Genomic DNA, 103578 nt, shown 5'->3' with positions numbered 1-103578 from the left:
GCCATAACCATTGCTACCGCCCATGAGTAGTTTAAGCCCAGGGCTCTATTTTGAGTGTTTGTAGTTACTTCTGTATTACATTGAGTGCTTATAGTTTAAAGGTCATTGGAGTGGTACTAAAAACCTTTGTCAATTCTGTTCTATGTGAAACTCTAACATGAGACTGTTAAAGGACCACTCTAGTGCCAGGAAAACATACTCGTTTTCCTGGCACTAGAGTGCCCTGAGGGTGCCCCCACCCTCAGGGACCCACTCCCGCCCGGCTCTGGAAAGGGGAAAGGGGTAAAAACTTACCTTTTTCCAGCGCTGGGCGGAGAGATCTCCTCCTGCTCTCCTCCTCCGATCCGCCTCTTCTCCTCCCCGTCGGCTGAATGCGCACGCGCGGCAAGAGCTGCGCGCGCATTCAGCCGGTCACATAGGAAAGCATTCTCAATGCTTTCCTATGGACGCTGGCGTGCTCTCACTGTGAAAATCACAGTGAGAAGCACGCAAGCGCCTCTAGCAGCTGTCAATGAGACAGCCACTAGAGGACATAGGGGGAAGGCTTAACCCATTCACAAACATAGCAGTTTCTCTGAAACTGCTATGTTTATGAAAAAATGGGTTAACCCTAGAAGGACCTGGCACCCAGACCACCTCATTAAGCTGAAGTGGTCTGGGTGCCTAGAGTGGTCCTTTAATCAGAAAATGAGGGATTATTCTAGCTTCAGTGATCGAATAATCAAAATTTTATTAAAGACAGGAGGCGAATATTTGCTTTACTTCCTATACTGAATCCTCCCAGCAGCAAAGAAATAATTAAACAATTTGAACAAAAAAACAACCAATCAGAACACATCTAGTCAGTAATATATGGTTATGAGACTCCTCCCAACTCCTCTTTCTTTTTTTTTAATAATTCTTTATTTTTGTAGTGCACATAGTTGGAACAGGTAGGCGTGTGGTACCCCAGCGGCACTCCACACGCTTATTTCAACGACAATAGATACAGTAGGGTTTGGTTAAACAATGCACATTTTTGAATACAGCATAAAATGATGCAATAATCAGATAAGGTAACAAGTATAGGTAGAGTAACGTATAACGAGATAACGTAAAATTATGTCTAGAGGTGTGAGCATTTCCTCGCTGGCGTGTAGCATTGACATTGCTCGGGTGAGCAGTTATTCTAGTGTGGCCTCCCTTTGGTATGTTTTAAATAAAGCTGTACTCGTTGTAACTGCATTGATACTGCTGTTCAGGCACCTTCCCCTTGTGAACTGGGCATGAGAGGTACACGCGTAGTTAGGTCCAGGTGCCAGAAAGCAGCCTTCGATCTGCGCTACATGTTATGGTGTCAAGGGCATAGGGACAATGTGCCTAGAGGTATGTGCTAGTGAGGTGAGCGGTAGTGTGATATTTGTCGTGTAGTACATAACGTGTGGAACACAGTGTGTATTCTACTTCAAGTGAACAAACAGAATTTGCAGAGCGTACAACATTGCCTCTCATGTTATATAGAGTGTTGTGATACACATATTAGTAATAGCGTGCCTTAGTCAAAGGTAAGAATAATTAAACCATCAGTGTTACGACAATTATAAGCAGGTACGGATTGCTGCCTTAAGTTGTGTTGGCAGATGGCCTAATGCAGTGTTAGGTTATAACATATAAAATGAAGAAACAATAAAAGTTCTATAGGAGTTAAATCCCTGAGAAGTGTAGTGTAGTGTAGCGGCCTTACACAGTCCGTGGACAACCAGTATGGCAATTGTATGTAGCCTCTGTGTCCCGTTTCAGGTGGTGGCGACCGCATAGGGTGCCGCCGGTCTTTGCCGTGGCACAAATTCCTGCGCCCCGGCCGAGTGTGCCCCAAGGCTGCGGCTTGGGAGGCCCCTCTGTGTCGATGTACCTTCCAGGGTTGGTAGTGGGAGGTTTAGCTTCTCCAAGGCCACTGTGGCTTCTTGAAGGTTCCGGGTCAGCATAGGGCCATTTGCGCTCTCTATGCACAGAGTTCGTCCGGGTCCCCAGCGGTATCGGATCTGTCGTTGCGGTAGGAGGGAGGTGGCCTGCCGGAGGGACCTTCTCCAGGACAAAGTGCCACTTGATAGGTCTGCATAGAAAGAGAGGGACATTTCTTCGAAGGTATAGGTTGACCGCCCTTGATGGCATCTAGTACTGCCCTTTTATCTCTTGCTGATTGAAAGCGGAGGATTATATCCCCCGTGGCTGTTGGTGGTGCTGTAGCCGGCTTTGGGATGCGAAAAATCCTGTCTAGCATGACCGTTTTTGCCATTTTAGGAGACAGGAGTGCAGTTAGCAGCCGCCTGGTAAGGTGAGGGAGTTCCGCCTCTGGTATGGAGTCCGCGACCCCCCTGAGCTTTATGTTGTTTTGGCGTCTCCTATCTTCCTGGGTGGCCAGTTGTTGTGCATGTAGTGTCGCTTGCTGTTTCAGCTCGCAAACTGCCGCTTGCAATTCCGCTATTTGGCTTGCGTGTTCTCTGAAGGTGTTTTCTACCGTTTCCAGCCGGGTGCAAAGGCCTCGTAGCTCTGACCTGATTGTGGCCACCTCCGTCGAAATCTTTTCGTGGTGGGAGGCCATGAGTGTCGTGATAGCCTCCATGGTGACTGGTGTGTGGGCTGATGCAGGCGGTCGAGGTCTCTCAGGCAGTGGTGGTGAGCCTGTCGGTATGGGGCCCCCTTCTCCGTCCTCGGAGGTCTCATCAGAAAAATCTGTGCATCCTCCGTGCAGGGACTCCATTGTTGCGCTCGCGGCCTCGTGGGCCTGTCTCCATATGTCCCCGATATTCATACCCTGACGGGGTTTATCGGGCTTAGGTTTCTTTGTTTTTCTGCCCATCGTTGTCTGGTATGTTAGGGGCACTTTGGGGGTCCGTTGAGCCGTGGTAGTCACCAATATCGGCAAATTAGTGCGATTTTAGACGGGAGCTCCTCGGCCATGCGACTTTCCCCGCCAGTAGCTTGACTCCGCCTCCCAACTCCTCTTTCTTGATGCAGCCGGAATATGATGTCAACCGTGTAAACCCGAAAAGGAGAATAGTCTTCAAACAAAGTAGTCAACCATGTAAATGAAATGTAACCGATCCAGTAGAGCAACAAATCGAGGATGCCGTGAAGAATACTAAGATAGCTTCACACTAGAAAGAAAAGAAAATTTGTGAAAGTGTGACTGGCAGATTGTCAATCATACAAATGTCTAGCGCTATAACTAATTATATATCAACAACATGTGATGCTATATAAATATATTTATACATAGATATACAAATAATGTAATTATATTACAAAAATGGCCCTGAAATACTAAAATATGAGGAACGCAAAAGATCTTGAATACCTTACCTGCGTATCCCTTGTGGATGGAACAAAACAAAATAGGGGGTGAGAGGGGCGATACCAAAAAGAAGCCACAGGGTGGGAAAATATATGCCTCCTGTCTTTTATAAAATTTAGATTATTCAGTCACTAAAGCTAGAATAATCCCTAATTAGACAGACATATTTGATGGAGAGTAAATGAAAAAAGGAATGAGATAAAGGATGGAAGTAGAAAGTACAGAAAGTAGATTCGTGACCAATCAGCAGAAGCTAAAATGCCCGAAGGGGAACCCCCTGCGACAAAGGCAGAATGGGAGCCAAAAGAAACATCAACGCCGGCAAGGCGGAGAAGCCATTGGATCCAACGAGCAATTGTGGGACAGGACACCGGATTATGAGGACGAATATAGGACACAAAAAGAGGTCCTGATGGAGCCCAAAGGGGAGAGGTAAAAGTAAACAAAGAGCAACACAAAGAGATGGTATATCAGGGAAGTATGGGTAAAAAACGGAAGTAGAAGGAACCTTAGTGCATCGAACAATAGAGAAATGTACACCCTCAGGAGTGAATGCAACAGCATGGAAATCAAAAGTCATGACGTCGGAAACTGGACGAAATTAGATCAAACAAAGCAACAGGGCCAGTTTGCCAGAGAGTTGACGCAAGGAAAGTTCCGAATTAGGAGGCCATGCTTCAAGGAAAGACAAAACCTGAGCAACATCCCAAAATTGGGTGTATCGAGGAGCCGGAGGTCGGGAAAGACGAATACCCCGTAGCAGCATGCAAACGGATGGGTGCTTCCCGACTGGAAATGCATCAATTGGGCAATGAGCCACTAAAATAGAAGAACAAAAAAGGTTTATTATACGGTAAGACTTGCCACTGTCAAAAAGAGGTGATAGGAAGTTCATAATATTCACCAAAGTCGTTGAAAACGGATCAATATCCCTTTCCAAACACCAGCGAACCCAGAACCGCTATGCAGAAAGGTATGATCTACGAGTTCCTGGGGCCCACAAGTCCAATAGGAGGCTTCGGGCAGAGCCCGAAAGTACTGAGACATACTAGGATCCCCTGAAACAGTCAAGATCATGAGTCAAAGATGACCCCGGATGGCGAGAGGATGGAAGTCCCTAGAGGAGGAAGAAGCAGAGGATAATCTATGGACATTTCTAGGAGGTTGAGGTACCAAGGCTGGGATCTCCAGAGAGGGGTTATTAGCAGGATCTTGACTCCAAGAACCTTGAGATGATGAAGAGTTTGAGGAATCATTGAGAAAGGTGGAAAAGCATAAGCTCCTGTCGATGGCCAAGGTTGTAGGAAGGCGTCGACGGCTTGAGACATCGGATGCGGTTGCCAAACTGAAGAAGGCATCGGTCTAATGATTCATTCTGGAGGCAATTTGGATTAGCATGATGGGCCCACGGAGATGATGGAAGACACCTGGGTCTAGGTGCCAATCGCTGGCATCTCTCCAGTGACGGGAGAACCAGTCTGCCATGAGGTTGTCCAGGCTTGCCAGATATTCTGTTGGAAGAGAGAGATTCCTCTCCAGACAGAACTGGTAGAGCTCTTTTGTAAGGTCCGACAGGAGTTTTTTGATTGAGAGCCCCCTAGACGATTGACATAACGGACAGCGGAAATGTTGTCCATCCTGAGAATCAAAGAACAGTTGTAAGTGTCTTTGGCCCCTTCACCCCTTCAGCAACCGGGGATGGGAAGTGGGAGGGAGAGGGCACCTGCAGTGCCAGGAAAACGGATTGTTTTCCTGGCACTGGAGTGTCCCTTTAAGACGTTGCATCACCCTGTAATGCAGGGGGCCCGGGATTTAGCACGAATAATAGGATTCCTGTAAGCCTCCATTGCCTGAATGGAGGCTTACAGGAATCCTATTATTCGTGCTAAATCGCGAAGGAGAATATGTTGAGAGGATAGTAGTGTCCGAATGTCTCTTTTGATGGATTTTATCTATGAAGACTGGAGTTGAAGAATCGAAAGGACGGAGTCTATCTGAAAACCCAGGAAAGGAAAGTTTGCTATGGTACTAGTGTGGATTTGTCAAAATTGATTACAAATCCGAGGTTCTGTAGGAGAAATTTGGTCATATCTGTATGTTTCCGAAGAGTGTGCGTGTCTTGCGCCATGATTAAGTTGTTCTAGGTAAACGATGGATCTGATACCTTAGGACCGGAGAAGAGCCATAACTGGTTTAATCAATTTGGTGAAACACCAAGGGGCGGAAGAGAGACCAAAAGGGAGGCAAGTGAATTGCCTAATTTCTTGTTGCCATAGGAGTTGTAGGACGGAACGTGAGAGGACGCTACCGGCACTATAAGGTAAGCATCTTTTAAATAGAAACGGGAGAACTATCTCCCTCGCAAAGAAGGTCCCGACGCATGTGTATGCCTTCCATATTGAAGTGTCGATATAATATGAACTGATTAAAATTTCTCAAGTTGATGATCGGGCGAAAGTCGTTTGATTTCTTCCGGACCATGAAAATGTTGCTGATAAACCTGGGTGGGAGTGGAGAGGGTTCGATTGCACCCTTGTATCTGAGCTTGCAGAGTTCTGTATGTAATATGGCGGTGTCCAATTGGGACATCCGTAGCGGGGGGTAGGAAACTCCTGTATTGGATCGGTGGTGAAATCTATGAGGAAACCTAAAACTGTCTGAAGGATCCTGAGTGAGCAGAGACTACTATGTGGAAAAAAGGGATAAGCGGCCTGCAATAGGTACTAGAAAATAAGGTACGTCTATTACCTTGAGCAGACCCACGTCCTCTGACCAATCCTCTGTTTGTGAAAAGTTGTCTGTAATAGGGGCGGGTATAACCTATTCCAATGTCCAGGGTCCAGGGTCCAGATGGGTGAGGCCTGTAGCCTGTGAAGGCAGATCTGCCGTTAGCTCAGCCTCTTTGGCGACTGGCTCTGCCAGGAAAACGATTGGACCGAAACAATCTGATCACCAAACAATAGGCCGTTATCCTTCGGACCGAGTTCTTTAGAACTCAAATCTGCCAACTTTGCGTCTATTTCATATAGGACAGCCTTTTGTCTTTCAGTAGACATTTGCATTTCCGAGCAAACAAATAAGCCAAGAAACGTGAAGTTGTAGAAAGAAAAATGTTTTGACACGACGGAGTGATAAACTGCCATACTAAAATGGCACTAAAGCTGAGGCGGGGAACGAGCGCGTCACAGAAAAGCGCGGGAAATTGAGTATCAAGTCGCGAGATTCTTGCGGCAGTATGGCTTTGTTAGAGCGCGATGTAAACAAGCAATTAAGACGCCGCCAGATCGCTGTCGGCATGTTCAAAGTGTTGCTCCGTCTGTACGTGTCGTGATGACGTGAGTTATGTTGCCCGAGAGATGGACAGAACATAACTCACATCATCAAGACACGTAGAGGCGGAGCAACACTTTGCACATGCGCACTTTGTTCAGCGGTGGCGGTGTTCACTTCACCTGGGGTAAGTTCATTATTTTAGTTATTTTAATTATTTGGGTATAATATGATTGTTGTTTAGCTTGTCCTTATCCTGAAGAAAGTCCCGGACGGGGACTGAAACGTTGATATTTTAAATGGATATTCAATAAACATTTAAACTTTTTAACCACTACAAGACCGAGAGTCTCCATTAATTTTCTATCTTGACTGGCCTAGGCTGTATGCACCGGACACTTTGCAATATTTGGCTTGAGTGCAAGGAATCACTGTTATATATCTCTATTTATGTATGAACAGCATCTTCGCGCTTATTTTATATAATGCTGGAAGAAAGGTCTCCTCTCCCAGTGAAGAAGAGAATGGAAATGAAAAATAGAAACGAATTAAAAGAAATTACAGAATGTCATGTGGGTAGTTATGCCACACCTAGAAAATTCCTAGATAACAGGCATTACCGGTCCTGAAACTCCTCCCAGGGAAGCCACTGAAACTCCTCTCAGGGAAGTCATATCTTGTTAAAGGAGGTGGTAGTATTCCTAACTTGTGCTGTCACTTTATCCATCAACCAGTTATCCCTGATTTTAAGCATCACAAGGTTCATTGATGGTATTTCCCTTCTTAACAAAGACTGGGCTAGTGCCCTTCTAGCCACTAAAGTTATTTTATTGAAACGTTTTTGGTCTTGGTAACAGGTATACCCATGGATCTATGTTGATCCGTCTACCAAAAACTTGTGATAGGAGATCCCCCCACTTCCCTCCAAAAGTAGTATAACTTGACCGGGATGATGTACCATCAGAACATAGCTTTGTAATCCTATTCCTGCAGGTTTATGCTTATAGATGTCTGTTTGCTTCCAAGATAGCCTTCCAGTCAATGCCCTCTAAGACTGTTCCCAGATCGTCCTCCCATTGATCAGTATACTGCAACCTACATACCAAATCGCACATACGGCTGTGTATAGCAGTGTGAAGGTCCTCTTCTGGTTAGGCTCCTCTAGACAGAGCTTTTCAAATAAGGTCATAGGTTTCTTTATTAAAATCTGTAATTTGTATATATTTGAAATAGTTTGCCATTGTCTGATGTGCGTGTTTTTGGATGTCCTGGAAGGGCAAAAATCTGCAGTCTATGAAGAGCTGAAAGAATCTTTAAATTCCAGAATTCTCTATGCCCATGAAATCCTGTGCCATCATGTCTGATATAAAAGCTCTGTTTCTTAGTATTCGAGTGAGTGGAGAGGAAAATGTGGTCAGAGTATCTTACTGCAGCAGTATTCCACACCCAGAGGGAGTTCACAGCAACCGGGCACTCTGTACAAAGGAATGCTTTGCCTACTTTTGGAACTCATATAAATAACTGCAGTAGATCCCCCTCATCGACAAGAACACCAGGTCAACTCACTTTATTGCCTCTTGGGAAAGGGAGTGCTACATCAAGATATAAATTTGGCAACCCTAGTCCACCATTTAACTTTGGACGATAAAACTAATTTCTGGCGATGCAATGTAATTTATTTTGCCATATGAAGTTATCTATTGCTTTTTGTCTTTGGACAGTATAAATTTGTATGGAATGGATTCTGCCCACACACAATACCGATCTAACTATCTTTCCATGTCCCCGGTTAGTTTATGGCTTATTTGGGAGTAATTATTTTGATATAATTTCTTAGGATCAGTTGTAATTTGGATGCCCAAGTATCTAAAAGACTCTTGATATCTGTATGTGGTCCTTACTAGTGCCATATCTGTGGCCGGGAGATTCAATGAAAGTGCGTTTGACATTTCCAAATGTTCTCTATATCCTGCAATATCTACATATTCTAGCAGAATGGGTTGTAGACTATTCATTTATGTGATCAGATTAGTCAAGGTGAGGAGCACATCATCAGCGTATGCCAATATCAAAAAGTGTTGTTCCCAGACTTTAACCCCCTTGAGATTTGGGTGTGCATGAATAACTTGTAGTAATTTTCTAATGTTAACACGAATAACAGCTGTGAGATGGGGCACCCATGTCTAGCTTCATTAGAAGGGATTTTGTTTTGCTCCTGTAATCAGGATCTGAGCTCTTATGTTAGTATACAGGGATTGGACAGTGGTAAAGCATGTTTTTGGGGAGCTTAGGTATCTCAGAAATTCAAAAAAATAGGGCCATTTGATCCTGTGAAATGTATGTTATTAAAAAGGGGGAAAAAATTAAAATGAGAGAATTGACGTATAGACACTTTTATAGAGGTATATAAACACATTTCCAAACAATTCAATAAAACACAAACCGATTACAGAGCAAAATAAAATATAGTTTGATAAGCTTTTTGATACATTTAGGTTTTTATTTCTTATCTTCATTTGCCATGTGTGCCTTGTCCCTGGCTGTGCTTGGGCTGTACTTTATTGTAATCCCATTTTTCTGAGTCTCAAAATATAAATTTAAAAGAAAATGTAGCATCACATCTAAAAAAGTTAACACAAGTTACAGGTGATTATAGTTTTGTTCGGTGGTAAGATAACATTTTGTCTTTAAATATCAATCTGTAGACATTACATTTTCTTCTAAATTTATATGCTAACTATACCTTTTCTTTCTTAACCACTCCTAAAAACAAAGAAATAACTCCTTAGTTAAGATATTAAAACTTGTGTGGAGCATGACTTGGCCTCACTTTGCAGCAAATAATGTTTCCAGCATTTATTCGGTAAGCAAATGGCTAGTAAATGTATGGGTGATGTTATTCCAGTTTTTAATCACTTGGACCCAGTCATTGTTACTATTTCCATAATTAAACATTTCGTAGCATGGGGATAGGTTGAATACAGATTACATTCAAGGGAATTTGATAACAGCTTTTGCAAAATCCAGATAGTGATAAATCTAATGAAAAAAACAAAACAACCTGCTTTTGAGCCTGAATGCCAATACAAATGCTCAGATTATTTTCTACTAACCCAAACTGGGTGCATTAAGAACTCAGTGATAAACCCTGGAAATTTATACGTATCTGAAGGTGAATTCGTATGTATTTTTGGATGGCAAACTCACTTTAACATTTATTTTTGAAAGGTGATTATTGTTAGTAAATTAGGACTATTTCCACTGGTTACCATGGTGATTGCCCCACTTTTAGAATACTGCTTTACAATTATTCTTAACGCAGAAAGGTTTATGTTTAGATTGTATGTCTTTATTTTTGAGAGGGGCTATATATTAGAAAAAAAGAGCTATACAGTATCCCTATTATAAAAATCCTTTAGATACCTTCACACAAATTATCATAAGACTATAATTTTTGTAACAAACAAGTATGCCACGAGATAGCAATACAATTGATCAAATGCAATCCTCTTGGTCCTTAAACAAATTTGTTAAAATTATTGGGAATACAGATTCCCAAAAGCCCAGCAAAATATAAACATGGTTTATGTCCGTAGTAGTTTGCAAAAAAAAACAAGAGTAAAATGCATTCACTAAAAAGGGGGGAATACTTCCTGCAGGGTGCTCCAGAAAGGGAGGGTCCATCCCTGAAGACATCAAATGGGAAAACAAAGAAATATCCAGGCACACCTGAGGTTTCTTCTAAAAGGCAATCTTTATTTGAAACAAGAAAGTGGAGATGTTTCTACTCCTCTCTTAGCCTTTATCAAGACTTAATATGTCAGTAGGAGTGACATGGCTATAATCATACATCTGTATTTCAGACAGTTAAGGCAGCTGCACGAATACCTCACCACGTGGAAGGAACCTCACCAACTTCTGCCCCAGCTGCTCTTCAGCAACAAAGGCTGAGTTGCTAAAACGTGCTGATGTGATTTAAAGGTTCCTCTGTGAAATGCAAAGGGAATTAAGAATTTTAAACACGTACACATAAGTGCATTTTACAATACAAGTTTGCAGATATTAAAAAAATATATACAAATCATTATAAAATATTTGATTGTTTCTTTTTAACATTTATAAAATGAATTGTTCTAACAAATGCATAAAAACAAATAACACGGACACAATTTTAGTTTTTAGATACAGAAGTATTAATTTATTTTGTAAATGTGAAATTAACATTAAATGCAGTTCATTTCTTTTTCTTTTTTTTTTTTTTTACATGTCCCTGATACTGATGCTTTGATCATAAAACTGACACATTATCACCATTTCCACAACTTCTTTGATGTTTACTGGAATTCTCTTAACACTTCCAAGGAAATACCAAACAGCAATGTCTACAAATCTGCAGGGAAATACAGCCAACACAGAGGGTGTCACACACAACACTGGATAATGGCAAGATCATTTCAATCGAGAATCCATTTTCATGTGCTCATCGTATTAGCTGATTACACTTGCTATTTACTAAAATGTTTGTAGGTTGCTGTTACCTAATGTTCAATTAGATTAACACAGTGGCACAATCATACAGTGAAACACTCATGAAAGCTGGCATGATACAAATAGTGGGAAAGGGGGCTCTAGTGAAGGATTTTCAGACACTGGTGCACAAGTAGACTAGGTAACATTCAGAAAAGTTTATTTGGCTGTAGAACCCCTTTTTAATTCTGTCCTTATCCAATTATCCAATACAGCTAGACATAAAGGTTAAACAAGTAACATGAGGCCCAAATACAGACCGTCTCCAAAAAAAAAAATCAAGGCACTTGGGAGATAAAATCATTTGGGTCTGGATTATTTTAAGAGAGTAAAGATACACTCTGCCAATTGCCCCATTTAAGTCTCGGGGCAAAATTGCTGTCCGGTAAGCAATTTAGTAAGCACGGTAAAACCTTACTCTGCTAAGACTATCCAGCTCTTGGATTGGGGTTTTAAAAGTTTTTCAAATTAGACACAAACTGAGAAAGGCCCTAAAGAACATGTTATTCTTTTAATGAAAATTCTATCAAAATTAGATTGGATTTAATTTCCTATTATCTCAAGGGTACTATGTGCTGCAACGAAGATTAGCAATAGCTCCCCTATCCTCCTATGACCATGATGCATGTGCAATAGTCTAACAGGCCTTTGTGTCATGACCAAAACTAACTAGGTTCTCGTGGGGAGAAAGACATATGCTCTACAAGTATTTGTAGGATTACCTTCACTGATTAGAAAGAAAAATCAAACTTACAACAATATAAGCACTATAACCACTATAACGTTTTTGTGTAGAAATCAGTTTTTGTCAGACTATTTTCAAGTGGAAACCAAACCTAGTCCGTGGTCTGCCAATATCAAAGTTTTGCTTTATCTGCCCAACCATGAATGGCAGTGATAAACTGAAAGCATTTGTGTGGAACAGCACAGCGATGGCAACATCATTGCTATCCAAGGTTGCATGCAACTGGATGGTTAAGTTATGGCGATTAGAGTATTTAAAGAGTACCATTAAAACTGCAATTCTACAAACAAAGCAGATTAAGTAGTATACAGTGCAAACACCATTCTTCTATCATATGCTATCATAGTAGGCTAAAACCTGCAGCCAGGTTCTCAAGTAAAAAAAGAAGTCACATAAGTAACCAATCATTCTTGGAGTAGACCATCATTTGCAGACATGCACTAAAAGTCAATCTTGTGTATGTCTGTATTTAAAAATGGTTAATTATTGAAAAAGTATACTGCTAACAGTGTACCTATCATGATACACACAACTTGGGCTAAAATTCAAGAGCATGAAGTTTCATCTATACATTAGGCTAGCATAAATACTAGGAAATGTATAGATATTAATTTAATACCCAGGAAAGATTTGGCCTTCTTCCACCTGAAAATCAGACCTCAATCTATGTCAGTGTCATGCAGGAGGTGTTTCTCACGCATAAGGATAAAATCATTTTGGATGCACAGACACCAAAGTTCTGACAGTGAAGTCAGTATGTCGTTATAAGCTTGGGGACGTGTCTCAAACAGGCACATTTACAGCAGAGAGGAGAAAGGAAATAGCGAGTGGACGTAATAACACAACAGTTATAACATCCACACACACAGCATAAATGGTGGCACTGGTGCAAAGGGCAGCAAGTGATTACTAATATAATGGTAAATTTAAAGGCTTTCAAGTGGTTGTGTTAAAAATAACCTATCGAGACAGGTTCACTTTAAAAATCAAAAAACAAACTAATACGGTCACCACAATTTACCAAGACTAACTATAAATTTCCATATGTATAATTATATTAAGGCACTATGAATTACCGACTGTACTGCCCAGAAAATGGATTTGCTGATGGCAGAAAGACAAATGCTAAATAGTCTTTATTTACTACACGAGAGTAAGAACTAAGTTACGAGAATTCGAAATAATTCAACAGAGAGAATCCAGAGACTTGAGATGGAAAATGATTTTTCTTATGATAAATATAAAATACAAAATAATAAATATATGTATATATAAATGATTTTTAAGACTAGTTTCAAATAAAAAAAAATATAGTAAATTAGATTACTTTTGATCAATTAACAACTCTATTCTCCAAGACACCTCTCTGTTACAAAATGGTTGCTACAGCACTTCCTTCCTCTTGACTCTGGTCACACGAATTTGCATTTAGTGCAATGACCTTAACTGGTCACATCTAATGGTGATCTGTGTTCATGATGGGCTGTAAGAACATCCAACAGTGTAATTCATGAATATTTTAGCAAATAAAATGTACCATCTCCATCTGTTAGCAATTTGTAGTTTAGTGCTATTCTTTAGAAAATTACATGTGATTCAAATCTACAAATAACGCATTAAAACTAATACTTTACTGACCTTTAGAAACCTTAGTGAATTCTACACAGACTAGAAGATTATTGTGATACACCAGTGCATCAGAGATAAAAAAATAAAGTTGCAAAGGCAAATCCCCCAAAATGTTGTATTAAAAAAACAAACAAAAAAAAAACAAAAAAACGGGGTTATTATTTCAAAAAGCCTTCCAGACATCTACTTCCTAACTCAAGGGCACAAAAGAAATGTGAAAATGTCATCAAACACAATAATAGAATACAATTGGCTAGTGATAAGTTATACAATCCCTTGCATATTTGCATTACTTTGTTGAATTGCTCAAACATTAACAGGACAGAAAAAAAAAAATAAGAAAAATAAGAAAAAAAGAAAGCAAAGATAATTAAAGCCTATGGTTTGTTCTTTCCCTGTTTTTATAAAAGCTGCAGTAAAAATGAACACCTGTGTAAAGTTTAAAAGGAGAAGACACAGAAAACAAAGGGTTTGTGCTGTTTTAATACGTTACTGCATAGTTTTAGTGGTTGGCATTCTATTATGGCTATTAGTTCTTTGTCATAATTACTGGGCAACAGTGGAGAGAAGTAAATCATAACACAGTTGCCACTTCGTATTTCTCTCCCAGTGAACAATTCTATCTTACATGTTATATAAACCAAGTAAATATTTATAAAGTTATCTCAGTAAATTCTACACAGAGCCGTTACAAATGGTATTAAAGCTACACACCAAATACCTGAATATTTAAATGAGTTTTTAAATAAGCAGTTGTGATCTTTGCCATTTCTAGTGCTTGTGGTGCCCTCTTGTGTTGGCTGTTGTAAGTGAACAAGACGATAGTCAGTTGGGCTGTTTTATAAATAGCCCATCCATAAATAAATTACTGTAATAGTGAATGTGTGTGTCTGCATGTATATAATCGTAGGTCAAGGTTTATTTTCAATATTACTTAGACAATGAGTGATTTCATCAAAACATTTGACAAAGAAGCAGTGCATGCAGTCTTACACGCATAATGTACAATATTCTGTCGCAAACAGCAAACATCTTAAGATAGGTTATATACACAAGGCACTCAGGAGTTAGTTTACCATTAGATTTTTACAGGCCTTTTAAATTCCCTGAGGCTGAATTAATGTATTGTAAAAAATAAAAAAAAAAAGAGCAATAATTTAACAGCCCAAGTGCTAGCAAATGATTCGACATAAATCATAATTATCTGTGAAATGGGTGATAATTTAGGACAAGAAGGAAACTTCAGAGGAATATGATACAATATTGAACTGTACGGTGCATAGCCAAAAGCAAAGGCTCATTGATTATAGTTAGCCACATCAATTAACATTAAGAATTCACAACTCTCCAGTGTATAAAGAACACATATTTTATATTAAAAAACAAACAAAGAAAAAAAAACAGGCTGCCACAAAGGTTTTATTTTGGCATTCTATCCCTTACATGCCTAGATATCGGCAACAGAAAGCAGTGCGTTGCGTTTGCTAGTGCAGAAGGCTACTGAGCATCTGATTGTCTCACTTCACACTCTATAAGTCCTTAATTCATACTTTCCCCGGAATAGGTCAAGATGCTCAGGTATAAAAAGGCAATACATAAGGCATACAGGATTCTGAGCATTCGCACAGTCATAATCTGCCCTGTCTATAAATGCCCAGTGTTGGGTGTTGGCAACACATGTATTTATAACATAGTTATTTGTGGTTAATCATTTACAGTCTTCGCCAGTAGCATTTCAAGTTTAAACTTTGTGCTTGTTGTCTGGGATGGACCAGAATTTAAATGGACAAAAGTTCAGAGACCTCCGGTGAGAAAGCGTATATCACAGTCATTTGCAACCATTTTTGGCAGTGGCCAGTCCTCCTGACCAATGTCATAAATGAGAGTTCAGTTAACACCACAGGAAATGAACGAGCTTTTCTTTGGTTGTTGGAGAAATGACATTCTAGGTTATGTGAAAGAAAGATCTTGACTGTCTGCAGGACCTGTGATTTAGTGCAATGAAATGTGTAACAGACGGCAACCCCCTTTCACGGTTACTTTTAGTTCAGTTATGTTTGGACACCACACAAGATCAATGCACTGAGCGTCTTCAATCTGTTTCTTTTTAACAAGTAAAATGAGCAGAGGAGTTATGAGTGATACTGAGCAGATGTAGCGGGTCACCTTGTAATGAGATAGGGCTCATTTCTAATGTAGCATATTCAGAGGTGTGGGGTGATATAAACACACACATACAAAAAAAAAAAATATCTAAATTTGGGATGCTAAAACTCCTGAATTCAAAGGTTGTACACACAGATACGTCTGCTTAAAGAGACAGTTAAAATGGCACTCATGGCTAGAATTGACTCACTTTTAATGCAATACAACCAATTCAAATAATTAAAGACATACCAAAAAAAAAAAAAAAAAAAAATACATTTGAAGTAGCGGCTTTTACAATAAATTCACAGGCTTTGCATTTTATGCAGTTAGCACTGCCCAAAAAAGGAAGTGATCAATCAATCAGGATGGCTCTTTTCAATGTGCTGTATTTATCCCACAAATCCCTGCACAGCAGAGATTTATGGGAAGTGGAGGGTTGTGAGCTACAACTACTAGAAAATGGAAGATTATGAGGAAAGGGAGCTGGGACATCATATACCTCAATACTGTAACCAGCAAGAAAGATTTATTTCATAACGAAGTAGGTCAGACAGAGGAGGCGAGATTAAATGAACACGCCACATCCTTGTTGAAGTGCTTTAAGTGTGTAAAACGTATCTTCTTATCTTATCTGTCACTTTATAAAAGGGTAAATGTTAAGAAAAATTATCATTTTTATAAAGCGTCTGGATTGCACCTTCCCAACTTTCAATCAGCCAGCCATAATAATGCTCTTCCAGATTGCACTGTGCCCTATCACAAAGCAGAAGGAAGTGCCTCTCCTAGGGAAGCACAGATTTCATGTGCACTCTTTGAGAAGCATTCTAGTGGTCAGGAGTCTATAACATGTGAAGACCCCCTGGTGAGCAAAGCAGAGTTGTCATGTGCTGGATTGCAGGCAAGTGCTTTATTTCAGGGAAAAGGGGAGACTCACTCGAAATCAGTAGTACAACACTCCAGCGTTATATATAAATTTATGTTTAACACTGGAATGGTTTTTTTTTAATATGCATATTATTGCAAAATATTGTTTTTGCTAAAACAATAAAAAAAATTATCATGGCAAAAAATCCAGCCAATTATTTAGTCCAAAAGCAACACAATGTACAAAAATGTTCCTTTAATTTGAGTTATGTAGGTTGATTAATCTATTTTAATTGGGGATACCCAGACATACATACATCCTACAAGATCAAAACATACACTCATGCAGAAGCACACGTGAACCTTTAAGACATCCACACGGAAATATACGTGATTTCTCAGAATTCTAAAAGCAAGATTGAGGTATCAGAGGGAGGTTAAAAATTACAATTCACATAAGTTATGGAGAACGGATAAGGACATTGAAAATAATTTTGGTGCAAAATAGCTAAACTGGAATAATTCACCAAATTTCCCTCTCAACTATTATTGCCTAAAATGTCTAATTCCAGTGTCGATATTTCATAATTTCCAGTATAGTGATGAAAATCCGAACAGTAACATATACGGTTAATGTGTCCTAGGAATATAAAGTGACTGAAAGCTTTTTAAAGCATAGAGTCGGAGGGCAATAGGGAGGTGGGGGCCAGAACATCAAATAATAGCAGATCTGCTTCAAGAAAAAATCTTTGGTATACAAAATTATTGTATTTGAAATCTCCACTGCAAAGCAGCAACACAATTGTAACACAAAACAAATTGAAAATAACTAAGTCATTGGGGTATGGCTGCTTCCTTATCATACTGCACTGTCTTCTAGTAAAGAAACATATGGCCTAACTTTGAATTAATTTTATATTTCCAGCAATTCAATAAACGGTGAATTGTAGTGAATCGAAAACCGAGCTGCAGAATTTAGGCTAAAATAATGAAGCTGTGACTATACAGGAGTTGAACATTTTTGGGGTAAATTTTGCACTACAGTTGTCAACACACTACAATTTGGGATTGAGTGAAAAAAAACCTGCATTAAATATTAATTACAGGTGTGTGTTGGAAGGCATATGAAGCCATTCAGGATAAGAACAGGTGCGTTTCGCAACATATATTTTAAGTACACATCTACATATACTATTGTGTATGTATGTACAGAATTAGATCAATTTATATTAAATGCATATGCAGATTATAGTGACTGCATAGTTTGTCAATCAAACACGATTCAAAGTGACAGGTTATTTGTATATATTTGCATACAAACACCCCACAGATGAAAAAAAGCTGGCATTAATATTTGTAAGACACACATGGCTGAAACAGTTAACCAAAGGTAGAATAAGACACACAGGGACACAATACTGAGTCTTAGGGGCCTGTGACTAAGTATCATTAGACCATGAGGTTTTTTCCCAACCACACGTTCAGGAGTTTTCAAGGTGACTACATTAGCAGATTATTTTGGGATAACTATAAAAATAAAAAGGCAAGAGCTATATTTTAACTTTCACAGACCTGAATTATGCATTTCTCATAGGTGTCCCCAAATCAAATCATGTATTGGCATCCCTACACCTAAACAGGTAGGAGTTTAAAAAAAAAATAAAAAAAGCTTTATGAGCAAGCCTGATTTCAATGATTCTTAGACTTTGACATTACTTATCAAAGGACAAGTGCAACCCCTAAATAAAATCTGAACCATATTTTCAGACTAGGCAATATATGGCTAGATTAAAAAAAATAGATTTAAAAACAGATTACTTCAAACACCTTTCACTCAGCAAAACAGAATAAAACAGCTATTTACCAGTAAAATTGCTTTACTATGCAGATAGACCAGTTGGGTCTAGCGAGCTATGGGAGCATCCAAATCACTATACAGATGCTGTAACCAAAACAGATATATCCACCTTCATAGTAAACAACATTCACACACTATAAGAGGTTGCATGCTTCCACTAATTACATTCATTCCTGGCCATGCACCCACTTACACAAACATTCACAAATATTTGAGTTCTTTGAGTTCTGCTCTAGAAGGCACTTTAGATTTTTGGCAAGTCTTCCTTGAGATCTATGTTCCAGAAGAGTTGAGGCAGTGAGCAAGCTGTATGATGTGCCTGTGTGCAAGTGTCACTCCTACACCGAGTTAGGTGTGTGTAAGGAGGATCAACTTTTTTTAAATGCTGGCTGTAGACCTATTTTATGCAATTGTAGGTCATTGTCAAAATACAGATCTGTATATGTTCTTTTTCACTCTTGTGTATGTAACTCTGGGTATTATACATTTTTGTATACCTGTAGATGTTTACCTGTAGATACAAGATATTCTGAGTATACCCAAGTGTATTGTCCAGTGCATATGCATCCATGTATATGGATAACGGTGTATAAGTGTCCAAACTGTCTTATAAATAAGGCAGGGTCACAGCCCATGTCTCCTCAAGAGAACAGGCATGAGGGTCCTTCAAACATATGGTGTCACAGTCCATCCACTTCATCTATGCTAAAGCTGCTTCTCCGGCTGCTGGCTTTAGAAGTGTCTGGGGAAAGGGTGGAGATTAGAGGGTCACAAGCCATCATGGGATCAGATGTCATCATGGCATCATCCATCAGCATGAGGTCCAATTCTGTCCTGGATATATCAGGGAAGGAAGTTTCTGCACAGGCACTGCTCTGGTAAGCAAGCTCTGTGGAGAAGTCCAGCTGAGGCTGGTACGATGCCTGTGGTGTAACTGTAGGCTGCTGGACAACTGGCATTGTGTCAGGTTCTTGTTTGAAGGGATCAGCTGGACTTAGTCCATGAGGAGAAGATGCTGAAATGCCATGTGCCCGGGCTTGTAACTCCAGTTCCTGCAACAGATAAAAAGAGAGAAAATGTGTCTGGAATGTATAAGGGTTGTGAAGATTAGAGCCAAATTATCATTTTTTGTTACATATACCAATATATTTTTGAATTAAAGTTCAGTTGTATACATTTCCATGTGACAGACTGCAAATACCATTGCATAGGACGCAACAGTGATCTTAAACTCTGGGTCCCCAGATATTGATGGTCTGCAACTCCCAGAATTCTTTTTATACAGTGGTTGGCCAGATAGTCGTGGGAATTGTAGTTCAACATCTGGAGGAGGGTGGCAGAGTTTGATATGCCTAGTATAGAGCGTATTTTGGGAATTGATAGCTTTAAATGATTTGAAGTCAAACTTTTACCTGGATTCGCAGCCATAACGTCTTGTTAGTAAGTTCCAGTTGTTTGGAGTGCGTCTCCAGGTCCCGGCTCCTCTGCTGCTCCTTCTGCATATGTTTGATGTAGTCTACGGATGCCCTCAGGATGGTGCCTTTGTTCCAGCGAGTGTCACTGCTGTAGAGAGGAAGTAAATCCATCACAAACGGATTCAAGCCCTGAATTGACTACAAAGCCCCCTATTCTTCTTTATTTTAAAATCTGCACTTATGACCTACAACTTGAAGCACATGAAAACATCACAAAAAAAAGTTTACAGAGGTTTCTTCAACCAATGTGTACAGAGTGGTTGTAGTGAAAAGAATACAGTGTAATAGGAAACAGAGAATATAACACCCCCCCCAGTCCCACCAAATATTTGTGGTTCTGCCGCGAGGCCAGTCTGAGCCAAAACACATCTATGTGTCATGCTGCGAACATGCTTTCAAAGAGATACTTACAGATCATTTGTTTTTGGTATCAAAGTCCCTAGTTCTTTAATCCGATCATTGATGTTAAATCGTCTCCTCCTTTCAACTGAAAGGGAAAGAAAAAAGGTAAGAAGAGGTAACCCAGTAACCAAAGCATAAGCAGAGGAATAGGAGAAGAGGTAGATAGAAAGGTGCAAGAGGCATTTGAAAGTAACAACTTCAGAATATAATGTGCATGGACAATATCAAAGCACAGAACAGAATATTTCCAAAAAAGGGCTTAATCCTGTGCTTATATAGAAGTTTATGAACTTCGTCTGGTATTGCGGGTTTGTTTTCCGCACAGTAACAACCCAAAAATACATTAGCGTTCTCTGATAGTAATGCTGCTGAAGGTAAAAAATCATCACCTTCAAACTGGGCTTAACATTTGTTGTTTTCATCGACTATCACATGATGATTGCAAGTTAACAATACAAAAATATGGTGATTTTGCAAGGTCACAGGTTGAAGATTATCTACAGCCAATCCGATAATCTGACATAGAACTAAAAATAAAAAACAGCCATCTAGGTGGTTTAGATTTAGATTTAATAAAACATTAAATTAATTTTGGGTTTTGATGGTATATGTGGGTCAATAAGGGATCTAATTAATGTGTTGACAAATCCTATGATTGTGATTGCTTAGGCTTAACTAAAGTTATAGAACCCCTTTGTACCAAATGCTTTTTTGAAAACAGTGGGAAGGTATGATTGTGTGGATATCATTATTGGCTCATCGGCAGCCAGTAATATGTAGTGAGTTATCAAAGCATAGACTGTGATTGAAACCATAATTAATAAAGAAATACAAATAAAGTAAAAGTAAAAATAAAAAATAAAATACATATTTCTTTTACTTACTCATGTTATGTGTGTCCTTTTTCTGACGTTCCCTCATCAAGGCTCTGGCATCTGCATCTAGGGAATGGTATGTACAGATTGTGCAAGCAAAGACACAAAAGAAAGAGAACATAATAATAATACATTTAAAATTTCTCTTATGTCAAGTTTAAAGGCTAGTGACATTAACTTTTTAAACGTTAAAAAAAAACCAGAACAATCTACTGGAAAAATGGCTAACACAACATCGCCAGTATAACCTAGAATGCTACACAGTGTTATGCAGACAAGAACCACTAAATAATAATATATAGTGTTGGGGCACTTAAAAGTGTGTGAAAGAACAAGACATGCTACTATGAATCACCTATATGTGTAGTCACCCCAACATACACTACCAAATAAAAATAAATACATTTTAATTTCACTTTGAATTCCCAACAATTCTCATTTTAGTGAATAAACTCGTGACAACGCACAATATAAAAAATAATATTTTACCCTTTAATTCACCAAATAATTATATTATTATTATTACCTAGAAAATAAACAGAAAGTTTTGTGAAGAAGTCTGCCTGTTGGTTTAATGAGGACAGACCAATGAAGTTAGGTAGAATGATATACATCAATCTAAAGCTAAGATATTGTTTTCTATCTTAGGGGTAGGATGAGTAGGGAGGTAAACATTTATACACACAAAATGTATACAGGAACTGTAGTCCAGGGGCATGGGGGCAGGAGCATAGAGTCAGTCTTCACTAGGAAGGCCTAAAAGGCCTATCGTACTACAAAAATCACATTAAGAGACAGAAGATGGTAAAGAGAGACATAAATGGAAGGGATGAGAGTAAGGAAAGAGAAGAAAAACAAGTGAATGAAGACAAATAATTAAGATAAAAGTAAAGGGGAGGGGGAGAGGCAAAAAAGTAGATATGGAAGAGAGACAAAAGTGGAAGAGGAAGGGCATTTAGCCTCTCTCCAAACTGTAGTGCCAGGCAACTCCAGGCATCATAACCATTACAGCAAGCTGTAGCAGTTATTGTAATTGGAGTGTTCTTTTAACAACGATTTAGTGTGGCCAAGCACAGCTTGAGAACACTATGAATCCTCAGACTAATTTTCTTTATTCTGTACTGGTTATGATGCATGCAGTGTCTCTTTAACATGCTGCACTACAAAAAGCCAATTTAAATTTTAACTCAATTAACCGTCAGCCCGGACTGTATTGCATGGTTTCTTGATCTTGTTTCCTATTTCTGTCTCCCAGGTGGAACATACTTCAGGGCTGAAATCCTAAGGTGCAACATATAATCTCCAGAGAGCAACTTTCTGCACAAAACCTTCTATCCATATCTGGAATCCATAGGTAAAACTAACTCTTTCCCATATAGAGCAACATGCTGCTCAAGGTCTGATTATGCACAGATTAATAACACAGCCGATAGTAATTGTTTACTCCTTTAAAGAAATGAAATAGCTGTAACATGTTATAATCCTCCTTACACCCCATTTGTGTTGCTCCTTATTTGTGTTACACCTTATATGTGCACAGTGTCTTTAAAGGGAAACTATAGTGCAAGGAAAACAAACTTGTTTTACTGGCACTGTAGCTTACCCCTCCATTGCGACACCACCGTGGTGCAGAAGGGGTTAAAAAACCCTTCTGTCACTTACATCAGTCCAGCGCTAATGTCCCTTGGCGCTGGTTCAGGTCCGCCTTTGCTCTTCCTCCGCTGACTTCAGCCAGTGGGGGAGACCTCCGCACTCGCATTAGGATTTCCACATAGAAAAACATTATACAATGCTTTTCAATAGGGTTTTAGGTGACGCTGGACGTCCCCATGCATAGCGCGAGAACGTCCAGCGTTAGTTAAGCGACCGAAAGTCGCCTAACAGCCCAGAAGTCCCTGTAGTGGCAAGAAAAATATTTGAGTAACTTTTAAACTTTGACAAGGATCACATTGGGTGGCTAGATGATTGGGTCAGAATCTCCAAAATGGCAAGTTTGTGTGGTGTTCCCGGTAAGCAGTGGTTAGCACATAACTAAAGTGGTGCAAGGATGGGCTCCAACGGCTCATTGCTGCACATGGAGAGCGATGGCTATATATTCTGCTCTGATCACACTGACGAACTACTGAAGCTCAAATTGTTAAAAAAAAATATGCCGGCCATGATAGAAAGTTGTCAGAACACACAGTGCATCACAGTTTGCTGCGTATGGAGCTGCCTGGTCTAAAACAGGTCAAAGTGCCCACTGCCGAATGCTCCTTCAATGGGACTATGGAGCAATGGAAGAAATTTGCCTGGTCTGATAAATCATGTTTTCTTTTAGATCAGGTGGCTGGCCAGGTGTGTGCGCCGTTTATCGGGGGGAAGAAATGGCAGCAGAAAGCTGGCTGGTGGAGGCAGTGCTATGCTCTGGGTCTTGGCATTCATGTCAATGATCTCTAGGTACCACCTACCTAGAGATTGTTGCAGGCCACATACACCCCATTCATGGAAATTGTGTTCCCTGATGGCAGTGGCCTCATTCAGCAGGATAATGCACCCTGCAAAAATTGCTCAGGAATGGTTTGAGGAACATGAGAGAGTTCAAGGTGAAGCCTTGGCCTCCAAAGTCCCTAGTTCTCAATTAGATTCAGGATTCAAGGATTGGCAAATCTGATCCATTGAAACCCAACTGCGCAACTTGCAGGGCTTAATGGATCTGCTGCTAATGTCTGGATGCCCAATACCACTGGACACATTCAGAGGTCTTGTGGAGTCCATGCCTCAACGCATCAGAGCTGTTTTGTCAGCATGAAGGGGCCTACACGATATTAGGCAGGTGTTAATTGTTTTGCTTAGGAGTGTATATTCCCTCTGTCATGTAACTCCGCCCCACACACATTTACCTTTTTTCATCCCTTTCCACTTAACCACTTTATGTAGGCCATACTTCCTAATTTGTGAAAAATCACTTATCAATTATTGATTCTGCCACCTCTTTAACGGTCTATATCAAAAAGGGTGTTTTTTTATGATACATTTCATATTGGATTTCTCCTGTTGCTTTTTGTGTCACTGCATAGTATTGCTTTCAATTGTAAGCTTATGGGCAGGTCTTACATAGTACTTTGTATGAAAACTGCTACAAATGTTAGACAAGAGCTGCTGAAGACTTACTACATGTGCTACAAAGCAATAGGAGTGAAACACATTACCGTTCAATTCTCTCTTGATAGCCAAGTCAGCAGGACACGAATTGCTGGTGACACCTACAACAGTGTCACTGAGAGAGTTCTCACTGTACAGCCCCAAGTGACTACTGGAAAAAGGAAGCTGCAAAGAAAACATATAAATGAACAACCATAATGATGTGGGTATTCTTAGATTTAAACTCAGTTTTAATATTACTCTCTTATGTATGTAATTGTTTAGTATATATGCCCATTTAACTTTACATGCCTTCTGTTTTGAACCAGATTAAAATTAGACTTGATATTAAATTTTTCTTTCAGTGGACTCTTATTTACATCAGTGTGGAAGCTTCACCATGGAGTTTTCACTTGTTCCACCTTAAACCTCCACGTTATGAAGGTATATGGATATATATAATAGGGATATATATATTTACATCCGGCTCTGGGCACAATGTGGACATATGTTTGTAGAGCCGCCAAGAGGATATGATACCTGGACTAGTGCACGGTTAGTGACGTAACAGAGGGCTCTTGCAGAATTGCCGTGAAACGGCATCTGGCTAATTGGGATCCCTATTTAACAGAGATGCAATGCAGGGCAAATTTACACCTGATGGAGAGGATATACGGTAGTTGAAACGCATTTATCTTTGGTCAGTGTATGAAGGAATATAACTGGCTACTTTTCCCTGCTTTATTTGGTCAGCCTTTTTTTTTAGATTTTATATTGAAAGCATTGTATGCGGTTATATCGATAAATCATGTTTTTTTTATCATTACCATTAAAGTTGGATTTGCATTTCAGTCTAGTACCCTATAAGGGCACTATTATGCTGTACATACAGAGCTTGATAGTGGCTCTAAATCATGAGTGGTTCTATGTTTGAGACCCCTAGTTTAAGGGTTTCTGTATTTGAGACCTATATGTATTAATAGATTGCCCTGTTAAGATTTTTTTTTCTGTTATCATAAAGATATATTGATCTACTACTTTACAGAGGATCCTTTATACATGTGTAGAAGTAGCAATATATTTTTGGTGTTTTACACTGTGCGTTCTCTCCTTTATCTTCTATATTTTAACCAAAATGATGTGATGCCAAGTATTGTTTATACAGAATGTAAATACGAGTAAGCATAGCGCGTAAGCGTAAGCAATCTAACCTTGTGAGTGAGCATAGTGTGTACAGATGTAATCAAAAGAATAAGCATTACGTATGGAGAATATTAAGAGGACAGTCTAAGCAGTGTAACCACTACAGTGCATTGTAGTGGCTGAGCTGAGAGGAGACCTTGGGCACTAAAAATATTCTGCCAAACTGTTTGCAAATAGTTTGACACTTACCTTTTTTGTCAGGGACTAGTGCCATGTTTTATTGACTGTGAGTTGTCACGAATGCCCTTAGCCACTGAATAAGGTCTAAGGTTGGTGTGAGTTGGCATGATAATGAGGAAGCATGAATTTAAAGGGACACTATAGTCACCCAGACCACTTCAGGTCAATTAAGTGGTCTGGGTGCCAGGTCCCTCAGGTTTTAACCCTTTACATGTAAACATAGCAGTTTCAGAGAAACTGCTATTTTTACATAGCAGGGATAATCAACCTCTTCCTGTCTCTTCCCTGTCTTCCTGACAGCCGCTAGATGCGCATCTGTGACGCTGGATGCGAAATTCGCATCCAACGTGCAGAACGTCCATAGGAAAGCATTGAGAAATGACGTCGGCGGGGGAGGAGAGGTCACCGGTGCCGGATAAAGTTAAGCTGCTGAAGGGGTTTTAACCCCTTCAGCGCCACGGGAGGGGGTCCCTGAGGGCACTATAGTGTCAGGGAAACCGCTTTGTTTTCCTGACACTATAGTGATCCTTTAAGCTTTACTATAGCAACTCAGACTCAGCAAGTGAGACCATGGGCGCATCACTAAGCAAGATAACTGTCATACCATTTGCAAACTGATTGATAGATTACCACATGACTGCACCCAGGAACTCTTGGCATCTTGATTCCTATAGTGTACTGTAGTGGTTATGATATTTAAAGCGTCTTTTTTTACATGAGAATGAGCAAAATGTCTAGAAAATGTAAACATAACACTGTACTGACTGTAAAACAAGCATACATATATGGTAAAAATACACATACCGTGTTTGGCATTGAGAGTGCAGGCTCTGGGTACCCAAACATTTCATCTAGACTCATGATGTTATCGATGACACCGTCCATCTAATGGAGATTGGAAGGAAAAACTCAATATATTTAATATAAATATGATATTAGACAATGTAATAATTAAAACAAGTCTTAAATTGGCTTTGTCATAAAAATAGCCTATGCCAAATAGTCACATTTTATACATTGTGTTAACTGTTCAATCTGTGCAGTTCTTTTCTTTTTCAAATTACCTTGACTATTTGGGTTTCAAAGTACCATTTCATGTTTTCTGGAAATCTGACTCTCTCCCCCCCCTTCACCCCAATAATCTCACTATAGCTTTGTTTGCTGAATATATATTAACTGATTTACAGTTTTTTGTTTTTTCTGGTTTGCTAAAATACATTTTGCAGTGACATGGCCACTTTAACAACAGTGATACAAATCCTGTCCTGTACTAAGCTTGGCTCATTCACACTGGAACGGTTACGTTGTGGACCTTCTCTCTAATTTTTCTTTACATCATATGCAAGGCTGTGAAGGCAAAGTGGGGTAACAAATGTAAATAACTTTCACCCCATTGATGCCATGATAGCTGAACAGTTTGTTCACATGTGCCTTTGAGGGGTTAAGGTACCATAAATGCTCATATAGCATTTTACAAGAAGATAACCTAGTCTCCTGGTGTGTGTCTGGAGCATCAAGGGAAGATTGTACTACTTGTATCCAAAAGTTCTATGGGGGTGTATGATATTAACTTATCTTGGTTAACATAACTCCTTACCCCAGTAAATGGTAACATTTACTGTGGCAAGGAAAATGGAAACTGGCATAGAAAAGTGACTTTTCAACTTGGCCTCACACTACCCTTTGATAATCAGTATTTAGGAAGGTTATTAACTCACAGAACAGAATGCAATAAAAGATTCAATATTGTCCACAATCACCTCTCTTTCTGTATTGGTGCATAGGTTCATTCTGGACATTGGACTGTTGGGGGCACTGTTGCCAGCTGAGGACGAGAGTCGTGCTGCCTGGTGAGCAGGAGAAGGAGGAGCAGGCGGTGGCTTTGGGGACAGCCTATGGGGACTTAGGTGGGAAGCAAACTTGTTCCCATAAGTATCAGAAATGAAGTCTCGAACCTTCTTGTCCCGAGATTGCTGCAGATGGTAAGAGGTTGGGTTCTCAAGGTGTGTCTGAACCTGTAAAGAGTTTCACGGAAAAGATGAGAAACGACACGCAAACAACAAGACAGGAGACATACAGGTAAATCCAATAAACACAGTGTTATAGGACAAACGAAACCTACATTTCTCTCAATAAAAGTATTAGGAGTAACGAATAACCTTTAAAGGGACACTAAGCACCAAAAGAAAGTTAGCTTAAATAAGTGGTTTTGGTGTCAAATCATGCATCTGCAAGATGACTGCTCAATTCTCTGTCGTTTAGGAGTTAATCACTTTATGTAGCCTTAGCAAAACCTCCCCTGCATGTGACGTATACAGGGTCCATTCGCACTTCTGAGAGAGACCTAATTTTTCAACTTCTTCTATTGCAAAGTGTTTTTTTTTTTTGTCAATCTTTATTTTATTGAGGCATGTGATTATGGTGGTACAGAATAAAGAGAGGGAGACATGCAAGGGTCATACAGGTTGTACATATCACGATAAATTGCAATATCTCCGCAGATTAACGGCCTCATTTTATATTTTATAAACAAGCTTAACTGAGAAAGTGCATAGTAAAGTAAAAAGGTCAAGATGATGGACATTCAGTGTGTTAAACATGGCTTGATAACATATGTTTTTAGCAGTAACAGGCGAGTGATTGTCATATTATAGCATAGATTTTTAAACAATGGCGTGTTGAGAGTTACCTGCACATTTTTGTCATTTAAGGAAAACACGTTTAAACATTTCGATAAGGATCTAAGTAGTATATGTTTCCAGCTTAGTTCAGTAGATTTTCTGCGCTTATTCCCAGCCTATAATAATGTCAAGATGATTATCTATATTTGTAGATTGTTATACACATTATTTTAACTCGCTAAGCAAACTGTATTGTTAGAGTAAGAGCAAACAAACAGGTGAGAGCACCCAATGGCCAACAGCTGTGGACTAGACACCCCATTACATACAAGGCTGCACAATGTCACTGCAGATTAGACAACGCTTCTGAGTGACCAAGGTCACATTACTAGGAGAGGTGGTTGCCATCTGGTCAGGTCTGACTGTAATTCAGGACTTTAACTGAATACTTAAGCAGTGTAACTCTATAAGATTGAAAAAACTGAGTGCTTTAAAATTATTTGTGATCATTATAGACCTGCATATTTAGCAGTAGCATTTTTAGGGTGCAGCGTTGGTTTAGAATAAGCATTTATGCAGTATGTATGAAATCAATAATGCCAACTAAGCTAATGTGGAAACAATAACAGAACAGTGTTAATTTGCAGTCATCTTTCTTGGCGTTGGGAGGGTTGTCAGAGTCCAGTAATGTGCTGTACCGTGGTATACCAGGGGTGCATTTCAGACACACTCAGGTCCGCGGTATGTTCATCCGACACCGTGTATGTGCTTCAGGAGATAGTCAGTGAGGTGTCCCAGTATGGTGTCTCCGTTCTTCCCCTGGTTGTTCTGCGCCCGGTGGCAGTCTTCGTGATGGGCTCCCCCGCCTGGTGTGTGTGTGCGGACGCTTGCTGCACTTAACCGGTGGTGGTGTACGTCGTTGCAGACGGTGTGGGTCCATTTATTTGGGAAAGTCTGCTGCTGGCCCAGTGGATTTGTTGCCTCCGGGTGGCCTTCTGGCTGGCTATGTCTGCAGCTCTCGCCCTGGCTTGTGTGGAAGCAAGTGCCGGTGTCCGTGGGGCTTGGCGTCGATTCCCGCCGTATGAAGTGCCGGCGTTGCCCCCTAATCGCCCCTCTGGAGGCCCGAGGAGGATTCCAGCTCATACTTCTTCTTGTCTTCGGGCGGATCCATGCCGCTGCTTCCCTCCTCGCCCGCCTGAATGCCTGTCCCTGGGTGTGGAGCTTTGTGCAGAGGTGAGCAATGAGTCTGCCGCAGAACTCTGCTGGTATAGTGAGTGCTTCGTCCCAGACTGCCTGGTTGCCGCCATCTTGTTTGGACCTCGTGGGTCCCGTTTAGTAGTAGCTTGGTCTCGCAAAGGGGTTGTCGTCCCCAGAGAGGACCGGGATAACCCCCGCCGGTCCAAAGGGGGGGGTAGCAGGGCTGTGCTCTGTCTGCGCTTGTATGCGGGCTGTGGGCCGGGGGATCGGCCGCCTCCTCCATGCTCCAGACCCCGCTTAGGCCGCGTGGCCGGTGCGGACTTTCCCGTGGCGGATTGGTACCGGACTGGTACCATTCTGCTCCGCGTGTGGCACTGGTTCGATACCTGGGTAGCTTGTGTCGTGGATCGTATTAAATCAGGCAGATTGTGCATTTTAGTGCCCTCTGGTACAGGAGCCCTTAGAGGACACGTCCGGCCATCTTGGCTGTCAGGCCCCGCCCCGCAAAGTGTTTTTAATTCCAGAGAGAACACCATCTAAAGAACTTACTGAATATGAGAAAAATAAGTTTTCATGGATGCTGTGTGATTCACAGCCAGTGGAGGTATGGCTAGGGCTGCATACATAGAAAAAAAGTGAATTAACTCTTAAATGGCAGAGAACGGAGTTATGAGATTGGAGGGGCATGCTCTATACACCAGAGGTCCTCAAACTCCGGCCCCCCAGATGTTACTGAACTACAACTCCCATGATTCTTTGAATTACATAGATAGCCAGGGAATCATGGGAGTTGTAGTTCAGCAACATCTAGGGGGCCGGAGTTTGAGGACCCCTGCTATACACCAAAACTGCTTCATAAGCTAAAGTTGTTTTGGATCTTAGAGTATACCTTTTAATACTATTGAAAGAAAACCATCAAGACAGCGTTATGCCTCACGCACAAGTTAAAAAAGAAACCAGTGGGAGAACGTAATTGAATGAAAAGATTATAAGTGAAGCCTACTTGGTTCATTGTGAACAATAGAGGCACACCACAATAGACAAAATAGCATCTATCATTACACGTATATACTATTCTATGGACATAGTAGACTTTTTTGGTTTAAACCCCCCCCCCCCCAAAAAAAAACATGTCCTGTATTAATTAATCAATATTGAAAAATAAACGTTACGATTCCATTTAAGTATAATCTAGATTGTAATGCGACTTGCCCTTATTTTGCCTCTCACTATAGACATCTTATCTTCACAGTGGATTTCTTAGTTCTTCTCACTTATGATATATATGCACTTTATCGGACACTGTTTTCTTACGGTCTAGAATTGTAAAATCCTAAATAAAGAATCTTTAAGAAAACTAAAGTATAATCTAGATAAAAATAAGCCTCCGATCAATATTACAACAGATTAATATTTGTATGTAAGGTCCTATAACTGTATTACCTTAAGAACTTCCATGGGGACAGGTGGTGGTGGCTGGAAGGATGCTGGAGTGCTGATAGCAGGGGATGAAGTAGGCGGTATAAGTTGATGCTGCTGCAGGAAGTGTTGTTGATGTTGCATCTGTATCCGTTCTCTTTGCTCTTCCTGTTGCGCCTGTTCTCTCATCAGCTGCATGCGCAGCCCAATGCGAGACGCCATGATTGAAGGTGTACTTAAAACTTATGTCAACAGAAATGTGTGCCCTGTAAGATACAAAAATATATAAGACTGAGTGGGTGGAATATATATATATTTTTTTATTATTATTTATATAACGCTAGAAAATTCCGTAGCGCAATACAACATTATATAAATGTATATACTGCTAGCCTACAATGTTTTTATGCAAAAAGCTTTAAGTATACTAAATGTATAGTTTACATGCTTGCATACATAAAACATTGAAAAAAAGCAAATTTTGCTTTATTATGTCCATGTTGGTCCGTGAAATTGTAAATTAATTAAAAGTGAATTTCTAATTTTAAGCCAACATTTGAGAATTGTTTCAGTTTAACAATAATGAACCATCGTTCATAGAGTATATATAGCCGATAATCAAAACAAAATAAGAGCTGCTGTTATGCAACATGAGATAAGAACAAATCGGCTCATCAAATGCACCACTTCCTTATCTTAAAACCACCACCTTTGTTTATCTTATTTCCTATTGAGAGATACCAACAATCACTAAATTGGCAGTCAACTAGGGTGATTGGTTTTACTTTTGACGAAACACTAAAGCTTAAAAGGTGCTTCTTAAAAATAAACATTATAAAATAATACATTATTCTCACTGAGCAAGTCGAGTATGGATCTGCATACAAATATCAGAAACACGTGTACTTAAAGGAACAATCTAAAATTAAAAGTAAATATGTATGTATTTATTGCACTAGTTAGTTACTTCGTCAATTTAGCTGCCAGCACTTTTAAATTAGAAGAATACATATAAAAAGTAATTAATTTACATTTACTGGTAATCCAGCACTGGGACAGTCTCCTCCAGAGTTGTGATGATCTCTGGTCCAATCCAATGTTTCTCATACAGAAGCCTTGGGAACCTATGACCCAAGTGCAGCAATTGCTGTGCTCCACCAATCCGATGCTTCTCGTAGAGAGGCCATTAAGCCAATGCTTCTCTATTAGAAGCATGAACAGCTCTTAGCTCTGCATGATGACAACACAAAGCACAAAGAACTGTTTTAACAGTATCATTTTTCATTGGCCATTATTTACAGTAATATATGGTGATTTTGGTTCTTAGAATCTCTGTTTAAAGTGCTTCTGTCATTACAGAAAATACCACTTTAATCTTCAGTGCACCATTAAAAACAATTAAATGTTTAGTTTTTTTTGTTTTTCACAGCGGTCTTGTAGTTTTATGATATTTTAAATAATACATACAATATCCATTACATGTGGTAAAAATTAATTTCCATAGGGGCAGGACCTGACCAGCATGGAGGTTAGACGTGCTTTAGCAGAGCTCCTCAGAAATCGGGTCAGTTCAAGTCAATTTGAGCCCCACAAAGCTTGAAATAGATGACAAAAATCGACTTGCCTAACCCACGACTGGGCCGGGAACCGACACTGTGGTATGTGACCCCACTGGAGCCTGATGGCCACACTCCTTGAAACATGAGGCTTGTGTGTATGGGGCGGGAGAGGCGACAGGTCCGTTGGGGGTGATCGCGGTCTATCCCTGGAAAGCAAACCTGGCTTAGAGGGAGCGCAGGGCAAAGCCACACAAATAAGCCTACAACCCAGCGTGACACCCATCATGGCTGACGCTACGTGTCTCCCCAGCCCCACTTACTCACACCACAAAGTCCTACACAGGCTGGACGCGCTATTTGCCAATTTCTGGTGCAAACTGGAGGGCAGACCACAGCCTCACAACAGCCAAGCAGCCATCTACCCAAGATGCTGCCTTAACATTGGAGGAAGGCTCCAAAGGTCCTGACTGTAAAACAGGCCTCATCATGGCACAAGAAGCTAAAAATCTATATGAAGCGCCATCGGGGACAAAAAGCACAATGGTAAGAAAGCAAGACCCAACAAGCTCATATGCCCCACCCGAAGGTTCCTGGGTCCAGAAGACTGCAACACCTCGCTCCACTCCTGATTCTGACACTGCATGGAGACCAGCCTCTTCTATCAACACTTGGGCACGGAGACCCGCACTGCCTTGCTGTGTTGCAGAAATGCAGGGTACCCCCGGCAGGCATCGGCTGAATGAGACACCTGAGCCTGAGCAATAACTTCTGCCATGGACGCTTTGCTGAGACCCATATGTAGCATAGGGTGAAGACACCAGACAGAGGTTATATCAAACTAACTTCATCTCACATTCTGTGGTAAAATGTACCTGTTATTTGTATGTTTGTCTCCTAGTCTACGGTTAGGAATTGCATGCTACTACTTATGGGCATAATGCCCTCAATCTAACTCAGTCTATACAACTAGTGCTTTACCTCATGTTTTAGACTGTTGACCTACTAAAATCCAGCAAAAACACGCTAGCTATACTCTTTGTTCAATATCTGGCTATTGACAGGATTTCTTTACTCTTGACTAACTTTAAAAAAAAAAAAAAAAAAAAAGTGCAAGTCTCTTACCATGACCTATAATGTACCTGTATTTTCTTTCAATCAATCATACTCCTTTTCTGGTTTGCCCCTCAATCATTTCCCTCTTCACGACTTATTCTACAACGGTTACACAGCATACAAAATTGTAATGGGATTTAGGCAAATGTCTATTATTATAATGAGTACATTTCTAAATAAAACATACAAGACAGACAACATTACTTGCTCATAAATGTAGCGCTCAGTACGGTGAAAGAACCACTTAAAGTGGACCTATCACAGGAGTTGTATCTCTGAAACAGCCTCATGTTATACAGTGTGTCGAACAATATAATTTTAATTTTGGTCATTCCATCCTGTTTTTATGTTTTATTTGATACTGTGTGAAACACACTGTTGGGAATTTTCAGTGGTAAATGTTTTACTTGATGAGCAATATTGCCCTCTGGTGGATTCACATTACACAACAATATAAAGATGCACAATTTTTGCAGTAAATGGGAAAAAAAATTAAATAATAAAGCAACAAAAAAAGTGATTGTGATTGCACTTCTTTCATCACCCAGCAGGATCTGAGACACAAACTAGGAAATGCAAAACCAGTTGTATGTTTCTCACAAAGCCCTATTTGCAGATGTACATGAGTATTTATATATTTTTTAAAAAAAAAGATAAACATTCAGTAAAATACAAAAACAATTGACAATCTGTACGTGGTATAAAGGAAGTGTTAGGTTTCATGGTTTGTGTATGCTGAAAGGGATTCTTTAGTGTTCGGTATACAAATTTGTATTCCAAACACTATAGAGCCACATGGCCCACCTCTCTCTCTCCGGAAGCTATAGGGTTAAAAAAACAACAACAACACAATTTTATTTACTTTATTTACTCACCCGATTCCAGCGCCCTGCATCCTCTGACATAGAATGATGTGGGGGGCCAATGCATATGCATGCCGAACGTTGCAAGCACATTAGGCACTTCCCAAAGAAAAGCATGCTTCAATGCTTCCCTATGGGGATTTCACCGATGTTGGATGCCCTTTTAATGCAGAGCGTGAGGTCGTTCAGCATCATTTAGGCAACCAAAACTATGTTAGCAACCAAGAAGCGCCTCTAGTGGATGTCTTATAGACAGCCACTTGAGGCAGTCTTAGTCTTGCAATGCAATTATTGCGATTTCTCAAAAACTGCAATGACTTCCACTGCCTTTAATGAGATAAAGAGGTCTGGGTGCCTATAATGTCCCCTTAAGTACCTGAAAGCTCCATTGGCTTTCATTTACTTGCAAAAAAGTGCTTCTTCAATTTTATTTATTTATGTCTAAATGAATGAGATGCAGCCAGTGGGCACATGACTGGAATTCATATATCACTCCCACTGGAATCAACAGGAACACTAAGATTGGGGGAAAGGTATTAAGAGGTAAACAAGTGAGCAATCAAATCAGTTATTACATGATTAATTATTTTTATTTTCCTATTGAGTGGATGACCAGTGTCATTTTTACTCTTGAGTAAACTATCTTGGTAATGGTAATGCCCTGCTCCTTCAAGCATGGTTTCTATGTGAAGATTACCTCATGAATCTATTCCCTTTTCTTCTTCTCCTTTCCAAGTAATATATAATAATGTACGATCTGTGCACTTTTGTTCCTATTTGTGTTAATATTTCTGAATAATATCTGATTTAGTTTTTGTAACCTATATGCAAATATATACTTTTGTTTTGGTAATCCTTGACAAATGCTTTTATGTATATCTATTTATTGTGTTGTACTCTGGACACTTAACTCATTAAATAAAAATTTGCCCCCACTTTGTCTTAGTGAATTTTAGTATTTCGTTGGAATTTCAATGAAATTCCAACACAGCCAGCATTTCATAAAAATGCTATCTTTATAAAACACCAAGTGACGGAGCGTAATTTGAAGCTGAACATTTCCAAAATTGGACAGGTGATCCAATAACTAGTCACTGAATCCAAACTGGCTAAAAAAAGTACCTATTTGCAAAAAGCTGAAACTTCAGGGTATTTAAGAGCATTTTGACAGACATGTTTAATTTATGTATTTTTTCCACACACTTCAATTTCACAGAACATTTGTGTCATACTACCATAACAAAAAACAAAAACTGATTTCTATTTTGCTACTGAGCCTGCTTACAGCAAGACATAATCAGTTGCCAGATTTTTGAGAAGTTCTAGGGTCAAATTTAAAGGATTCTAGGGTCAGTTTTAAAATTCCCAGTATCATTGAAAGATTTACTGGGCTAAATGCACTTACCGTATATACTCGAGTATAAGCCGACCCGAATATAAGCCGAGGCCCCTAATTTTACCCCAAAAAACTGGGAAAACTTATTGACTCGAGTATAAGACTAGGGTGGGAAATGCAGCAGCTACTGGTAAATTTCTAAATAAAATTAGATCCTAAAAAAATTATATTAATTGAATATTTATTTACAGTGTGTGTATATAATGAATGCAGTGTGTGCGTATGAGTGCAGTGTGCGTATGAGTGCAGTGCGTGAGTGCGCAGTGCGTGTATGAATGCAGTGCGTGAGTGCAGTGTGTGTGTGTATGAGTGCAGTGTGTGTGTGTATGAGTGCAGTGTGTGTGCGTATATATTAATTGAATATTTATTTTCAGTGTGTGTATATAATGAATGCAGTGCGTGTGTATGAGTGCAGTGTGTATGAGTGTAGTGCGTGTATGAGTGCAGTGTGTGTGTATGAGTGCAGTGCGTGTGTATGAGTGCATGAGTGCAGTGTGTGTGCGTATATATTAATTGAATATTTATTTCCAGTATGTGTATATAATGAATGCAGTGTGTGTGTATGAGTGCAGTGTGTGTGAGTGCAGTGTGTGTGTGAGTGCAGTGTGTGTATGAATGCAGTGTGTGTGAATGCAGTGTGTGTGAGTGCAGTGTGTGTATATGAATGAAGTGTGAGTGTGTGTGTTTGTGTATGTGTTGGTGGGGGTGGGCATTTGATATATTATTAATTATTAATTTTTTATATTATTATTATTTTTTGTATTATTATTTATTATTTAATTATTATTAATTTTTTTTTTTTTAATTATCTTTTTTTTTCCGTCCCCCCTACCTGCTTGCTAGCTGGCCAGGGAGGGGGGCTCCTTCCCTGGTGGTCCAGTGTCATTGGTAGTTCAGTGGGGGGAGAGGGGTGCTGGCAGAGCTGTACTTACTTGTCCTGCAGCTCCTGTCAGCTCTCTCCTCCTCCGCGCGGTCTATACACACACTGAAAATAAATATTCAATTAATATATACGCGCGCACACACTGCACTCATACACACACTGCACTCATACACACTCGCGGCTCTCGCGAGACTTACACTGGGAGCTGACCGAGGTGCTGAACGGACGGCGCGGAGGAGGAGAGAGCTGACAGGAGCTGCAGGACAAGTAAGTACAGCTCTGCCAGCACCCCTCTCCCCCCAGTCTGTATTATGGCAATGTAAATTGCCATAATACAGACTGACTCGAGTATAAGCAGAGTTGGGGTTTTTCAGCACAAAAAATGTGCTGAAAAACTCGGCTTATACTCGAGTATATACGGTAACTCCTATCATGAAATGCAATTTGCTTAAAGGACCACTATAGTGCCAGGAAAACACTCGTTTTCGTGGCACTATAGGGCCCTGAGGGTGCCCCCAGCCTCAGGGTCCCACTCCCGTGGCGCTGAAGGGGGAGGAAGGGGTTAATCCCTTACCTTTTTTCCAGCGCCGGGCTCCCTCGGCGCTGGGACTCTCCTCCCTCTTCTGACGTCCCTGGCTGAATGCGCATGCGCGTCAAGAGCCGCGTGCGCATTCAGCCAGTCTCATAGGAAAGCATTATCAATTATCAATGCTTTCCTATGGACGCTGGCGTCTTCTCACTGTGAAAATCACTGTGAGAAGCGCGGAAGCGCCTCTAGCAGCTGTCAATGAGACAGCCACTAGAAGCTGGATTAACCCTATTGCAAACAAAGCAGTTTCTCTGAAACTGCTATGTTTACTGCAAAAAGGGTTAAACCTAGCTGGACCTGGCACCCAGACCACTTCATTAAGCTGAAGTGGTCTGGGTGCCTATAGTGGTCCATTAACAAAATAACTTTGACAATTTACTGTCAAATGTATCAGTAAATACATTTTCCCCCCACATACATATTCAATATTAATGAAAAATTTCACAGGTCATGTATACATTAGTATTATGTTGCAACTCCTGAGTACAGCAATGCCCCACATGTATACAGTCAACTGATTTCTGGGGAACTTATAGGGTCAAAATGGAGACTTGCATTTTTGCTTGGTTTCCAGAGATGCTATTTGTAAAAGTGACACTATCTGTTACCATACTGACCACCATCACATCTGGATACTACTTCTAACCCTAACAAACTCTAATACTATGTAATCCTAACCCTTAGTAAACCTGTTGCCTACGTAATCCTAACAACACACTATTTAGTAGACTGCCCCCCAAGCTGACTGACTGCTGTGAGAGTCACAGTTACTACAAGTACTTTTTACCGACGTACCCTTTAGGCGGTTTGTCATTAATTGCATAATTATTATTATTTATAAAGCACCAGCAAATTCTGTAGCGCTGTACAATAATGGCAACAGACATACAGCTACACTGCACTCTTCATTCAAACATATTTGATGACGTACATGCTAATGTTACACTCTGCACATATTTACATTTTATTTTTCATGAGAGCGATTGGGCCTGAGTGACCAGAAATTTCAAATATGAAGCCTGAACAGGAGGAAGTGGACATGTCTTCTCATGGCCACATGTGAGTGACACAAAATTAATCACTGACATGTCTCGTCATGGCCCCAACACTTTTGTAGCCACTGAGGACATCATTATTATAAGGAGTATAAGCTCACAGACCCACCAGGAGCCAACGCTTTCATTCGCACACAAATAGCATGTGTATACAACTACTTGTCGCCTAAAACAGGCCATTTCATTTAAATCAAGTGGTCTGGGTGCAGTGGTCCTGTATTTGTAACTCTGCAATGTAAAATAATGCAATTTTGTAGAAAGTGCAATGTTCACATTGCGGAGTTAAACACACCTCTAGCAGCTGTGTTTCTGAGAGCTACTAGAGTCTGTCCTCCACAGCAAATCTCAGTCATGTGACATCTACGAGGAGCATTTAATTGTAAAATTGTCTAAGCAGCCGAATGACGTGCAAAGTCATGCAGGCAGCAGCACCGATAAGAGTCTTGCTGCTAGAAAAAAGGTAAGCAAAAAGCTTTTTAAAAAAATATTTTTATTGCTGTTGGGGGGAGGAAAGCAAGTAATAAGGTGGGGTTCCTTTCACCACATCGAGGTATATACTGTAGAGCAAACACACAAGGGACAATTATACGATTGGCAACCCACAGACCCAGGCAGGGCAGGACTGTACGGACACAGTATGCTGAACGCAACTTTTTTATTTTATTTAATGCATTACAAAGATACTATTTTAAAAATATGCAAAAATGGAAATAACTAAAATTAAATTACCTTTTAAGTTCCTAAAACTCCAGTACTTAAAAGTGTCTTCAGGATATACTTCTCCTAGACCAGGAATCCTTGAACCTCTCTTTCTGGTCTATGCTTTAAAAATTCCAGTCAAATCTATCATTGACAAGGCTGGATGGCAATGATAGACTTAGAGTTCTAGGCTTATCAGCCCCTGACGTTTCAGTCTATCATGACTATCTCAAACTATCTCAGTTCGGCTATGGACGCTATGTGCTAGGAAGAACAACGTTTCAAAATGGTTTCACAGAATACTGGAGAACTCATGTAGTCACAGCAATCTGTAGTGGTTAAGGTGCTTAACAAGCCCCTTTAACTCCCAACTCCATCAAGTTAAGAACCACACGCCATCGATTCTGCTTGCGATGTGTCATTATTACTCTCGGTCTGTTTTACCTGAGGAGCCATCTGTTAATATTCAGGAGACGCATTGAGAATGGTTGGGAAGTTGAGTCACACAGGGCTCAGAGTCAAGCGAACTGGCCATCAGGCAAACTGGGCAAATGCATGGTGGGCAGTAGTGGCTGTGGGCCAAGGCTGACAGGGGAGATCAAAAGATCTTCCCTGCTGACCCATGCAGGGCCAGCGCTATCCAAGCGCCAGTCTTGCTGTGTGCCTTCACTTGCCGGTGGGGATATCAAAGATCTACCTCAGCAGCTCACTAGTACTTCACTGCAGGAGAGGAGAGGGAAGGAGGACCCAAGACGCTCCATCAACCATGGCAGTTTACAGCATTGCAATACTCGAAGGCAGCATTTCCCAATTAATGTTCCGCGGATTTGTCAATACCAATTGGGGTTCCGCAAAAAGTTTAAAAAATAAAATGGTCATGTGTGTTTGCTAGTGAGAATGAATGTGTGCTTGTCAGTGAGTGTGTGAGAGTGTATGTGTTTGTCAGTGACAATGTATCTGTTCTGGTCAGTGAGAGTGTACATGTATGTGTGTGTCTGTAAAAGAGTGAGTGTTTTTATGTGAGAGTGTATGTGTGTCTGTCAAAGAGTATGTGTCTTTGCCAGTGAGAGTGTATGTGTGTGTCAAAGAGTATGTATGTCTGAGTGTATCAGTGTGTGTATCTGTGCATCAAGGTTTGTGTATGTGTCACTGTGTGTGTATCTGAGTATGTGTATCTTGTTGATCAATGTTGATACACTATTTCAGTTTATGTACGGTTTATTTACTGTTGTAATGGATCCCCTATACTCATACAGAGTATATCCGCTGTAAGTATCCCTGATGCAGTGATTATAGTTCCTGGTTCCAAGCAGAGTAGTGATTAGAGCTCTCCAATCCCCCAAACATGAGCCTCGACTTCATGAAGGGGTAAAACGAATGTGTTTAATGGGAGCCACACACTGCCTTTTATGTAACTCCCTATGCAAGGGGTTTCCTTAAACATATTCCAGGGGCATCCCCTCTGGACCTAAGAGGGAACTAGTTACAAGCAAACATTCCACACACTCCTCTGTGCCTGAAAGATAATTACCTGAGCACTCAAACATATGATTAAATTATTGCTCAGCTACAAAAACATACAATATAACAAAAAAAAAATACCCCCAATACACATGAAAACCCCACAAAAGTCACATCTCCTGATAGCCCCAATCTAGGTGACCAACATATCCAAAATTACCAAGATCGGTTCAGGGGTTCGGGATTTTCACGGAAGTCACATTTTTGACCGACCGTGCACATAGTCCTATGCCCAAAACAGTTCCAGGAAATCAGTTCGCAGGAACAAGATGGCTGCCACCTTCTGGTCGTTCATACTAATGTGGCCACCCAGACGAACACATAGAACACTGCAGTGGAAATTGCTACAAAGTATCAACTGGACTTAACAAGCACCCGGGTGGTCTCTGGTTGGTGCGGCTGTTCGGTTCCCGAACAATACAAGCCAAATTGCACAAGCCGTGTATTTTGCATGGCCCATAATCCTGGGGCAAGAGGCTGGCTCACAGGCTCATCCAGGAGCCTGTGACGAGCTTTGGTTCGTCACAACTGTTTCATATAAAACAAATGTCAAGATGTATTAATTTGCTCCTATCTCTGCCAACACAAACTCACAAATTACAAACTCTGGATCCCTTACACACACGATCCCCTGTATGCAAATACAACATTCCCTCAAGACACACACAATACAGCCCCTATGCAAAATCTCACTTCACCCACTACACAATGCCCCATAAATATATTCCCCTATATATACACACTATGCCCCCTATATACATACACACACTCTTTCTCTCATGATCCTAGCCACACATTACACCACGACACACAAAACAGCACAACACAAACAACTCACTCAACATTTACGCAATCCCACAAGCAATCTCCAAACACATGCACAATACTCTCTCCTAGTCCCTTTGTCCTCTGGCATTCAATGTATGGAAACACCAGAGACAAACACCGGGCCATTTTCTCATGTGAGAGCTCTTAAGTAGGACTCTGCGCATGAGCTGCTTTGAAGGGCATTGAACAAACATGCTCATTTACAGGAGAGGAGCAGTGTCTGAGGAATATAGAAGCATGGTATCCTAAGTGGGAAAACATTTCAGATAGTGATGTGCAATGGGATTTCATGAGTGCAGCGACATAGTAATGTTTAGAACACTTGCAATAATATATAAAAGTATTCCTGTAAGTGAACTTCCCAGTATTTAAGTTTCCCTCCCAATGAAACTAGAATAACCTTTCTATATAAGGGTTGAACATTCTCCTTAGTCTTCACTCATGGTGCACAACATGCTTTTGTGGTATCACAGACTTTATTGAGGTGATACTGTAAGGCTACCCATAGCACATGCCCACCCCTGACTTTACTGGCTGCTGGGGTGGAACAGTAGTTCTTCCTGTTTAAGGTGAGTAAAGATGGGTGTCCATATGAGTACAGTCAATGATTCTACCCCTTACATTTCTTATAATGGGTCTGGGTGAAAGCTATGTACATTTATGTTGCTAAAGCTGTATTGTTAATATTGTGCCCTTACATGAATAAAATGATTGGGGTGTCTTCAAGTGGATGTCAGCCAGCAACTTGGCAAATTTCTGGAATGATGTCAGTGTACTCTATGATCTCAAAAAAAGCCTTGTGTGCCAGCCACAAAGGGTGGTACATAGTGCTCACCTCTTCTGCAATATTGCCAAAGAGAATAACCCTGGTTTTATAGGCATGGTCTTCTGTACAAGGATTCCTGATGGAACAGGTTCAGAGAGTTTATCAAGCACCTGTAGTAGGGGGACAAAACAAGTTTTGGCTAGGTGCTGGTGTTTGGTCACCTGAGCCGGCAGTCTGCATTTGTGCTACACAATCACCCAGAACTGCATGCACAAGCCTGCGAGTAACATCATGGTGATAGTGCATGAACACAATGGCATTTTATTTCTTTAAAATGCAGTAGGTCCCATAACCGCGTTATGATTGGCTGGCATCTGCCTAATATCAATCTGAGATGTGTGCATAGTCCATTCCCAAGTTTCTAAATGGTGTGTGGTGACATGGAGAGGGTTATATATTGAATATGTGAACTCTGATGTCCTCTCTCCATGTGTTTAGATCTGCATATGTGTAGTGTGGTTGTGGAGACATTAAAAAAAAATATTCTCATTATCAGCCTCTGTAAAGGACAAGAGAGAAGGTTTTTTTTAATAGGATAAGGGTTATACATGATGTTTTCCTGACAGTAGAAAGGGCAAAAAAAGAGATCCACCCCATCCTCCATACGACTGAATACCATGATGTTGCTGACCAGCAGCCTCTATGGTAAAATCAATTGTCTGAATAGATACTATGTGGATGTCCAATTTATTACTTATACAGCTTAAAATGTCTATTAGGTTTGTACAGCTCAGATTTTTTATCTTTTAGATTTATTTAAACTCTGTCGCTTCCACTGTAACTTGTTTGGCATTGCCATAGGTTAATGCTACCATGTTTGATCAGGAATAAGGAAAATAGTTTCAGACTTACTGTAGCCTTCTCTTCCTGATCATTAACCATGGCAGCATTGCGTTGTTGCTTTTTTTTTTCTATAATAGATGTGAAGCTAATTACAAAGATTGAATGAAGGGGATCTAATTATACCAATTTCAGAGTCTGTCTTTCTGCTGTGACGGAAGGCGCTAACCCAAAGGTTTATGCTGCCATGGTTAAAGATCAGGAAAAGAAAATTACATCAGGTATTAAACAATTTCCTATTAGTGGACGGCAGCGGTAAATAAGTGGTGAGCAGTAATCAAAAACCTTGTTTTAAAAGGCCCCTTTACCAGGAAACTAATATTTTTTTCTGATTGAATTTTCTTTTCACCTACAAAAAAGTCCCTTGTGTCATTTCTAACTTTATCATGTGATGAAATCAAAAGTGACAAGGGGAACTTTGACAACTGCATGATCACTTACACAACATTTATTTCTAAACCAGCTGTTTTCATATAAGACCACCATCATATCATCTGCAAACACGGACATTCTCATTTAAAGGAGCAATAACTTTAAAATATGAATATTCTTTTTTTAAGTTAGCCGTGTTCCTTTGTGTATGATAAAGCCGAAGACCTTTGAAAATCAGAAAAATGAAGGCTCGCCTCTAGTGACTGTCAGCCTGACAGCCACCAGAGGAGTGGTATAGGCAAAATATAAACATTGCCATATCTCCAAAACATCACTATTTTACAATGTCATCTAGAAAAACGTCATGCTTTTGGTATTTAGAGGGTGCCTTTACAAAGAACTGAATAAGGTAAACACCAGAGCTCGACTGTAAACACGTAGACAATATTCTTGAAAATAGAGATATAGTCATACATCCAAGTACAGTTTATTATATCTGCCCAACCAGCATGTTCTTTTGCAAAACTGTAAATAATGTGGATAATATTTCTACTGAAAGAATGGCTTATTCTAGGAAACAGAAACTTGAACTGCAAAACTTGCTGATGTAATGTTTAAGGGACTAGTTTTGTAAATTACCAAATAACAATAAAAAATAATTTATCTAATAAGAAGAAAGGTGAAATCAAGCACATGCCATGTGGAACAATCAACACTACAACGGTATACTTTATATAATCCTGGATACAAACTGACAAAACTCCAAAAATACATAAATGCACTCCAGCCTACTATATATATATATATACACACACACACACATACACACACGCACACACAAACATACTTATGGAGTGCATATATATATATATATATATATTTTTTTTTTTTTCTATAGAACATTCGATAATTTGGACAAAATAAGTTTGTTTTGAATAGGACACTCTTACACCATAATCACTACAGCTTATTGTACTTGTAACTTTTCAAAGATGTTTAGGGTGCAGTTATTTTTTCAGTAGCCTGATTAAAAACAGATCTCAGACGGCCTCCCCCCATGCTGATAAATGATTAGGGGCATATGGGCAGATTACACAAAATGTTAACTAGTGTCAACAGTTTCTCATGAAATGGTCTGTTTTCTTTTAAATTTATATAAAAAAAATATAGCAAATGGCACCGTAATCCAATTTAGACCAAGCAAAGCCAGGGCAAACAATGCAAGCGAAGAGCAGAAACAATGTTGAAATTTCTCTTCTGGACGCCAGCCGCAAAGGACAGAGTGTATAACAACGAGGACAAGGAGGTAAAATGGAGGCATCCATTATCGGGATTGAGGGGTGTGGATTTTTACATTTAAATATATTTTTCACACCTCACAAATACATATTTGTCAACTATAGGGAAAAGTAAACATCATATTAAATATCCTGGAAAAGCACATTTGTGAAGGGTGAATATTAAAATTAAAGGACCACTATAGTGCCAAGAAAACAAACTTGTTTTACTGGCACTATAGGATCTTTAGGTCTCCCTCACCCTCAGGATCCCACTCTCGCCAGGCTCAAGGGGGCTAAACTCTTACCTTTCTTCAGCGCCGGGCAACTCTCCTCACTCTACCGACGTCAGCTCTGAATCAGTCCATAGGAAAGCATTTCTCAATGCTTTCCTATTGACGTCAGCGTCTTCTCACTGTGATTTTCACAGTGAGAAGCACGGAAGACAGCCACTAGAGTGAGACAGCCACTAGAGTGAGACAGCCACTAGAGTGAGACAGCCACTAGAGTGAGACAGCCACTAGAGTGAGACAGCCACTAGAGTGAGACAGCCACTAGAGGCTGGATTAACCTTCAGTGTAAACATAACAGTTTCTCTCAAACTGCTATGTTTACAGCTGCAGGGTTAACCCTAGATGGACCTGGCACCCAGACCATTTCATTGAGCCTATAGTTGTCCTTTAAATGTAAAAAAACATTCCTATAAATCAAGCATGTCAAACATGCGGCCCACAGTGAATATATTTGCGGCCCACCTGCCCTGGGGCCGCTTTCAGCTGTGGCTGCGAACAGCAAGACAGGAAAATATTTCAAGATTTTTGCTCTCCCGGCCATAAGAGGTTAGTGTGGCTGTGTGTCTGCTAAGCAGACCAGAGCAGTCACTCCGCCTTCCCCCATGCTCCCAGTGCCAGAGGAGCGTCTGGCCTGCTTCAGCAGGGTAGGAGCTGGAACTGAAGGACGAACAGCAAATTGTTAGGTAGGAGAAGAGGGGCCAGTGTATTAATTTGAGGGAGGGGGGTGCACTATTAATTTAGGGGAGGGGGGCAGTGTATTAATTTGAGGGAGGGGGCCAGTGTGTTAAATTGGGAGAGGGGAGTGTATTAATTTAAGAGAGGGAAGCGGCAGTGTATTAACCTTGGGGAGGGAGGGGGTGTCAGTGTATTAAATTAGGGAATGGTGGCAGTGTATTTATTTGAAGGAGATAGGGGGGCAGTGTATTCTACTGGTGAGGGGGGGGGGGCAGTAGGTTAAATTGGGGGAGGGCAGTGTATTAAAATAGAGTGGTGGGAGTGGGGGCAGTCTATTCAATTAGAGTAGAGGGAGGAGGGGCAGTGTATTATATGAAGGGGGCAGTGTATGGTGGAGTGGATGAGTGGAGGGAGGAGGGGCAGTGGATTTGTGGGCAGTGGATTAGAGTGGGAGGAAGGGCAGTGTGTTAGATTGGGTCTGCATGGAGGCGCTGAGCGCTCCCAATGGAGATGCTGATAGGCTGCGCAGCTTTTTGCCACACATGCACAATAGCCTCCCAATGCTTTCCTATGGGAATGCATTGGATTTGCTGAGATCATCAAATTTGATGATCTCAGCCAAAGTGAAGAACACACTCATAGGACTTCATCAAAATCAACAAGATAACATCATAATTTTTTTAACAGCTGTGCAACAGCATACAATCATCATTTCAGTCCCATCACCAAACATTTCTTCATATGTCAAGGTAGTTGGACTGAAACGTTGTTTATATGCAAATGCATTTCTTAAAATAAATTTGCTCTTTTGTTTATTTTAAAGCCCTACGAGCGTGAGGACGTCCACTGGCAGTTAGGCAACTTTTTTATACTGTACTTTTCTAAATAAACCTATGTTTCTATGGAAACTGAAGTTTGTTTTTTGCGGCCCACATAAACATAAACCTTGTTTATTTGGCCCGTCTTAGCCTTTGAGTTTGACATGCTTGCTCTAAATCCTGCAATTGAGTGCCACCATCTTAACTACCTGGGAATTACTGTAATACACTCTGTCTTTTGCAGACAGGATAGAAAAAACTTACAGTGTTTTTATTTATCCTCCTCCGCAATATTTACCGCATTTAAAAGAAAACATATTACTTTATGGAAAAAGGTTAACAAGTTATAGGTATTTTCAGTGTTTTTTCAATAGTATAATTTCCATTGAGGTGACAGTTCCTCTTTAATGGGAAACAGTACTGAAAAGTATGTCTGGGATTGTGATGTCTCTGAAGGTAGACTGTATTATAGTTAGTGTCCCATTGCCTGGGTTCTGGTAATCTTATATAAAGAAAAACAACCAGTCTTCAAGCTGCACAGTCACTAGTGGGGTCCCACCCAAGGAAATGTGTCTGCTTTTATGGTGGATAGCGGCTAAGGAAAAACATGGTCCGTGGAAGACCTCTTCATTTAAGCAATTGTGATTAATTCATTGGGTTTTCTATACACAGTACTACATGCCAACTATAAAACAAGTCTGGAATACTTCATATACTTGGGTATTATCCTTACCACCCCAATTAACGACCTCTATAAAGCTAACTTTCCACAATTGCTAGAGGCAATCCATAGGGACCTAGTGACATTAAATAATTCTCACTTTAAATGGTTAGGGAGAATAAATATCATAAAGATGAATGTACTGCCGCGACTCCTATATCTGATGAATACCACAACAATTGTGATACTGCAATCCTTCTTTAAAACCCTAACATCCATTTTTAGCCCATTTATTTGAGCTAACAAACTACAGAGAATAGCATATGACATACTTACTAGACCTAAAGGAAGAGGAGAAGTGGGCCAACCCAACATATCACTCTACCACGAGTCATACATTTGGGACGAATAGTGGACTGGTCTCTCCAACCACCCATAAACTATGGATCCCCAAAGGACAACAACAAATAAAAGTCCCAATACAGGCCATACCGTGGCAAATGGAAGCCCACAAAATTGCCAACGATCACACCGACCCTTACAATCTGGAAGAAACTCACACACTTGCCAGATATGTCACCTTCCCCTTCTCCTAAATACCCGATATCTCACAATCCTCTATTCTGTGCAGGGCAAAAAGGTCTCCTATTGTCTCCTGGAAACAGAACAGGGAACACACCTTACACTTCCTTATCAAGCGTGATGGGAGACAAGGGACTACTCCCTTTAAAGGAGCACTATAGGGTCAAGAACACAAACATGTATTCCTGACCCTCTAGGGTTAAAACCACCATCTAGCCACCCTGGTCCCCTCACGCATCCCTAAATATAGCAACATCCTACTTGTATTCAAGTGTGCAGCTGCATACATTGTCCCTGTTTCCTTTAGACCTGCCCACTGCCTGCTGACATCATCAGAAGTGGTAGCCTGATCCAATCACAATGCTTCCCCATAGGATTAAAATAGAAAATGGTAAAAAAGGGAGAAGAAATAATTGAAAAAAATGCTCAGAATCACCAAGTGTGTGTCACTCCAAATCACACTAATAAAATCAACAAAATATAATAAACAATATAGTGAGAGCAAAAAAATTTGGTACATAAACCAAATGTGAATAATAAAACATGCAATATTACCATGTTCCCTATAGGATTGGCTGAGACTGACAAAGAGGCAGATCAGGGGCAGAGCCAGCACAATTCAAACATAGCCCTGGCCAATCAGCATCTCCTCATAGAGATTAATTGAATCAATGAATCTCTATGAGGAAAGTTCAGTGTCTGCATGCAGAGGGAGGAGATACTGAATGTTTGGATGCATTTTAGGCAGCCATGACCCAGGAAGGATCTCTAACAGCTATCTGAGGAGTGGCCAGTGAACTTATCACTAGGCTGTAATGTAAACACTGCATTTTCTCTGAAACAAGCAGTGTTTACAGCAAAAAGGTAGTGATTCTACTCACCAGAACAAATTCAATAAGCTGTATTTGTTCTGGTGACTATAGTGTCCCTTTAACAGACATGATGCACCGAGTCTACCCAACAATAACACAAACTTTCCAATATTCACCCCCCACCTTTTTTTTTTTTTTTAACAAAGATTTAGCATAGACAATTCGAGACCCCACTAGAGATCAAAAAATGGACTACAATATTCCACAACACTTTCCACTCACACTCTAGTGCCTACTTACACAAAATTAATTATAAAGTCCTTTCTATCTGATACACTACTCCACTTAACATACACCATTATGACCCCACGGTTTCTGCAACGTGCTGGAGATGTGGGATAGACCCAGGCTCATTCCACCATATATGATGGTCTTATACGAAACGTACGGCCTTCTGGTCAAATGTTCATGACATTGCGAAACAGGTCACCAAAATTAAAGGGACACTATAGTCACCCAGACCACTTCAGCTCAATGAAGTGGTCTGGGTGTCAGGTCCCTCTTGGGTTAACCCTGCCTGATGTAAACATAGCAGTTTCTGAGAAACTGCTATGTTTACACCTGGGGTTAAGCCAGCCTCTAGTGTCTGTCTTCCGGACAGCCACTAGAGGCGCATCGGCAATGATTGAGGCATGCGCATTCGGCGCATGTGACATCAGACAAGGATGCTGACGTCGGCGGGGGAGGAGAGGTAAGGGAGCCCGGCGGGGGAAAAGGGTTTTAAGGAAATTCAAAAACTCTTTTCTTTATTTTATGCTAGCCAAATCAGTAATCACTAAACTTTGGAGGTCCACTGATTGAAAACTTCTGCACGCTTGAGGAAGATGGTCGTCATTAGACAAACCCTACAAATTCGTTAAAATATGGTCCCCCTGGCAACAGTTTCTAAAAGGTTCTACCTCTAGTAACCCCGATAAAACAAAGTCTAGTACTAATTTTGGTTAATAGACGCTGGGACAAAGGCTATACCGATAGGCTAAAGCACCTATATCTCCCCTAGAGAGGTGGAGAATGAGTGGTCTCTATTTCTTTTCTCTTTACATTCCAAGTTTGGAACCCTTCGTTTTTTGCTTCTCTCTTTTATGCTTTCTATTTCCTATCACAACAATTGTGATTATTCACATCTGTACTAATACACCAGGGAACACATATGTGGTAACTTTCTGTAAAAACAAACTGATCCATCTTAGTGCCCGGCTCCGGTGTATCTTTTATTCATATCGTCTGTATAATTACCAAGTTATTATCATTGCACTCACTCTATGTAACTGTATGTACAACTGCTCTGATACTGTTACTTTCATCTTAATGCTATTATTTGGGATTATCATAAACACATGTCAGTAAATAGATAAAAACAAGTCTGGAACAAATTCTGTCTTCTAGTAGTACTGTGCCCTAAATCAACCCTAATTACGAAATGTAAAAAAAAAATAAAAAATACCCCCCCCCCCAAAAAAAGTCCCACATTAAATTGGAAATGTGGCAATTCTATTTTCATATATGATTAAATGACCTATGCATGTTAATTGCGGACAGATGGAATATCTGGGTAAACTAAAGTTGCCTCTCATCTTTTTTAACAAAATGCATTCAGAGATTATGCAATAGTTTCAATGAATAAGAGGAACATCAATGTTTAAATAAAACACAAATAGTTCAACTCTTTTATATTAGACCCAACTGTTCTCCGGTCTTTGGACGCAGCAGCATTTTAAAGAAAACTATAGTTTAAGACCACAAACCTGTATTCCAAACTAGGGATTATCGCTTCTGCAATATTTATAGCTGATATTTGGCCTATTTCCGATAATCGGTATCAATCTTGTAATTTACAGATAACCTACTTCTCCCAGTCACAGTATGCCGTTTATTAAATCCTGAAACTCCAGTTGACAGCCAATAAGGTCACGTGAAGTCACAACCTCACATGGTGGATTTAACTCTGCAATGTAAACATTGGAGACATACTTGAAAATGAGAGAAATCTCAATGTATCCATCCTGGTAAAATATTTTATAAAATAATAAATAAATAAAATGTAGTTTCTTAAAAAACAAACAAAAAAAAAAAAACTACAGAGTTTTACACGGGATAATTAAAAGGAAATGGCCACTTCACCCAAAACGCTATAACGAGAGGCCTGGGTGACTATAGTGTCCCTTTTAGATACTTTTGAATTTTAATACTTGAAACTTACTGATTCTATGACTGCCATGCCTGGACAGATTCTACAGACATGGTGACTAACAATCTAGGATGGCCAGAGCTCCGAGTACATAAAAGTATTATTACTGGTATTTATATAGTGCCAGCATATTCCATAGCGCTTTACAATATTATCAAAGGGGGAGATTTAACAATAAATAAAACAAAACGAGTTTACAGTCTATAGGAGGTGGGAATAAGATGAATCAGACATATGTGTAGTTTAAGTGCAGATCTACTGAAACCAACAGCAACATTTCAGACCTACAAAAAGGTTTTTATCTATTACCACTAGCACATTTCCTTATATTGATCAAATCCTTAGGAGCCAAGCTTACTGCAGTGACATCTGCCAAGACCATGAAGTAGTTGATAACCAAAGATGGTTCTCCAAAAGAGTCCAATATGAGTATTGTAGCTACCCTATAAACCCCTCATGCAGTAGAGTTGTATATAAGACACAAACAGCTCCATAATAATATCATATAATACTTTAAAAATCATCACATATTCTTCTCCAACTGAATAAAAAATATTCATAAATACTTGTACAAGCGTATGCAAGTAAAAAAGGCTTCCATGACTAACTTGAGAGTTGTTTTGTTTTTTTTAGCACCCAGTGACTTGAGGCACGCATATGGACATTCCTATACTACTACATCTTTTCTTAAAAAGCAGAAATGTCTTTCCCAGAAATTTCTTCTACATTGTAGCAGTACAATTCCTTAAAGTAATAATAATAAATAGTCAGTCTTGTAAATAGTCTATATGATAGGGGAGCACAAACATCCAGTCCCTGGGCCAAACCCAACACCCAACTGCAGGACTAGTGGTCCGCAGTCCATAGTACAAAGAGTGTCTTCCTCAAGTTTACATTAGCACTGTGTGTAAAAGATGAGGACCTCACATCCCCTGCTCTCCTCACACGTGTGACTGGTGAAGTCCTTTCCAGTTTTTCTACAGCACTTAGAGGACTGGGAAGAGCACTAAAGCATTTTAAGAATGTATCACAGTGTGCTCATTATCATGTCAACAGCAAGTGAGTTTGTTTTGGATAAATTGTACTCATAACATGCTTGCACCATAACAACACTGATTATTTTTCATTAAAGGGACTCTACAAACAATATAATCTTAAATTGAATAGTTACCACATAATGATGAACCAGCAAAACTCTAGTAAGTTTTCTTGAAAAAAATTGTGTTCATTCAGTTAGTAAAGCGTTACTGCAAACACCAGGACCACTTCAGTTATTTGAAGTCGTCATGGTGCATGGAGTCTGTATGTGTAGTGTTTCGCTGTGAAATGCTGCACATAGCGCATCTAACCCCTTTACTGGTGGAGGGCTGTAGTGGTTATGATGGTAAAGTAAGACTTGAGTTTGCAGCTATGCGTTTAAATATCAGATGTACCGGTTTTCCTCTGTTCCTTAACCTTCCTCATCCTTGTCGATTGTGCTGATAACTGCCTATCACTAATGATGTTTGCTCACTTCTTTTAACCTAATAACTTCAAATCGGAAATTCTCTCTACCAAACATAAATCCTCATTTGATAATTTCCCTTGCAACCATCAATGATATTGCAGACGCAAACGCTTGTTGATTTGGCTTATTTTGGCTCTGACCTTTCTTTCTCTCCTCCTACCCAGTCTCTAGATCATGTCATCTACATCTTAAAATTTATAGTTGGCCTTCAACTCCAACACAATGACACCAAAGCTTTCTCACTTAGCTATTACATCTATTCAATATGTTGGTGTTTTATAAATAACAACCTGAAATTAGAAAGTATTTAGCAAGCTCGTCACAGTATCCCTGCTGTGCCAACAAACTTAACCTTTCCTCTGCATTCATCCCCACCTCAAACTCTGGCTTACGTGTCTTCTGAAGGTAGGTTGATGCTTTTGTATGTTTTATTTATCTACTGTTGACTTATTTGTACAGTGCTGTGGCATGTGCGGTTATGTTAAGCACAGTGATGATAGTATAGTAAAGATTTAAAGGAACACTTACAAGGTAAGAGTTCAGGGGTGAAGAATTATGAAATAGTATATGGAAAAGGAAAAATAAAAATCTTATTTGAATTTTTAAAAAAAATGTTGTCTTCATAAAAGTCAAAGCACAGCAAGTTTTCATTGATTTCTAAAACAGAACTGCTACTTCTTGCATTATGTACTCCAACTAAACAGGATATAAACAAATGTATCCAAAACTAAAGAGCTATGCATATAATTAATGATACAACAATTATATTTAAACGCATCGCCAAAATGCTCTTCTTACAGCTATTCCATACAAAAAGGTAAAACCAAACAAACAAACAAAAACCTGCAAAGAAAAATGCAACCTGAAAAGTATGATGATTTACATGTGTTACTAAAATAATAATTGTTAACTCGCATGACTCAAATCCACACACAAGTTCTATACACTGTATACAGTATATGGATGTGGAAACCGAACTTCTTAGTTGACCACAATAAGAGTGGTGAGATTACTGCACTGCAGTATCTGTCTTATAGGAAACTACAAAATTTCTTCATTTATCAGTAGGTGGAGACTAACGATTTTAAGGAAGGATGTTATGGAACTGGAAAAAGTGCAGAGGCGTCCCCCAAACTAATAGGGGGAATAAAAGATTTTAGCTATGGAAAATATTAGAAGGCTTGAAATTATTTATGTTAGAAAAAAAATGTATCTCATAAAGGATATAATAACATTACACAAGTTAATCTACACAGGGCTAATGCAAATAGCTCAAATGTTTCAATCACCATAAACATTGCAGTGTGCTATAGTGGCTACAGTGCGACAGTGTCTTGGCACCGCCCCACGGTAAGTAGTCAAACCATCTGAGAACAGTTTGACGATTTACCAGCTTTGCTCTATGGATGATTACGGTGCTTGGAGTGTTCCTTTAATAGAACAGTGGAGAGGAGATCATCTATTTAAACTTGAGAAAATGAGATTTTGACTATGGCAAAGGAAAGATTTTTCTTATTTATTTTTTTAAAAGTCAGAATTAAGGTGTGGAATCCTCAGTCTAAAAAAAAATAAGAATATAATAGTTAATATGTGGAGTACCAGCTTCTTGATCCAAGGGAAAATATGATTGAGATTTCCAAGACAAGAAAATATTTCTCCCCTATTTCCTTTAACTTTTTGCCTTCATTTGGATTAACAACCGAAAAAAAACTAAATTAAAGGGTGAACTTTAGGGAGTTTTTTAAAGTTAGATCATAATGTAACTAGGTTCCACAGAATATTGTGGTTGAAAGGGGGAGGGATAGAAGACATTTTACTACATGCACCTACAATTCCAAGATTTTTTTTATAATTGCCAATATTGTATTATTAACATACACACATAATACGTTAAGGTTTTATTTATAAACAGACCATTTCCAGTCACATAAATAAATCAAAGTTTACCTTTGTATAAGATTGGAATAGCATGCAACAAGACATTTTACGGAATCTGTTGGCGCTATATAAATGCTGATAATAATAATAATAATAATAAAGATTCAGAACTGATTTTATAACGTTTTTTTAAACGCCAACTGATTTCTACAAATTGTGTTCTCTACTCAAATAATGGTAGAAAGTCAAGCAAGGAATAAATAGAGTTTTAAATTCTATATTCTTTTTAAACTACAATTAAGCAGCACTAAAGTAGGGTATTTTTCCCTTTGTCTAAGGAAGCCTGGTACTAGGCGGAGCTACCGCCGTCAAGCTTGTCATTTCCCCCCAGCCGTCACAAGTGCACTGCTGACGTGTGCTTTAGGAAGCTGCAGGAAAGAGCAAGGAAGAAGATGGCTGTGCCCCCGAGGGATAGGTTCAGGTAAGTAAATCTCACCTTTGCCCACCATCCCCCCCAGACACTGAACAACAATGTCACCATCAGGGGTTTTTACAAAATATGCAAAAACCCCAGATTCACTTCAATGCGTATCTGGAAAAAGGTTTTCAAATGTGCAGGCATGTGGAATTCGTATCGCCCGATGCATGTAGCTCCGGGCACCAGGAAGGTTTTTTTTTTACTTTTATCCCTACCGCAGGCAAGCAGCTGGGCTGCCTAGGGATGACAGAACTGCACTCAGCACACACATATTGCATGCAGCCAGCGAGCATGCAAACACATTGCATACAGCCAGGACACACACACTATATAGAGAAAAAGGACAACACACACATTACACACAGCCGACACACTCATTACACTATATGGAGGACAGAAACATAATTTTGGCAAATTGAATCCAAACGGTAAAAATCAAGGCAAAAATAAATAGACAATTCTGACAATAGCGTTTAGAGTTATAGAACTATTCCAGATCAGCTATTGTTGCCTGATTTTTCCATTCATATTTAATTTGAGGACATTCAGAGTTTAGTGAATAACCCTAAATTGGGCTACCACTTTGACAGTGTGTATGTGAGAGAATATGCGTGTCTAACCATGAATGATTCTATGTGAGTGTGTATGCGTGTGTTTCTGACAATCTGTACGTGTGTGTCAATGTATCAGTGTATGTGTGTTTCGGTGGTGGTGGTGGGGGGGATAGGAGGTTTGGAGGGAAGGGTTGACTTATGGCTTGTTTTTGATGGCAGCCCTTGTGCGCATGCATGAACATTCCCTCACTGCAATTTCTAAGATGACTGTAATAGAATAAGGAGTGTTAAACAGACTAGCAGGCTATTCCATATAAAAGAAAGGAAAACGGGACTATCAAGCACACCAAACACAAATGCCTAGCAGCCTAAAATTAGGAGCGTGAATAAATATCATGCATCCATGATAAAAATAAAATTTAAATTGTCTGTTTAAAGGTACACCAAAAATTGAAATGTAGTTATTACGTAACTGTAATCTTTTACCAATTTCTACACTAATTGTTGACATATACTATTTGCAGAATAGTGTTCCTATCCGTTGATTTAGAAAACAAAGTATAGCCCAAGCGATTGCCTGTGATGAAAATTTGTAGATCCAGGAAATTGATATTAGTCATACTCGACTGGTAAGTGAATCTCACAGGTGTAGGAAGTGAATTCATTGTGTGCATCATGTTCACAAACCTTTCCTCTCCACCAGTCCATAGAAGAAGGACATCACCTAATTAATGACATCACTCTGATCCGTTGATACCTTTTACCTGTTTACCCTCAAATAGGATCACTGCATTTTTTTGTATATAAGGTATCCATCTCACATACACAATTGTCTTGAAAAAAAAGTATTTCACAGACTGAAACGTCGACTGGAACATTGTGTGAATTTGTAATTGCTCAATAAAACAGATGAAATTTACTTTGAAAGACTCCTGAGTGCTCTCTACTGGTATCGTATATATATAGAATTATTAAAGAATAAAAACCATAGTCATTAGTGCTTTAACCATTGTTAATAGATTATAAATTACATTTTTAAACTAAACTAAACTACCTCCAAAGCTTCTTTAAAAAGAGACAATGCAATGCAAGCCTGAGAGAACCACTTAAAACAACATCCTGATTTAATTGCCATTTTAGTGGTACTAAATACCTTTGATATATATGTGCCTTGGGATTTGTCATAGTGTGTAATTGTTTTGTCCCCACTGCTATCTCCATCCCTTTCTAAACTGATGTCTTTCCCTTTTCTGCTTTGTGCTCTTTAAATTCTGTACGGTCTGAAAGCATTCACTAAACATTAAAGTCCATTAAATAAATAAATAAATAAATAATAAATGAAATGGCATATAATTATAAATTACAGAAAAATATATAAAAAAAAATACAATTATATATATATATATATATATATATATATATATAAAATCATATAATGTAACTAAATCCCCATTATTTTTTGGGGACCTTTTAAAAACTAATACAATCTGTAAACATTGAAGTTGCTGTTTAGTAAATAGAAGAGTGCGCTGGATCTTGTGTATTGTTTATTGTATAATATGGCCCCCAGCAGCACCCCATTTAAGCATGTTCAGGTGAGTGCAACCACCACCCCATGGTCCATATATATATATATATATTTGGGAGTCTAGCCAACTCCTTGGTTTTGCACCCCTCCCTGTCACAGGTGCCTCATCTCAGGTCCCTATTTAGCCTTGTACTGCAGAGAGCCTCAGATGGATTTTTTTTCCCCCAAGTGGGTTAATCTCATAAGAGCAGACATTAGACTGTGAGAGTAGGACCTGCCAAAGATGGGGTACATTGACGACGTGGCAGGCTTATGCAATGTATGATCATATAATGTAACTAAATCCCCATTATTTTTTGCCTAGATTAGGTGTTTTTTAAAAAAACCTTTTAAAAACTAATACAATCTGTAAACATTGAAGTTGCTGTTTAGTAGATAGGAGAGTGCGCTGGATCTTGTGTATCTTGTGCATTGTTTATTATATATATATATATATATATATATATATATATATATATATATATATAACGGAAGATTCAAAGATAGCACTCCAGGGACTTGATAAAATGTAACTTTTATTTTACTCACTAAAACATCAAAGGTGTCAACGTTTCAGCTTGATCCCCTCAAGCTTTCACATGTCCTGACGAAAGCTTGAGGGGATCAAGCTGAAACGTTGACACCTTTGATGTTTTAGTGAGTAAAATAAAAGTTACATTTTATCAAGTCCCTGGAGTGCTATCTTTGAATCTTCCGTTGTATTTTGGCTGACAAGCACCGGGCATTGGACTACGGATCAGGTGGAGTGCAAGATTATTTGGTTTTTTTATATATATATATATACACACACACATACATACATACTGATCGTGAGATCTATACAAAGATTTATAAAAATTAATTAAATGAGAAAAGTTTGACCCAAAGAAAGTAGTATCACAAAAAGAAAACTGTCTCTTGACACTTCTTGTCACATTGTTTGAAAAGACCTGTAACACATAATGGCCAATGTCATGCTAGATCACAGGAGGAAACAGGGAAAGTATATATATTTAGGGGAACCAATCTCTTCTTGATGCAACCATTTAGCTTCATCTGCCAGGAGTCCATCACATGTATAGCCTGCATCTCCAAGAGAGGATGATTCTGGATGGGTAATATAGAATATTCTATATTATTCAACTGGCTACATAGAGGCAGGGCTTTTGGTACAGAGCTGTACAATAAAAAGCATAAATAAAAGATAGTAAATTCCAACAAGAGGCGATGAAGGTGCTACTCAAACAAGCTGATAGACTAGATCATGTTGAGTATATTCACACAGAAATGTATCCAAATGATGAAATAGATTGACGTGTACAGTCCATATGAAGCTATATACATTGGTTGTACAGTAACAGAGTTGTTAAAAATTGAGGTATGGGAACCCATTAGAATACAATCCTAATAAGGACTTAAAGGGACACTTTAGGCACCCAGACCACTTTAGCTCATTGAGGTGGTCTGGGTGCTGTGTCTCTTTTGCACTTAGTGCTGCAATGTTAAACATGTTTACATTGCAGCACTAAGTCTACCCTCAGTGGCTGTCTACTTTTGGTACGTTATCTGACGCTGGACGTCCACGTCCTCACGTTCTACATAAAGACCTCCAGAGTCAGATTTATTTGAAACAATTTCCTATGGGGAGATCTAATGCGCGCGAGACATTTGCGGCGCATGCGCATTAGACCCCGCTAGTTGTGGACAGAAGAGAGGCAGAGCTTCGAACCAGCGCCGAGGGACATCGGCGCGGGGTCAGGCAAGTAAATAACATAATTTTTAACCCTTTATTTACTGGGTAGGAGGGGGGAGGCAGAGGGATCGGAAGTGCCAGGAGTACAGCTTTGTATTCCTGGCACTACAGTATCCCTTTAAGAGTTTTTTCTTTTTTTTTTTTTCAGTCAGGGTTATTTTCTTGTGTGAATTGTAGAGAATTTCAAATTTCAGGCCACAATAGCCACACAGGAAATATTCTCCAAGTCAGCTTGTTTCCGTTCTGCTATATATCATAAAATTAGAAATTTGCTTTAAATTCCTGATGAATCACAATTTAGTGAACAACCTCGAGTTTAAAATACGAGGAAAATGTCAGCCTATAAAGATGGACCTATCCCAGAAATTTTCTATAAGGTTGTTGGCAAACCAATATGTCATATTTGCAGGTGAGAATGATGATTCTAAAAGTATTTTTTAAATACTGTGTGTGTATATATACACACACATGTAAATATATGTGACAAAGGGTATCCTCTAAAAAATTTAATTTTGAGAAAAACAAATATGGCTTTCGAAAGCACAGCATTTATTGACCTGCATATGCAGCAACTGGGACTGCTAACAAACATTGGCACATTAGATGTATTTGGAAAGCCCTGGCATAATTGGATAAGTGTTCATACAGCCGCAAGGCAAGTATTGCAGAATATTTGTAGCCTTTACGAGGCAGAAAACACTTTTTCAGGTCTGCTGCGCATAGTAAACAGGTTAATGATCTGTGTTGTTGAATGGCTGTTTAGCTGATACAAGCTCAGGACACTGGAACTGAATGTGATCTAGCTACGCACAATGAAATAAACCAGTTATAGTTTATCTAAAAAAACTGCTACAAAATGTGCATGTGTTCAATGAAACAGAACACTTGCAAAAACTCCGTGCCTATAAACTAGTGTGCAAATACATTTGTGTGTATATAAAATGTACATGTAAAATAACACAAGTATGAATATTATTTTAATTTGAACAAAGTATTTTTTTCAAACTCCTTGCCCTGTCCACACTTGCAGATACACAGACACACACACACACACACTCACACGTACAGATGCACAGACACACTACCACACGTAGTGTTACTCCATCACAGACGCAGGAGCCAGAGGGACAATATGGCGCTGACGGCCCATGCTCACCAGCCTCCTTCTCAGACGTGAGTGACAGTACTCGCAGCGCACCTGAACCCACACACCCGGTCACTAATGCCACTCTCCGGGCTCTACTACCCGACCTGAATTCCTAATTTCACGCGGATCTGTTACAGATCGCTTCAGACAAGGGATCGACCGATCATCGGTTTTACCGATATTATTGGGCGATATTCGGTATTTTCGGTATTGGCCAATAGAGATACCGATATTGCCGATAATACCCAACAGGACCGCCGGGCAGCAAACTGTGACTTACCTTCCCAACAGCTCCTTCAGCTCCCATTGTAAACCTCACGGGTCCCGCAGCCGTCCGAGCGTTGCCACTGGTTACCATGGCAACGCTCCGGTGGCACGCAGCACGCGAGATTTACACTGGGAGCAGAAGGAGCTATTAAAATGTCCACACCACGTCAGTGTTAATCACGCAATGTACAGGATCTGTGTGCAGTCTAGATGTTCTGTACCAGCATAATCTCTTAGAGATTTACAGACACCAGTACCAACTGTACAGGACACACAGAATTACAGTACTCAGCGAGTGCCACAATCAGGACTAATTCTCTCTGCACAATAAGTGCATCTTAAAATAAACCGTAAAACCCCTAGTTACTGTACATTATAAACCCAAATTTGTTTAGCATGATAAATAGTAATAGATACACATTACAATGTACTCATTTTGCAATTCCAAGCAAGTCACTGTTTAGTGAATAAATCATTTGTCTCACTTCAGTACAAAAAAACTACAGAATATTGTGCAAAAAGGTGGCGGACCACGAAGACAGAGACAGGCGCAACAATATACTGTTGCAGGGGATCCCGGAATCAGTCACACCTCTGGAACCACAGTCCTATGTTCAGGACGTTTTTAAAACTTATGCACCAGCTCTCTCAGATACAGATCTACTGCTAGATCGAACACACACCGGCTACCCAGGCCAAAACTTGGGGCCTACAATCCCAAAGGATGTTATCACTAAACTTCACTATTTTACCACAAAGGACAAAATAATACAAGCCTCACGGAAGAACCTGCCTCCACCTGGGCAATTTGAACAGATCAAACTCTTCATTGATCGGTCATCCGTTACCATGATTAAAAGGAAAACCTTTGCCCCCATCACAGCCTCCCTACGGGTGGCGAACATCCCATATAAGTGGGGCTTTCAAACCAAGCTACTGGTTAAAAGAAACGGGATGGATAAAATCATCTTTTCTCCAGAGGACAGCAAACAGATAACCCAGGAGTGGAATGTACAAGTATCCATGTCAGACGCCATACGCATTATAACAAAACATCTTCAGTCAAGCTCAATAGAGACTGGTCGAAAGTGGTCCATATCCGACCCCATAAGACTCCATGAAACGCATCAGATGGGTAACGCGTATACACAACTAAGAGTCCTTGCCTTGTTGTTGATTGTTATTTTGATAAAAAATATCCAATATTGTTATATGGCGCAGGCTAGGCTAGGCTATATTGAAATTTCCGGTTACTAGACAGTCAGACAGCGCAGTAGGGGACAACCATCGCATAGTTCTCCCTTGAAACCTAGCGAATGCCGCTGGACGTTCACCCCCGGGGTGACTCAGGGTCATGAGTCACATTTCTGACCGTTCTACCAAGATTTGTCGATTTAACCAGAAACTGTTTCTTGTACATAATTACCATGTTTCTTTTTATTTACCTAATTCATATGACACTAATCAAATGCAAATTAAAAGTTTTCTCTGGGCATCAATACCTTGTGTTCATAACCAAGTTCCAAATTAGTAGCCCTGAGCTGCCTCGAGGGCATCCAGGTGGCAGAGTGGGGGGGGGGGGTGGGACATCCCAAGACTGGTCAAGGTTTAAGATTTGTTTTGAGAAACCGCTCCAGTGGGGCCTCGCTCCCTCTGATGGTGGGGGGGACTGGCTTAGACATAGCTTGCCCGCACACAAGTGCACCACTCAAAGCTAATGGTATTTAAAAAAATTTCCCCCTTAGATCCCCTAATAAAAGGAGCTTAGCGCTCAAAGAAGCCAAATCCCACAACGCACATGTGGCGTTTTTCAAGAAACGCCTTTCAAACGGGGCCACAGACCTAGATTTAACTCCGTGGCGTTCCCTGTGGACTTCCATGCCTGCTATGCCAAGAGATAAAACTGGGGAGAGGGATATTAATAAGTAAGGATAAGATTTTTTTCACTAGTCCGGAAAATGTGTGATAAAAAGGGGAGGTTCATTGTGCTACAATGCTATGTAAATAATTGTCCGTACACGTTTATTAATGTTTATGATCCTAATGAACAAGGAGACTTCATAGAGTATGTCTTTGCTTTGGTTTCTGAGTTCACGTTCGGGGAGGTGATTATTGGAGGCGACACCAACAGTTTGCTAGAAAATAACTTAGACCTTGTTAGCCCAACCCTGAAGAGACGCGAAAAAAAATAAATCTCTTACATTAGTCACACCCTCATGATGCACAATTACATCGATCCGTGGCGGCTGCAACACCCTAATGAATGGGACTACACCTGCCACACAGCAGCGCATAACTGTTATTCTAGGAGTGACAGGTTTTTAATTCCCTCCGCCACGTTCACATCGTCCGACCATGCTCCCATCACATTATCCCTAAAGGAACAATTTACAACCTGTGATTGAGGTAGCTGGTGGCTGAACGACTATTTACTTAACGACCCAAAAATAGTTTCACAAATTGACCAAGATTTACAAAACTATTTCCTTGAAAACACAGTGCCGGGCTCTACGCCTGACCAAATATGGCTGGCACACAAGGTGGTAGTTCGGGGATGCTTTATTAAACATGGCAGTTTCGCTAAAAAGAAACGCCTAGGGGCATGCACAGGCATACTCAAAGAGCTTACTGACATAACACACACCAACAAACGTGACCCAAGGCCCTCCCACCATCCTCCATTTGCAATCACAGCAAAATGTAGAACAATCAAAAACTACTGTTACGGAAGATGAAGCACAGTTTTTTCGCTTCAAGCAATAGAGTGGGAGCCAAATTGGCATCCCAGCTTAAGAAATGGTCTATAGCCTCCAGAATAGCCTACCTACCAATTCAGCTGGGGGGGAAAGGTATTAGACCCACAAGATGTGGCAAATGAATTTGCTGAGTATTACCACATGCTATATAATCTGAAAAATTACCCACACATGGCTCTCCTTACTGTTGAAGAGATAGACACCTTTCTCTAATACCTCAAATTACCCGACCCTAAGCCTGGAAGACACTGACTATCTCTTGACTCCCTTTAGTATGGAAGGGATTTCTGCCTTGATTAGCTTCCTCCCTGCACATGAAGCCCCTGGCCCAGACTGTCTCCCGAACAGTTACTACCGAACATTCTGCAAAATCCTACCTCCAAATCTACTCAATCTTTTTAACCATAGCATAGAGAGGGGTAACCTGCCGAATGAACTGCTCTTGGCCCACATTTCCACACTACCTAAGCCAAGGAAAACCCAAACATTATGTAAGAACCTTAGGCCCATCTCCCTGCTTAATTGTGATGTAAAAATATATGCCAAACTCCTTAGCAACAGATTAGCACGCTTCCTGCCCAAACTAATACAAAACAATCAAACAGGGTTCGTGAAAGGTAGGCAGGGATCCGACAACTCCAAGAAGGTAAGAACATCCTGGCGGGATTGGAAAGGAAAAGGGGTGAAGGCCTTTTCTTAGCATTAGATGCGGAAAAGGTCTTTGACAGACTAAACTGGGGGTCTATGCAGAGGATTCTGGCTAAATGTAACTTTCCACAGCCAATCATCGATACGATCATGGCACTATACACAACCCCTGCAGCCAAAGTGTCCTGCGGAGGCTTCTTATCTACCACATTCCCTATAACCAATGAAACCCGACAGGGTTGCCCGCTCTCCCCCTTGCTTTACATTCTCTCCTTAGAACCACTAGCGCAAAAAAATCAGAGACCACACACACACGGGGCATCCAAATGCATGGGAAGGACTACTGTCTCGCTCTCTTCGAGGATGATATTTTCATTGTACTTTCAAACCCACACCAAGCACTACCTCACATCCTGTCACTATTAAAGAGATTTGGAGAACCATCTCACTACAAATTGAACCAAGATAAGACATAGGCACTACCGATTCGGATGTCAGGGGACATAAAAATTTGACTGGAGAGTATCTTCGCTCACATATTTAGGCATTAAGATCACACCCTCGATATCAGACATAGTGAAAAGCAACTATACACCTTTGATCCAGATGTGCAAAACTGATGCGTTGTGATGGAAAGCGTCTCACTTGACGTGGTTGGGTAAAATCAACGCGTTCAAGGTGACGACCCTCCCGCGGCTCCTCTATGTCTTTCGCATGCTACCACTCCCGGTCCCTGGTTCACTCCACAAATCTCTGCAGTCAGCGTGCAGCTTATTTATTTGGGGTGGTAAGAGACCGAAGATACCGTTTTCGCTCCTGCAAAAAAAAACCCCCCCAAAAAAACAAAAACAACCAATGGAGGAGTTGGCCTTCCTAACTTAAACCTTTACCTTAAAGCTTCTGCTCTCGCTGCAGGGATTATCATGCACTCACCCCAAGGTTTAATACAGTGGGTGGACTTAGAGAGGGCCCAGTTTTCTCAGCCTGTGGATCCCGAAACATCTCTGCAACATGCACAAGACCCTACTCCCCCACCACCCCCACTAAACTGACTGACACTGCGGGAAACTTATATCCTGGTTGGGATATAAATACAAATTTCACCCAAAAGCCCAGCTGACTGTGCTCAAGGCTAGAACACAGACGGTGCCCCTAGACGGTTGGCTAAAGTTAGGCATTACACAAATTGGACACCTCTTAGAGGGGAATAAGATAAGCCTTCCCGGATTTACAGAAACAATGGGGCATCCTAAGCCATGATGCTTTCGTATATTTACAGGTGAGAAGCATACTGGCCTCACACACTTACTCCCCAACCAACATAGATACAGGACACAGATTGTTGTCACCCTCTTTGATACTGCTCAAGTGCTGGGCGGCCTCGACCAAACCAAAGGCCCTCTCTCTCTGCTACAGAGCCTGGTTGGAAATGCAACAAAACCGGTGTTATGCAAGACCCAATGGGAAACTGACTGTGGAGCAGAACTCACAGACACTGAATGGCTACGGGTGCTCAATGGCCTGTCCAAGTGGACAAAATGCTATATGCACATAGAGGCACATAGGAAGCTTCTGTACAAATGGCACTTCCGTACAGATGGCCACACAAACTGCACAAAATTTACCCGACTGTTTCCCCCCAAGTGTTGGAGATGTATGTCCGAGGAAGGTAATCTACTTCACATTTGGTGGACATGTAGAGGGATCCGTCCACTGTGGGAGGACGTCCAAACACTATTAGGACAACTGGAAATAAAAAATTTACACCGACAGTTTCCACATGCCTACTTTTGCGACCCACTGCAAACATCAGCCACACCCACCACCAACTAATAGCGCTAGTCTTGTTGGCCGCTAGGAATTTAATACCAAACAGCTGGAAAAAGCCAAACTGCCCATCACTTACCCAACTAAGGGAGAACCTACAACAATTTTACATATATGAGAAGATGTCCTTACAACCTACTCAGGCCACAAAATTCCAGGAGACATGGGCGAATTGAGTATTGCTCTCACAACCTGGCAACAAATAGGATATACACGTCCGGACCTCCTCACGGTCTTTTCACTATCCTCTCCTCTCCCCTTTGTTCATGGTGCAGGGCCGTGAGCTGGCAACCTGCCCCCACCAGCTCAACGACTGGCCACACACCCTGCATGACCAGGTCTCCACGAATGTGATACAATGAGTAAATCATTATATTTGCATTGCCATGCATTGATGCCTTTATAAAATAGTTATACTGTTTTATAGTTTTTTACTGTTGTTTTACTATCACTGCAATGGCACAGCGAATCTCAAAGACTACAGTGTTTATATTATTTTTTTTTTTCTTCTCTTTTTCAATTCTTTATTTTTGCACTCGACAGGTAAGGCAGATGTATCACGAGTATGGGGCTTGCGCAGAAGCCAGATTACATAATGATCATACTTAGACACACAAGGATTGACAGCCAACGTAATTTCAAATCACTATTAAACTTATACATAATCTGCCTCCTACCAAGGTTTTTGTGATTTTTGGTCGTCTGGCGGAGCAAGTGTATTTTAACTGTGATGCTTGCGCAGAAGCCACTTCATTACATACCGTCATGAGGCTATCAATCTGGTACCTAGTCAATCATAACGGTAATCCCCACTATAACCCGGTCCCGGGCCTCTCATGGGTTGCCTCCTATCGAGGAAATGTTTAACTTTGAACTTTATGAGCCTAATATTAGGGTTGCCAATGTACGATGGCATCCCAGTGAGGTAGCCTAGAGGCTCCGCTGCTCCTTCAAACCCTTTAATCAGGCTAGAGAGGAGAGAGTGAAGAAAAAGAATAAGAAAAAAGAGAGACATAGGAAAAGTGAAAAAGAGAGGTCAAAGAGGGGGGGGGGGGGAGAGAGGAGAAGAAAGAGATAAGGGCGAAGCCACAGCTCGCAGCGAAGAAGCTATAAGTGGTGGAGGGGAGCCCACCGAGAAGCGATCAATGTTCGGTTATCATCCTGGATACTCCTGGATACACCTGGTCACAGGCCATGCGTCTGTCCACTTCCGCACCTGTTCGATCCCAGGGTACAGTTGTCCCACGGTTCCCATCTCTTCACGAATTTCTCTACAGATCCTTTCACCCTTGCCGTCAAGTCATCCATTATTCTGCAGTCCCTTATTTTAGGTACAACTGTTAGCATGTCGGGGCCTTCCGGCGACAGCCATGCGGTAGCAATTGCTCTGCGAGCACATAGGGTCACCTTGTGTATTAAGGTCTGTTCTCTTCTGGGCCAGCCCTCCACAGATCTATTAAGTAGATATGTCCACGGATTCAGAGGTAAGGGCCTGCCGCAGATGCTTGTTAGAATATCTTTGACCGATGTCCAGAAGACCTGGACCTTCGGGCATTCCCACCACATATGTAGATAAGTGCTGCGCGATCCACAGCCCCTCCAGCAATTGTCGGTATCTGTTTTGTGCATATGGTAGAGTTGTACGGGCGTAGTATACCAACGTAGCATGGTTTTCCACGACTGCTCTTGAAATGTGGTACAAATGGAAGCTTTGGTGTTCGCTTCCCACATCTCCTGCCATTCGATCCCTTCTAGTACTTCTCCCAGGTCTGATTCCCATTTATCCGTGTATGGTAAGTTTCCCCATTCCTTGTTCTTCTCGCTGAGGTGGGCGTATAAGAGCGTTATTGATCCCTTGGGGGTTACACCGTGTAAGCACATAGACTCATAAAAGGTCATCCGTCTCATAGCTGCTTCTTTGATATGTGGTTGTCTGGCGAAATCCCGGATCTGAAGGTATCGAAAGAAATCCGCAGGGGTCAAGTGGGTGCCTTGTTGGAGATCAGTAAATAGGATTATACTTCCATTCAGGTATAGCTGGTGGATCCGTTGTAGTCCGGTCCTTTCAATTTGCCGGAAATCCCTAGGAGCCATTCCCGGGGGGAAGTCACGGTTTCTTAGTATTGGGGTGAGAGGGGATGGCGATGATGCAAGACTGTATCTGGATCTGCTGCGGTCCCAAATTTGGATGGAGTTAAGAACGGCCGGGCACGTCGTCGTCATTATTGGTCTGCTTTCTTTCGAGGCCCACATGGTGAATTGAGGGGCGTCTGAGCCGACCATCATGGACTCTATGTCAACCCACCTCCTCTCAGTGGGTGGGGAGTGCCACATCGCCACTTGTGTCAGTTGTGCAGACAGGTAATAAAAATACAAGTTTGGTAGGCCTAGTCCGCCTCTATCTTTGCGTCTGTAAAGCACTTGCCTGGATATTCTATGCCGCTTATTGTGCCAAATGAAATCTCCTATTGATTTTTGTAACGGGCCTAGTTGAGATTTAGCGACATGGATTGGTAGGGCCTGAAACAAGAACAGTATACGCGGGAGGATGTTCATTTTCACCGCATATATCCTACCTATCCAGGATATAGGTTTATCGGTCCAATTTTCCATGTCGTTGATCAATGATCGTATCATGGGGGTGTAATTGGCAGCGTAAAGGCGACTCGTGTCCGCCGTCAGATGAACCCCTAAGTATGTCAAGGTCTCTGTTTCTATCCGGATCTTGTGGGTCTCCTGTATCTTCCTTGTCTCATCCGCTGTCAAACCTATCGGCAAGGCGCTTGATTTCTGCATGTTGGCTTTGTAGCCTGAGGATTTCCCGTACTCCGTTATCACGGTCTGCAAGGCTGTTATGGATTCTCCTGGGTTCGTTAGTGTCAGGAGGATATCATCTGCGTACGCCGATACGGTAAATTCTTTATCGCCCAATTTAACTCCGCAGATCCCCGGGTGGCGGCGTATAGCTTGCAGAAGAGGTTCCAATGCCAATGTAAAGAGTAGGGGGGATAGAGGGCATCCCTGTCTAGTCCCATTAAAAAGTCTGAAGGGGGACAATGGGGCACCTGCTATCTGTATTTGGGCCCTCACATTGTGATACATCGCTCTCGTCATTGCAATATATTCTACAGGGAATCCCAAGTGTGTCATGACCGTAAACAGGAATGGCCACCGGACCCTGTCGAAGGCCTTTTCGGCGTCAATAGATACCACCAATGTCGGGGCAGCTACAGTTGTTTGTTTCCATATTAAGTCGATATTCCTCCTGGTGTTCTCAAACAGCTGCCTGCCCTGTATAAAGCCAACCTGGTCTGCATGAATGAGCGAGTTCATGAGTGGATTTAACCTATCTGCTTGTACCTTAGCTAAAATTTTCAGATTGTGGTTGATCAATGAAATGGGTCGAAAATGCTCGGGATATAGGGGGTCCTTATCCGGTTTGGGCAATAAAATTATGGTGGCCAAGGTCATGTCAGAATTTAAGTGTCCACCCTGGCGTAGGTCTGCAAATAGGCGTACTAAATGTGGGGTTAGCTCTTCCCTAAAGGATTTATAATAGGAACCATCAAATCCGTCAGGACCCGGTGCCTTGTTGCCTTTCAAACTGGAGATGGCCTTGTCCACTTCTTCTTCCGTGATGTCCATGGCCAGGCTAGATGCGGCCTCCCTGTCCAGTCCAGTCATCTCTAGTCCATTAAGGTAAGCGAGGATGTTCTGTTCTTCAGCTAAACCGGTCGCTTCAGTTTCTGGTGTGTGGTTATAAAGTCGCTTGTCAAAGTCCTCGAAGACCATGGCGATCTCCCTGGGTTTGGACGTGGTCGTTCCATCCGGGCGTTTGATTGTCGTGATATGCGGCCTGTTGTGCCTAGGTCGTAGTGTTCTGGCCAGGAATGTGTCCAGTTTGTTTGCGGTTTCAAAGTAAGTGCGTCTGGTCCAGGTCATGGACTTAGCCGCATCATCTAGCAATAGTGTTCGAATAGACCTTCGCACTGAGCCGAGCTGTGCAAGTGTATCTCCATCAGGTGCAGATTGGTGTTTTTGTTCCAATGTTCGCAGTTGGCTCAATAGGATTTCTAATTGTTGGTGTTTCAGCTTTTTCTTTCTGGTGGCCAATTTAATTAAGGTTCCTCTTATTACTGCCTTATGTGCCGCCCACACCGTGCCGGGGCTCACTTCTGGGGTGTCATTCGTGGCAAAATATTCTGTTATCTCCCTCCGAACCTGCTCCGTGATTTGAGGGTCCCGCAGGAGGGACGTGTTTAGTTTCCACGTCCAGGGTGAGTCTATGCATAAGTTCCCTAGGACTATGGATACATCCGCATGGTCAGACCACGAGATATCACCCACCATCGACTTTACGACGCGTGCCATTCCGGTACCATTGGTCAGAAAGAAATCTATCCGGGAATAAGTTCCATGGGGAGCGGAGTAGAAAGAGTAATCTTTAGTATCCGGGTGGTGGGCACGCCATACATCCATCAATCCAGTCACATCCATGAATTGCTTGAGAAGGCGGTCCTGACCGCCTCGAGTGTTTATATTATTAACGTATGTTATATATGCTATGTTTTGAAATATGTCTAACAGCAAGCTGCGACTTGCAATGTTCTTTTTGACATTCACTGTCACGTAACTATGCCATGGTTGTATTTGCTGAAAACGCAATACAATACAAATTGAAAAAATATTCTTGAAAAAAAATCTGACTGGCATGTATATTTTGTGCATTTACCACTTAATAAAAAAAAGATTTGCAAAAAAATACGGTAAATGTACAGAATATCGGTAAGCTATCAGCCTGAAAGTTTACAGATTATCGGTATCGCTATCAGCTCTAAAAAAATCAATATTGGTCGATCCCAAGTTCAAAAATATATCTAACAGTAAACGACTCTAGCTTCATCAACTTTTATTCAGTAAGAGTATAGATTATATAGGAGACTGTCAGTCTATTCTCAATAGTGCACAATCTTTTTCGTAAAACTAGTTTTACTTCAAGATTTTTTCTGAAAACAGTTTCAATGTTAAATGTATTAAAAAAAATGTTTCTTTTAAAATACTTTTCTTACAACTTTTGGCAAAAAAGAAGAGAACACAGGCACAATCTGTAACATTGTGTATATAATTAACTTCTCTCAGTGTGCTACTTTTGTATAGGACATTTACCCCAAGGCATTACTGTCATTTTAAAAGAAATATGGCTTGATCTTGGCACTTTCTACCCTTCTCTGCTGGGTAACATACGCATGGCCTGGCAGCATGTCACCTGCCCACCTGTTTCGAGGATATTCAGTATCTCGCAGTCGTGGGTGTCACATTTACGTGACGGTATTAAATCAAAAAAACAACACTGTGTATATCTGATCCTGGGTCCAAACTGTTCTTGTGCGTAAGTGTATGTGTTAATTCCTCTCCCTATGCTTATTAGATGGCGGTAACAACATATATTATGAAGAAAACAACAAGTATTGAATGGTTTCCTGTGCATTTCAGGTGCCGATTGCCTGTGTATATAATTAAATGAATGCAACAAGGTTTGTGTGTGTGAGAATGTTTCAGGACGTAGGAGGGGGCAACATACTTTGGGCGGGGAATTAATGGACAGAAATAGCTCACTCTGGTTCTGCTCAGCTTGTTTGTGTTTAACTTCTGCTTTCTGTATGACTCAGTGACACCAGTACTTGGACAGACAGGGCGTCACCCTCTCTATAATTTGTGCATGGACCCCCAAAACTATCCACCCCACCTCCCACCATTTTTTAAATTTGCAAATTTTATTGCTTCACTTCCACACATTGTGTGTAGTTCTAAACACACTGAGTGGAAAAGCACTTTATGCTGGCACTGGTTAGGTCTTCTGAATTCCCCTAATGCACATACCTCAGTAGAGACTCACTGTTCTCTACAATTAGAACAAGAGTTGCCTTCCAGTTTTAATGCATTATAGATTAGTGGCTCTTAAAGGATCACTATAGGGTCAGGAACACAAACATGTATTCCTGACCCTGTAGTGTTAACACCACCATCTAGCCCCCCTGGGCCCCTCATGCCTCCATAAATATAGCAAAATCTTACTGTATTCAAGCCAGAAGCTGTAACTCTGCATGCTCTTTGCCAAAAAAAAAAAAAAAGCAGTCTGCTGACATCATCAGAAGTGGTGGCCTGATCCAGTCACAGTGCTTCCCCATAGGATTAAGTGAGACTGACAAAGAGGCAGATCAGGGGGAGGGACAGCATGATTCAAACACAGCCCTGGCCAATCAGCATCAACTCATAGAGACAAATTGAATCAATTAATCTCTATGAGGAAAGTTCAGTGTCTGCATGCAGAGGGAGGAGACACTGAGTGTTTGGATGCATTTTAGGCAGCCATGACCCAGGAAGGATCTCTAACAGCTATCTGAGGAGTGGCCAGTGAAGTCATCAGTAGGCTGTAATGTAAACACTGCATTTTCTCTGAAAAGACAGTGTTTACAGCAAAAAGGCTGAAGGTAATGATTCGACTCAATAGAACAAATTCAATAAGCTGTAGTTGTTCTGGTGACTATAGTGTCCCTTTAATCTTCATTCTTGATTAGGGCCCAGATTATATGCAATGTCTGAGACACTTTCCAGTACTAACAAGTGTATACATTAAATGAAGTAGGGGCAGTTGACTGGTGTCTAATTGATACATTATTCTTTCTCCAATCAGTGGGGATCCACTAAAATGACAGGAGAGCCAATTGTTGACCTTGTGGTACCGAACCAATTTTAGGAACCACTTTAAATGGTTTAACATTATCAAAAATATATAAATTTGTTAATATTTGGATGTTTTTGTTCGATATATATATATTTAAAATAAAAACATAATTTGTAATATTTGGAAAAATAATTTTAAAAGTTTAACCAAAAATATTAAAACATTTCTTAAGCCTATCCAATAATATTAAACAAGGTACTAAAGTTGCTGTATTTGCACAAGCAGGTGCCAGCAACATGAAAATATACTACCTGATAAGGAAAAGACTCCTCCACATTTTGATCACTAAAACCTACCAACTAATGTGTTTATGGTTATGTAATTTATCCCCTAGCCATAGGTTCACCACACAAGATGAGCCAACATTATTCATAGCACATCACATACAAGTTGGACAAATCTTAAACAGCAGAGGAGGAAGTATACAGTACACTATACGCACCAGGAACACTACAGCTTAATGTAGTTGTTTTGCAGTCTGTAACCTGTCCCTGCAAGCTTTTTAATGTAAACACTGCCTTTTCAGAGCGTTTACATTGCTGCCTAGGAATACCTCTAGTAACAATCACTTAGATCAGTGGTAGTCAACCTTTTTCTACCTACCGCCCAGTAATGCATCTTTCTTGATGGAAAAATGTCCTTACCGCCCATCAGTTTTCGCGCAATTGCAGAATATTTTTTTAGAAAGGAGGGTGTTTTATAAAAAAAAAAAAAAAAAATGTACGTACATTTATCTTTTTATTTCTACTTTATGCATGTTTAGAATGTTTTTAACTTTATAAAGTTTAATGAGAAAACAAAGTAAACTGAAATTACCTTTACTAGTGATTAATGAGATCCTAGAGGTTGATGCTGCGAGACTAAATATTTGATATCTGGTTCGATTTTCGTAAGGAACAAACAAAGGTCTCCTCTTTCTGTGATATTCAGACGATTTCTCGGTTTGCTCATAATGTGATTTCTCATCTGTGCATCAGCTCCCCTCCTCGCCCTCCTTAATTCCCCTCACCACCTCCCCCTCCACCCCCCATTTTTTCTATTTTTTAACCTTCCTTATAGCAATGCCCAGTCGGAAAGCTGAGCTACTATTATTAGCCAACAATTCTCTCCTTTTCCTTCTTTCTCCTTTTTACAAGTACTCTGCTCCTTCTTTCTCCTATTCTACAAATACTCTGCTCCTTCTTTCTTCTATTCTACAAGTACTCTGCTCATAGACACACACACTCACACATACACTTACAAACACAAACACACATACACACAGATACATACACTTACAGACACACACACACACACACACACTCACACATACACTTACAAACACAAACACACATACACACAGATACATACACTTACAGACACACACACACACACACACACTCACACATACACTTACAGCCACACAAATTATTAATATTAAATGTCAACCCAGCCTCCCTACCTGGAGAGCTGGTGTGGATCTGTCCCTGGGGTCCAGTGGGGCTTCACTTCGGCGAGCGGACGAGTTCTAATCCGAGGTGGCGAGGGAGCTCTAACCTCTCTGCTCCGTCGCGGGCTGTCTACTGATGCCAGGAGCCGGAATATGATGTCATATTCCATCTCCTGCGGCATCAGCAAACATTGCGCGAGGGAGCAGAGAGGTTAGAACTCCCTTGCCACCTCGGTTTAGAACTCTGCCACGCCGGGGGGTCCAGAATGTGACCTGGCAGGAGGGAGCGCTTCCCTCCTGCCGGTCACTGAAATCTTGCGCCCAAGCCGCTCGCGCCCGCCCCCCCTCCCACTCCCTGCCGAAATCCCTACCGCCCACCTGGAATCCTGAAACACCCACTAGTGGGCGGTAGGGACCAGGTTGACTACCCATGACTTAGATGGTCACTAGAGGTGCTTCCTGGGTCAGTGCTGTGCAAGGTGCAGCACCTACACACTCTGCATGGAGGCGCTGAACGCTCCTCGTAGAGATGCATTGATTTAATGCAGGCCTCCCCAAACTCTGGCTCTCCAGATGTTGCTGAACTACAACTCCCATGATTCTCAGCCTATCTATTTCATTCATATAATAATGGGAGTTGTAGTTCAGCAACATCTGGAGGGCCAGAGTTTGGAGAAGCCTGATTTAATGCACCGCTATGAGGATATGCTGACTGTTGCAGTGTGGTGTTTTGCCAAGCATGCATGATAGTTTCCCAATGCTTTTCTACGGGAAAGCATTGGATCGGCTAGGAACATCAAGTTTGATAATCTCAGCCGAGTGAGCAGAGCCAGCCACAACAGACCTGTAAGCAGCTAGAATACAGGTGAGTAAACTCGCATTTTACTTTACTGACAGCGGGGCCGGGGACCTAAACATCGCTGTCATAGCTATAGTGACAGGAATACATGTTTGTATTCCTGTCACTATAGTGTTCCTTTAATGATTGAAAGCATTAATGTAATAAACTATTACAAAGCTATATGGCAATAACATTAACAGGTAGTGCCTCCGCTAACTATAATACATTTGCAATAAGTAGTGAGACTTACTTTTTTTAGTGTAACAACTATTCCACTAACAGTATGGTGTGTAATGGGGCAGAAATTTGTATATTGTATATATGGTGCCATTTTGGTGATCAGCACCAAGAAAAATACATGTTTTTTTTTTTGTTTTTTTAGCTGGATGTAGGCAGTTCACAGGGAGTACCTGGATTCACAAGATAACATTTCTGCTCTATAGTAGGGTTTGGATGAAAAATGGACTGATATGCTTACCTCAAGTTCTCCCTACTTGGCCCTTCTATTTTCAAGCAGTTGAGGTTGTCAGAAGCTGTGTCACCTTTTTTCCCTCATGTATAATAATGCATAATAGGGGTCTATGTATAATCCTTGCAAAGTGCTCCAAAGGTCACCTCCTAAAATCGTATGTACATCTTTTAACCCCTTAAGGACACATGACATGTGTGACATGCCATGATTCCCTTTTATTCCAGAAGTTTGGTCCTTAAGGGGTTAAACACTGGAATTTCAGTGAAATGTCAACACAATATATATCTACCGTTATGAAGAAATGGCAGGTCTGTTTTAACACAGTATTACTTTTAGTGCCTGCAGGACAAATGAAACATGCCTTGATAGTATTTTAAGCATACACTTCAAGAGTAGCCAAGGTGATTAAATTACAAAACATCCCGTAAACATCTCACTGCCAGATTTAGCAGTACTGCACTGGATAGAGAGATAGAGCGTGCCTTGTGTATTAGTATATCGCAGAGCTTCACAGCAGCCATACTGTCAGAATTGGATTGGCACCCTCCCAGGTTAAGTAATCAAAATGCTTAAAAATGGTTTAACAACGTATCTAGGGTTTCCACCTTCTAAGGAGACCGAAGTTTCTGCCAATGACACGCCAGCTGCGGTGCTCTCCTATTGCATACTATTTATATTTACATTTTTAATCAAGCTGGATGGAAAAAAGCTACACCTTTTATAGCCATTAGTCAATATTTTTGATGTTGAGTTTAGACAGTGTAGTGCAGGGAAGTTCTGGGCTGCAGACAAAGCGGTGCCATGAGGACCTCATTAGCCAAATAGTTTAACTACCAACACTGGGAGGGCGTCAGGGCACTCATCGCACCATAACCTCTACAGCAGGACAGTTCCTTTAACCCCTTAAGGGGGGGGGGGGGGGGGGGGGGCTCCTTTAATCAATTGTGCCAGAAAGGATCACTGAATAAATGATCAATTACATTTATTGAAATACTTGAAGAAGAAAAAAATGCCTGTGTGTTGCATTGTAATCTATTTCAAATGCAAGTGCATTCAAAATTATATATGTTAAAGATAGTATGAATTACTCTGACCTTTACACAGCTAATGAACTTTTCCTCTGTTATACTTTGGCTTATATGGTCCACTGCTTGTTTATGATCAGATGGTTTTCATGCAATCTCACCTAATCACATGATCTAATGACACTTTACCAGATAACAGTGTCTAAAATGTATCTTTCTTTTTTTTTTTACATTTAAGAGATTGTGTGTCTAATAAAATAAATTATAAAAAATGTTTGAATTTTGTTGTTTTAATGTTAAATAGAAGCTGCTCTGTCTTTTCTATAGCTATCGAAAAAGATAAAAAATGCGCAGCATGAACCCCTATTTACATTTACTGAACGTTGACAATGATATCCAATTCAAGGATTTTTCTTTCGTACCTTGCTTAAAGGGACTCTCCAGTGCCAGGAAAACAATCTATTTTCCTGGCACTGCAGGTCCCCTCTCCCTCCCACATTCCTTCCCCGGATGCTGAAGGGGTGAAAACATATCAGAGGCAGCAACATGTCCCACATCGCTGCTTCTTCCTCCGCCGCCTCTCCTCCCCTTCATTACGTCAGCCGGCGGGGGTGACTGATCCCTCCCACTGACTGGCATGCGCATTAGACCTCCCCATTGGAAAGCATTGAAAATGCTTTTCAATGCTTTCCTATGGGGATTTTAGCGACGCTGGAGGTCCTCACACAGCGTGAGGATGTCCAGCGACGCTATAGCACAAAAAACCTGTGCTATGGACCAGGAAGTGCCCTCTAGTGGCTGTCTAGTAGACTTAAACCTGCAAGGTAATTATTGCAGTTTATGAAAACTGCAATAATTACAGTTGCAGGGTTAAGGGTAGTGGGAGTTGGCACCCAGACCACTCCAATGGGCAGAAGTGGTCTGGGTGCCTGGAGTGTCCCTTTAAGTGTGCGAAGACAGTAGTAATGTGCAATGAGAACACCACTATAAGGGTAAGTATAATATACATTCTATTTATAACATTTTGTGTTCTGTCACCTGCATGTATTTTACCTAAAATTCTACACCAGTCAGGTTACAGGTCTTCTTTAATAAAAGATGATCAGTTGCACAATGGCTGGTATTGTTATCATGTTTATGTACAAGGAACCAACAACCTACTTCGTAGTGCTGTAAAATATATAAATGATACATTTGCAAATATAAACACAAATTGAAGGCTTAGATGCTAGGACACATGTAAGAAGATTCATGGATGCAAAAACAAACAAATTATGAGGATGGACAAAATCTTAATAACTTGCACGTGTGGTTAGCAAAAATGTTTTTGCTCATATCAGCGTTACAGAGAGAATCTAAGCCTTTTGCATATCAAACCGATCCCACCAATAATGGCGTTCCAGATCTGAACTCCCAGCAGGCTCCATCTGCATTATAGATAGAGCAATCCTGAACGATTGTTTCAACCTTCTTTGGGTTTAGCAGATACTCTTAAAGCACATGTTCTAGCAGCAAGTTAAATATAGACCAGGGATACAAAACCTTTGGCACTCCAGATGTCATGGGCTACATCTCCCCTGATGCTTTGCCAGCATTATGGCACATGAAGTCCAAAACATCTGGAAAACCAAAGGTTGCCTACCCTTAATCTAGATCAGGGGTAGTCAACCTTTTAATACCTAGTGCCCACTTTTGTATATTTGTTGATGGTAAAATTTCCTTACCGCCCACCAGGGGCGTAGTAACTAATTTTACAGCGCAAGTGCAATTTAAATTTAAATCTTTTTCTAGAAATGAGGGTTAAAAAAAGAAAAAAAAAAGAAAAGAAAATGTACTTACATTTATCTATTTTTTTCCCCATTCTTTCTATTCTCCTTTTTATTTGTGTGTCTGTGAGGTGCTGAGTGTGTGAATGGTGCTGTGTGTGTGTGTGTGTGTTTATGTGTGAAGGGTGTAGTTTGTGTGTGTGTGTGTGAGGGGTGCTGTATGTGAGTGAAGGGTGCAGTGTGTGTGAGGCGCTGTGCGTGTGTGAGAGGGGCAGTACATGTGTGAAGAAGGCAGTGCGTGTGTAAGCGGGTCAGTGCGTGTGAGGGGTGTAGTGTGTGTGTGAGGGGGCAGTGTGTGTAAGGGGTGTGGTGTGTGTGTGTGTGTGTATGAAGGGTCCATAAGGTCTATGCTTTAAGTGGATGTAAAAATCTATGTTAATTTCTCCCCCTTCCTTTCTTCTTACCTTTTACCAGGGCGGGGAGACATAATGCTGCAACCCTGGTGGTCCAGTGGTGGCATGTTCACTTTAGCGTGCAGCTCCTCTGGCTGCAAGCTGACACTTCTGTCCTCCTGCGAGCGCAGCACACGGCAACGCTCTGACCAGACTGCTCGCGGAAGGAACACAGAGCCCCCCCCAGGCCTTTCCCTCCCTCTGCTGGAACTAAGTGCCAGCGGGCCGGTGGGGGAGATCTTTGATCTCCTCACCAGCCCAAGAGGGCTTACAGCAAGGCTGACTCTGCATGGACCGGCAGGGGAGATGAAAGGATCTCCCCTGCCGGCCTTGGTCCACGGCCATCGTGGCCCACTGGGCGTTTTCTGCAGAACCCACCACCGCCCACCTGAAATCCCAAACCGCCCACTAGTGGGCAGTAGGGACCAGGTTGACTACCCATGATCTAGATTCTATCAAACCAGATATTGAAAGGGCCCTTTTTGCAATATAGCCACAAAGCTAGGGCTCAGATTTTCCATTCAGCACTGGCCATTGGTGAGTGAAAATTGTGTCCTGGTCATTGTCCCTCAAGGCTTACAATTCAGAATAACTTTTAAGGTCTGGTTAGTTGTATAGGGATAAAAGTTTAACCCCTTCCCGACCGCGGACGTATCAGGTACGTCTGGCAGATAACAGTCCATAATGACCTTGGACGTACCTGGTACGTCTGCACCTATTTTGAGCTCTGAAAGCTCTGATAGTATAGCAGTGATGCTCTGTATGTGATGAGTGCCTTGAGGGGTCCTGGCACTCAGTGCATATATAATAATATATATAAAAAATAAATATAAAATAAATAAAATGATCAATATTAACCCCCCCCCCCCCCCCCTTTTTCAAAAGGCAGTAAATCATGGGGCTTCTAGGGGCGTCCCTAGCATGCCGCATCATAAGGGGCAGGCTGGGGTCATCCAATCACAGCTTGCCCCATTAGCAATTTCATCCCAAGTGTGTTCCCCATTTCTCTGATTAGTGTGGATCTGCCTCCCTCTCTTCACTAGTGTTTTAGTGAGAGAGGGAGAGAGATCTGTGGTTTAGCTAGAGAGATTTAGGTATTTATAGGTAGGGATTTGTAAAATCTTGAGACCCAAAGGCTCTTTTCAGAGCCATTAACCCCTGTCTTGCCAGTGATCACTATAATCACTGGCTCTTGCACAGCAGCACTTTTCTGCTGTTTGTGCCTTTTTTTTAGGGGTTCATTTTTTTTGTGATCTTTTTTTCTTTTTTGAGACCCAAAAGCTCTTTTCAGAACGATTAACTCCTGTCCTGCCAGTGATCACTATACAGATCATAGGCTCTTGCACAGCATCACTTATTTTGCTGTCTGTTCATTTTTTTAGGGGTTATTTTTTTTTTTTTTGTGACAGGTCACTAAGTAAAGTGATTGTGATCATGTCACATGGGTCACAGAAGTCAACCCGCGCTGAGCAGTCATATGCCACCCTTGCGCTAGAGTCTGACGCGTCTATGTCAGACTTTGACCCTGATTTTGACCCTGCCAGGTGCTCAGATACATCATGACTAGATACAGTGTCTACTGCTAGTGATGTATCTGGTGATGTTGTATCTGTGCCTGCTAGTCCCTCTGCCAGAAGGAGACGTGCTGCTCCAGCTGGCAGAACTGCTGAGGAGTGGGTAGTGCCTCATCGCCAGAGGCCAGACATCCCATTCTTTACTGCAAATCCTGGCATTAATTTGGATGTCACAGGATTTAGCCCTAAGCAGTTTATGGAGGTGTTTCTGGGCGATGATGTATTGGGGAACATTGTCGCCCAAACTAATTTATATGCCCATCAATTCCGAGCTACAAATCCGGACTCTTTCTTGGCAAAGCAGCAATGGGCCCCCATCGATGTGCTAGAATTTAAAAGATTCTGGGCATTGACTATGCTGATGGGCATCATAAAGAAGCCCTCCATCCGCTCCTACTGGAGCAGTAGCCCCATCTGCTCTACCCCCATTTACTCCCAATGTATGTCGAGGAAGAGGTATGAAATGATTCTGCATTTCATGCACTTCAGCGACAACAGCCTGTGTCCCCCTAGGGAGCATCCCCAGTTTGACAGGCTGTATAAAATCCGCCCCCTGATTACCCACTTTGCTGCCAGGTTTGCAGAGGCTTATACACCGGGAAGGAATATATGCGTGGATGAATCCCTGATGAAGTATAAGGGAAGGCTGGGATTCAAGCAGTATGTTCCTTCCAAGCGCTCTAGGTATGGTGTAAAGATGTATAAGCTCTGTGATAGCGAGACTGGGTATACTCATACTTCCGGGTGTACGAGGGAAAGGATAGCCACCTTGACCCTCCAGGTTGCCCAGAACATATGGGAACCAGTGGCAAGATTGTCTGGGACCTGATATTCCCCCTGATGAACAAAGGGTACCACTTGTATACTGACAATTTTTATACAAGTGTCCCTTTGTTCAAGCTACTGTACTGTTTTGATACAGTAGCTTGCGGCACAATTAAAAAGAACAGCACAGGTTTCCCAGGACAACCTGCACGCACCCGGCTACGAAGGCGGGAGACCTCAGCTCTGCGCCAAGAGGAGCTGTTGGCAGTTAAGTACAGAGACAAGAAGGAGGTGTACCTTCTTACCACCATCCACACTGAGGGGACTGTGGAGGTCCCTGTACGTGGCAGAGCGGAGAGAACGAGGAAGCCAGTGTGCATCAAGGCCTATAACCGTCATATGGGTGGGGTTGATCTGGCAGATCAGCTGCTGCAGCCCTACCTAGCTATACGAAAGACAAGGGCCTGGTACAAAAAGGTTGCAATCTACCTAATGCAGATTGCAACCCACAACACTTTCTTGTTGTTCAAAAAAGCAAACCCCGGGACGCAACTGAGATTTTTACAGTTTCAGCTCCAGATCATTTCGGGGATTTTGTACAGTGATGCACCTGCTCCCCGGGCGGTGATGGGAGAGAGCAGAGTTGGGGCTACGCATTTTATTTTTAAAATTCCCCCTACTGCGGCAAAGCAAAAGCCCCAAAAAAGATGCAGGGTCTGTTCTAATAGGGGGCAGAGAAAAGATAGTGTATATTACTGTCCTGATTGCCCTGGACAGCCTGGACTCTGCATTGGCGACTGCTTCAAACGATACCACACGCTGGTCCATTTTTTAATTTATTTTTTAACATTTGCCGTTTGTTACATTTACCCCGTGCATGGGTGTCCTTAGGAGGCCTCGCAGAAAACAACCCGGGGTGTTTTCTTGCAATAACCAACAACGGGCTCTCCTAAATCACAGTCAAAAAGCGGTGTGCGTGTGTAAAATTGAGGATTGAACAGTTACCTCCACACACGTTCTTCAACTTTTTTTATTTTTTGTCTGGCTAAAAAAAAGTTGCATCAAAGCACTCCACATGCAATACCTCGGGGTGTCTACGTTTCAAGTATGTACCCTTTTGTGGCGATATATAAAACTGGGGTATGTGATAAGCCCCAAGCTAAAGATAGGCCTATCAAAAGAAATACTCTCAATTTCAGCTCAAATTGCAAGTCATAAAATTGTAACCGTACCTTCCCAAAATCCTGGCAAACCTATGCATGGGGGGCATGGGTGTCCTAAGGAGGCCTTGCAGAAAACAACCCGGGGTGTTTTCTTGCAATAACCATCAACGGGCTCTCCTAAATTACAGTCAAAAAGCGGTGTGCGGGTGTAAAATTTAGGATTGAACAGTTACCTCCACACACGTTCTTCAACTACTGTGGGGTGTCAACTTTTCAAATATATGCACGCTCATGGCAAGAAAATACATTGGGATATCTGATAAGGCCCACAAAAGGAAGATAGGCAAACAAGATATGTAAAATTTGAAAAACGCATATCAGACATTTTGCTTTGCACCCCCCAGTGAACCCGACAAACGTATGCATGGGTGTTATCGCTGTACTCGGGAGATGATGCCGAGTACATATTGGGGTGTCCTTTGGCAGTAACACCTAACAGGAGCTTAGAATCTATGCCCAAAGTAGAATGTGTGAGTGAAAAATAACACCACAAAAACGTTTGACAGAGACTGGTGGTAGAATTAGTGCATGTAAAGTGTTGAAATGCCACCATGTGAAATGCCCCAAAAACATACAGTTTGACGGAGGTGAATTACATTGGCCGGCTTCAGACATGTTCCAACTGGGACATGGGTGCATGATGGCCAGCTGTGTTTGTTTTTTTTCCCATCATATTTTACTTTTTTTATTATAGTAAATTATATGATATGATGAAAATAATGGTATCTTTAGAATGAACATTTAATAGCGAGAAAAATGGTATATAATATGTATGGGTACAGTAAATTTGTAAGAGGCAAATTACATCTAAACACAACCACTGCAGAAATGTAAAAAGAGCCCTGGTCTTTAAGGGTAATACAATTGAAAAATGGCCTGGTCACTAAGGGGTTAAAGGAACACTATAGGTTTAGGAAAACAAACCTGTATTCCTAATTCTTCAGTGTTAAAAACACATGTAGAGCCCCGGCACCTCACTAAATAATAAGAATACTTACTTTCCCCCTATTTTTCAGGTGTGCTGCCTTACATTTATCTCTGTAAGATCTAGTATATTAGCGCTGATCCTTTGTACATATTCTTACTTTACTGGCTCAGCCAATCACAATGCCCTAGCCTATCAGCATCTCTTCATAGATATGCATTGAATCAATGCCTCTCTATGGGGTGCGTTCAGCGTCTCCATGTAGAGCGGGGAGACTCTAAACGGCAGTACTGTGCAGCACTGACCGAGGAAGCACCTCTAGTGGCCATCTGAGGAGTGTCATGGAGGTGTCCTGGTGACTATAGTTGTAGTTTTTCTGGTAACCATAGTGTCCCTTTAAGCACTGCACTAGGTTAGTCCCTAGTTTTCAAAGAAGAACAGGACAAAGTAGGGGTAGGGCTGGGCCACAACAATTGCGGTTAAACAGTAAAAAGTTATCCAGATAAATATTAAACTGATATATTGTCGCAAATCAAAAAAAAAAAAATTTTTTTTGTAGTATAAAATACTTGGTGTAATGTAGATCTTTTAAACCAGAAGACTTTGCCTTTGTGTTTATAAGATAGATAGATAGATAGATAGATAGAGAGAGAGGGAGAGAGAGATGAGATGAGATAAAAGCAGGAAAAGCCAATAGTGCAATATGTCTGGTATTATAAATAGAATTAAAAAATGACAAAGTTACACTCACATTTGGTAGAGCTCAAGCACGTATAGCCTACAGCGGTACAATCCCCACTTATAGGATATGATGAGAGTGTTTTTTTTAAAAGGTGGATATATCAGGGACCAAGAGATAAAAAGTAAAAAAAAGGCAAGAATAGGGCTCTCAATAAAATATGAATAATCAATAAGATATAAAATTATACTCTCAAAGATAAAGCAGACTCACTGCTCTATAATGACCGTGTCAGTGGTATGATCCTCACCTGGGATTCTTTGGAGTAGGAAATAGTTAATGCCAGGTAGTATGCAGAGAACAAATATTTCAAAGATAATGGCACAAATAGCAAGCGTAGTGACCAAAATGTATTTATTGGTTAAAATACAATTAAATTACATCCAAATGCTTTACCAATGGAGTCTTCTGGCTCAAAAGATCTACATTATACCAAGTATTTTATACTACAAAAAAATATATTTTTTTGATTTGGGACTATATATAAGTTTTATATTTATCTGGATAACTTTTTACTGTTTAACTGCAATTGTTGTGGCACAGCCCTACCTACCCCTACTTTGTACTGTTCTTCTTTGCAGTGGCGTACATACAGGGGTCGCGGCTGCGAGTGGGCCCGGCCCACCAGGGGGCCCGGCCGCCCTGCTGGCCACCTCAGGGCCCCCAGGTGTCACCAAGCAGGCAGGCTGGCGGGCGCGCGAGGGAGCACTCTCCCCTGAGTGCTTCCTCTTCAGCTCCCTCGCGCACCACACTGATACCGGAGCAGGAATATGACGTCATCTTCCGGCTCCGGCATCAGTACGCGACGCGCGAGGGAGCTGAAGAGGAAGTGCTCAGGGGAGAATGCGTCCACGCGCCCGCCAGCCTGCCCGCCCGGTGATACCACTGGACCCCAGGAAATCCCCTCAGCATGTGTGTTAGAGTGTGTGTGTGTGTGTTAGTGTGTGTTACTGTGTGTCTGTTAGTGAGTCTGTGTTTTGTAAGTGAGTGTGTATGTGTCTGTCTGTCAGTGAGTGTGTATGTATGTGTCACTGAGCGTGTCTGTCAGTAAATGCGTGTGTCTGTTAGCTAGTGTGTATGCGTCTGTTTGTGAGTGTGTGTGTGTGTGTGTCTTCAGCACTTACCTTTCTCCAGCGCCGGACTCCCTTGGCGCTGGGGATCTCTCTGCCCCGATATGCCGCTCAGCTCCGAATGCGCATGCGCTGCAAGAGCCGCGCGCACATTCAAACTGCCCATAGGAAAGCATTACTCAATGCTTTCCTATGGACGTTCAGCGTCAGAATCACGGAAGCTCCTCTAGCGGCTGTCAATGAGACAGCCACTAGAGACTGGTTTAAAACTAGTGGGACCTGGCACCCAGACCACTTCATTGAGCTGATGTGATCTGGGTGTCTGTAGTGGTCCTTTAAGTGTATGTGTATCTGCATGCACTGGCGTACATACCGCGGTCGCAGCCCTGCGACCAGGTGCCCGCCGCCATGAGTAAGCGCGGGGGGGCAGGGGAGGAGAGCCCACTGATCAGTTTTCGCACCGGTGCCCCATGGGTTGTGTGTACGCCACTGCTTCTTTGATTATATTTTAAGGGCTCAATGGGATCCCTTGTATAGGGTTGCTGCCTTTCTATCATATTCTGGTTAATTAGCGCTGACCCTTTATCGTGCTTTACATTCTAATCCTTAGGTTTTGTATAAAACATCTGGGAGCAATTTGACAAAAACTGTGGCTCTCTACAGTACCAAGAGACCACACCCTCCTTGGCCACATTGATGAAACTAACACTTTTGCTTTAGCAATGACAACTGTATTTAAAGAAACACTCAGTAAAAGTGGTCTGGGTGCCATGCCCCCCTCAATTTAACCCTGCAGCTGAACAAATCTGCCAATCTACAGAAAATGAAGGGATTATGTGCCTCTAGTGGCTGTCACTCAGAGAGACAATGTGACCACTAGACTCCCAATGCTTTCCTATGTGAGTATTGGATTGGCGGAGATCATCTTAGTCATGGAGGCGGATCCAGCCACAGAGAGATCACCTTAGCCATGGAGGCGGATCCAGCCACAGAGAGAGCACCACAGCGCAATAGAAAAGGTGAAATACCTTTTAGGCACTCAGAGGAGTGAGACAGTAAACTAAACTGCAACTTAAAGGGACACTATAGTCACCAGAACCACTACAGGTTAATGTAGTTGTCCTGCTGTCAGAGAAAAGGCAGCGTCGACACTACTGCCTAGTAGCACCTCTAGTGGCAGTCATTCAGACTGCCACTAGAGGTGCTTCCTGTGTCAGTGCTGCACAGTGTGCATAGAGGCACTGAACATTCCCCATAGAAATGCATTGATTCAATGCATCTCTATGAGGAGATGCCGATTGGCATAGCCTGACATTTTGCCGCACATGCGCAATAGCCTCCCAATGCTTTCCTATGCAAAAGCTTTGGATTGGCTGAGATTGTCATATCAGACGATCTCAGCAACAGAGGTGGAGCCAGCCTTGCCGAGATTGGTGCTGAAAAAAAAAAAGGTGAGTAAAAACACCTTCCTAATGTAAAGAGAGGGGCTGTGAACCTAAACTGTTATTTTACCACTATAGTGTCAGGAATACATGTTTGAATTCCTAACACTATAGAGTTCATTTAATTTGATTAGTAAAAAGTGCTGGCTATCATGCTCCCAAGCACCCTTAGCCAATCATTGTCATCTAGGTTGGACGAAATTGGCACTAATAATGTGACAATGTAAATTCCTAAAGGGGAGGGCAGTCAATAGGTTATATATTAAACCACTACCAAACAGTTTGACAGAGACCTGATGAATAGCAATGTAACCACTATGCCGAGCGGTAGCAGTTACGATAAGGCTGAACCTAATTAAACCATGCATTAGGAAGCTCTTTGGTGACGAAAAATCTAAGGGAGCAATGTTTGACCTGTAGGCGTCAAGATGGATAGATTTGATATGGAAGCTATGTAAGTGACCAATTGATGAGATGTAAATTAAACATCAGCACAGTTCAGGCACTGATAATATAAGACATCGAAAGTAACATGTAGCCAGGCATTAACCAGCAGGATAAGGATATACAGAGTAATAGTTCCTGCAAGAGTTCTGAGGAAAACAGATGGATGCACTATATAATACTGCTTAGACATGAATGTAGACAGCACACAATATAATAGTACAGAGTTTAGTGGTAGGACAGACTCTACCTTACCCACATGTTCCTTTCTCCTGGTCAACATGTTCAATTCCACTTATTATTCCGGACTAGAACAAGAAGTGGGGAGAACAGTCTAGTTGCACTAGAGAAAGGAAACAAGAATTGCTCCACCAGTTAGAAATGTCTTAGAAGATCTACATCTTCGTATCTACAATCAAAACATAGCCGCAATAAATGCTAATGTTTAACTATTTGTTTTGTATATGTTTTCAATATGTAACCTTATACCTGTATTGTAATGTTTGTGCTTTCCAGGGCATGTTTGAAAATGAAACAGCTTCAATGAGGTCTACCTGTATTTCCTGTTTCAGAAAATTAACAAATACACACAGCAATCCAAAGTATAGCAGCAGGAACCACACATGCGTGGAGCCTTAATAATGGGACTCCATTTTTTTTTCTTACCAGGGGAAAATTAGGCTCACTTTTTTTATTTTTTAAAGATTTATAGATAATGCATTACAAGTGCCATACAATAAAGTAAATATATATATATATATATATATATATATATATATATATATATATATATATATATATATATATATATTATTAGGTTTTAATTTTTTTTAAAGGACACTCTGCTTACTCCCACTTGTAGCAAATGCACAGGATCTGCATCTTCTGATGTAATCAAGAAGTGGCTGACACTGAAAAAAAATATATATATATTCTTAGATTTTTAGCTTATTTGTGCAGGGGACTCTTCATTTAATGTTCCCATATGTCAGATTTATTTATAAAATTAAATGTTTATCTTGTTTCTTATTGTACAGCACTGTGGAATATGTTGGCGTTATATAAATAATTGTAATTATAAAAACGTGTTCTCCCATGAATTTCAGAGAGTGCTGCTGTATACCATAAACTCCTGTGCATGAGTCATATTACACTGGATGTATGCACCCTAACACTGACCCACTCAAAGATTTTGTTATCAGAGCTATCATAGAAAAGTACTACTGTACTGTAAATGGGGGACAAATGGGTTGGAGCTGACTGCAAATAGTATTCGGAAAAATTGTGCCTGCCACCATTAACCACTTAAGGACCAAATGCTACAATCTGGTCCCTATAAACCATATATGAAAATGCAATGTTTCACTGATTTAAATTTGGCAGTTCTATAGTGGACCATTCTGATTTAGAATATGATCTTTAGAGAGAGGATTGTTATGACGGCATAGATCATCAACGTGTAATGAAAACAATTAAACAGGATGAGTTTTTTGCATAATGCTCGGTTATATCCAATCTTCTATCATTGTGCTTACTTACATATTTCAATTCATATGTTCTTCTGTCAATTCCAAATTCTGTTGACTATATAGCTAAAAAGGCTAGTTGGATGAAGGACTTAATTTTTTTCTCAGTACACACACACACACACACACACACACACACACACTATAAAAATACAGATTGTTTTACTTACCTTTTCTCCAGCACTGGTCACAGAGTCTCCCGCAATGTCACCCAGCTCTCAAACTGACGTGCATGCGCACACAAATCAAAATGCTTCTAACAGGAAGGCAATAAAGAGACACTATAGGCACAAAAACAATGCTAGCTGAATGAAGCAGTTAAAGTGTATAGATCACACCCCTGCAGTTTTACTGCTCAATTATCTGTCAATAAGGATTTCCCAACTCTCTGCACACGACTTGCAGAGTCTTCCTAAACACTTCCTTAAAAATAACCTAGATATTTTAGGTTCCTTTATTGCACAGTCAATTTAATCTAGAAGTGTGTATCAGGCTGTATGAGTCACAGACAGAAGAGGTGTGCCTAGGTCTGCATAAGCAGAAAAAAAGGTGATTGAACTCCTAAATGGAAGATAACTGAGATGTAAGATTGTCGGGCATGATTTTTACACCAAAACTGCTTCATTAAGCTAAACTTGTTTTAATGCCTGTAGTATGCCTTTAAATTCAGTGCTTTCCTATGAGCTGCAATCTCACGTGACTGAATTTTACTTGGTCTGTGTAGAGTAAGCGCCTCCAGTGGCTGCCAAAAAGACAGCCCTGCAATGTAAACATGGCAGTTCATATAAAACTGCAATTATTTTCATTGCAGGGTTAAAAGGACAAGACCATTGCACCAAGACCACAGCTTAAGTGACTGTAGTGATCATCTAAAGCAGGGGTATCCAAACTTTTTCCAAAGAGGGACAGATTTGATGAAGTGAACATGCGTCAGGGCTGACCATTTTGCCTGACATTCTTTAAACCATTTAAATTAAATGCAAATTAACTAATTTATGCAAAGTTAATTGCAAACGGCATACTTTTAATTTCATCTCTTCATTCTGTCCCTCTTCATTCTCTGCCTCCAGGGAGAAGGAACCAAATCCTGCGACGTCGACGTTCAAGAGATCCCGCGACGTCCAAGAGATTACGAGAACACAGACTGAGGACGAGCAGTGACTGCACATTCGTCTGCGTTCTCACAATCTCTTGGCCCCCAGTGAATCCCTGCGTGTCGCTCAGGACCGCGGCATTCAAAGATCCAGGGATCCTGAGCAGCACAACAGATAGATTAGCAAATTACCTGTGGGGCCGGGGCCATATTAAACCGGAACGCGGGCCGCATTTGGATTTTGGATATAACTGATCTAAAGGAAAGCTCCAAGCACCATAACCACTATAGCATGCTTCAGGCATCTCTCAAAATGAAAGTGGATACAAACGCAGAAAGATAGGTCCTGCGCTCACCCCAATCACTGCTGGGCGGCAGCAGAGACTACAGTACACATCAGCCCCAATATATAGTAAAAACCAAAGAAAAACAAGTTACCTGCGCTCTCTCCTCAATCCCTATGTATTTTTGAACAAATGGAGGTTTTTTAGTTACCTTCTACCTAGGGGGGGGGGGGTCTGCCTTGACATTGTCAGGTGGGCTTATCCTCTCATGACCATTGGAAGTAACTAAAAAAACTCAATTTGTTTAAAAATACATAGGGATTGAGGAGAGAGCGCAGGTAACTTGTTTTCTTTGGTTCTTACTCAAAATAAAATTAACCAAATCATTTGTTAATTGTTTGACTTTTTACCTGAGCCCACTGTGTGCCAATCCTTGTCTCATCTCCAGCCATGGATACTCAGCTCGTTGGCTGAGAGAGATCAGCTAATGCAGGAGCTTCCAGCTCTCTTCCACAATCTACCCTTTATTTCATAGTATCCCCCACTTTAACTAACTTATGTCATTTAAATTCTTTGAGTCTTTGCATTCTGTCCTTTTTCTTCTGGTACCACATTTCCCTTGATTTCTGGCATGACATATTCACCCCTCCCTTCTGTGGTTTGCAGTTTATTTCCTTCCCCTCTCCCTGGGCTTCTCCACTCACAAGGTATGATTTAATTCTTACAGCATATATCATTCTTTCTTTCTCCTGGGCTACAGTCTCTTTTGCTGTCTGCAGTTGTCTCTTTACGTGAAGTGTCCCTAAAACACACAGGAACTTTTTGAATTACTAGGAAGTCATGCACACACCCAGCCCAGAATTTGAATAATAATTCAAAGACTCTTAGATTACAATATTACATAATTACTAGTTATATATATACACACACACACACACACACACACTATAATATATATATATATATATATATATATATTTCTTAACTTAACTTTAAAAAGCTATTAAATTGATAAGAAAGTGTGTAATCATAATACACATTTGCTGTAGAACATGGTTAACGTTCTTTTTCTAAAGAAACGTCTTTAAAAACTGAATCATGTTATTAAAAATAGATCATAAAAGTGGTTTTGTTTTGTGAACTGCATAAATCAGGAAACGTCACTATACTGGAAGAAATCCACAAATTGTTAGCTCATCACTAATGCACTGAGTACTTCCTAACCGTTCAGCTATTTAAATTCTTCAAAAGTCATATAGTAATTTTTTTTCAACATTTTCAGGCATGAGGGAAATCATGCCAATATCCATATATTTAATGGAGTCATTAATTCACTTCTCATTCAAGCTTTACATTTCAACCATGATGCCCCTATATAATCCAAGTACTATTCCTTCAAGATGGGTCAACAGACAACGCGGGACCTTTTGCACAACTCTAGTCAGCCATTTAGATTTGTTGAATCTGGATTTATGTTAATTATTTTATCACATCCTCTTATTTTGTCAAGAAATGCCCAATTTAGAAATATTCTCTTGTGTGCTTCTGTGCATTTCTACAAACAGAGATTTATGTCTATGCAGATGGCATGGTGCCCACTATTGAAGACTTGGCAATCTGGGCATCTAGAATCTATTGCTTGTCAAACTGTAGTATGGGTTCTGGGTGCACCATTTCAATGCTAAGTGTACCTAAATAAGTAGTAGTAAAAGTAATGTAAGCATTCTATATTAAAGGAGCACTATAGGGTCAGGAACACAAACATGTATTCCTGACCCTAAAGGGTTAAAACCACCATCTAGCCCCCCTGTCCCCCTCATGCCTCCCTAAAATTAGTAAAATCTTACTTGTATTCAAACCTGAAGCTGCAGGCTTTGTCCCGGTTTCCTTTTGACCTGCCCACTGCCTGCTGACATCAGCAGAAGTGGTGGCCTGATCCAATCACAATGCTTCCCCATAGAATTGGCTGAGACTGACAAAGAGGCAGATCAGGGGCAGAGACAGCACAATTCAAATACAACCCTGGCCAATCAGCATCTCCTCATAGAGATGAATTGAATCAATGAATCTCTATGAGGAATGTTCAGTGTCTGCATGCAGAGGGTGGAGACACTGAATGTTTGGATGCATTTTAGGCAGCCATGACCCAGGAAGGATCTCTAACAGTCATCTAAGGAGTGGCAAGTGAAGTTATCACTAGACTGTAATGTAAACACTGCATTTTCTCTGAAAAGACAGTGTTTACAGCAAAAAGCCTGAAGGGTATGTTTATACTTACCAGAAGAAATTCAATAAGCTGTAGTTGTTCTGGTGACTATAGTGTCCCTTTAATTGGAAAGCATAAATTAATGAAGAAGTTGTAGTAAGTACTATTTCTCTCAATGGGATGCCAGTGATGGTCTGAGGGCGCCTGCTATACTGCGGAAGTAGAGAAGGAAGTCAGGGAGCAGCCGTGCCGATGCCGTGGAACCAACCTGCAAAACAGTTTAACACTTAAAAAGGTAGCATGGCACCCGGGGCACTCCTATGCTCATAACAACTGACAAGGGGCAGTGTTCCTTTGAGGAACACTTCCTTAAACATAACCACTTCAACCCGCTGTAGTGGTTATGGTGTCAGGAGAGTCCTTGCGATCCCATTGTAAGTATTCACACCGTTATTAAATTAACTGCTCAGCATAGCTCTCATTCTCTACTACTAACACCAGAGAGCTAGAAGCTCTTTAGCAAGAGCTGATAGCGCTCCCAAGCTAAATGCTTCTGTGGTGTTTTACTAGCTAAAAGCATCAGATGATCTCTCTCAGCCAATGAGCTTAGGTGCTTCCAGCTCTCCAGCGTTAGTAGTGGAGGCTAGGAGCAGAGCCTGCACATTTCAGGTAAGGAGTCAAACTATTGAAAAACAGTTTCACTACTTACAATGAGAGTGGGGGCAGATTAGTCTTTTCACAATGACCACTTTAGTGAGATGTAGTGGTTATAATGCTTGGAGTGTTCCTTCACTTCTGCATTTCAATGCGGCTGAAACAGGCACAGTTTAAGAGCCCCCCACCCCCTTTCCTCCCCTATTTTGAGTTTGTTTTCTTTAGTTGCTTCTTGGAAGTATGTAAATACAGTATATTGTGTATTCCTGTATATAAATACAGTATATAGTGTATTCCTGACACTATAAATCCCTCTGCAACCCCATTTGCCTCCACCCTCACTGCGGTGAATAAAGGGTTAAAACCCTTTGTTTACTTACTTACATTATCCCAGGGACGACGTCCCTATGCGCTGGGTTGTGGCTCCGCCTCTTCCAACGTGCAATAGGAACACTGTACCCAGACCACTTCAATGAACTGAAGTGGTCTGGGTGTCTATAGTGTTCCTTTAATCAGATAGGGTGAAATGATGGTAGAATGAATGCATGGCAAAACTGCCAAAAAAGCCTTGGTCACAAATGAGTTGCATCTCAAAAAAAAGCCTTGGTTCCTAATGGGTTAAATACAGAAGAAAACCATTTTCATAATATTTAGGATGTATTGAGAGCAGTCGTTAACTTCTCTTTTCGTCTATTTACCAAGATGATGCAGGTGTAATTTAAAACAGATATTTAGTAAGTTTTACTGTTTAGTGAGAGCACATATTACTCTATACAGACAGAGCCTGGACTGTTCCTTTAACATTGAAACTGATGAATGTAGGTAGTGCTGTACTATAAAGGTTTAATGCTGAGCACAGATAAATTCTCTAGGGTGCTAAATGTGATATTCCTATGACCTAAATAGGATTACAAGTACACAATGTAAATCAAAGCACACCATTGACATAATGCGAAGAAGTATATATTGATACAAAATAGAGCAAGGCATCAAGCCGAAACTTTGGGGCTGTGGTCTACACCCTCTTTGTCGGTGAATTGATTATTGCCAAGTTATTGCTATACATTTGTATTAATAAATACTTTTTCGCATGACAAGGGTGTGCTATGGTTAGCTTTTCATTATGTTCCTTTAACATGACAGAGCACATGTGGCATACGTACGTGTGGAGAATGTATGGAAACCACCAATATTTACAGGTGTGTCTGTCAAAGGGTGTGAAACTTCCTGTACTGTACATATGCATATTTAGCTGTTTGCACATATAGATTATCAAAATAAATCAATAGAGATACTCAGTAAATATATACGGTATATATTATGTTGATGTAAACCATATTAATGGGGCACATTCATAGAATGCTTAGACAAAGGTGGAAGAGTGTTGCATAATGTTTATTCGCATGTAACTTGGTGAGTTTGTAAATGAATATTCAGTTGGCTGTCAGAGACTGATAATATTCATTTGGTTGTCATAGACTGCTCACATTTCTCTCTGTGTGACCCATTCACCCTGTGCATAGCTGTGAACTAGACAATGTTCCATTATTATAACATTCAACAATCTGATGGTCCAGCAGCACTTATTATGCCCCCAGAGTTTGCCTCTGCCTGAACATTTAGGAATGAAAATAACAGACGTGGCAGTCAGGTATGGATTTGTTTTTTTGTCTTTAACTAGATCTAACTAGATGTGCTTATATACATTAAGTGTGTAACCCAGTTCCTCCAAGTGGTAGATACAATACTTTGTATGGCTTAGAAATCAAGGAAAAGATCAAAGATTCTGCAGTACATATGAAAGAAGAACACAAAACTATTTATTATACTATATATTCACTTTCAAATATACTCATTTGGTCCTATTGGACAACTTTTTGGAACCTTAAATCTTAACTCATCCGATGGATCCAGTACAACTACAAAACAAACTGGTTTTTGTGCAAAGGAAAGGTCCAATTAAGGTGTTTTCATAAAACGTAATCTGTTACACACCGGTTCATCAAGTTAATATGGGTCCAAGTTAAAAAAGTAAAAGAGGTGAGAACAGGCTTTGAAAATCTAGAGCAGTGTTCCTCATCTCATCTTTCTAAGTACTACTAATGGTAGATATTTCCAGCCAAGTATTCCTAATGTCGAGCTTTAAAGAAGTAACCCTTTTTCTAATGTCTTTCTTTGAAGAAGTAACCCGGGTATTTATTCATCTTTCATACCAGTAACTAGAAATGAAACTGGTAATGAAGTAACATCGTTGTGAATAGGTTACATGTCCAATACAGTGATGTATTTGTCACTCGACCAGTAATTAAACCTGTGACTGGAGGTTGGATGGGTGGCACAGATTGGAATCATTGACAGACATATTTTTTTTCTCCTTTAATTAAATGGCTGCCTCTCCTTGCAGCTATAATTGCTAGAGATATTGAAAAGCTAGTCATGCCTAAGCAATGCCTCCTCCATTCCTACTGCAATCTGCCTCCATTACCTATGTGTCCCACACCACTAAGCAGCAGCTGCAATAGAGCTCTGTGTGTGCTAACCACCAACACTGCAGTGCTGCTAGAACACACTGCTTTGATTTAACTATAAAGTCCTACAGGTTAATATATAACCATTGCAGCCAAGTTTACCTCCTTTTTTATCCACTTGGGTTTGTTTCTACTGTCCTAGCATTTCAACCCAGTAAACAGCTGGTGTATGCGTTTTACTTTTTAAACTCTCTCCTGCTGGGCACTGGCAGAGTGTCACTCAGATACCATCTTGTGAAATTGCCTTCTGTACTTCAAATAAGAGTTTCCAGGGAGCTATGTTCATTGTGTGTGAAGTCAAATGTATGTGTTGAGGTGTATGTGTGTTATGGAAATGGTAACCCTGCTTGTGATACATGGAAAAAAATATTTATTTTGCTACGAGTGCTACAACTATCAATTATATGGTCACTCTATCGGAGGCTCCACCTTCACAATAGTGCTAAAACCATCTTCAGTTGTGATTTAAAAAAAAAAAAATAACACTTTCTAAGTAGCGCAGATGCCTTACGTGTTTAACAATCCTACTAATGCTTCCTCTCCTTGTACAACAAAATACTGGTAGTTTCATCAGCATGTTTCGAATTAAGTAAACTGAATTAAAAATTCTCTGATTGTTGACCTTTGCTTCAAATTTGCGTCATAACTTTTGCAACCCTTGCTCTCGGTTTATTAATGAACAAAACCCAAAGAGTTAAAAGCGTTGATACATTTCTATTCTACAGTGTTGCATTTGAATTAGGAAGCATGATTCCAGCTGTGTTGCAATCAGCGCCTTACATATTGCACAACACTACTGTTCTGCAAATGTTTCTCACAACTCCATAAACAGATCTAATTTGTTCCTTTTTATGCTGAACAGCCAACACACAGTGACATGAGACACAAAGGGAACACGCAATTCCCCAAGTTGTTTTATTTCATGAACCTCTGTTTCTAAACAACACAACACCAAGAAAAAAATAATGAGAACCAAAAGAAAAAAAACAAACATAATATACATGCACAGATGGATAACATTCTATCATTTTATGGAATATAGCAATAAATGTGTGTATTTTCATATATGTCAAGTAAAGAGAAAGCTTGAATTCTGATGGTTTGTAATTCATGGTGATTTTTTTTATTTTTTATGGTGACCTGTCCGTTGCCTCAAAGTACATGTTTACTTGCAGAAATCAAGATCATTTCAGTAGCAAATGTCTCTAATGGTTCTACTTAAAACTGGGTATTGCCATTAAGCCTGATTGGAGCTTGTAAGTAGCTAGATATGAAAATTAGGGTTGAGATACCCTAATTTAACGATACACCAACTATAGTATCGTTAAAGTGGAATCGGTTAGTAAGTTTACAATCAAAATACGCTAGATTATCATTATAATGGGCATATTAGTAAAGAACCAATATACATAAAATCCCTCAGTGGAACAAACTATTATTTTTCCTTATACAATCAGACATCATGCTCTTGCTAGATCACCAACAAAAAAACAAAATCAAAAAACACACTTAATCTGATCAAAAAGTTGAATAAACAGTGGCTATATTGTCTTCAAGTACTACTCAGGACATACTACTGGCATTTCATTTACACACTGTGCCAGTAATTTTGGCAGAAAATATACAGGTTCATAGCTGTGCTTACCAGAAGCATGAATCATTGTCTCTGCTGTGGGCAGCACACATGGATGCACATAGATCCAGTGCAACCGCCATACTTTTAGTTTATATTACATCCTATATGCTAATAGTATGGGTAGGAGATAAGCTAAAGTAAAAGCGTGTACACATTTAAAAATAATATAAATATATAGTTACATAGGCTGAAAAGAGACATGTGTCCATCAAGTTCAGCCTGCCTCATATTAGTTTTTTGCTGTTGATCCAAAAGTAGGCAAAAAAAACAAAAAACCACAACCAAGTTTGAAGCACTTCCAATTTTGCAACAAACTAGGAGTGTGAGATATATATATATATATATATATATATATATATATATATATATATATATATATATATATATCACACACACACAACATGCAGATTAATTATATTCTATAAAGTTGCAGTACATGTTAATTTGAAACAATAAAATAAAGAATGTTGGTTTTCTCTGTAGAAGGGAACTCTTTATAGCTCAACTTACAGAACACTCGCATACATAATCAATAACAACAGTAACCCGAAACAACGGAAACAATATCCTGACAACTAGTATTATATCTGATAGGAGCTAGCTCTCCTCCATCCATGTTACAGCCACTGACACTATGTTCTGGTCTGCCCACTATCTGCCCACCTACCAATGGCAAGCAGGTAGGTAGGTAGGCAGGCAGGTACACAGTTCCCGGTAAGTACCAGCCCATACGCAGATAAAGTTGCTGTCAGGAGCCAGCTGTGACCCAGATAACCTCCCTGTGGCCCCTGTCCGGGCAGTGACAGGTGTCCCCCGAGCTCCTCCCCCTGGGGCCCTCCCCGGTGTGCAGTGACAGCCTGGCCCCCGCCCGTGGCCCCCGCTCCTCACCCGCTGGCCGTGCGGCACTGAAGGTCACCCTCCCCGCCGGCTGGTGCTGCTTGCCGTGTCGGTGTGCTCGGCCTGCTCAGAGCCCGCTATGGCTGTCAGCTCCTCCTTCCAGTACGAGCCCCGGATCGAGGTGTTTTCCCCCAGTGTGTCAGCCGCGGCTCCCGCCCCCTGTCACCGGCTCCTGTCACCGCCGCGATGGAGTCACATGACCAGTAGGGGGAGCAAGAGAACATGGGAGAGGGAAAGGGAGTTCGCAGCCGAGGGGGGTGATGGGAGATAGAGTCTAGAAATCCCCCTGCGGCCATCTTTGATCAGGGAGGCTGCGGAGAGGCTTGTCCTTGGGTGATGGTGGTGTCATTGTGACCGCACCCCGTGCCCTGCTCGCTGTATGCAGTGATCGCCAGGTGGGGGCGCTGTACCGGCAGCTTCAATGACCACTGAGTGCTGGGCTGGATGAGGAGTGGGAGCATTCTGTCACTCGGTGCTGGGAAGGCAGGGTGGCCAAACAATTATCTCAGGACCAGCTCCCACGAAAATAGGCGAGTGGGGGGATTCGCTGGAGAGTGGAGACACACTACTAGAGAGAGAGAGAGAGAGAGAGAGAGAGAGAGAGGGAGAGAGTCTGCTAAAAAGAGAGACAGACTGCTAGAGACTGAGAGTTTGCTAAAAAGAGAGAGACAGACTGCTAGAGACTGAGTTTGCTAAAAAGAGAGAGACAGACTGCTAGAGACTGAGTTTGCTAAAAAGAGAGAGACAGACTGCTAGAGACTGAGAGTTTGCTAAAAAGAGAGAGACAGACTGCTAGAGACTGAGAGTTTGCTAAAAAGAGAGAGACAGACTGCTAGAGAGTGTCTGCTAAAAAGAAAGAGACAGACTGATTCTGGCAAGTCTGATTCTGGCAAGCTTGCTTACACACTTTCTCTGTTACTCTGACTTATTGCTGCTGCCGCCGCCATGCTTATCAATTCTTGCATTCACAATAAAAAACAGAATATCACAACTTGGATGACAAGACTGGCAACACGTAGTGAGGTTGATTAACAAATGGCATGGTCCCTTTATTCGATCTTGCTGTTCCTCTTTTCTTGGAGCACCATTTTGTTTCACAGCTTAAAACTCACAATAACTAGTCTTTCAACTAGAAATGCTTAGAAATGTGCTTTAAAAAAACACTAGTTAAAAAAAAAGATAACCACTGTTTTAGTGATATGTGTAACACATCACATATTTGTCCTTATGTTTTTTGGGCAATTTTTGGATTTATATACTGTGGCGGAGCGCTAGTCTTGGCAGGTACTCTCCTCCGCTGGTACTCCAACTGATACCGGAGAAACTGACGGAAGCCAAGCACAGAGAGATGGACACAGGTTTCTTCAGGAAGGAAGAGATTCTTTATTGGATCACCGATCGGGACTCAGAGGGACTAGCGTCACCAAAATACCACAAGTTCTGAGCCCCGGACAATAGTGCAGGCTCCTTATATAGGCATATAACTCCTCCCATATTAAGCTCCACCCGCACATTCTCTTAACCAATCAACACAAATAAGAATTAACTTCCTGTTTGACCGCATGGCTTGTCCAGCACAATGGAGGAGGGGAATACTATATCCTGTATTCTTGCACATGCTCCGTACACTACTGATCGTATCTTGCCTCGTGCAACCAACTGATCGATACGTCAGCATATGCACGTACACATGCCACGTGGTAATCTCGGCCTACTAAATTTATTTTTACCGAGATTCCACCACATTCCCCCCTTTGATGCCTCTTGATATTTTACAATTACTTGAGGCATCACTTAACCTTAGTTTTGCTTACACCGCAAGTTACCTTGAACCAGACCAGACTTATCTTATGATGTGAATCTTTTAACACTCATCTTCCTGCATTGGTTCTCCTTGATCTAGAGCCTTATACTTATATATCGCCATTATCTGTGCAGCAGCCTTCCTCTCTGCTATACTTCCTATCAGGCTTTGCACAGATCTAACTACTAAGGGTATAAGACACGGTAGGAGTAGACACAACAGTAAAATCAGTAGGACTCCACCTACCACTGCCTTAAGCCCTCCAAACCACTCATACCAGCTACCAAACCAACTACTTGGATTATACCCTTTCCATACCTGAGTAGGCACATGCGCTAGTTTAACCATATGGCTAGTAAGCTCAGCTATTGCTTGCCCTTCGTCATCTATTTGAAGACAGCAATTGCTTAGGTTAAACTTCCCACATACACCTCCCTCTACTGCCAAAAGGTAATCCAAGGCTAATCTATTCTGGTATACTGCTGTCCTCATCCTGGTATTATGTTTCACTAGGAGATTGAGCGCTTGTGATGTTTCGTTAGTGATAATCTCAACCACCGCCTGTAATCTTATAATGCGGTTGAGCATATAAATAGGGGTTCTATAACCAAAGGTACCATCTTCTGCCCACGTGGCTGGCCCATAATAATCTATGATACGCTGGGGAGGCCATTCATTATCTTCCCAGGTGCCTATCTCTAAGGGTCCCCTTTTCTTCCTATGATTCACATCATACACTTTAACACCTAAAGTCTCACCTGTTTCAATCGGTAACAAGAAGAAGGATGGTTTGAGCATACCCAACACACATGCCCCTTCCCAGTCCTGTGGCAGCTCCGAATAGGCTTTCTTACCACAGATCCAGTACAAATTTGCTGGGGCTCTCCAGGTAGATGTGATGGATAAATCAAACCACACATCCTTTAAATTGGCGTATCTAGCAAACGGGTTAGATGGTTCTGAGACATTTGAAGCCGACCACCAAGTTGTATTTTTAGTATCATCATCATAAGCTTTTTGCCCTAGACAAGTTAATTCTCCTACAGAAGTATTATACATTATTCCTTTCCTTGCTATGCAAACATAACCTATGATGGAGGTCTTTAATCTCCACTCAGATTTACCTCTAACACTCAAATGATAATCGGCTTGTGTAGATATTAGTTGGTCAACTGCCTCAGAACCGGACATTACCTCCTTTGCTTCCCAAGGCCATTGGTCTCCCATGTTAGTACCTCCACACACATAGCAGTTGGTAACATTAAGACTACCGGCAATACTCTCAGCTAGGTCAATGAACAGGTTCTTAGCATTATGGGGGATCTTATTATCTATACTCATCTCTTCATAAAAGGAATGGTATACTTGATGAGTCTGGGAGGATACCGTATCAGTCTCTATTCCTATAAACAATAATGTCCCAGGATCTAAACCCGTCCCGTATATTTGAAACCCAAATAAATTGCCATACTTATCTAAGAACTTGTCGGGGTTATTAATAAGTATATGGACTGGGTTGCATTCCATAGACTTACAATAAGGGCTAGTCGGCAACTTAGTCACTATCATGTCTTTATCTACTGTCTGTCCCCAAGTCGCCCACCCCACACAAGACCAATATGGGCAAAAGTTATAGTCTTTATTTGGGCATCTAGGACTCACATATTTATTTTTACTACTGGGACAAATATATTTATCGTTAGATCCATACGTCCTCTCCCATCTAAGATCCCCACATACATTCCACGGCTTTCTACCACTTGATATCGCCTTACATGCATCAAATAGCAGAACACCCGAAGAATATACGGATTCTAACACCGTCTTATTAATTAGGGTCCCCTGAGGATCTCCATTCCTGAGAGTCAACCAAATTGTACGAGGTTGATACTCTGGACTGAAGCACTTAGGTTCTCCTACTCCTAAATGGCACACACTATAGTCTATATTTAGGTATCTACATCTTGATACCTCTCCTTTACATTCGTATTGTGAATGCCAAATTAGGGTTTGGGAAATATGGTTACCTGTTCTCGTAGTCTTAATGCATACCTCACAGCTAGGAGTGTCGGTACCTCTACCTTCCTGAATATAAAAACACATGTAAATAAACACAATCAAAAGCACATCTTTCGCCGTCATCCTCAGTCTTCGTCCGTGCGATGGAGCCTCAGCTTCCAGGATGTGAGGGCTGCAGGGAATGGAGTTCTGCTCGTCTTCACAGGTGTCCCTTCGAGACTTTCCTGGCTTATACACTATGTGTTGGTAAGCGGACAGGCTTTATTATGGCCTTCTCACTCACACCTGTAACAATAAAATTTGTAATCCACACGATTCCTCGTTACTCCGACTGAGTAGTGCGTTTTAACCGGATCTTGCAGGGATTCTCTGGATCTGCTGTAACTTGCCAAGAATCGACTGCTGCTGGCTTAACCCTGGAGTGATGTATCCACGGAGTCACTTCGGCTACTTTTATCGCTGTAGGGGTAGACAAAAGAACAACATAAGGACCTCTCCACTTGGGCCCTAACGGTACATTATTCCACTCTTTAATCCACACTTGATCTCCTGGATGATAGCTATGAACAGGGGGATAAATATTCACAGGTAATCTATCTTGTACCCATTTCTGTACCTCCTCCATAGTCTTACCCAACTCTACAACCTGCTGCCGGGTAATTCCTTCTCCCAACTGACTCAAATCCCCCCTTAAGTTACCAAGTACGGGAGGTGGTCGCCCATACATGATTTCAAAAGGAGAGAGGCCCATCCTTCTGGTAGGGGTACTGCGGATTCGCAATAGAGCTATAGGTAAGAGAACGTTCCACTTAAGTTGGGTTTCCTGACACATTTTAGCCAACTGGTTCTTAATAGTTCTATTCATTCTCTCTACCTTACCAAAACTCTGGGGTCTATATGCAGTATGAAGCCTCCACTTTATACCAAGCATATGAGTCAGTTGTTGTAGGCACTGGTGAACAAAAGCTGGACCATTGTCCGATCCTATAGAACAGGGTAGTCCATATCGGGGTATTATTTCTCGTAGCAGGAATCTCACAACTTCTCCTGCTTTCTCTGTACGAGTAGGACATGCTTCTACCCAGCCTGAATAGGTGCACACAATTACCAACAGGTAACGATGTCCACCCGATTTAGGCATCACTGTAAAGTCTATTTGTAGATCGGACATGGGGAGTCCCCCCATAAACTGGACTCCTGGTGGCTTTACTGGTCCTTGTCTTGCATTATTTTTAGCACACGTTACACATCTACGTACAATGGCCTGAGTCAAGTTGGACAATCTTGGTATGTAGAAATGTTTCCTGAGAGATTCTTCTGTACTGTCTCTCCCAGAATGTGTCCCGTTATGATAGTTCTGGACAATTTCTACTGCTAGTGATGCTGGTATGACTATTCTTCCATCTTCTAGCTGATACCACTTGTTCTCCAAATACTTTCCCGGTTCAGTCTTTAACCACTCCTCTTCTTGAGTTGTATAAACTGGAGTCCATTGAGACAGTGGGGTTGGTATTAGAGCAGCTATATGCCCCACATACTCCTGTCTTCCTGATTCAGCAGCACGCTTAGCTGCACTATCTGCCATCCGATTTCCTTTGGTTACATCACCATCTCCTCTCAGATGCGCTCGACAATGTATAATACCGACTTCTTTCGGCTCCCACACTGCTTCCAATAGTTGTAGGATTTCAGCTGCGTACTTGATTTCTTTGCCTTCTGAATTCAGTAGTCCTCTTTCTTTATACAAAGCTCCGTGGGCATGAGTGGTTAAAAACGCATACTTAGAGTCCGTATAGATATTTACTCTTAAACCTTCAGCCAATTGTAACGCTCGTGTTAGTGCTATCAATTCTGCCTTTTGTGCTGATGTTCCTTTTGCCAGTGGCCGAGCTTCTATCACCTTGTCTATTGTTGTTACTGCATATCCTGCATAGCGGATCCCTTCTTTCACATAACTACTGCCGTCGGTGTAATATTGAACATCGGGGTTCTGGATGGGAAAATCATGAAGATCTGGTCTACTTGAAAATACTTCATCCATTACTTCCAAACAATCATGTTGACTTTCAGTAGGTTGTGGCAAAAGGGTAGCTGGATTTAAGGTGTTTACAGTCTCTAAATGCACTCTTGGGTTTTCACACAACATTGCTTGATACTTGGTCATACGGCTGTTACTAAACCAATGATTTCCTTTGTAATCCAACAACGTCTGTACTGCATGTGGGACTCGTACATAAAGTTCTTGACCCAGAGTGAGTTTATCGGCTTCAGCTACTAGCAGGGCGGCTGCAGCTACGGCTCTTAGACAAGGTGGAAGTCCGCTGGCCACTGCATCCAGTTGCTTAGACATGTAGGCAACAGGTCTTTGCCATGATCCCAAGTACTGTGTCAATACTCCCACAGCCATTCTTCTTTGCTCATGTACATATAGGTAGAATGGTCGTGTGTGATCAGGTAGACCTAATGCTGGGGCACTCATCAAAGCCTTCTTCACATCTTCAAATGCCGTTTGCTGTTCTTGAGTCCATAAGAAGGGGTCGTGCTCTGTACCTTTGATGGCTGCGTACAGAGGTTTTGCCAGTATCGCATAGCTGGGAATCCATATCCTACAGAAGCCTGCTGCCCCCAAGAATTCTCGCACTTGTCTTCTATTCTTGGGTATTGGTATTTGGCAGACAGCTTCTTTTCTCTCTGGCCCCATAATCCTTTGACCTTCAGAGATATGGAATCCCAGATACTTGACAGTTGGCAAACACAACTGAGCCTTCTTTCTGGACACCTTGTATCCTGCCTTCCAGAGAATGTGTAGTAGATCGTGTGTTGCTTGCTGACATTTTTCTTTTGTAACTGCTGCTAT

The 103578-nt window shown here is 41.0% G+C and overlaps 1 protein-coding gene across 2 annotated transcripts; it reads right to left on the bottom strand.

Annotated features, from left to right (window-relative positions):
- Positions 1-18192: 18192 nt before the first annotated feature.
- Positions 18193-97119, bottom strand: TFEB (transcription factor EB). 2 transcript variants are annotated; one of them, XM_063451685.1, is made up of 9 exons: positions 96890-97119; positions 30895-31136; positions 27394-27648; positions 26438-26518; positions 24319-24436; positions 21137-21193; positions 20262-20337; positions 19788-19938; positions 18193-19427 (listed from the first exon to the last, which is right to left on the bottom strand). In XM_063451685.1, the coding sequence occupies exons 2-9, from the start codon at positions 31090-31092 to the stop codon at positions 19056-19058; spliced, it is 1308 nt and encodes a 435-aa protein (XP_063307755.1). In that variant the 5' UTR covers positions 31093-31136; positions 96890-97119; the 3' UTR covers positions 18193-19055. The 2 variants fall into 2 exon arrangements, with proteins under 2 accessions (XP_063307755.1, XP_063307763.1); XM_063451693.1 differs by having other exon boundaries at positions 21137-21187.
- Between the last annotated feature and the right edge of the window lie 6459 nt (positions 97120-103578).

This window comes from Pelobates fuscus, chromosome 1, assembly GCF_036172605.1.
Source record: "Pelobates fuscus isolate aPelFus1 chromosome 1, aPelFus1.pri, whole genome shotgun sequence".
Lineage (NCBI taxonomy): Eukaryota > Metazoa > Chordata > Amphibia > Anura > Pelobatidae > Pelobates > Pelobates fuscus.
Note: the sequence above shows the minus strand (reverse complement) of the source record. Positions and strands in the feature narration are given on the sequence as shown.

Bases quoted from the DNA above. Each gene is read 5' to 3' on its own strand.
- TFEB (XM_063451685.1), bottom strand. From the start codon at position 31,092: ATGGCGTCTCGCATTGGGCTGCGCATGCAGCTGATGAGAGAACAGGCG. The intron at 27,649-30,894 runs GTAATACAGTTA...AACTCTTTACAG, and splicing joins TCCCCATGGAAGTTCTTAAG to GTTCAGACACACCTTGAGAA. The intron at 26,519-27,393 runs GTGATTGTGGAC...AATCTCCATTAG, and splicing joins GCACCAATACAGAAAGAGAG to ATGGACGGTGTCATCGATAA.